Raw genomic sequence first — 112,784 nt, forward strand, 5'->3', positions numbered from 1 at the left:
CAGTCACTGCCATGCGACGCCTTTTTGCAACGTATGGTATTCCAGAAACAGTCGTAAGTGACAACGGCACCCAGTTTGTCTCTGAAGACTTTTCGAACTTCCTGTTCAACAACAATGTAGAACATGTGCAAACAGCCCCAAAACACCCTTCCAGCAATGGCCTTGCGGAAAGGGCTGTGCAAACCTTGAAAAGTGGAGTTAAGAAAACCAGTGGAACATCATTGGAGATGCGCATCCAAGTATTCCTAATGACCTATCGGATAACTCCACAAGGAACTACCATGAAAACACCAAGTGAACTAATGTTCAAAAGGAGGATCAGAAGTAGAATGGATCATGTCCGTCCGAACCTGCACAAGTCGGTTCAGAAGCAGCAATCTGCAATGAAACAGGCGGCAGACAAGCGCTCAAAGATGAGACAGTTCAAGTTGAATGATACTGTTCTGGTGAAGAACTTTGCAGCCGGACCAACTTGGCTCAGAGGAATAGTAACCGAAAAACTCAATGAAGTCATGTACGTGATAGAGTTACAGGATGGTAGAGAGGTACGCCGCCATGTAGATCACATTAGACTTTACACTATATCGCATGGAAATGATCATGACAAGGAAGAAATGCCTGATCAGAACACCAATCTACAACCAGAGATTCTGATTCAACAGACGCAGTATCCAAGCCAGACAACAGAAAATCCCAATATGGCACCTAGTACTAGCGAATCCTTAATTTCAAACACTGAACAGAGTATCGCTGATACTACAGCCATGTCACAGCAGGTCCAAACAGAGTCACTAAGTGATTCTGATGGAGCTGTCATGCCAAACATGCCAAATTCTAAAGTTATGTCAGAAAGACGAATGTCCAACCGGAAGTCAAAGACACCCTCAAAGTTAAGAGATTTCATTGTATATCATTAAAGCTATACACGATAGCAGCTAAAAAAAAAAAAAATAAATAAATAAAAAAGGAAAAAAGCTGTTAACCTGATTGTAAATAGTTGTTGGACATACAGTTAGGAGAAACACTTATAGCCACGTTAGAAGGCTTCTAGTTGGTATTGATACTAATTTGTAAAGAAAAGGAAAGAGGTATGTTATAAATTGGTAATTCAATTTGATAGTTGAATGATAAAAAAAAAAAAAAAAAAAATAGAGGGTGGAGAGAAGAATGAAGTTCTATAGGTAGAGAAAAAGTGTTACCTTTAAATTTGATATGGAGGAAAATAATGACAATCACAAGTGTTGTAATCTTGAAAGTTTGTTTATTGGAGAAATATGAAAAGCACATAACTCGCATTCATATAGTAAACTAGTCTGAGATTTAGATTTTAGCCGTTATATGAGTCGTGAAAATTGTATTTGGAGTCATTCACGAGATATTATTCATTGATGCAAACACATTTATGCAAACTTATTGATAAGGTTTAGTATATGATACAGTCTTAAGGATTACATTATTATTATATCCTGATTCATGTGATAAGAGTCACACAGTTTATGCTAGTGAACAATTAACAGATAACCCAATGAAGTAAAATGCCACCTGTAGCTATTTCTTTATAAAGTGAGATTTAGGATGAAGTATATTCAAAGAGGTTAGTTTGAAATAGCCATGTATGTTTAATTGATTATGGTTAATTGTTGAGTATAAGCAAAGTATTATGGCGAAGTTTAGCCTAGCATGCCTAGTTTAGTATTACTGTTATCTGGTTACAAGTTATACAGTGTTACTTGTTGTATCTATTGTTATACATGGGTAGTGAATGTATTACATTAGCCAGTTGAAATGAAGCAGGATATGCTCCCAATTAAAAGGGGAGGAATGTGATGTATGAACTGAAGACTAATGACGCAATCTTCATGAGCAGCCTTGTACGCATGCGCGAGAGAGAGCAAGATGGCGTAACATTAAATGGCAGACACTACTCTACATCGCTGTGCTATTATCTCATTATTATGTATCCCTTTAAGAACCACAACACAAGAACATAACAATAATACACACATACCTATACAAATACATAAACATATATATTATATTTTTATATATATTATCTATATAATGCTAATTCCTCTTGGGGGTCAGTGGGCTCATATCATTCAAATTCCTCGGGGGGGGGGGGGTGGGCTCTTATAATTCTAATTCTCGGGGGGGGGGGCTCCCTACATAATTCTAATTTCTTGGGGGAGGGGGCTCCCTATACAATTCGAATTCCTCGGGGGGGGGGGGTGGGCTCTTATAATTCTAATTCTCGGGGGGGGGGGCTCCCTACATAATTATAATTTCTTTGGGGAGGGGGCTCCCTGTACAATTCGAATTCCTCGGGGGGGGGTGGGCTCTTATAATTCTTATTCTCGGGGAGGGGGGCTATATAATTCTAATTTCTCGGGGGGGGGGGCTCCCTATATAATTATAATTTCTTGGGCGAGGGGGCTCCCTATACAATTCGAATTCCTCGGGGGGGGGGGGGTGGGCTCTCTTATTCTCGGGGAGGGGGCTATATAATTCTAATTCCTCGGGGGGGGGGGGGCTCCCTATATAATTCTAATTTCTTGGGCGAGGGGGCTCCCTATACAATTTGAATTCCTCGGGGGTGGGCCTTTATAATTCTAATTCTCCGGGGGTGGGGGGCTATATAATTCTAATTTCTCGGGGGGGGGGGGCTCCCTATATAATTCTAATTCCTCTCGGGGGTGGTGGGCTCCCTATATAATTCAATTTCTCGGGGGAGGGGGCTCCCTATACAATTCGAATTCCTCGGGGGGCTCCCTATATAATTCTAATTCCTCAAGGGGGCTCCCTATATAATTCTAATTCCTCTCGGGAGTGGTGGGCTCCTATATATAATTCTAATTCATCTGACCGTCAGCCTTGTTGATTTTTCTCTTCCACGTTTTCGTCAGATTATGGTGGTGAAGCCCTCTATGACATGGGTATGTACATGGTCTATATGACCACACTGATCTTCACTGGAGTTGCACCGATATCATCTATAACAAGAGGGGTCCTCAATGATGACGGTAAACATATAAATCCATTGTTCTTCGAAAGATAAGGGACGTGTATGAGTGGATGAGGTCTTCCAACTTAGACTCATACTACTTTAATATAACTTATAAAGAGAGTCTATGTTGGAAGATGTTATTTTGAAGCATTTCACTTGAGGATATCAATAATAATGCATATACTATATTTATAAGCATATTAATGTTATTAAGACCCCATGGGAAAACAGTATAGTATTTTGTTAATACCGCTGAAATGGTAATGATTCGTACGATTTGTTAAATTCAAACATGTATATGTTATTCTTTTTTAGGAAGCTAGATAGAAAGAAATATATAAATGAACAAAAAGTGAACCAGAAGACCTTTTTATCTAAAATGTTGATGAACAGATGATAAATCGGGTAGATTTTGTATAAATCATATGGATATTTTATTTACTTTGATTGATTGGCCGACATGGCCTTTTATCTGCATCCAAGATAAAATCATACATTTAACAGGATAAAACAATATTTACAAAATATTATAAAGAGGCAAGGGATAAAAAAGCAAAATACAATTTTAGAGATAACAATTACAACAATTGAAAGCACAACATACAAATACTGGATGCAGGGGACCAGCAAAGGCCGAAGGCCTATCAAGGCTAGTCCCCGGACACGACATAACAATAAACAAAGTATACACTAATACAAAAAATTTCAACAATAAAGGATAACGAAACTCTTAAAACTAAGTGATTATAAAATCAAGAAGAAACGGATCAATAAAGTTTGATAGGAAAAAAAAGAATAGATTAAGATTTAAATTTATCTATTTCCGTTAAACAAAATAAACAAATACAATTGAAGTATTATTCAAAATAATATAGAATGTTCAATAAGAAAGGTATATTAATAAGAAAGGTATGAAAATTTTGGTGCTTATGTCTTTACTGCTATGTAGGTCATCCCTCTAGCAATTAGAAAATATATGTGATATTATACACACAAGTTCCACATTACGTGCATATTTCAGCGTTATTGCAAGATCAGGTTTTCAATTTTTATGAGAGGACGTGAAATATAGTTTTCATGACAGAAATAATTGTTCTATCGTTAGCATGAACAAAAGGTGATGTTTAGGTGTAGGGATTGTATGACATTGCACATTTTCATTACCAATGTGAGGATCTCAATATTATTGTTTTTGTGTTCTCAGCATTAAAAAAAGCTCATTTATTTACTTATTGCTGGTCTAATTTTACTCAACCTTCATTGATCTTATTCTTTGATTTTGCTACTTTCACAACTTGTTCCAAATGTTTAATTCTCCTTTAATGATCGTTATTCATTTTCCCCTTTAGGAGTAGATGAGATGTACACAACTGTGATGACGTTTCGTAACAACACTATGGCAACGCTTTCATGTACAATCACAGCAGACTATCCAAATGAAGTCTTTATCAGCGGCACGAAAGGACATCTCAAGGTATTACTAACCAACGAACATAGAGGACAGCATCACACAGCAATACTGCTAAGGGCTCACAATACAGACCCCCATTCACTCACGTGTTATATCATAGCTCATTAAAAAAAAACATAAAAATCAAGCTCGATAGATTTTGCTTTAATTCACTGACATTAGTCACAATTGACAGTACATTAAGATTTGATATGTTAATCAGGTACTTGCCCAGCTCAATCAAAAGTTAAATGGTATACTTGCCCAGCTCAATCAAAAGTTAAATGGCCTGAAATAAGACTAACCATAATTTCGGCCAGTTCATTGCCAGAAAAACCAGAACTGCATTGTGGGTAATAATAATTAAAATGAAATACAAAAATGCAGTCTAGCCTCTCCAAACGCCTTAATTATGAAAGAGTATGAACATAGCATTATCTTTATCGTTTTTCTTTTGATACACAAACATTTGATCTATTTTCAATGAATTATTTTAATCAATATAGTCATGTGATCTTTACTTACGACTGTCCGACATGCTTTGCGCGCAGATGAATTACTCTCATGTGCCCCTATATAAGTGTTGCTGCCTTCACAATCGTTAGTACTATAACTTGAAATCGTCAAATCCGATTTGACGATATGCCTATATTGTCACTCGGAAGATGTAATCATGATCGTTCCGAATTCGCGAACATGAATGATCAAAATATATAACAATGATCATCAACAATGGACATTGATTGATTGATTGATTCATTTATTTCCACACTTCATAAAAAGAACAATACAGAGTAAAGATGGTATTACAAAATACAGTACAATATATTCCAATGCATAAAGAAACATACAGTACACAAAACAATAAACCAAAATCTGAACAATGCTTAAATCAGACACGAAGAGAAACAGTATGCTTATACAATGTTGTAGATTGATTAAACCGAGTGAAAATGATTGGGAAGAAAATAACAAAGAAGTGGATTAATATTATGGAACATTTTCATAATCCAATCATACCAAAAAAAATTGTTTCTCAAAATTCATCAAAATTTCATCAAACGTTCATATACAGATGCCTACAAGAAAAAAGATGTAAAAGTTTTGTTGAGATTAGTTGTCTTTGATGACCCCTCTTCTCACATCATAATGTTCTGCATGGCTACGTATAATACCGTATTACAGAACACGTACTCTTCTGTGGGATCAACTATTTCTACCAAACTTTGTATCTTTAGAAATTAAGAATTTAAGTTTGCTTTAATAAGGACTTTGCAAAGTTTAAGGCAGCGTATGAATTCTGAAGAACGAATGCGCGCGTTCGGTGATACAAAAGGTCGGTTAACCACTAGTGATGAATAAAGGAATGCTAAAGAGAATACATTCTGCAAACATCACTTCAGCCATGACAATACGAGATTTGGAAGAGAGAAAGAGAGAGAGAGAGAAAAAAAAAAACCTCGAAGGGGGGGGGGGTGTTACCCGTGAAAGATTTTTCTACCCGATAATGGTTTTCTTTAAATGATTCAAGAAAATCATTTTCAATGAAGCATTATACTTTCATTCGTCAGTTTCATGTAGGGGCGGATCCAAGATTTTCGTGGGGGGGGGTACATTTTCCCGAGGAAAATTAGACAAGGAAAAAAGTTTTCACCCATATTCAAGGTCATTTCGTGCACGAAAAAAAGGTCCTCGCTATCAAACAATAGGTGGGGCACATTACTGTGTTATATCAGTAAATACATTACAAATTTGGATTGTGCCTCTCAGGCGCGGGGGGGGGGGGCCGGGCCGTGATTTCATGGTTTAATTTGCACGCAAAGGCATCTTGTATCGAGGAAGGAAAGATATGATGATGTTCAAAAAGAGATTTCTTTGAACTGATTAAAGGAATTAGTGAAAATAGACGAAAATAATTGTAAATAATAGAAAATTGTACTGGGTAATTAGACTCCGGCTGTCTATAGGGGAATTTTTTTCTCAAGAAAATTGAAAAAGAGTATTTTATAGATAATCAAAGAGATAACGAAAGATAACAATAAGTAATTGAACGATATAAAGGATTATTCGTAATAATTTGATTCAAAATCCATCATTCTTTTCGTCATCATAGATTCCGGGTCATTTCTGGGCTCCCACTGAGCTGATATGGACCACTGGAGAACTCATCGAAACGTTTCAATATCCTACACCAGAATCTACGGCGGAATATTCTTATGGACCTCTTTGGTCTGGTATGTTATACGAAGCAGATGCAGTGAAGCAAGCTATCGATGAAGGTATTCAATAATGAGGTGGAGGTGCCGTGGTCGAGTTGGTGGAGGTGCCGTGGCCGAGTGGTCTAAGGCGCCTGCATCACTATACAGTACGTAAAAAGTCCGGGATTCGATCCCCGGCCGCGGCACCTATGTCTGTGAGGCATTTAATATGCAAGCTCTATTTTCTTGCTTTCAAATAAATGGAAATGCTATAGGCATTATTTGTAACTTGGTGTGGACTTGTTTAAAATAATAATAATAAAATAATTTGCCGGAAATATCACTTTGGGTATAGGTCAAAGTCACTCTCACTTTAAAAAGCTTGGTAGTAATTATTAAAATATTTTGTCCTTCCTATCCACTGTAAAAAATGAAGTGCTAATTTATTTGATTTATTTTATTTTATTTCCACATTTCTAAACAAAAAACAAAGAATATACAAGTATAACATTTTTTTTTCAATATTACATAATAAGCAAATATTTTTTAAACATAATGAATAATGCACATAAATCATTATAAAATATCAACTGTACTGTGAAATTATATATCTATATACATTTTCTTTAATTACTGAACATATATATAGAAATGTGGGAGACCTCCATCTTAAGCTTGGAGCTTGAAAGCGATGGAGGCCTCGAAAGGAAAGGGGATAGAAAACCAGACTGTATAGTGCAATAAAAGAGACTATCTTTTATTGCACAAAATAATAGGAATATATCAAAAGTGGATAGAGAAGAGAAATTTGATTGAGATAAGATTAATAACGTTGATAAAAGTGAAAGTGCAAGTGCAGGTGTGCGAGTGTGCATGTGCAAGGGGGGGGATTATCAGTTGTTTGGGTACACAGAAAGATTTTAGAAATTATAGCTTGACAGCGTATTTTTTTTTCAGAACAGCTTTGAATGAATAAAGTGATGTGCATAGCTTAATGTCATGTGATAAATCATTCCACAAATCCGCACCGTAATGTCTAATTGATTTGTGTGTTATTATTAGTTTTGGATTTGTTAAATGAAAGTTTGTGGAGTTTCGTGTTGGATAAGAATGGATGGTGTTGTTCAGGGTGAACATATTTTGAAAGGAAGGGGGAAGTAATCCCTTTTTGTATTTGAACATGAATATAGCAGCATGAAATGTATTTATATCTGAAATTTTTAATGTTTTTAATTTAAAAAATATAGGATTGGATCTAGCAAGATATTGTGATCCTGTGCAAATACGGACTGCTCTTTTTTGTAATAAGAAAATCGGATTAAGTTTCGTTTTACCACAATTACCCCAAACTATATTACAATATGATATGTGAGGAAGCACCAAAACATTATAAAGTAAAAAGAGAGTTTTTTCAGGTAATATGTATTTTAATTTGGAAATTATTCCAACACCTTTGGACACGGAAGTTGTGACTTGGCTTAAATGATTATTCCAGGATAAATTTTCATCAATAGTTACCCCTAGAAACTTTGAATGTTGTTTTTGCTGTAGAGATACGTTATCAATATTTATCGTTATTGTATTGTTAACAGCATGTGTATTGTAATGCTTAAAGTGCATAAAATGTGTTTTGTTTATATTTAAGGATAATTTGTTGCATTTGAACCAAGTAGATACTTTACATAATTCAACATTAAAAGTAGATATTACAGTTTCTAGTTCTGTGTGAGCATAAAAGATATTAGTATCATCTGCAAAGAGGATAAACGATAATAAGGCCGAAGTATTTGATATATCATTGACATATAATAGGAAGAGGAGCGGCCCCAAAATTGACCCCTGAGGCACACCGCATTCGATAGTTTTAAAGGTTGAATCTATTCCATTAAATGTAACATATTGTTGTCTGTTTGATAAATAATTTTCTAACCATCTGTGTGCATTTCCACGTATTCCGTATAAATGTAGTTTGTGAAGTAATATTTTGTGATTAAGTGTATCAAAAGCTTTGCTTAGGTCCAAAAATATTCCAATAACATGTTCTTTATCAGCCATCGCTTTAGTAATTTTGTCGTAAATATTTACTAGCGCTAAATCTGTAGAGTGATTTTTCCTAAAACCATATTGATTTTGATTCAATAAATTATGCAAGTTTAAAAAATTGTACAATCGTGTGTATATTATTTTTTCTAAGATTTTGGATATACTACAAAGTATAGAAATTGGGCGGTAATTACTTATTTCATGAGGATAATTTTTTTTGTAGATCGGGGTAACTTTTGCAATTTTGAGTAGGTTCGGACAAACACCTGATGATATCGATTGATTAAAAATATAAGTTAAAGGATCAACAATAGCATGAATAATTTCTTTAAGCATAGATGTACTTATCCTATCATGTCCTTGTGACTTACTAGAGTTTAAGGATTTCGTAATGTTAATGAGTTCAGTGGGGTTGGTAGGATTGAGAAAAATAGAATTTTCGAATGGCGTTGAAATAAAATCAGTAAAATGTGCATTGTTGCAACTACCTATCTTATTTGCTAGTTGGGGGCCGATGTTACTAAAAAAAGAATTGAATTGTGAAGCATAAGTGGAATTATCTGCGATTTTATCACCGTTTAAAGTTAGTCCATCTTTAGGTAATTCAGTTGTCTTTTTTCCGATAATCTCATTTATAACCCGCCATGTCGCCTTTGAATTAGCGCTAACTTTAGTTAATTTGTCTGAGTAATACATCTTGCGAGATAATCTTATTAAATTTGTAAGTTTGTTCCGATATTTCCTATATTTTTGCACGTTTATGGGTGATGGTTTCTTTAAATGTAATTTGTAAAGACTGTTTCGAGTATGTATTGATTTTAGAATCCCTTTTGTGATCCACGGGTTTTTGGCCTCCCGGGAATTTTGACGCTTCCTCACAAGTGGAACATTTTTATCGTAATAAAATTGTAATTTATTGTTAAATTTCTCATAAGCAATATGCACATTATTTTCATTGTAAATATCACTCCAATTTTCTTCAAAAAGGTCCCGTTTGAAAGATTCAATTTTTCTGGGAGTTTCTAATCTATAGCGGGGAGGTATTGTTGATTTATTTTTAGATGAATTGGTTTCGGATATCGTGAATATTGGCAAATGGTCTGATACTTCTGAATAAAGTAAACCGCCGATGATTGTTTCATTATGAATATTAGAAAAAATGTTATCTATTAAAGTCGCAGAAGCTGCAGTTATTCTTGTGGGTTTATTTATATGTGAGGAAAAAGCATAAGAATTAGTTAATTGAAGAAATCTTTCGGTATTAGAATTATTTATATTCAGAAAATTTGTATTAAAATCACCCATGAAATAAATATGTTTATTCTCTGTAGAAAGTTTATCAAGACATTGCTCCAGATTTTGATAAAATATGTCAAATTCAACATTGGGAGGTTTGTATATTAAGCCAATAATAATATTTTTGCTCTTAGGTATGTCAATCTCAATAAACAATGTTTCAGTTCGCTCAAATATTATGTCATTTCGAGTACGGAATTTCAAATTGTCGGAAACGTAAAAGGCAACACCACCCCCTCTCCTTCCTACACGGTCAGCTCTAATCAAAGAATAATTTGGTAAGTTAAATAATGGAGGAGAACTTTTATTGAACCAGGTTTCACTGACACCAATAACTGAAAATTGAACTGAATTGATGGCACAAAGCAAGTGTTGAAGATATTCAAAATTTTTGCTGAGGCTTCTTGAGTTGATATGTAAAATGCTAAAGCTGTTTGTTTTCGAAAATGAGTTATTAAATTCTGCTACTGTGTAATATTTATTTTCATTATTGAATTCATCTGTGTTGTTGATCATGTTGAGGGATGTGTGTTGGGAGTGAGTGCATGTGCGTGTGTGTGCAGTCAAGTGGATACAGAGACGGAGGTATCAGGATCGTCACTGAGAGATATACTATAAAGTACAAAAGGCTCTGTTGGCCAATGCACCGCCTTGGAAGTATCTACCTGCAGTGAAAAATAGTAAACTAAAGAAAAGGAAGAGAGTGAAAGGAGAATGGGCAATGTCGTTAATTAAGAGAGAGCTGATTTTGGAGCGAGAAAAGAAGCGTCTTTAAAGAAGAAACACAATGAGTGTTTGTGGACTTATAAGTATTGTAAGAATGCCGGATGGTCTACGGCAGTTCAATCCCCTTTCCTGGATCTCAGAAATTTGTAAGGACATCTCCCTAAAGGTTATCGACATGTATTTAAAAAATGCGTTTAAATGACAGGTTTATGACAAGGATTATCAAGATAACAAATTAGAGAATGGCACTGAAATTGCAACACAAACGACCTGTTGTTCTTCTCTGACGATTTTCATGAGTGCATGACAAAAAGAAAAAGCATTTGAAGGGTTTGAAGCATTTAAATTGATCTTATACAAGTAATTGACAACACGTTGCATTATAATAATTGAATGCAACTAGGATTTTAAAGATAAATTCCAGTTTTGGTAACGATCTAAAAATGACTTTTTACAGAATCTAATATAATGACCACCTAAGTGTCTGTTTGTATGAATAAAAAATATGTGCCAAAGGATTCTGGAAGAAATTGTGTGATTGCTGAGAAATAAGCAAAATAAGCGCGGATTCGGTCACTTCCGTCGGGTCTTTATTTTAGCAATAATAATACACTGTCCCACGTGTGCCTATCTGTGTTGGTGATCTTCAGTGTGAACATTTTTCAGCGTAGATTTCAAGATTTCACAAAGTTCAGTTTATGTAACTGTACCAGATCTAGATCCTCGATGATATACTGACAATTAAGCCTTGTTTTACAGACTTTCTCATGAAATCAGTGTTTACTGCAAATACTGGAATTTCTCTTTAACACAAAGTCATCATCTACAAGAGTGCACTGATGAGAATGCTGGTGTTGCACAGCGCGAAAGAATTCTGAATAAGTTAAAGAGAGCGATACAAAACATTGTTTGTAAGAAATTTAACAAAGTATCGCTGGCCATTATACTTCATTCCGAAAAAGAAAGATATTATAGGCATTTCAATGTTTGAACAAAAAAATGGTAACATGCATTCAATGGTGCACTATTGAAGATGTTTACAAATTATCACCATTAAGGAGGTCTCAATTGTGAAAAGGTTACACTGAGCAAGACAGAGAAGAACTAATTGTTAGGGATTGGACAGTTTTCAGTTTTCTACAATTCAATTTCCATTCTGAATCTTCACACATAAGAGAACAGATGGCATTTGCTAGTATAATAATATGAACTATTTGCTTAACAACTTTTGTTTATTACAAAAGAAAACATTGTGAAGACTCGGTTGAAAACATAAATGAAACAAGTCCCCATTCTGATCCAGAATTCTGGTCATTGCATGAATTTCTGGAGGATTATTCTGAACAGTACAAAAGTGAAAACAGATAAATAATTGCTTCGAATTCAGAATTTGGGGGTCAATGAAACAACACGGTGCTTATTTAAAAAGTCCTTTATGTTTTGAAAACCAGATGGAATCTGCTTTAAAAATCATTTGCAGTTACAATCTTCTTTGAACAATGATACTGTATTCACAATATTAGCATATAGACCCTAAACGTTGTATCAGTCCGAATTTTTGTGGATGGTACAAGGAAAGTGTGAAAGCCATTACGGTCATTAGCATCAACAAACAAAGCACACTGTTTATTTTAAATTCCCTGTATGAAGGAACTCCCTATTCTAAAATGGATTATCACGATTGCTTTAGAGCAGATTGTTAGGAGTTTAAAATACTCAGAAGAATCTTATTCAGAAAAACAAATGAAGGGACTAGGAATGTTTGAATACTAAATTATACAGGCATTATTCAGGGTTTGGAGATTCTTTAAGTATCAATAGTTTATTCTGGAGAATGTTGTTGAAAGCATAACAAGTCCCTATTCAAATAGATACTTATGAGCAATACAAAGCAGATTGATTGCAAGGACCCGCGAAAAATTTCGCGGGCAAAAATTTCGCGGGAAAATTTGGCGGGCAAAGAAAACGATTCAGTATCATTCTTTCCACTTATACAAAACGGACACTATTACTTTATAACTCATTTGCATAAAAATATTCGATCCAAAATAGAGTTAAATCAGGTATTAGACAATATTGATTCTGAATAAACAGTTGGCATTTACTTCATTCATGAATATTACAAGAATGTAGGTGCTCATCATGGTGAGAGAAAATGAAATAGAAATAAGCAGTACATTCGTTTTGTTGCCTTAATATGGTTTTATCAATATAAGGACATATGAAAATACATGTAACATAATTTTTATCTTCATTCTGTATGGAAATATACTGGGATATTGAGTTTCAAAATGAATTTTCAAGAAAAAAAAATATATATATAGAGAGAGAGAGAGAGAAATCCATAAACAGGATATTCTTTCGTATTTTTCCTTGTACTTTTTTGGGTACAATCAAATATATTATTTGGGAGAAAAGCAAGGTAATTTAAGGGTACAGAATGAAGATTTACAATAGAAAAAGTAAAATTATCGACCTTCTTTCTTCTTATCCTCTTTGTCATCACATTTGAAAAAAAATACGATTGAGATGTTTAACCATTTAATGCTGTTGCGCATTTAAACTAGTACGAATGTTTGTGATTTTTTTTTTTTGGAAATTACTTTTAGCATAAATTTTAAAGTCCTCTTTCAATGCTAGACAAAGGGAAAATACATACAACTTATCTTCATTCTGTATAGAAATATATAAGGATGTTGGATGTCAAAAGGAATTTCCAAATAGAAAATAGCAATTAATCCATAAGCAGGATCTTCTTTCGTAATAATCAGTTTTCTTTTTGGTCCAATCAAATACATTATTTGAAAGAAAACTCATGTTATTTAGGTTGATACAGAATGAAGATTTACAATGGAAAAGGTAGAAAATATCAGCCTTCATTCTTTTTTTCATCATAAACTAGTACAAATATTTTAGATTTTTTTTAAATAATACTTTCAGCATAAATCTTAAAGTCTTCAATCAATGTAAAGACAAAAGAAAATACATATAACTTATTTTCATTCTGTATGCACATATAAGAGGATATTGCATTTCAAAATGAATTTTCCAAAGGAATGGAATATAGCAATCCATAAACAGATAAACATGATTTTCTTTCGTATTAGTCAGTTAACTTTTTGGTCCAATCAAGTGCATAATTTGAAAGAAATCATAAACAGGATCTTCTTTCATATTAATCAGTTTACTTTTTTGGTCCAATCAAATACATTATTTAAAAGAAAACTCATGTAATTAGGTTGATACAGAATGAAGATTTGCAAGAGAAAAGGAAAAATATCGACCTTCATTCTTATTCTCCTTTTTATTATATTTAAGAAATAAACATGATTTGAGATGTTTAACAATTCTATGCAGTTGTACATTCAAACTCGTACGAATGTTTGAGATTTTTTTTTAAATTACTTTTAGCGTAAATTTTAAAATCTATCAATGTAAAGACAACAAGAAAATACATACGACTTATCTTCATTCTGTATACAAATATACAAGTATATTGGATTTCAAAATGAATTTCCAAAAGAATAGAATATAGCAATCCATAAACATGATTTTCTTTCGTATTAATCAGTTTACTTTTTGTTTCAATCAAATACATAATCTGACAGAAAACCTGGGTAATTTGGGGGTACAGAATGAAGTTTTACAATAGAAAATGTAAAATATCGACTTACTTCATCCTATCGTTTTTTACCACATTTTGAAGAAAAAAAACCCTGATTTTATAGATGTTTACCCATTTTATACGGTTGTACATTTAAACTAGTACGAATTTTCTGAGATTTTTTTAAAATTACCAGTTTAGCAAGTACATGTAGGCCTATATTATTTCAATGTAAAGGCAAGAGAAAATACATACAACTTATTTCCATTCTATATGCAAATATAGAAGTATATTGGGTTTCAAAATGAATTTTCCAAAATAACAGAATATAGCAGTCCATAAACATGATTTTCTTTAACATTAATAAGTTTACTTTATGGGGGTGTAATCATATACGTAATTTGAAAGAAAACCCGGATAATTTAGAGGTACAGAATGAAGATTTACAAAAGTATTAACCTTCTTCCTTCTTGTCTTCTTTTTTTTTATTAAGTTAAAAAAGACAATTTTTTAGATGCTTAAAGATTTCATTCATGAACGAAATATCTTTACAGTGATTCAGTTGAAGTTGAAATGAAGTTTGAAGTGAAAACGGATTAGGAATTGACTCACTTTTATCCAGTGTAGTTGTTCCAGTTAGCTGATCCCTTTTCCTTCCACTTTAGGATGACTTTAGCTTCGTACACAACAATTTTCGTTGATAGGCCTTTTTCTTTACGCAATTTGTAAGCCTCGTTAGCTAACTTCCCACGTTGGATTTTTAGTGCCGGGGGTAGATCAGTCCTTACGGTGATACGCGGCCGTTGTGATCCTGCTGGTTGGGGTTGAGGTTCGGGGGTCGCTCCGCTTTTGCTTCGGCTACGTTGTTCGAAAGCATTTAAAATACGGTCGCGATCTCCCATGAAGACAAATCTGGCGATTATCGGGTTCGGGCCAAGGTTACTTGCGTTTGCTTCGGCGTGGCGCCTCGGTAGCCGGTGGGCGTTTATCACCTGGATTTGATCCGCTTCCCTCGCTGGTATGCCAAGATGTATGAAAATCTCCTTTAACACAGTGTAGATATCTTCTCCGCGTGTTTCCGTAGCTCCGTAGAAAAGCAAATTCGATTTCCTGTTGTGGATTTCCATCATCGTTATTTTGTCCTGTAGCTTCTGTATTTCCTCTTGAAGAGACGACTTTACTTCGGGAATAATTTCCTTCTCGATTTCGTTGATTTTCCCGGTATGAAAAACGACGCTATCCTCAAGTTCATCAAACCTCTTATTAATTTGACTAACCTCGTTTGAAAGTTTATCAATCTTGTCTCCTAGGTTAGATGTAGATTCTGATATTTTCTTGTAAAGGTCTGCTAGCACTTAAAGTGCTTGTATAGTGACTGCACTACGAGTGCTGGTTTTCTGGTTTAAATTTGAACTGAAAAATCAGCACTCGTAGTGCAGTCACTATGCAAGCACTGTAAGTGCTAAATTAGCACTTCATTTTTACAGTGAATAATGTAGAAAAATACGTATTTACCAACCATTATCTACTTCTCAATTCTTCTTATACATTTTATTTTTCACAAAACAGTATAAAATACACAAAATATGCAAAAGTCGAAACAATCTACGATGTCACTCACTATTTCTTTTGTATTTTATTGTTTGCATTATTACTGTTTTATTGTTTGCAATATACAACAATAATATTTTACACTCAAGAAACGATTCTACGGGCACAGATCCACCGTCAACACAGCAAAGCTGGACACTCCAGTTGGCCGCCATTTTAACCTCCCCAACCACTCCATCACTGACATGATGCTACAGGGCATCGAATCTTTAGGTACCCGTCCTGACTCAGTCCGTACTAGCAGGGAGAAGCTCTGGATGAGACGACTTCGCACCACCCAACCTCATGGCCTGAACATCCAAGAGGGGAACGACTGATTTTTCTTTCCTATCCACTTTCAATTTATATATACATATAATTTTTCCCCTCAGCTCTTTTGAATAGTTACATTATAGTTTCTTACTCTACTTTCCTCCCATATCTCATACAAGCTCAGCTCCAATTTTTCCTTCCTTATTCAGGCGATATAATAATTATTATATATATATATATATATATATATATTTGTTTTTTCTCCACTCACCTCTTTTAGATTTACCACATTTGCTTATTTACATGTATACTATGGTTTCTTCATAATACACCCCCTCTCTTCTATATTTGCTTTTACCTTTTTAGGCAATTTGCTTCCTCTTTTTCACATATACAGATTTTTTTTCTTTCCTACTATATAGTCTTATGTTTTTTCCCGTCACACCTAGCGGATTACCATATCAGTTACACCATATGTGTATATATTTATATATTTTTTCATATACATTTCTTTTTTGGATATATTTATATACATATCACTTATAGATACATATTTACACTTACCTTCTTCTCTTAGTTTGTTTAATGCTTTATCATATATACTTATATGTCTTTTGCACATTATCAGTTGTTCCCCATTCTTTTTCTTCTTTTTTCCCCCCACTCTTATGCACCAGTTTATTAAGCCTTTCTTTGTAACCTGTTTGACCCACCTCTCACTAATTCTCTAGTTATTCATCCCTCTATCACTGTTTTGTTCCAGATCCTGTTTGATGTTGCCTGCCTCATTATCTTAATCCCTCTTGGCCTTACTTACACTAACTTCCCTTTGTGTCTGCCTACTCCTTTTCTTTCATCCTCTTCACTAACCTGATTGGTCTTCTCTACTCACTAATGCCCCTTTTGTCTCCTTGTTTCTAGTGTTGCTGTAGCTTGTTTGTGGTCTATATTATGGTTGTTCCACTTTATATGTTTGTCATTTTGCCTCCGACGAAGATTCTGCTAGGATCGAAAGCTTAGGCCCCTTTTTGACTTTACAATAATATTTTAGCAGATATGTCATTAAGCTCACTCTTCATCAAATCTAAAAAGGTTACAAATGGGTTAATTCATGGAGAAATCAAAACGTTTCATATAATGAGGGGTGTGTTCAAATATTTCATGAAATAGTATTTTTAAAAATGGTGAGTAGGTCATGTCACCGATTCATTATTTGCAGCCAGAATGTGCAACTTCTTTAATTTGTAAAAACTTAAACTTAAATTCCATAACTTTCGTATTTTACATCCGATTCTGATTATATTGTCAATGAATGTTAATGTTGTCTCTCCTTGATTATGTATATATGTAATTTGCATGTTTGCATGTAAACAAAAAGAATTTCCATTAAGTTGGACAATAAAAACATTATATTATTTTTTATGTCAAATCACCTTTTCGTTTTTCTGATGCATAATGTTTTGGCATATGGCGGGATTATGCGATTTCTATTATATTAGGTGATTCCACTTAATATTTCGTCATTGATTGATTTTTCCAGGTAAAAAGGAGCACGCACTTATGACTTGGAAGGAGACTGAGTTGGTTACTACTTTGCTGGAGAAAGCTCGTCTAGATCTGGCTATCGTCTGGGTTCATCAAGGCCAATCACCTATTGTAGTTCTTGCTTGAAATTGATTAGATAATTATCCCGGGGGTGGGGGCACTTCCATTGACGAATAGATACCATGCGCGACCATGGGGTCTCGAAAAGCACCCTAAACACGTATTTTCTATATTCTGAAAATGCACCTCTTAACAATTATTGGCGTGTGAAACCCTACCCTTAACAAGTATTAGAAACAAAACGATACTCTTGGCAAGAATTCCCTGAATTGAACCCCCGAATTGTTATGTCCCGGACGTTGGTCGCGTCGGTTTTACCTTTACCTACATCATTGGGTTTAGTAGCACTAATAGTTTAGTTTAGTTTAGTTTAGTTTACTCCAACGATGTTGTAGGACTAAGCCTGTTCATCGATCAAAGTAGAAATGTCTATTGCTGCTCTCCTTCATACAAATAGTACGATCCCACCTCCCACACCTCGCCCAAATCGTACTCTAAACAGGCAGTGTTGACTGTTGGGGCAAAGAGTACATCCTTTATAAAACATTTTAGTCTTATTTGTTTATACCCTCGCAAATCTGACCCTAAACATGTAGCTTCCCTAGCGAAATAGATACATTTTTTCACTATTTTAGTGGTTTTTGACACCCTTTATTACGTTACGTACGTAACATGCCCTATCTTGAAAAAGACATCCTTTTTACGTGTTTTTTTTTTGGTCGCGCATGGTATCCACTCGTCAATGTAAGTGCTCCCCCCCCCCCGGAATATGCGTATTTAAGGGTATGGGTGGAGAGGGGCAAGGGGACGCTCCCTCAGTTCTAGAATAAAACACTTGGATTAAGTTAGCTTCAAAATCAATGATAAGATATTTTCATTACATGTCATTATATATCAACAATAACAGCAAAGTAAATAATTTTAATACCTCAGAATCATTCTGTACAAATTGATACTACATAGAAATAAAACAACACAATACATCCGTGAAAGTAGTCATATAATTGGTAATGGTCATATACCTTAAAAAATGTGGATGAAAGCTTGTGAAACAGGTTCCCTATAACTAACACAATGGTATCATTGTTCATAATTGAAATTAAAATAGAACGAATGACAAAGGATACACTATACAACACAGAACAGGACAACACTTAAATTCCACCTCAGAAAAAATGTTGATTTGAATCAATAGAGAAAAATCAGGCAAGCACAATGCTGAAAATTTCATCAAAATCAGATAAGTTATGACATTTCAAAGTTTCACTTATTTTTAACAAAATAGTTATTTGAGCGAGCCAGTTACATCCAAATGAGAGAGTCGATGATGTCACTCACTCACTATTTCTTTTGTTTTTTATTGTTTGAATTATACAATATTTCAATTTTTACGAATTTGGCGATTAGGATCTCCTTGCCTGAAGCACAAAATGTTAAAATAATGGAATTCCACGTGTTCAGGGAGGAATGAAACTTCATTTCACATGACAATGACGAGAAAATAAAAATATTTCATATTTCATATCACAAAATACAAAAGAAACAGTGAGTGAGTGATGTCATCAGTTCCTCATTTGCATACCGACCGAGATGTGCAAATAAATGTTTAATTTGTGAAATGAAGCGAAACTTTAAAATGCCATAACTTTCTTATTTTACATCCGATTTTGATGAAATTTTCAGTGTTATGCTTGTTGAATTTTTCTCTTTTTATTCAAATCAAGTTTTCGTTGGGGTGAACTTGTCCTTTAAGACGGACAAGAAAAACATCATGCATTTAAGTTTTTAGACTGCAATGATTAATTTGGTTAAGTTTGAGTTTGCGTTTGAATGCAAATAAGCTTGGTGAGTTCTTGATAGACTCATCCAGAAAATTGAATAAATGAGGACCAGTATGCATGTAAATGATATTTTTCTGTTTAAATGGAATGATGTTCTCAACATAGGAAGATGAAATGATGATAATTGTAATGTACAATAGATCCATATCTGGGGCCCGTTGCAGAAAGAGTTGCAATCAATTGCAACTCTAAAAATCATGCGCAACTTGATTTTCAACCAATCAACAGCGCGCATTTGTTACTTGCGATTGATTTTTTGGCTTGCGTTTAAACGCAACTCTTTCTGTCCTGATGATCATTTTTGTAGTAGGGTTTGCGATTGATTGATTGATTGATTGATTTTATTCGTCAAGAATATCACAGGAGATTACAATGAAATTGAGGAAATACCTTGACAGGATAGCCCATGAAAGCCGAAAGGCTTATTTCCAATGGGGTCCTATAGTTAGTATAAAACATTAACATATTGTAACAAAAAATATAAACTACGACAAGTACTGGAATATGGGGGGGAAAAAAATACATACAAACATATCCATCAGTCATATAATTTGCAAACATCTGAAGCAAACAATAATCTTCCTAATATGTGAAACAAGATTATATTTTAACATACCCTAATGTATACATTATCTACAATACTAGAAACCAACTGTACAAAATGTGTTATTTTACTGGTAATGCTGTTCTCGGGCAGTTTCCAGTTTTAGGTGATTTTTTAATGCACTCTTAAATTGACAAAAGAATTTTATCAGGAAGAGCATTCCAAGATTGGATGCCATTAAAATAAAAAGTGTTTCCAATATGTCCTTCACGTTTTGGTAATACGAAATTAAAATTACTATTTCGAGTATCGTACCTATGGATATTTGATACCCGGGTGAAATTATTTGCTATATAATGATCTAATTTATCCGAATAGAATATTTTATGCACGTGGTGTAATACTAATTGTTGTGACCTGTGATCTACATGAAGCGATCCTGCCTTTTCAAGTTCATTATATCCGACATGTGCTCTTGGTCCTAAAACATTTATATATCTCACAATTTTATTTTGAATTATTCTTAGCTTTTTCTTATCCGTAACACCCAGACTACCGTACCAAGCCGCATTAGCATAGTCGAATAAACATTGTATTAACGCAAAGCATAAAATACGTCTAGACTTCATATTCAAACAGGTTTGATATCTATACAAAAATTTCAAGCGTGAATTAGCCATTTTGGCGATTGAGTCTACCAGACCCGTCCATGATAGGTTACTTGTTAAATTAATTCCCAAATATCTTACTGAATCTTTTCTTTCAATTACCTGATTATTATATGAAACCTTGAAATCGTGTGTATATCTTAACTTTCGTTTAGAACAAAATAAAATGCTTTCCGTTTTCCCAACGTGTAAACTAAGCTTGTTGTCAGACATCCATTCGATGCAATTAGCCAAATCAGCACTAAGTTTTTTATCAATTATCTTGGGATTTGTATCTGAATATAGCAAGACACTATCATCAGCATATAAAATTAATTTAGATTCGTTAATACAAGTACACATATCATTGATGTAAGACATAAAAAGAATGGGGCCTAAAATGCTTCCTTGAGGGACTCCGCATTTAATAGGCAGTGAATCAGAAAGAACCGTCTGCATGGTAACTACCTGATGACGGTTAGATAAATATGATCTAAACCATGTCACACATGCAGAGTCTAAACCCATCACTTCTAATTTCTTTAAAAGTATGCTATGATTCACAGTATCAAAGGCTTTTTGTAAGTCTAGGAGAACCATTCCAACCAATTTCATTCCTGATAAAATCTGTTAAATGTATTAAACAAGTTTCAGTGGAATATCCGTTACGAAAGCCGGACTGAAATTTATATATTAGGTTGGTTTCTTGGAAGTATTTCTCCACTTGAGCATGAACAGATTTTTCCAAAATCTTCGACACTACACTTAATACACTTATTGGCCTATAATTACTAACGTCAGTTTTATCTTTCTTTTTATGTAGCGGGGTAACTTTTGCGAATTTCATATCATCAGGAAAGGTAGAAGACATAAGAGATAAATTAATAACATAATTCAAAGGTTTGTACAAATTTCTTGCCCCATCTTTTAAAAATCTTGCAGGTATCATATCTAAACCAGTACTTTTTGATATTTTCAACCTATTTAGTTCATCTAAAACAAATTTTTCTGTAACAGGGGAAAAATGAAAACTACCTTTTGAAATACCCTTTTCTTCATAAAACTTTTGAAATTGGTCACTTTCTGCATGAAATTTGTTTGTATTTACTGGTAATTTACAAACTAACTTGTCGGCCACAGTTGTAAAATAACGATTAAACTCATTTGCAATTTTAGCCTTATCGTGACTTAATTCACCTTGCACATTAATAACTGTTTAATGATTCACCGCAATTTAATTGATACATAAAACAGCCAAGACGAAGGTGACGACATTTATTTTCAAAATTTTATTAGAGTAAACAAAGTTCGTCTGTGTGTGCTAATATTATCTTTGTGAAGTATGATTCTTAATATATACGCTTTTGTATTAGCAGTAGTCAAAATAAATTCCAGAGTGGTTACCTCAAGCTAATATCCCATAGTTCATATAAGGGAGTATGGTTGTATTATATGAATAAATTAAAATATTTGAAGGAAAGGATTTCTCTTTTTTGGAAATGATGACATAAACGTTTGTAGATAAAGATTTACACAATGTAATAGGTTGTGTTCATGAATCTATGAATCAATCAAGAAATTTCGTTGATTTGACTAGATTGATTGAATTGTTATTAAGGGAGAGTTGTTCAGGTAAGGCTGAAATTGAATTTCTAAAAATCATACAGTCTGTTTTTTTTAACATTCAAAGAAAGTTTGTGACAACAAATCCAATCGTAGATGCAAGTTATAGTTCGGTGTTTGTTGTGTTTAAAAGGGTATCTGGATTATTGTGAGACAAAAAAAAAAAAACTTGAAAAATACAAACTTAAGGAGTTGTAAAGAATTATATGAAAATCATTTATGAACAAAATAAACAATAACGGGCCAAGAATTGAACCCCGTGGTACGTTGTAATCAAAATTAGAATAATTTATTGAAACAAAATGCTTTCTTCCTGTTAGATAACTTCTTTACCACGATCCAAGGCCCTTCCCGTAACTCTATAATGTGATAATTTTTATAACAATATTTCATGATCGCTGGTCTAGAAATATCTCGACTGTGTGAGAAGATTGTTGTCGACAACAGTGGCTATGTGATTTATAAAGTATAGAATTGCATGTATTGCTGTGCCTGTCACTTACTCAATCCAAATTGCAAATCGGATAAGATCCTAAAACTTCTTATGAATTTCATTGTTCGACTGTAAATTATTTTTTTCTGGAATTTTAGGAAAAGATGGTAATAGGTATATAGGCCTATAGTTACTAATGTAAGATGGATCTCTTTTTTATATATAGGCATAACTTTTCATTTTGTCAAGAAAAATACCATTGGTGAGCGATAATTCTAAAGGAATAACAATTTTATCAATCATGTTTTAAGTAAATCATATTTTTTTAATTATACAAGTAAATATAATATAACAAACAGTTTGGTAAATTCTTTTCTTTTCTTTGTCTATGTTAATTAGTTTTATCCTTTTTTCAATCTCTCTTTTAAATAAGAAAACACGACTGCAATTTCTTTTATAGAAAACCAAGTGAGTTTCTCCCCAAAATCAATTTATAAATACTTTATAATGCAACGAATATTATCAAATCTAAATCAGTATTTTCCAATGTTAATACATAACTCATTTTGATTTCAATTCCAGTATGGAAGTCTTTTTTAATCAAATATTTACCGAAAATAAAAAGTGATTTATTTAAGTCACTGTAGAAAAAAAATGCATGATTAATGTCTTCTCCAATATTACAATTTAAACGTAAATTACTGTCGATTCTTGTAAAGGTTTTTTCCGGGTGGGAAGTAAATGGTAAAGCAATAATTTCTCAAAGTCTACTATCGTCAATAGCGAGTTTTCGCAAACCTCTGGAACGCGACATTAGGGTCCGGTACCACAAAAGTTAACGATTAATCATAGACTCGATTTCTAAGATTGATTGTACATTATAGTCAATATAGAATCGAACGTAGAAAACTGTTCTACAATCATTGCCAAGCTTTGTGTTACAGGCCCTGATAGATCTGCTTTTGATGTGCAAAATTCTTTCATGCGATACCATAGCATATGCCATTCCAAATTGTTGAAATCCCGCTTTCATGCATGTACGACGTACAGGGGCCCGTTGCAGAAAGAGTTGCAATCAATCGCAACTCTAAAAAAAATAGGCGTAACTTGATTTTCAACCAATCAACAGCGCGCATTTTGGACTTGCGATTGATTTTTTGGCTTGCGTTTAAACGCAACTCTTTCTGCAACGGGCCCCTGGTTATCATAACATATACCTGCTCGCGGCGGGCCTGTACTATCATGACTATCATGACTCCAGCTGGCTGGAGACATGCGAAATGTAGATTGTGACATGGATAAGAAATTGGTTTTTCAAACAAATCGAGTACATGTCGAGTGAGGAAAAACTTACTGAATTCAGATTTAGATAAAAATCATTACATTCCGTTGAATCGATGTTGCATCTAATGTGGATTATTAGTGGATCACTGGCAATTGATTCCATGCGTCAGATCACCTCTCCAGCTAAACCATTTCGCATGCGCTGATATGTACACAGAATATGCAATAGGCCTATCCGTCTGAACCCCATCCGAATTTGCGGGGTTTTTTTTCTTTTACCTGCTCCTCCTACACAAACGATATGCCTCTATTGCACACAATGTAATGGGCATTATGTTTTTCTTTCCCCCGAAATGGAGGATTAGATTCCAATTTTCGGGGGACCACTTCCATTGACGAGTTGATACCAGGCGCGACCATGGGGTTTTGAAAAGCACCCTAAACAAGGTAATCAAGTCTTTTACAGATTATGAAAATGCATCCTTTAACAAGTATTTGGCTTGTGAACCCTACAGGTATTGGAAATGTTTTCTCTTTTTTTTTCAGTATTTCAAACATCGTTTTTGACACCCTTATGACGTTACATTTTGGCCTATACATAACGTACTTGCCCACTCTTTCCCTTTTTACGCATGGTCGCGCCGGGTATCTCGTAAATAGAAGTGGTCCCCGGCCCCCGGGCGGCCTCTCGAGTTCTGGGAGGAACCAAATGCGGCTCTGGAAAGTCGTCCTAAATCGGAAGTTACCATAGTATTTTGCACACGAACAGCAGATTGATGTTTCCGTTGCAGATGCGAAAGCTAAACAAAATCCTCATGTCACACAATTTAAATTGCAGGACAGTCTTTTACGACGGGCCCAAAAGTCTCTTCCAAAATCAACTACCGTCGTAAATATGCGTACCGTATGCGTTCTCCAGCGAAAAGTGGGGATTGAGGCGATAAAACCACGGGTGGGAACCTCTTGTCTGCTGGGCAAACCCTTCACTCGAGTAAAGGGTCTGAATTGCAGCCTACTCATGCCTTGTGTACTGAAGGCCCTCTCGCTCAATTGACACAGCAAGTTTTAAGTGCTATAGTCTTTGCATGGAGACACACTTGTTGATCAAAGATACAATCAGGGTCTGTGCCTGCAGGCTATAGGGAACCTCTGTGCTCACTGAAATTCTTTGTTTTTTGTCACGTTTCTGTGTTTTGTTGTTTTTGTCGGTGTAATTTGATTGATAAATTGTTGTCACGTGTATTATTATTATTAAGTAGTTATATAAAAAGTAATCTACAAGCATTCTGCTTCTAAGGTTTCCTCCACTTTTCCGTTTTATATACTTAAACATGTATTAATATGTATTTATTAAGAATGCTTGCTATTTATACTTATATAGTCTACGTGTGTAATGGTTGCTCAGCTTAGTTATGTAAGTTAACAAAGTTTTGTAACATAACGGATTTGTGGAAATTAAACCTAAATGAAATGAAATCGTACCCTGGTAAGGTTTCCATGGTAATGGATGCCCCCCCCCAAAAAAAAAAAAAAGAGAGGGAGAGAGAGACAGAGACAGACAGACAAGAGGAGAAGAAAAGGGAAAAAGAAGAAAGAATGAGAAGGGGAGAGGAGAAATAACTAGGAAGGAGGAAGAGAAAGAAATGAAAGAGGGGAAAGAACATGGGTCTGTTGCAGAAAGAGTTGCGCGTGATTTTTTAGAGTTGCGATTGATTGCAACTCTTTCTGCAACGGGCCCCAGGGGTGGTATTCTGAGATCAATTTTATCTCAGATAACACAAAAAAATATTTTAAAGATAAAATGACCTCAGAATACCACCCCTGAACTATTTATGTTTTACTTATTCTAATTTCGCCAATATTGTGGGTCATTTTGCTTCGTTGAAACTTCCATTCTGATCTTCATCTAACATGTCTAAATTTTGAATTTTTGGATAATATCCAAAAATTCATGAAATTCATACTATGTCCTAAAACAAATAGAATACAAATTGATTATTCCTAGATCAGTCAATGTATTTTCATTGCTATGTTAACTACAAGAATCATTATTAGCTTTTGTCTTACATTTTTTTTAAATACAAAAATACTTATATAATATTATTTTACATATTTTTTAAGACTTTACCATCCATAATAAATAGCAAAATTGAACAAAATAAAAAAATCAACTCTACAATCTTCCAAAAGTGTGCTCTGGGAGAAAATGGTCACAAGATCTCAGCTAAGTCATGTAAGTGGACCTTCCTAATAGGCGTCACGCGCGTAAAACATTCCCCATAGACTTAATGTGTTAAAATGGCACTTTTGAAAAATTCATAAAAAATAAACATGAAATTAGAGGGTCGAGTGTTTACTGCCATTAGATAGGATCATATCTGACATTCCCTAACTGACCAGAGAAGGGTATCGTAGCCAGCTCATTTTGAAAATAAATCGACATTTATGAAGACAACTATGATGGGATCAAATTTATCAACTGAAACAGTAAAATAGCCCTAGTTCTTCCGCCAGTCAAAAAGCAGTCCCAAAGTCATTTTATATCTTCCCAATTTGGCAAAGGAAGTTCAGTAGTTACCATTTCTAGAATCAGTGTTAGATTTTCAATTATATTCATACACTTTGGTCAGTCAGCAATATCAAATTGAAAAAAGTGAAATGTGAGAAATCAGGATTGTGCCATCACAAGCGAATTTGACGAAAGTTCCTTTAGACATTCGGAATCTTAGTTCTAATCAACCTATCAATGTGCTACTCTAAAAAAACGACAAATAAACTTGAGTAGCGGTTCGATCTAATAGTGATTTTTTACAGAGTGCCCGTAATCATTTAACGGAAATTTCACTTTTTTAATAAAATTGGAAGAAGATGACCAAAAATATACAATATTCCGAAAGTGCTTCTTACGTCGGGTCGGTGTTCGTCAGGGAATCTCGTAATAACGGATAATTTTCGTTTCAGAAGGGAAAAGATGACACCAACATGACAATTTCTTCATGCCTGAACTCGAACACCCCGATTTATCAATATCTGCATTTCAACACGTTGTAATTAATTAATGATAGACTAGTCTTTTAATACCAAGCAATGATTATGATCTCTATTCTTTTTTATATCAATTTGTTTTTTCTTTTATTTTTTTGACCAAATGCTTTATTCTTGTGTGTTAATTTGCCCATTATATAATACACAAATTGACAGTAATTCACGATATTGAATGCAACTAATTTTCGTTTCATTATTTTTGGTTTTCCTTCCTCAATCATTAATTTTTCTTTGTTTTCTCTCTTTTATTATTCTCTGATCTATCAACTCTACTGTAACCTTTCTTTGTGAAGCATCCCTTTTTATCTCATCTTCTCACACTTTGTGTATTTCTTTCTGTTTCTTCATCCTATCAATTCATTCAAGCCATCTCACTTTCCCACCTCTACAACACACGATTCATCAATTCCTCTATACTCTCAATACTACCGGTATACCTTTATACCGTATCTACTGGAAAAATACAGTTGTTCCTGCAGCTTTATCATGTTTATGCAGTGAAATACTCCGCCTCTTTCATTTCTCTTTTTCGTTCTTGCTCTCTTTCTTAATGTTACTCTCCCAAACCTTAATTAAACTGTGGTACACCTTGTAATGAGCAAGATGGTTATAGGAATCATCAATAAAAAGGCCAGGGGGCACTAAAAATTGACAAATCGATACCATGCGCGACCAAAAAACAAGTAAAAGGGATCATTTTGAAATAAATAAATAAATATTTTTTTCAAGATTGGGCACGTTACGTACATAACGTAATAAGAGTGTCAAAAAGCTAAAAGTACTGGAAAAGATATACATTTTTTACTGGCAAAGCTACGTGTTTACGGTCAAATTTCCGAGGGCATAAATACACTCACTGAAATGGTATATACAGGGTGTTTTTTTATGTAAACTACGTACACACTAAGAAATAAAGCTTCAAAATTGAACCCCGAAAGGTTGATGCAAAATCAGCACCCTATGGGTTCAAAAATTGAACCCTGCGGTTGAGGTTCATTTTTGCACCCTGCGGGTTCAAAACTGCACCCCTAAATTTTAAATTGAACCCCTAGGGGTGCAGTTTTGAAATGCAGGGTGCAAAAATGAACCCCAACCGCAGGGTTCAATTTTTGAACCCATAGGGTGCTGATTTTGCATCAACCTTTCGGGGTTCAATTTTGAACCTTTATTTCTTAGTGTGTATTTAGGGTCCGATTTGAGCGAGGTGTGTTAGAAGGATGGTACTGATATAAAAAAGGTAAAGCCAATTGCCGACGTCCATGACAGAACAATTAAAATATTGTACTTGTTAAGGGAATCAAATTAAAGGGATGGTCTAGGCTGGAAATATTTATACCTCATTAAAAAAGAGTAAAATTCACAAAGCAAAATGCTGAAAATTTGAACAAAATCGGATAACAATTAACGAAGTTATTGAATTTTAAATATTTGCATTAGTCCGGTGAAACAGTTTTGGGCATGTCTTCATGAATATTCATTAGGTGGGCTGATGATGTCGTATTCCCACTTGTTCTTTTGTTCTTTATATGAAATTAGGGTTGTGCATTAGTTATTAATATCCACAACTTATTTCATCATAATTGAGACACATCATTTACACATGTGAAGAGCTCACTTGCAAAAGGGGTTAGGTCAATTTCTCACCAAATTTGATCATCTGAATTTATATTTAGTATCTATATAGGATGATACCAAAGAAAAGTTGACATTCCCATTAAAAAGTGAACTAAAATGGCAAAGAAAAATCACTTTTTTCACTAAGGGGTTAGGTCCACACAGATTTTTTTTTTTTAAAGAATAGCTTAAAAATATGAAGACAGGTAGATTTCTTTTATAGCCAATTTTATGTTCTCATGGTAGGGTATCATGAAAATTCAGTTTTCGCATAAGAATATTGCAATATGGGAGAACTAAAAAAAAATGATTTTCATGGAATGGACCTAATCCCTTTTGCAACCAAACTCTTCTTAAGAACTCATTTTTCAAAATGGGGTTAGGTCTATTTTTAATAAATTTTATTGCTTTCTTTCTCTAAACATCTTAATTTTTAGTCGCTCTGATGATGCCAAAAAAAACTGAAATTCAAACGAAAACGTGAATGAAAGTGGCAAAGAAAAATCACTTTTTTAATCAAAAGAGATTGGATTCATTTCAGTTTGCTTGTAAAAGGGGCTAGGTCCACAATGATAATTTGAAAAAAATATATATAGGAAAAATTGATGACAGGTAGATTTCTTTATACCTAGTTCCATGTTCAAATGATAGGGTAGTACATCATAGCACATCAATATTGCATTCTCGGAATGGTCCAAAGTGGACCTAACCCCTTTTGCAACTAAAACTCTTCATGTATGAAAAAATGAAACAGATTCAATTCAATTCAATTCAAAGTCTTCTTTATTCGCATAAAAATGCACATATACATAAAAAACATGTTTTCCAATTTACAGAACAAACATATTCAATATATAAAAAATACACTTAAAAACATCCATTCAAAAAAAAAAAATAGGACCAGGAATTAATATGCCTGTAGGCACAGAAAGGCAATCAGTTCCTTCAATTCACTTTCCGTTAAATGTGATACATCCTTTGCACCCCTCATTGTAATGAGTTCCCTAATTTGCTCAACCTTGCGATCCACATTAGCTAAGTTGCATTGAACCTTATTCCACTGCCTATTTACCTGTCTAGGGTCCATCATGTATTTACTATTCAAGTATTTGATATTCCCTCCAAGCACAGAGAATGAACCAAACTGACTCATTTTTGTTATATATGATACAATAAAGTTATCAGCCTTGAGAGATGACAAGATAAAATTTAAGCATCTTCTACGAAACCACAATTTTATGCCCATCGTTTTGGCCAAAAAGGGTAAAAACACATTGTGTGTTTGCCAAGGAACTTTCCACACTCTGCGAACAGCTATTCTCCAGTGTCTAAATAAAGCATCCAAAGATGAGTCAAATAGTGCATATAACTGTGTTCCATAAAAACTACAACAAAATTTTTGAAACAGAATATTACGCAAATAACACTTGGCATGTTTGAAATTGCTTAAAACTATATTGCACTGACGATTAAAGTCGCCTATAGGTTTGGAAACATCATCACTAAAAATATCCTGACTGATGATGTGACCAAGATGACAAATTCTATCCACAACTTGAACTGGATTACCACTGACTTTAATCTTTGGGTCCATTACCTTTTTTCTATCACATGTAAATATGATAAGCTGGCTCTTTTCACTATTGAATTTTATATCATATTCCGAAGCATAATCTTGACAAATAAATATCATTCTGTTGAGGGCAACAACACTAGGTGACAGTCATCAGCATAAGAGAAAGCACCTGCAAATACTTGTCCCATAAAACAACCCTCACCGTTATCTTGGAGTTTAGACAGAAGTCTATCAATATATAAACAATATAGACTGGGAGATAATATTCCACCTTGTTTTCCGCCATTAGAGACAGTAAAATAATCAGAATAAACACCGTTCCATCTTAGACGGATCTTTTGGTCCAAATACATATTCAATAGAAGTTTACAAAACATGGGACATACTCCTTTACATAACATGGTTTTAAACAATTTAACAAAATTAACTCTATCAAAGGCTTTGCTTGCGTCTAATACAAGACCATATACATTACTCTTCTCATGAACAAAGTATGACACCGTCTCTTTTACCATACTGGTACACATAGTTGTCGACAGCCCTTCTTTGAAGCCAAACTGCAACTCACTAGTGCACAGGTTATTAATTTCTCTTTTCATAATCACCAACTCCAACACTTTTCCAATTATACTACTTAACGTAATTGCTCTAAAGTTACACGAATCATCCAAATTAGCCCAACGTCCTTTCGGAATTGGAATCATTGTACTTCGAAGCATGCTGTCAGGTGTCATTTCATGCCAGATCATCCCTGTGAATAACGTAGCAACATATTTACTGATAACCTTCTTACCATGAATTAAGTGGTCAGACATTAATCCACTAAAATCGTCTTTTTTAGACCCATTCAACTTAGCTATTGCATTACATATCTCTTCTTCTGTTATTATATGGTCATCTTGTACACACTCGTGGCATCTGCATTTATTATCAACAGAGTTATCAATATCATTTTTAAGATCTACCATATCCATAACACTGAAAGATACACTGTTATATAACCCGTCAAATTTATCAGCAAACATATATTCCAGCTATACTGGAAGAGACATCTGTATTAAAATCCCCTCCAAAGCAGGCAAAATCAGGATTTAACTCATTCATTAAAATGTCTATTTCATTCAGTACTTGTTGGAACTCTACTAAATTGGCATTTTGGCATCTGTCATCACATGGCATATATATACTACTCAACAACAAACGTTTCTGATTTTCCAACGTAACAATAACTGTACATAGTCTCTTTGTATCTGATTCAGTTATTTTTGGTTCAACTTTTACATTTAGACCATGCTTCCAAATAATAGCTGTTCCACCATAAGGTCTTCCAGCTGACTGCTTTTCTTCATTCATATCACTCATACCATGCTTCCCTACTCCATTTTCTTTACTTATGTTATCAAACCACCCAAATTGAGACTTATAGAGACCATGCTCCTGAATTAGCATAAAGTCACACTCATCAAAGAGTTCTCTTAAAAAGGGCAGTTTAGAGTCATTGGCACACTGGCAGTTATATGAAACGGTCGAGACCTTGTTTGACATACAGGTTGTTTTCGTCCAGAGTATCTAGCTAACTTATTCCGCTGTCCCTCATCATTCCATGTAATAAAATAAGATAGTGGGGATATGACATCATCAGCCATCCTCATGATTATTCATGGCGGTGTGCATATAAATGTTTTCACAAAATATTGATAAAATTTAAAATACAATAATTTTGTTAATTGTTTTCTGATTTTTGTGAAGTTTTCAGCCCGGACCATACCCGTAAAGGAATGCTTGTCAAGGGTACCGTTTATTTTTATTATAATTTTTTTATACTTGTTATAAGGGTAGGGTTTCACACGCCAATACTGGTTAAGGGGTGCATTTTCAGAACATGGAAAATATATGTTTAGGGGTGTTTTTTTAAACCAAATTCATGCATGGTATCCACTGGTCAATGGAAGTGCCCCCCCCCCCTCCGGATAAAAAGTTAGCTGACTAACATACAACATGCCCGAAAACCGAAAAAAAGGGATTTTTTTTTTTTTTTTTTTTTTTTTGGATCTTCCATAGATTTAGATAGTGCCATCTGTATGTCGATTAGGAAACAGTTTTTCTCGGGGATTCCCCGTGACGTGACGCGTTACAGGAAGTGTCTGTCGACATCGTCCATTTTGGTAATTGGGCGCGTACTGTACAAACTCTTCTTCCTCATCTATTCCGAACTCTGACAGTTCATTGGTGGTCATTGTTTTCATCATCATGGAGACATCCACTATTAAAATGCTGGATGTTGATTAAGTGTTCAGAATCAGTCGTTAACTTAAACAACAAGATCTACTGGCATGACTGGAGTAATCGAGTTTTGAATTGGACATCTTTCGTCAAGACAGTTCACGAATCACGTCAGGTTGTTGGCCTACGGCTACGACTGAGCTGGGAAGAATGATCAGATAATACTACAGCTGCAGGTCATGATGCAGGTGAGATGATCGACATGTTCTTTTTCCATTAATTGCTATGTAGTAATTGGGCAATTCCGTATGGGAGAGGGTAAAAACAGTAAATTTCAAAATTAATAATATGCATCTGAATGTGAGTGTCCTTTTTACACAAAACCTTATATTTTAAGGAACTGAAAACCAGTAGAGGCGCTGGTCAGAAAATTGGGATCGTCCCAGTTAACAGGGACTGTCTCAGTTTTTAAAGATTTCTTCACACAAGAAATCTAGTAAAGTTCATTCACCTGTCAAGTGCCGACACCAATCAAGTGCGCTAGTCAATGTAAACATATCAGGTTTCATAACAAGATTATTGGAAGAGGTAAGTCATGTAAAATAGACGGTGAACTGGGGGGAATTGAGGTCACTGAATCTATTTTTAGCACTCTCAATTCCCGTAATTGATGTCTTTGTCCCATAGGGGGAAGTGAAAAAAAAAGTCCCCATAAACATGGACAGTCTCAATTTATCAAGACATGATTCGTCTTGGTTTATGAAGATATCCTTGTTTTCTGGGACAATCCCAATTTTTGGACCAGCGCCTCTACTGAAAACCTTTTTCAAATATCTTTAAGGGTTTTTGCTGAACAATCTTTTGAATTTGATGATCATTTTCAATTAGAGAACATATATTTTACATTATTTTGGATAAATTTGATATCTAAAACAATGTTTTACATTTTTGGTTCAAAGTCATCTAATTTTGTGTGTGAAGGTTTAATAATTACCAGTAGCAAATGTCTTTATCATGGGTATTTTCAGATTGCTTAGAGAAAATTTTGTAATCTACTACAAAACGGATGTAATTCCGTTACCATAAAACTGAAAAAGTTTTTCCTATGAACTAAATCCTTACTTGAATTTTATATAATTCTGAATTCTCTGATTTCATGTGACTTTCTAAAGACTTAGCAACATTTTTTAAATATCATTTCTAATTCTGCTGTAACTGTGGTAACAGAATTACATGGTAATGGAATTACCACTATCATATTTTTGAAGGGGTGTGCGTTAGCCCATTTTGTTCCATTAGCATGTTGATATCTTAGCTGTAGTTCATAGTTATGAACATTAAAAGCCTTCTGATTAGTAATTACACTCCAAATCAGGATGAGATTATACAATTACTTGACATGAAGCTCCCATTCAGTATAACATTCAGAATAAAGGCAAGATAATGTACATTGGCATTAGTAAAGTAAATAGATGGAGCATACAATGTAGGTGAATGCCTTACAAATGATTAATGAGCATTCACTTCTTGGGGAGGAGTAGAAGAATGATTACGCAGGATGATCTAAAACAAAATTGTCATCCAGATTGATTTTGCCAAAAATGTCACAGCCAAAAACCAGTCCTAATGGGATCCAAAATACTTGACGCACAATCATGAAATGACCATGTTCACTGCGTGTGCCTTGGAAAATAATGGCATTCATTCTTTTGTAAGTGCCTCTGATCAACTAACCCTTGACAGTCTGTAGTGAAGTTTTAAGTAAAAAAAAAAAATTATGGGATGGCTGGGAGTAGTTCTATGCTTCAAAGTGGCTATATATTTTCAGATGGTACTGCCTAATAATTTAAGCAATATCTTCTGTGTAACTTTCCTTGCATCGGAAAATTGGAAATTCTTTGCAACAAGCCATGGTGAGGGACCAGACTCTGTCATTGGCAAACAGTGTAGCGATCAGTAAAAAGTAATGAGTGGAAAAGGGTAAAGTGAGATCCATAATTTGCAGATGTTGCAAGAGTCACATGCCAAAAACATCATACTAAATCTTGATACAGATGACATTTCCAAAAGTATGGTGGATTTTGACAAAGATAATTCAAGATGTTTTTATTAGCACCAAACCAATACTGTTCTCCACCCCTATGCAATGGATGTTCAGAATCATGCAAAGTCAGCATCATCCAATAATCACTGCTTCAGGGATGGCATCAGTGAGTACATGTAACACCAATGACCCCTCAAGTTAGGATGATACACAGAATGAACACTCCTCTAAGGAGAGGATGATGATAATGTTGAGACAAACAGTGTCATCAATAACAAAACATCTGAGACCAGCAACATAACAGAGACAAACTCAATTGGAAATGGGTAGAAATGTACAACATTCTGCTGTGAAAGAAATTCAAAGAGACAGTGATAGTATTCTGAAATACATTTGTCTTAGATAAATTAAATATTTTATCTCTATTAAAATAAGTGATATACAATAAGCTAAAGTTCTTTCCTAAATGTTATTCTAATAACCATTTTATCTTCATTTTATCTTCATTTTATCTCTGTGACACATGCCTAATTATGAAGCAATTATCAATGAAAAAGGGTGTTTTTCATAGCACTCATCTCATTCAACCAATGAAAAGCCTTTCTGCCATGAGGTTCGGCAAATGAGTGAGATTGCATCAATCAAATTCTGTGCTTACAGGAATTTAATTGAAACAATTAACAATACTTTATTTAAATTAGAAGTCAATTTCACATCATTTCCTACCTCATTTCATTTCATAGACAATATTAGTCATTGAAATTATTTGAAATATTCTTTACTCTACAAGAATAATGTTAGAGTAGTACTCTCATGATGACATAATTTATTATTTTTCCTTTATTTTTATTTTAAAGTTTTGAGCAAATTGAAATTGGATAGAGAATAGCCTCCACCCAATTGAAGTTCATTTTTTTTCTTCAAAGGAACATTGGCGCAAGCACATCATCTATGATGCAATGGTTGGATACACTATGAATATGTCTACAACATTGGCACTGCTTTGTCACATATCTTTAGATATGGAAGATAAAAATTCATCTTGGATAAATTTTCAAATTTTATATGAAAGATAAAGAAATTTTAATACAGATAAAATAAAAAAAATCATGGCCTAAGAAAATCACCTGAGGTCACGAATATGACATATATGATCATCAAATCACTGCAGTTTCTCAGTGTCACATTTGGAAAATACATCTGTCCGGAAGATATTGACTTTATACTCAGATCTGCTATAATTGCAGTCCTCAGTGAGCCACTTATAGACAGAAAAAGAATCCTTACTTTCAAAGAGAATTAGATTAATTGGGGCACTAATTAAGAACCAATTTATTGGTTATTGCTTTCAAAATGTGAATGTCAACACTATTTTCATGTGGTTTCAGCATTGTTTCTCGTTTTCAGTACATTTATTGAACAACCAAATAGAAAGTTTTCAGTTTAACCATTTTGAGATGCCAATTGTATGTAAATATATGTTTCTTTGGAATATTCAAAGACTTTAGAATATCTTAAACTACACACAAATTTTTGACTAAATATGCAGATCTGATCATATACTGTCCTCAGTTTTTTGTAAAATTTCTGATGTGTTCACATATGGCTGTAGTTCATGTAATTCCATTACCATGAGTATTATCAATGTTTTTTGGCCTATGCATAATTCTTTTCATCAGTACAGGAGCCAAAAAGTGTCTAGTAAGTCCTAATACCCCTAAAGTTGAAAATGAACTTAAATTTAATTACCAATGATTCCTAATATTTTGTGAAATTCTGTTTATTCATGGTAGAGCCACTTATTACATACTATATGTAATATTGGGCATTTTCACCACAGATGGACACAGAGGCAAAAAAATCAAGTTGATATTCATGTCAAATGCTTTATGTTTTTTAATAATACAAGATCTGAAGTTTCTGAGACAAAATTTTTTCCGACTCTGGCAGCCATTTTTTATTTCAAAATGGCTGCCAAAGTATGGATAAAAATTAGTGTTGAAAATAGTATATTGATGCATAATTTGTTTTGACAGATTTTTAAAGAACTGGTTTGATCATGATGTTTTCGCCTGTGATTTAGCTTGCTATTATAACACTTTTTAAAATCCCACAGAAAGAAACACCAGTAATTCATTCATCTGATAAAAAAACATTGATGAAATATGTGATATGGTATGTAATGTCAGTTATCGAAAACATGAACTTTTTTTTCTCATTTCCTGGAAAAGAGGATATATTATATGAAACTTGGTAGATTTCCTCTCTAGGTAACACTCCTCCCTTCTACACCAAAATTAAAGATTACCAATTAACAATGAAGCCATAGGGTACCATTGAATATATGTAATGTCAGTTACCAAGTGGAAAATGTAATGTCAGTTACCGATATGTAATGTCAGTTACCATGATAAAACGTTGGTTACCAATATTGAAATGCAAATATGTGGTCAATTTTATGGTGAAGAAATATTGTATACTTGTTATTCAAGTCTTTCACTTTAAAAGTCACACCAGAAGGAGCTTGCTATTGTATTGCCTAAATCTGCAATATTTTTTAAGCTTAACATTGTGATGAAGGGGATTTCCAGGGTCCCTTTTTTAGTTTCTAGGATTCTTTTGAGCATTGCCTCGCTAAAAGTAAATTTCTGGTTTTTATGCCTGTTAGTAGTGTGGATGTGTGATACAATTTTTGTTTTTGGTTTACAAGTATAGATGAAAAGTGAAATTTGACAGTTCTGATCAATGTTGCATGGATCTACTAACTGTTTTTTTTTTTCTAATTTACAAATAGTTCAGTTTCAGTTTAGAAGCTGGGGTTTATTTTTTGTTGACAGCTTAAAAAATAAATTAGCAAAACAAAAAATGATTAAACAAATTATGAAGAGAATAGAAATCCGACAGATATGAACAAGCATTGCTTGCACTGACCAGAATAGAAATCAATAAAACTACATGGCTGCATGAGATTCGGGGGAGGGGTTTGTGTAGCCTAGGGGAGGAGACCCTTATTCATTTGCCTTTTTTTGAGGGGGAGGTTGGAGAAGGAAAAGGTTTAAAAAGTCAATATAAAACTGATGAATATATTATGGGTGTATAGTCATAAAAATCCATGTGTACAGTCAATGCAATATTAAATTACTAAAGGAAAACATGAAGCTGCTATGACCCCCCCCCCCCGAGTAAGTAAAACATACATTTATCTTTTGATAATTAAAAATGTGAAGTATTATGAAACTTTTATGATTTTAAAAAGCCTCACATATAAGTACCAAGAAAATTATGCCTTTGAAAATCATATAGCACTGGCAAATGTTAATGTGTATTGTCAGTTACCGACAAGTAATGATAAAAATGTTCAAATCAAAGACAGGAATTAAGAAAAAGAAAAAGTGTTTTCATTGAAATGTTCCTAGAAACTCGGGTATACTTCCACACCAAGCTCACTTTCATGTGAAGCCCTGCACAGAAGATACAATGCAATGATTCCACACATTTGACTTCCATGTGTTATCTCTATGGCAAATTAAGTGTAATGTCAGTTACCAGCATGGTTGCAGAAAAATTATCATAGCCCCCAGAAGACAAAAACGAATTGTTTAATATTTTGACACATCTTAACCTAGTGACGGAGGTATATTTACATATTCAAATTATTACTCTATCTACTCAGGGACATGAGATATTTCTCTTTTAATGAACACCCTAAAATTGCATGTCCTTTTTCATAATGTCAGTTACCGACACATTTTTGCTTGCTGATGCATAAAAAAATGTGGTTACATAGAAAAACTTAGTATCAGAGTATACAGCAAGGTTCACTTTATTAACTCTATCAATAGCAAACTCCCATCATTTGTTGTTTTAGAGATACACACAATGAAAGGTGTGAAAACATTTTGCCATGTAATGTCAGTTACCGTGAAAATGCCCGCTTGTATTTTATTTGATATTTAATATAGACATGAAGTACTGAGTTCGTGTCAAGTATTAGAGAAGAATACATAAACAAGCTTTATTGAGGCATTTCTTCAGTCATAAATGCCTAGAAATAACAATTTCCATCACAAATGTCAGAGGCGTAATTCCGTTACCATTATGTGTAATTCCGTTACCATTATGTGTAATTCCGTTACCATTATGTGTAATTCCGTTACCATTATGTGTAATTCTGTTACCATTATGTGTAATTACGTTACCATTATGTGTAATTCTGTTACCATTATGTGTAATTCCGTTACCATTAGGTGTAATTCCGTTACCATGTACTTCACCAAAAGAAAGACCGATCATGAAAATGTGTTGATGATATTTGTGAATAAATTACTTTCAAAATAAAGTTGACATTATAATGAATTGAAGCAGACATTAACTTGGAGCTAGTGTGTTGTAGATTTCAGAGAAACTTTTACTAAACTTTGTGTTGCAAAGAGACTCATTTCTCTGGTAATTCCGTTACCATAGCACATATCCGTCATTCACATCTGAACGTGTGAGGGGTTTTCTAAAAATCTTGGTTCAGAATATAGCACAAGTGGCCATGCATAGTATTAAGTTCAGATAATGGGAAAATATTGAGATATCTGGATGCTGTGAGCAAAAATAACAGCCAAAATTCTCTGATTTGTAATTCCATTATCATGGAATTGCCCAATTGCCAACCTTTGTTTTATAGCCTTAGGGGTCTCCCACGAGCCTGAGGGTCAACAGCCACATGACCAATTTTTCTCAAATCGTATAAAATTTATCAGGAGTAACGTTACTAAGAAACAGATAGAAGCGCTGTTCCAAAAATTGGGATTGTTCCAGAAAACAAGCCATAAACCAGGACAAGTCATGTCTTGAGGAACTGAGATTGTCTGTGTTTATGGGGACAGTTTTTTTTTTCACTTTTGAATACACCTTTTGGCCCTTACGACATAGAGCTAGATGGCAATTACGGGATTCAGAATCTTGTTATGAAACCTGATATGTTTTTTGACTAGCGCACTCAATTGATGTCGGCACTTGACAGGTGAATGAACTTTCATAGATTTCTTCATCATCATCATCATCTGGTACGGGATGAAGGCGCAAGCCTGTAACTCCCGGTCGCTTCTTGTATGTAGGATTGGTCACTGAAAAATACTACTTCATGAGCTTGCGTGAGGAGTCATGGAAGCTCAAAGTGCTTATTTTGCCAAAATATATCAATATTTCTTTTAAATTTGTCTGTTGTTGTCATTTGTATTAGGTTTTCAGGAAGACTATTCCAGTCATTGATTACTCTTCTACTGAAAGACTTATTTCTCACATCCAGTTTGCTATGGGATTTCAATAATTTCATGGAGTGACCTCTTGTAGAGTTACTACCAGACTTGGAGAAAAAATGGTCCGGAGAAATGTTGGACTAATCCATGCATAATCTAGTGGTTCATTATCATATCTCCTCTCCTCCTTCTATAGTGAGTACATGTTAATTTCCCTGAGTCTCCTTTCATATGGTAAGTTCCTCAAATCCTTCACTAGTTTTGTTGCTCGCCTCTGTACTCCCTCAACCTTCTTGGCATGTTCTGTAAATCTACCATTTCAGATGACGCTCCCATATTCCAGATGTGGCCTAATTAATGTCTTGAAGAGAATTGGCAAGGTAGATTTGTTTAGTTGAGTGAAAGTTCTCTTTACAATTCCAAGCAGTTGATATGCCTTATTAACAGCTAGATAGTAGACTTGTTAAGAGGTTGAACGCTGCATTTTTTAGTACAAATGTCCCACTTGGCACAAATTTTCCTTGAGTCAAAAGAAAAAGATTAATCCAAAGAAACACGCTGTATCTATGCAAATAAGCAAGTAATTTGCATAAATTTGCATATTATGTCGATATAGTGAAAACAAGTGTAAGAGTTGAATTTTGCCTTATTTAATATAATTGTTTATTTCACACTTTGCTTTCCATACTTCTCTTCACTACCATTTCTATGCCTCTGTCACACACCTGTTTCTCTCATTCCTTAGTTTCTTCATCACATCATTCCATTGCCATTCCAACTCCATACAGCTTCACATGTTTCTATTGTTATTTTCTCATTTACATTCAGAACATTCTTCTTCATTCATATCATCTTACCTCATCCTCATTGGTTCACCTTTCACCCTTGGTTCCTCCACTTTTCTGGGTTCTCCCATTCTCTGTTTTTCTATTGGTTGAATTTATCATGTGACATTGTTTTTGAATATATTTGAATGTATTATTTGTGAAGGCAATGCCTAGTGAGGTCTGCATTGCAGACCAATAAATCAGAGCACTACTAGAAAAAAAAAAGAAAAAAAAAAAAGAGAAAGTCAATTTAGTGATCTGAGGATTTCATTTCGCATCCGCAAAAGAAAATATTTGTATGAAAAGAATACTTTGTTATTCATTTCTAGTTATTGTACAGATTACTGTATACTGTGCTTTATAGATAACAGGCAAGAAAAAAAAGTTATATTTCTTGCTGTGTATAGAAAAGTGACTAACCAACTTTGCCATGTATATATAAATTTATGTTTAAAAAAAAAATGCATTTTTTGAAATGAAAGAAATACAGATGTAATTCATGTTCTTGTATTTCTATTGCAACTGACAGAAGAACAACATTTATTAATCTTATATTTTGTTCAAATAAACAAGTTAAACGTTTTCATTTGTAAAATAAGAACAAAATGATTAATGTTCTTTCGGGATAATTCCATTTTGGCAAATTTCAAATTATCAAAAAAAAAATTGTTTTACTGACAGTTGCAAAAGTTGCAGATAATGCTTAAAAATATATATATTTATGAATTTCCTTCATCAAAGAAAGTACTCATCCTCATTTTGTGAATCCAAAAGTTTTCGGAAAACTACTTTTGACAAATTAAAAAAAAAAATGTATCAATTTGAAACTTATAAAAATGAGGACATTTTTTGTGAAGAAGGAAGTTAATATAAGAGTTGAATTTTGCCTTATTTAATATAATTGTTTATTTCACACTTTGCTTTCCATACTTCTCTTCACTACCATTTCTATGCCTCTGTCACACACCTGTTTCTCTCATTCTTTAGTTTCTTCATCACATCATTCCATTGCCATTCCAACTCCATACAGCTTCACATGTTTCTATTGTTATTTTCTCATTTACATTCAGAACATTCTTCTTCATTCATATCATCTTACCTCATCCTCATTGGTTCACCTTTCACACTTGGTTCCTCCACTTTTCTGGGTTCTCCCATTCTCTGTTTCTCTATTGGTTGAATTTATCATGTGACATTATTTTTGAATATAATTGAATGTATTATTTGTGAAGGCAATGCCTAGTGAGGTCTGCATTGCAGACCAATAAAGCAGAGCACTACTAGACTTCATTTTGGTCAACATCTTTATTTTTTTTTAATTTGTCAAAAGTAGTTTTCCGAAAACTTTTGGATTCACAAAATGAGGATGAGTACTTTCTTTGATGAAGGAAATTCATAAATATATATATTTTTAAGCATTATCTGCAACTTTTGCAACTGTCAGTAAAACAATTTTTTTTTTGATAATTTGAAATTTGCCAAAATGGAATTATCCCGAAAGAACATTAATCATTTTGTTCTTATTTTACAAATGAAAACGTTTAACTTGTTTATTTGAACAAAATATAAGATTAATAAATGTTGTTCTTCTGTCAGTTGCAATAGAAATACAAGAACATGAATTACATCTGTATTTCTTTCATTTCAAAAAATGCATTTTTTTTTTAACATAAATTTATATATACATGGCAAAGTTGGTTAGTCACTTTTCTATACACAGCAAGAAATATAACTTTTTTTTCTTGCCTGTTATCTATAAAGCACAGTATACAGTAATCTGTACAATAACTAGAAATGAATAACAAAGTATTCTTTTCATACAAATACACCACATCTTTATTTTTTAGTTTAGTTCAATATAATATGAGTTTGCTTGTTTCTGACTGATTTGTGAGGTAGACATGTTAGAACACTCGGCCACACTACACAAGTATTTAAGATTATATATTTAACCAGAACTGCCGTAAAATTGGAAATAAAGACTAAGGGTATAAAGAAAGGGAAGAAAATTGTCATAAAATGATTGGGATATCCTTGTTTATTATTACCTAATTTGCATAAATTATGCAAATTATAATTCAAAACAGAGTATTTTTTCATGAATCCTCAACTGTTTTATAAATAACAGCAATTAATCCACAATGTCAACATTCTACATGAAAGAGAATATATTAGCGAAAACATTGATATGCTTCATGACAGTATTGGTGTCATAATTTGCTTAGAAAGAGGGCAAATATGTCAAAATGTATGACGTGATATTGCGCTAAAACGAGACCAAACAACCTCTATGTCACAGTCACACTCACGAATCCGACAATAAAGCGATCAATGGTATGTCATTCGAGATAACATAATAGCTTCCATCGGCTTCTCGTACGCTTTTGTTGGTGTGTCTGCCACACCGTAATCTATGATATATACGGGAAAAATGCATTTCGGTATCGGTAAAACACCATTTCTTTTATTTGTATCTAATTTGTTTCTCTTGGAAAATTTACAGGAGACATTGCTTTGCAGGTTACTGCTTTAATGAAGCTCTGGGCCATGAATTCATGAATCATGATGAATGTACCCCACCTCAATCCATATTTTAACTTTATTAAAATATACAGGTATATCTGCATTCCCGCTACTTTACAAAACCAGTTGAAATTGTATTATCGACTTGGAAAAGACAGATGTATGACACATCAGTCAACATGTTTCCTGAGGAAAGTTTTTTGTTTATTTAAGCCTATGCCCATGGGAGCCCTCCAAATTTACCCCATCCCCTCTCCGTATTTCGACACTAAATAAAAAAATATCGTGTTTTAAGCCATCGGCAAGGCAAACTGCGTTTTTTTGTATTATAAAGCAACTTTTCTATTTATATCTTTAAATCTATATTCATCATTATTGATATTATTATAAACATTATTAAAGGGGAATCCAGCCTTGGCCATAAAAGGTTGTGTTGGGAAGGAAAAAAAAAATTAAACAGAATGGCGAAAGTTTGAAAGAAATCGGACAAGTAATAAGAAAGTTATAGCTGTTTTAAAATTGAGATCACTAATAGTATGTAGATTTCAAATTGGCAACTGAGTAAGTAAATTATGACAAGGGGCAAGGACAACTTTCCCATAGCATAGGCCATGTACTTTATTATCAGGGATTTGTGGTTTTCTCCTAAGTACCCATTCCCCTGGGCCAGTAATCTTAATATACTGTAGAAGCTGTTATTTTCGCGGGGGTTTTATTTTCGAGGATTTCGCGAATTGCCGATCGGCCTCGAATTTAACAACACGCGAAAATATTGACACATTTCTTAGTCAGTGCCAATGTCCGTAACAGCAAAGCTTTACTGTAGAAAACATCCTGTATAGTGAGAAATTGGAGATATGCACCTGTATATGTACAAAAAATAAGGCTTAGAAAGTACAGTTAGTGATTCAAAAAGTTAGCTAGAATTTCACTTTTTTTAATTTCTCAAACAAAATCAGAGCCTAAACTATTTTCTAATATCATTTTATCAATATTCATACACTCCCTGTAATATCAAAATGTATTTTTTATGAAATAATTTGATTTTATTTTCATCTAATTGACTCTATACACACGTATTGGCAGCTATTTGCATACTCATTAATATTCATAAGTCACATGACCAGAGCTTTTAGAGGTGAAGATTCTGTTCACAAAATTCCAAATTTTTGCACTTTTACCAACTTTTTGAAAAATGAATCGAACAAATCACAAATTCCAAAGATTGCTAAACCCTGTAGATTACAGATCAAATTGTGGCATGATGAATTTTCAGAACTAAAGGTAAAAAAGGTGAAATTCAAGACACCTTTTTCCACAGTTTGTAACTGTTTTTACAGGGACATATTTATGTACAAGAGACACATCAGCATAAGGACTTTGAAGAGTATGAATTTGCACGTAATTTCCACTAGTTTTGCTTCTTAGGAATGCTGTGGAAATGTTTTGTACATCTTCCCATCGCGAATTTAAAGGAGAATGAAACCCTTGAAACCAGCTGAATCCATATCAAAGAGAAAAATCAAAGAAACATAATAGTGGGTTTTCGCCCAGCGTCGTACGACGCTATCTACGACGTAGAACGATCTCTTTGTTCGTGCGTCCGTCGCGCTCAACTCTCGCTTGTAAGCAGTTTCGCAAATCGCTGAACGCGGCCGGATCGACCGGCTGGCATGGTTGGCATGTAATGTTGACACGCCAACATGTGCATTGTATATGTTCCTACTATGTGCACACAACTGGCAGTGCCATGTGTCTTGCAGTCGCGTCGTCGACCGAGCCATGCAACGGCTTTTCAATCATATTTCAATAATCATACTCGTTTAAACTTCTACTGTAACATTTTGAAATTATACTTAGCTTGATTTTAGTATAATTGAAATGGTACTCACCGAAAAACTCGCATTCGAGTCCATGTTTTGAAGCTTTCAGCTATCAGTGTAGTCAGAGTAGAGTACAACATGTGCATGCACGCGATGGGCGAATGTGTTTACATCGATCGGCTCAGCTTGCTCGCTCTACAAGCGATCTGATTGGCTGTTGACGGCTGTTGACAAATCCTACGTTCTAATGCGGACGCCCGCTAATTTGCGGAAGAACCGTCCGTGATTTGAGCTCAAGAACGCTCGGGCCTCTGTTTCCATGAAAGTTGGCGATTTTTGCACACGTACGTTCTACGTCGTACGACGCTGGGCGAAAACCCACTAACGTTGAAAGTTTGAGGAAGATTGAATGAATAATAAGAAAGTTATGAGCATTTGAATATTGAGATCACTAATGCCATGTAGATCCTCCAATTGGCAATGCGACCAAGATTAGTGATGTCACACACGTACAACTCCCTCATTACTTTAGTACTTATTTCATTTATATTCTCACTTTTATAGAGTCTATCACAAGTTGAGGTGTTCTCTTTATGAGAGGACTAGTACAGAGGTTTCACAACATTATATCATTGATGAATCGTTTGTCATATGATTAGAATGAGCAAAAAGAGATGTTTTGGGGTATATTTTCAGTGTCCAAAAGGGGAGAGTTGTTCATCTGTGACATCATAGATCTTGCTCGCATTGCCAATGGGAGGATCTCCATAGCATTAGTGATCTCGACATTCAAATGTTCATAACTCTTCTATTGCTAGTCCTATTTTACTCAAACTTTTGTTGATCTTATTCTTTGATTTTTCTGCTTTCACAAAAGCTAACTTGCTCCAAGAGTTTCATTCTCCTTTAACAACCCGCGAAAATGTCGGGACCCCGCGATTCGCGAAAAATATTGTACGCGAAAATAACAGCTTGTACAGTAATCCATGTAGTATATTGTGTTATGTCCTCATGAAAGAAAAATATAATTTGAAATAAAACTTTGGGGAAAGGTGACATTATAGCCATAATATGTATTGGAGTACATGGAAGAGTAGTCCTTGCCTTACATCACTATGACATCCCATATGCGGCCAATTTGAAGTCTCCATGGGTATAGTGATTACCAATATTTTCAACTTATAAAAATTCATAACTTTCTTGTTGTTTGTCCAATATTGTTCAAACTTTCACCTATCAACTTGTCTGATTTTTCTTTTTCTTATAAAAACACATTTTTATTTGGGTTGGATTCCCCTTTAAAATTATTAAAGTTATTATAATTATTATCATTATCATTATTATTATCATTATTATTATTATTATAGTAATAAGAATAATAATCATTATTATTATTGTTCTGCAGTTTGTAATAATGCTCTAGCACAGTAAAGGCTATAACCCAACAGAAGCATGCCTAGGATACCCTTTCCCCTTTTGGTTTTATGTATTCAAAGATAGTTTATTGTCTTTAGAACTCTTAAAACATTACTTTTGTTTGTATTGATAACTTGGAATAGATTGAGGAGAAAATACTCTACGATTGACATGTAGAGGAGCTGTGGTACATTGAAGAAAAGCCACACGTAAGCTCTAAACAACTCAAAGCCCTTTATTGATTCCACTCTATGTTGAATTTAAATATTTTTAGAGCTCAATCGGAAGAAAGATGCATTTATACTACACAGTAAAGCAGCTCGGTGTAAAAATGGCAGAGGTAAAAATGGCAGAGGTAATAATGGCAGAGGTAATAATGGCAGAGGTAAAAAAAAGGCAGAGGTAAAATGGCATAGGTAATAACAGCAGAGGTAAAATTACAGCTCTAGGTAAGATATGGCCAGTCTCACCCCCATGCAATGAATTGTCAAAAAGCCCACGCATGTACATATAGATTAGATTAGAAGTGCATGTCATTTCATCATATCATTATGTCTTCATCGGCCTAACAATGCTGTTTATGAATTCGTTGGAGGTGTACCGTGAAAGCTTTTTAAAAAGAAATCAAACGACATATATTTTTTCATTCAATTTATCAGAAGCAAAATGAAACTGCACTATTCTCATTCATCATTTTATAACATTCCCTTTTTGTCTGGCTGTTGTTTTTACTTCTAAAGTTTTGCCAGGTTTACCGATGCAAAAAGGAGGAAGAGTAGACATAAAAGAGTTGGAGAGACAGAGAGGGGAAAAACATAAAGAACATAGCGGGGAAAGCTTAGACTTTGAAATTGTCACGAATGATTGTGGTTAAATATCATGTCCTTATTTGTAATGTCGTCTGTACTATTCTTTTTAAATATTTGAATGACAAAATAAGCATGCGTTCAGGCTTGGCACTGAATATGTAACTGATTAATAATAATCTTGTTTTGATTGGTACCAAGTTGGGGTCGATCGAGGGGGACCGTCTGGTTCAGATTCTTTGCACAAAAGAAGACCCTGAACGTTTACCACTGCATCCAATGTGATATAAACGCCTTGATGGTCATAACCCTTGGAAGCGGAAGTGCTGTTGGGTATTTTGTACACCATAAGCAGCACCCTATTGGTAATCAGCTAGGAATACTAAAATGTAGAGATTTGATACAAATCTCTGTTATTGTTCAAACAGAAGAAAAAACATTGTTTATTATCTAGTTGTTATTATTTTTGTTGTACTTCTTTTTCTGACCTACATGTACATGTAAAAGAACTTTATTTAGTTGAAATAATTGTGTCATTTCCCCCCTTAACCAAATTCCCTTTCATTTTGGAGTGAAAACTTTTTTTCTCGGCTTTTTAACAAACCAGCACCCCATATCTCTTTCATATTTGCCTCTGCCATCTTTACCTTTGCCGTTTTCAACTCCGACATTTTTTACGTTGTTAGAAAATTTATACTTAAAAATAAAAAAATCCTGCAACAGAGTCTGGAGAACACCTCTAATCTTACTGCACTGTGTAATCTTACATACATTTGTGTAAAATTACCGAAAATTGGTATTTTGTGCGTGTACCCTTACAAATTTATTGTAATAAAACTGTTTCCCCTTTTTAAAAGCATATATCTGTTCTTTAAAATTGTAGAAAAATTTACCTCTTGTCATTTATGCCTCTGCTCTTATTATCTCTGCCATTATTACCTCTGCCTTTTTTACCTCTGACATTTTTACCTCTGCCATTTTTACTTCTGCCATTTTTACCTCTGCCATTTTTACCTCTGCCATTTTTACCTCTGCCATTTTTACCTCTGCCATTAATACCTCTGCCATTTTTACCTTGCACCCAGTAAAGCCGCTTTACGTTCTCCTTTTGAATAAACCCTCCCCCCCAAAAAAAAAAAAAAACATAGAAGGCATTGTTTTATATCGCATAAAATAAGTTCGTGTACATGAGGTGGCCTGTCAAAGTTGCTCAACCCTTTTTTTTGTTTTGACAATATATATTTAGAATATCGTCTACATGAAGCCCTCATCTGGAAAAGGGCAGCACCCCCTGGAATTCCGGCAGTTGTGACAAAACCGAAAAAAAAACGTTACCAAAATAACCTTCATTTTGTAGTGCAATCCTTTTTGTTTATTTGCTTGTTAAATTTCCTGGGACCAAAATTTTACATTGAACCTTTTTTTGCATTTCAAATTTACATCAAGAAATTTAAAGGGGAATCCAGCCTTGGCCATAAAGTGTTGTGTTGGGAAGGAGAAAAATAAATTAAACAGAATGGTGAAAGTTTGAAAGAAATCGCACAAGCAATAAGAACATTATAGGAGCGTTGTGGCCCAGTGGATTAGTCTCCGGACTTTGAAACAGAAGGTCGTGGGTTCGAATCCCAACCATGGCGTAATATCCTTCAGCAAGAAATTGATCCACAATGTGCTGCACTCAACCCAGGTGAGGTAAATGGGTACCTGGCAGGAATTTATTCCTTGAAACGCAGCGCGCGTAACAGCTGCACTGCTAAAGCCAGGGTAATTATGCTGCATATACTGTAGAGCGCTTAGAGACTTCTGACAAAGTAAGTATTAAGCGCTATATAAGCAAGTATAATTATTATAATTATTATTATAGCTGCTTTAAAATTGAGATCACTAATACTATGTAGATTTCAAATTGGCAACTGATTAAGTAAATTATGACAAGGGGCAAGGACAACTTTCCCATAGGCCATGTACTTTATTATGAGGGATTTGTGGTTTTCTCCTAAGTACCCATTCCCCTGGGGCAGTAATCTAAATATAATCCATGTAGTATAATTTGTTATGTCCTCATGAAAGAAAAATATAATATGAAATAAAACTTTTGGGAAAAATGACATTTTAGCCATAATATGTATTGGAGTACATGGAAGAGTAGTCCTTGCCTTACATCACTATTACCCTTTTTACACACGCTAAAATTTCCTTAACCCCGTACTATAGGTGGGGCTAAATTGCCATTTAGCCCCACCTATAGTACAGGGTTAAGCTTAGCCCACTTTCTTTTTACACAGCATTTTTGCAAAGTGGGCTAACCCCACCTTTAGTACGGGATTATTTGGCCCTGCAAAAAAGCAGGGTTATCCCAGCAATTGCGGTGCTAAGAGCGATAGTACGGGGTTAAGATCGCTAGTGTAAAACGAAAGTGGGCTAAGCTTAACCCCGTACTATAGGTGGGGCTAAATGGCAATTTAGCCCCACCTATAGTACGGGGTTAAGGAAATTTTAGCGTGTGTAAAAAGGTACGAGTGAAGTACTTGTACTACGAATGATCGACAAAAACCACTAGTCCGGGGTTAGCGAGTTTCGTGTGTGAAAAGCAAGCATTCCTTATCCGGGGTTAGCCATAACAATTTGGCATGTGTGAAAAGGAAAAAAAATAGTACGGGGTTAAGGATAGTACGGGGTTAGCGATAGTCCGGGGTTAAGAAAATCCTGTGTAAAAAGGGTATATGACATCCCATATGCGGCCAATTTGAAGTCTCCATGGGTATAGTGATTACCAATATTTTCAACTTTTAAAATTCATAACTTTCTTGTTGTTTGTCCAATATTGTTCAAACTTTCACCTATCAACTTGTCTGATTTTTCTTTTTCTTATAAAAACACATTTTTATTTGGGTTGGATTCCCCTTTAAAATTATTAAAGTTATTATAATTATTATCATTATCATTATTATTATTATTATAGTAATAAGAATAATAATCATTATTATTATTGTTCTGCAGTTTGTAATAATGCTCTAGCACAGTAAAGGCTATAACCCAACAGAAGCATGCCTAGGATACCCTTTCCCCTTTTGGTTTTATGTATTCAAAAATAGTTTATTGTCTTTAGAACTCTTAAAACATTACTTTTGTTTGTATTGATATCTTGGAATAGATTGAGGAGAAAATACTCTACAATTGACATGTAGAGGAGCTGTGGTACATTGAAGAAAAGCCACACGTAAGCTCTAAACAACTCAAAGCCCTTTATTGATTCCACTCTATGTTGAATTTAAATATTTGTAGAGCTCAATCGGAAGAAAGATGCATTTATACTACACAGTAAAGCAGCTCGGTGTAAAAATGGCAGAGGTAAAAATGGCAGAGGTAATAATGGCCAGGCGCGGATCCAGGATTTCGTAGGGAGGGGGGCCCAAATTCGACCTGATTTTGGCGCCCCTGTGTACTTTTCTGAAAAAAATGGCGGCCCCTCCCTCCCCAGGCAATCATAAGTGCCTTAAATACATGTTAAATTATCTTATTTCATAGGCACATGAAGAAGAGGCAATTGAATAATGATTTTATAATGATGTGTTCATGAATAAATGTAATATCACTTAAAAAAAAAAGAATCAATGCGAGCGCGAAGCGCGAGCGATTTCTATTTTAATCTTTTGATGCTTTCAACCTCGTTTAACTTCTCATCAGAGTAGGCCCTGCTAGAATTATGTGAGCGGGAGCCAGGCGCGGATCCAGGATTTCTTAGGGGGCCCTAATTTCAATTTAAGTAATAATCGTGCCAAAATATTGACTCCCATTACCGAATGGGTAATGTCTAGTTACTTTACACAGAAACATCTCTTGCATTGTATAGGCATACTCCGTTCTTCTGGGTACTCCCATTTTTTTCTTTTCTACTTTTTGTTTCAGGGCTTGAAAAATCTTACGGGGATGACGCCCCTATATCGCCGCGTATGAACACTGGTTGTGCAATAACTAAATTGCATATTCTGCATGAAAGAAAATTAATGTTTTATTTTGGGTAATATATTCTTCAAAAGATATACATGCTTTTTATTATAGAGTTGAGGTAGACTCAGTAGTCAGCACTCAGCATTTACTAATTGGGAGTGCACTGCCTACTTAGATCTGTAAGTGTTTGGATATATTATTTAATTTTTTTGTTATTCGCTTGAAATTTATTCAAAACAGTGAGTTGTCTCGTCAATCCTATTAAACAAACATTGGCTCTTCCGCTCTTGTAACAGTCATATCAAGTATCAAAAGGTTATGTATCTTATAATCTTGCTCAAATTGTATAGGCCTATACTCCAAATAGATTTTTGAAAAGAAACAAAATGCGTGTAAACGGTGTAAATAAAACAAATATAAGATACTAAAGATAAATATGCTGTAAAAATATACTTTATTGGCAATGTCTATATAAATATGAAAACAATGCTCTTACGTTCGCATCATTTTGGACGATAAGTTCTTATCTCTCTCTTTCATACAATACAAGTGAAACATGAATTCCAAGGTCCCATGTATCTTGTATACATCAACCAGTGGCGTACCGTGGGCCATGGCATTGGGGGGGGGGGGGCACCAGCAAAAATTTTGAGTCACTTAGGGAGCGCGCTTCAGGTATACTGACCTAATAGAGATATTTTAAGGACATGCAGTGCCATTAAACGGATATGTACTTCACTGATTAGATAATGCGAGCGCGAAGCGCGAGCTGAACATTTTTGATATTCAGAGCTAAAATGGGACATTATAAGCAAATTTTTTGTAATCATGATACGTAACTGTCTCGCTAAACAACAATGCGAGTGCGAAGCGCGAGCTAAAATTTTTGTATATATTGACCCTAAACTGGGAAATTTTATGGACTATATTTTAGAATCCATTAAGAGTATAAATATCTCACCATAGTCATCTAATGCTAGTGCCATCCTTTGCTGATTTTGTTAGAATTACATCTAAGCACAGTCATGAAGCACCTTTTGTAGCTATTGTAATCATGATTGTCATATGCATCTCACTAATCAAATGCTGCGAGCGCGAAGCGCGAGCTGAAAATTTAAGAAATTCAGACCTGAAGAGGGGCATTCTAAGGCTTGTTTGTAGGAATTCCCTAAGACCGTACGTATTTCACTATAAACCAAATGATGCGGGCGCGAAACGCGAATTTAAATTTTTTTTTTATATTGACCCCAAACATGGATATTTTAAGGACTATGTTTTTTAGGAATCCATTAAGAGTATACATATCTCACCATAGTCATCTAATGCGAGTGCCAAACGCTTGCTGATTTTGTTAGAATTACATCTAAACACGTGACGCAATTTTTGAAGTCATTGTAATCATGATTATCATACGCATCTCACTAATCAAATGCTGCGAGCGCGAAGCGCGAGCTGAAAATTTTTGATATTCAGATCTGAAAAATTGACATTTTAGGGACCGATTTTAGGAGTTCATGAAGAGCAGAAATCCCACCAATCCACTAATGCAAACGTTAGCACGGGCAGGAAATGTTTTATATTAAGACCTTATAATAGAGCAATCACTTTAAGTAGTCATGAAAAAGAAGTATATGTCACTACATAAAACAATAATAACTCGAATTGCGAGGAAATATATTTGTTGTATATTGATTTGAAAACGGGAGGTTTTAGTAAAACATTATTATATATCTCGTTAAACAGTCTATGCGAGCACCAGGGGAGCGTTTCATGAAAGGACTTGTCGGACGTTTTGCCCGACAAGTCCTGTTTAATCCGACAGTTACCATAGTAACACTGCCTCTCAGCCAATCAAAATCAAGGAAAGATGTCAATCTGACAACTTTTCGGACAGACATGTTTGTCACATTGTGTTTGATGTGAACTTGACTTATTAGTCTAAACAGGTTGTTTGACCACCCAAGAATTAAACTATAAGATAAAATTGTACCTTTCAATCAAAATGAATTTATTATATATATCAATATTGCCATTATCGAGGCTCACAAGCTGTCAAAACATAAAGTTCAATAAACCAGTATCAATAAGTTTTGGAACAATCTGTCTCAATTCAAATTAGTATAATGTAAATAAACTAAGTATTGTGACCTGCTATTCCTATTCAAAGGAAAGAGCATAAACTCTGTGTGTGTTTATGAAAAACAATGTATATACTATACATATACCGACTTTATATTATGGGGAAAGTTCAGTTTCTCAAGTCTTCACTCATCACCCGGTGTCAGACGCAAATGGATGAGCAGTGCCGAACGGAAGACGATATGAGGATGAACTCGCGAATGCGATGAACTTGCCAAAACTAGAAGAAACCGGATAACCTAGATCTCGGGACTTTCCCGTGGATAACGTAGCAATCGTAGAACGTCGTAAGACGTCGAAGAGGCCGTGAACGTCACAAGACGTAGGACGTAGCTAAACGAGGAGAACTTTGGCGATACATGGAGACACGGAACGTCAAAAGACGTGGATAAACCATGGAGAAAAACGGCCGTCTGGAAGAGAATACGCAAGGATTAACAGCCTACAGTCCATATCATTTCTGTTATTCAAATGGCTTATAATAAAGTAAATGCAGAGTACATTCAAGCAGGTCACTGAACTTTCTATACTTGCTTTCGAGTACCTAATAGCAGTGTCCTAACTCTGAACAAGTGAAACATTAATCCTAACAAAGCGTCATATAAAAATCTCCACTCTCCTTAGTTGACAAGTGTTTAACATTTGTAGTAAATAGACTAATTGTCTTGATAAATGACAAAATAGCTTTCAAGTTAAAATTATTGGACAGTTAAGTCACTTCCTAAAACAATCATTTCATGACGTGTGTAAGGCATAAAATGTATCATAAAGTGTATGACATAAATATAATATCCGATATCTTTACATGTATGTCTTATATCTTAGTCTTTAAATAGCATAATTATCCTTCGTCATGTTCAATTTTAATACAAATTAACATAACAGTTTCTAAATGTTATCAAAGCCTTCCATAATTATATGGTAAAATAAAACATCAACTTACAGTCTGGACCTTGAATTCCAACCAGTGAACCAACCACTGCTGGCTTACATGCCACTCCAAATATCAAAGGCGTGGCACCAAAGTGCTGGCTTTCCCAGCCAAGGAGCTGCTGAAAGGCGCTGCTGCACCCTATGCTTGCTTATCTGCAGTCTGCTGAGCATTTTCTTGCATTGCCCTATGCAGTGCACACACACAATAGCTATCAAACACAGTGAGGGGTTGCCTACTCTAGCAGTCAGGTTTGGTCTATTCATAAACAAATTAAGGAGTTACTCAACCAAGTAGGCTCTTCCACTGGCTAGTAAAGGGGAGTTTGAATAAGCTTCTGACAATGTTGATGAAATGCTCCCCAGGAACAATGAAGACACAATGAAGCAAATAATGTTTCATAAAGTTATGAAAAAATGCTTATGTTTTTCTCATTATTTATTTCAATAATTTCTTCTTTCCCCACTACGTTTCTCTTCCTTTTTCCCTCTTTTTCTCCTTTTCCCCGTTTTTTTTTTTTTTTTTGCCAGCCGATTGGGAGGGGGGGGGGGGGCACGTGCCCCCCATGCCCCCCGTAGTTACGCCACTGACATCAACTATTTCAAGATGTAACAATAAATGTAAATGATAGCAATACAGTTTAGGCCTAAATAAATAAACGTAATAGTTTCAGTGGAATTCGTTTTAAAACAATACATGATTTCCCACTGTAGGTTGGTAACGAAAAGGTGTCGTATCATCAACTGTATGTAGCTGTCTCTTTATTACTACATGAAACAAAAATATAGGAACGATATAAACATGTAAACCATAGAGTTATTTCAGTTATTTGAGTATTTGACGATTCGTCCAAAAAAAAAAAAAAAAACGCATCCGAAACTTTCACCATTACAATGAAAGTTTCATTTATTCCTTTACATATTGCAAGTAAACTTCAACATTTCTGTAAATAATATATATTAATATATCTATACACAATTAAGTTCACATGGTGGTATACTGCACATCCTATTTCAGAATATGATATGCGTTGTGGTATGAATGTCTACCCACCTAGAACATGCAAAACGTTTACTAGTAACTAGTGACTATACTACTAGACCGATTTTTACTCAAACGACTTTCCAATAGAGAAATAACAAGAAAACATTCACCTAAGAATAGAAATCCTCATTTGTTCTGATAAATATCAAGAGTATCAGTACAAAATGTAAACAGTGTCAGTATAAAATGTAACTTGAAATTAACAGAAATGTCAAAGAAAATCGGTTAGGCCTATTCAATCTGCTCAGATTAAAGAATAACATATAATGTTAACAGGGCCCGCTGGTAACTGAAGTGGCTACCCTGGGTAATAAAACGTTATTATTATTATTATTATTATTATTATTATTATTATTATTATTATTATTATTAAGAATAATACTCTCACTACTGCTAAAGTCATATAATTGTTGGCCGTGTACTCCATTCACCGTCCAATTGAAACATAGGACATATATATAATATTATATTCCACTTGTTAACATTATATTTTCCAATCTGTTTGGGATTAGTGGCTTAAGTGTTGCAAGCAATATAAAAACAACAGTTAAAATCAGACGCTTCTCATACATTTGTCAAAGTGTAGAGTGCTTCCCTTCATGCAAGAAGAATTCACAACTCTTATTCATATTGCGTTTCTTAGCCTTTAATAAACAAGAGCGACTTTTGTTAGGAATAGAGTTATGGAGTGCTCAGCTCGTGAAGCTCACGAATTACTCATGAAAATATTGACGAATTGTATACGTGCCCCCTACTAAAACATGTTACAAAAGTCGCTAGGACAGAACATAATTTTTGTCTCGCCTACATAGCAGAGCGAGACAATAATTGGCGCCTCTTTTTGACGATGGGGATGGCGTCAACACTGAAATCTTAACCAAATCTAAGAAATGTTATAGTCCATGAAACTTGGAAACAAGGGTAATAAAGTATAGCGGAATATCCTTACTACGTTTGTTTAAGGTAACATGACCAAGGTCAAAGGTAATTTAGGGTCAATGCAGGCCTGGCCGCCTGGGTCAATGAACTTAGAAAATGTTGGGAGAATCAACATCGAAATCTTACCAAAATTAATTTTTTGAAATGTCGACATAAATTAGGTAATGGATCTACTAGTAATTCATGAAATTTAGACATAAAAGCAATCAAATATCCGCTTGTTATACGTTACGCGTTTCACTTGTTATACATCGTTAGGATCATCAATGACACAGGAAAGCCTCATCTTTCGAGGATGGGAAGTGGCGAAATCCTTGACAACTTTGTCATTGTCGACTTCAAGGTCTCTATGTAGCAACATCATTGCCAGTCCATTCAGTCTCACCCATGCGCGGAAATCTGTCCCCAAAGGTAGGGGGGGGGGACCACAGGGGCGGATCCAGACTTCGCCAATGGGGGGGTGGGGCAAAAAAAAATTAATCCCCGATCGGCCGCTAGAAGATGATTTTTGTTTGTTTCATTGAAGGGGTAGTCCTCATGGTCACTTCTAAGCTTTATTCTTATAAATCAACATAAATATATAATATCATAATCCTTATTTATATAATGCGAGCGCGAAGCGCGAGCTAAAATTTTTTGGGGAAATTTTATGTATTTTTTCCTAAAATCTGAACAATCTGGGCAATGTTTGTTATCCTGAAAAAGATGTGTATGCAACTAAATAATTACTTTGAACGCGAAGTGCGAGCAAAAATGAACTGATGGAAAAGGTACCTGTTAAAGACTGCTTGCAGTTAGCCATGAAGACGTTACATATTTCAACAATCAAATAATACGAGCGCAAAGCGCGAGCTGAAATTTTTGGAAATTTTTACCTCAAGAATGGAAATTCTAAGCACTTTTTGCAACTTAAACAGAATAGGTATATAACTAAACAATTGATGGAAAATGAAAAATTTTGAGATTTAAACATAAGAACGAGACACTCTATTCATGTTTTGTAAATCATGAAAAGGATGAGTAATATGGGGTCTTTCTACATTAATGAAGCGAGCACAAAGCGCGAGCAGAATTTTTTGATATTGTGATCTAAAACTGGATGATTTAAATAGAGAACAAGTTGAATATCTGAACAAACATGCGCGCACGTGTTTCAGATTTAGACCTAGAATCTAGGCATTCTACACATCTTTTATCATGAAAAATCAAAGCGAGCGCGAAGTGCGAGCTTAAACTATTTGATATTCCGATCTGAAAAAAAAGTCAATTTCAGCTCTATATTTCAAGCACTTTGTAGGAAAATAGTGAGGTGGATATGGATCGCACTTCATAAGGAGCTGATATTTTTCACTATTATTTGAGTTTTTACATAGGAGCGGGACATCCTTAGGACATGTCATCATATGAAAATTATGACTATCTTCATATTCTTCTTGCTAAGTGCGAGATTAAACAAAAGGGACAATTTAATCATTAAATTAATATCTTATTTATTAATGCCTAATGAGGGCGAGAAAATCTGATGATATTTTGGCCTGAAAACTGGACATTTCAAGCACTATTGTAATTATGAATAGGAAGCATCAGTTAAAATATTTTTTAACCATTAATGCGAGCGCAAATCGCGAGCCAAAATCTTGATAAGCTGAAAATCAATGTTGAGACATACATAACTCGCCAATCAAATCTGATACGTTTTGACAACAAGACTTGAAATGGGATATTTTCAAAACAAAATGGAATACACGAAAATAATAGGTACTTGATAAATCGAAATTTGCGAGCGCGTAGCGCGAGCAGAAAATGTTAATATTCAGGCCATAAAGCTGTCATTTTTAGAAAGCACTCTTTAAAAATCAGTTTTTAAATCAAACAAAATAACGAAAGTTCGATTTACGAGGTGAAATGTGTAATGTGAAATGGTGAAATGTGATAATGTGTAATGCCCATCCAGGAGGGCCCCTCGGGCCCTATGGGACCAGGGGCTTGAAAATTTGACAAGTAAAAAAAAAAGAAGGTTTTCACCCATTTAAAATGTAAGGTCATTTTAATAGTTCTAAATACATGTATTATTTCGAATGTGAATGATGTATTTTTCTCCATCATAAAAGACCAAAATAGTAGGGGGGAGATTTGATATTGTGTCTCCCCTACTGTTTTTGGTAGGGGGTGCACGTCCCCCCTGTCCCCCTGTGATTTCCGCCCATGGCGCCCCCTAGTTCAAACATCAATGTGGTGCCCCTAGTTCGAACATCAATTCGGCGCCCCCCCCCCTAGTTCGAGTATCAATTCGGCGCCCTTACATGTAGGTCCAACATCAATTTGGCGCCCCTAGTTCGAACATCAATTCGGCGCCCCCCCCCCCCCAGTTCGAGTATCAATTCGGCGCCCCTACATGTAGGTCCAACATCAATCTGGCGCCCCTAGTTCGAATATCAATTCGGCGCCCCTACATGTAGGTCGATCATCGATTCGCCCCCCCCCCCCCCCATTCGAACATCAATTCGGCCCCCAGTTCGAACATCATTTTGGCATCCCTTCGAACTCAATTTGCCTTCCCTTGTTTGAATATCATTTCGCCCCCCCCCTAGCTCGAGTATCAATTTGGCGCCCCCCCCCCTAGTTCGAACATCAATTCGGCGCCCCCCTAGTTTGAGTATCAATTTGGCGCCCCCTAGCTAGAACATCGATTCGCCCCCCCCCCTTCAGTTCGAGTATCAATTTGGCGCCCCCAGTTCGAACATCATTTTAACATCCCTTCGAACATCATTTCGGCGCCCTCCTAGTTCGAATATCAATTCGGCGCCCATGCATGTAGGTCCAACATCAATTTGGCGCCCCTAGTTCGAATATCAATTCGGCGCCCCTACATGTAGGTCGTTCATCAATTCGGCCCCCAGTTCGAACATCATTTTGTCATCCCTTCGAACTCAATGTGCCTTCCCTAGTTCAAATATCAATTCGGCGCCCATGCATGTAGGTCCAACATCAATTTGGCGCCCCTAGTTCGAATATCAATTCGGCGCCCCTACATGTAGGTCGTTCATCAATTCGGCCCCCAGTTCGAACATCATTTTGGCATCCCTTCGAACTCAATGTGCCTTCCCTAGTTCGAACATCAATTCGGCGCCCCCTAGTTTGAGTATCGATTTGGCGCCCCCCCCCCAGCTCTAACATCGATTCGGTCCCCCCCCCCCAGTTCGAGTATCAATTTGGCGCCCCCTAGTTCGAACATCAATTTGGCGCCCCTACGTCGAACATCAATCCCCCCCCCGTTCAAACATCAATTCGGCCCCCAGTTCGAACATCATTTTGACATTCCTTCGAACATCATTTCGGCGCCCTTTTGGTTCGAACATCATTTTCTTTCCTCCTCTTCCTCTTTTTTTTTCTTCTCGTCCTTCCCCCTCTTCCTCTCCCCTTTTCTTCTTTTCTTTCCCCTTTCTCTCTCTTTTTTCTTCTCTTCTTTCTTCCCTCTTCCTCTCTCTTCCCCCCTCTTCCTCTTTTTTCTCCCCCTCCCCCTGCCTTTTCTTCTCTTCCTTCCCCCTCTTCCTCTTTTTTCTCTTTCTTTCCCCTCTTCTTCTCCTTTTTTCTTCTTTTCTTTCCCCTCTTTTTTTTCTTTTCTTTCCCCTCTCTTTTTTTCTCTTCTTTCCTCCCCTTCCTCTCTCTCCTTTTCTTTCCCCTCTTCCTCTTTTTTCTCCCCTCCCTTTTCTTCTCTTCCTTTCCCCTTTTCTTTTCTCCCCCTTCTCTCTTTTTTTCCTCTTCTTTCTTCCCTCTTCGTCTCTCTCCTTTTCCTTTCCCCTCTTCCTCCCCCCTCTTCTTTCCCCCCTCCCCCTCCCTTTTTCTTCTCTTCCTTCCCCCTCTTCCTCTTTTTTCTCTTTCTTTCCCCTCTTCTTCTCCTTTTTTCTTTCCCCTTTTCTTTTTCTTCTTTTCTTTCCCCTCTCTTTTTTCCTTCTCTTCTTTCCTCCCTCCTTTTCTTTTCCCCTCTTCCTCTTTTTCTTCCCCCTCTCCCTCCCCTCCCTTTTCTTCTCTTCCTCTTTTTTCTCCTTTTCTTTCCTCTTTTTCCTCTCTCTCTCTTTTTTTCTCCTTTCCCTCTCTTTTCCCTTCTCTTTCTTTCCCCTTTTCCTCTCCCTTTTCCTTCCCTTCCTTCCCCCTCTTCCCTTTTTCTTCTTTTCTTTCCCCTTTTCCTCTCTCTTTTTTCTCCTCTTCTTCCTTCCCCCTTTTCCTCTCATTTCCCCTCTTCTTTTCCCCTTTCTCTCTCTTCTCTTCTTTCCTCCTTCCTCTTTTTTCCCCCTCCTTTTTCTTTCCTCCTCTCCCCTCTCTCCTTTCCTCTTTTCTCTCCCCCTTTTCCTCTCTCTTTTTTCTTCCCTTCTTCCCCCTCTTCCTTTCTTCTTTTTCTTCTTTTTCTTCTTTTCTCTCCCCTCTTCCCCTCTTTTTCCTCTTTCTTTCCTCTTTTTTTTTTGCCGAAGGGGGGGGGGGCCAAGGCCCCCTCGGCCCCCCCCCATGGATCCGCGCCTGATAATGGCAGAGGTAAAAATGGCAGAGGTAAAAAAAAAGGCAGAGGTAAAATGGCATAGGTAATAACAGCAGAGGTAAAATGACAGCTCTAGGTAAGATATGGCCAGTCTCACCCCCATGCAATGAATTGTCAAAAAGCCCACGCATGTACATATAGATTAGATTAGAAGTGCATGTCATTTCATTATATCATTATGTCTTCATCGGCCTAACAATGCTGTTTACGAATTCGTTGGAGGTGTACCGTGAAAGCTTTTTAAAAAGAAATCAAACGACATATATTTTTTCATTCAATTTATCAGAAGCAAAATGAAACTGCACTATTCTCATTCATCATTTTATAACATTCCCTTTTTGTCTGGCTGTTGTTTCTATTTCTAAAGTTTTGCCAGGTTTACCGATGCAAAAAGGAGGAAGAGTAGACATAAAAGAGTTGGAGAGACAGAGAGGGGAAAAACATAAAGAACATAGCGGGGAAAGCTTAGACTTTGAAATTGTCACGAATGATTGTGGTTAAATATCATGTCCTTATTTGTAATGTCGTCTGTACTATTCTTTTTAAATATTTGAATGACAAAATAAGCATGCGTTCAGGCTTGGCACTGAATATGTAACTGATTAATAATAATCTTGTTTTGATTGGTACCAAGTTGGGGTCGATCGAGGGGGACCGTCTGGTTCAGATTCTTTGCACAAAAGAAGACCCTGAACGTTTACCACTGCATCCAATGTGATATAAACGCCTTGATGGTCATAACCCTTGGAAGCGGAAGTGCTGTTGGGTATTTTGTACACCATAAGCAGCACCCTATTGGTAATCAGCTAGGAATACTAAAATGTAGAGATTTGATACAAATCTCTGTTATTGTTCAAACAGAAGAAAAAACATTGTTTATTATCTAGTTGTTATTATTTTTGTTGTACTTCTTTTTCTGACCTACATGTAAAAGAACTTTATTTAGTTGAAATAATTGTGTCATTTCCCCCCTTAACCAAATTCCCTTTCATTTTGGAGTGAAAACTTTTTTTCTCGGCTTTTTAACAAACCAGCACCCCATATCTCTTTCATATTTGCCTCTGCCATCTTTACCTTTGCCGTTTTCAACTCCGACATTTTTTACGTTGTTAGAAAATTTATACTTCAAAATAAAAAAATCCTGCAACAGAGTCTGGAGAACACCTCTAATCTTACTGCACTGTGTAATCTTACATACATTTGTGTAAAATTACTGAAAATTGGTATTTTGTGCGTGTACCCTTACAAATTTATTGTAATAAAACTGTTTCCCCTTTTTAAAAGCATATATCTGTTCTTTAAAATTGTAGACAAATTTACCTCTTGTCATTTATGCCTCTGCTCTTTTTACCTCTGCCATTATTACCTCTGCCTTTTTTACCTCTGACATTTTTACCTCTGCCATTTTTACTTCTGCCATTTTTACCTCTGCCATTTTTACCTCTGCCATTTTTACCTCTGCCATTAATACCTCTGCCATTTTTACCTGGCACCCAGTAAAGCCGCTTTACCTTTTCCTTTTGAATAAACCCTCCCCCCCCCAAAAAAAAAAAAAACATAGAAGGCATTGTTTTATATCGCATAAAATAAGTTCGTGTACATGAGGTGGCCTGTCAAAGTTGCTCAACCCTTTTTTTTGTTTTGACAATATATATTTAGAATATCGTCTACATGAAGCCCTCATCTGGAAAAGGGCAGCACCCCCTGGAATTCCGGCAGTTGTGACAAAACCGAAAAAAAAACGTTACCAAAATAACCTTCATTTTGTAGTGCAATCCTTTTTGTTTATTTGCTTGTTAAATTTCCTGGGACCAAAATTTTACATTGAACCTTTTTTTGCATTTCAAATTTACATCAAGAAATTTAAAGGGGAATCCAGCCTTGGCCATAAAGTGTTGTGTTGGGAAGGAGAAAAATAAATTAAACAGAATGGTGAAAGTTTGAAAGAAATCGCACAAGCAATAAGAAAATTATAGGAGCGTTGTGGCCCAGTGGATTAGTCTCCGGACTTTGAAACAGAAGGTCATGGGTTCGAATCCCAACCATGGCGTAATTTCCTTCAGCAAGAAATTGATCCACAATGTGCTGCACTCAACCCAGGTGAGGTAAATGGGTACCTGGCAGGAATTTATTCCTTGAAACGCAGCGCGCGTAACAGCTGCACTGCTAAAGCCAGGGTAATTATGCTGCATATACTGTAGAGCGCTTAGAGACTTCTGACAAAGTAAGTATTAAGCGCTATATAAGCAAGTATAATTATTATAATTATTATTATAGCTGCTTTAAAATTGAGATCACTAATACTATGTAGATTTCAAATTGGCAACTGATTAAGTAAATTATGACAAGGGGCAAGGACAACTTTCCCATAGGCCATGTACTTTATTATGAGGGATTTGTGGTTTTCTCCTAAGTACCCATTCCCCTGGGGCAGTAATCTAAATATAATCCATGTAGTATAATTTGTTATGTCCTCATGAAAGAAAAATATAATTTGAAATAAAACTTTTGGGAAAAATGACATTTTAGCCACAATATGTATTGGAGTACATGGAATGGTAGTCCTTGCCTTACATCACTATGACATCCCATATGCGGCCAATTTGAAGTCTCCATGGGTATAGTGATTACCATTATTTACAACTTTTAAAAAGTCATAACTTTCTTGTTGTTTGTCCAATCTTGTTCAAACTTTCACCTATCAACTTGTTTGATTATTCTTTTCCAAATGAAAACAAGTTTTTATTTGGGTTGGATTCCCCTTTAACAAGGAAATAAACTAAAAGGATATTTTGGTAACGTTTCTTTTTTTTCGTTTTGTCACATCTGCCAGGGGGTGATGTATATGGAGAATAATACACGCAGCACACCAACACCCCCCCCCCCCGAAAATCTTCCGGGTGCTTCAGCCCCCGCTTCCCAGTGCTAGGGCCTGTAATGTAGATGCTGTCTTTAATAAGTGCCCTTTTCAAGAATGAGGGCTTCATTTAGACGATATTCTAAATATGTATTGTCAAAACAAAATAAAGGGTTGGGCAACTTCGACAGGCCACCGTCATAATGGTCATATACACAAACTTATTTTATGCGATATTAAACAATGCCTTCTATGTTTTTTTTCCAAGAGGAGAACGTAAAGCAGCTTTACTGTGCAGTATATAGAAATGCATCTTTCTTCCGATTGGGCTCTAAAAATATTTAAATTCAACATAGAGTGGAATCAATAAAGGGCTTTGAGTAGTTTAGAGCTTACGTGTGGCCTTTCTTCAATGTACCACAGCTCCTCTACATATCAATTGTAGAGTATTTTCTCCTCAATCTATTCCAAGATATCAATAAAAACAAAAGTAATCTTTTAAGAGTTCTAAAGACAATTAACTATTTTTGAATACATAAAACCAAAAGGGGAAAGGGTATCCTAGGCATGCTTCTGTTGGGTTATAGCCTTTACTGTGCTAGAGCATTATTACAAACTGCAGAACAATAATAATAATTATAATAATAATAATAGTAATAATAGTAATAATAATATTAATAATAATAATAATCATTATAATAATAATAATGATAATAATAATATTGATAAAATATAGACATAAAAAGTTGCTTTATTATACCATTAAACGCAAGTTGCGTTGCCGATGGCTTTAAAACACGATATTTTTTTATTTAGTGTCAAAATAAGGAGAAGGGATGGGGTAAATTCGGAGGGCTCCCGTGGGCGTAGGCTTAAATAAACAGCAAAACTTTCTTCAGGAAACATGTTGACTGGTGTCTCATACATCTGTCTTTTCCAAGTCGATAATGCAAGTCAAACTGGTTTTGTAAAGTAGCGGGAATGCCGGGGGAATGCAGTTTTGCCACTTCGGGGTCTCCAAAAGATATAGATTTTTATAAAGTTAAAATATGGATTGAGGTGGGGTACATTCGTCATGATTCATGTGCCAGAGCTTCATTAAAGCAGCAACATGCAAAGCAATGTCTCCTTAAAATTTTCCAAGAGAAACAAATTAGAAACAAATAAAACAAATGGTGATACCGAAATGCATTTTGCCCGTATATATCATAGATTACGGTGTGGCAGACACACCAACAAAAGCAATACGAGAAGCCGATGGAAGCTATTGTATTGAGATTGTGTTATTTTAAATGACATACCATTGATCGCTTTATTGTCGGATTCGTGAGTGTGACTGTGACATAGAGGTTGTTTGGTCTCGTTTTAGCGCAATATCACATCATACATTTTGACATATTTGCCCTCTTTCTAAGCAAATTATGACACTAATACTGTCATGAAGCATATCGATGTTTGCGCTAATATATTCTCTTTCATGTAGAATGTTGACATTGTGTTTTTAATTGCTGTTATTTATAAAACAGTTGAGGATTCATGAAAAAGTACTCTGTTTTGAATTATAATTTGCCTAATTTATGCAAATTAGGTAATAATAAACAAGGATATCTCAATCATTTTATGACAATTTTCTTCCCTTTCTTAGTTTTCCGAAGTCTTTATTTCCAATTTTAGGGCAGTTCTGGTTGAATGTATATTCTTAAATACTTGTTTTCACTATATCGACATAATATGCAAATTTATGCAAATTAGGTGCTTATTTGCATAGATACAGCTTGTCTCTTTGGATGAATCTTTTTCTTTTGACTCAAGGAACATTTGTGCCAAGTGGGACATTTGTACTAAAAAATGCAGCGTTCACCCCTTTTTTTGCAGTTAACAAGTCTACTAAGAGACACATGCTGATGAAATTTCAATTGATTGTCGACTGTTACCCCAAGATTCTTTTCAGCAGCTACTGACTTCACTTCTTGTTCCAGCATATAAAATTTTGCTTCTGGATTATTCATTCCGATGTGTAGAACTTTACATTTACTGCTATTGAACGGTAACTGCCATTTCTCTGACCATAATTGTATTCTATCCAGGTCCTCTTGCAGATCTTTGATCTCTGATAAGTCACTCACTATATTGTTCTTGTGTTGAGAAATCTTTGAAAACTAAGACAGCCCCTGTAAACTGGGACGATCCCAATTTTCTGATCAGCGCCTCTACTGGTCTCAGCTGATAGTACTTTCTCACTACTGAACTTTCTGAAGTTACCGGTAGGGCTGTAGACTGCGAATCGCCAGCATGCTGCTTTCATGTGGGTCAGAGTCCCGGGGGGGGGGGGCACTTCCATTCACGAGTGGATACCATGCGCGACCATGGGGTCTCGAAAAGCACCCTAAACACGTAATTTCCATATTCTGAAAATGCACCCCTTAACAAGTATTGGCGTGTGAAACCCTACCCTTAACAAGTATTGGAAACAAAAGGATACTCTTGGCAAATATTCCCTGAAATGAACCCCTAAACAAGTACAGGAATGTTTTATTTTTACGGGTCCTTCGGTCGTCGGCTTTACCTTATTTGGTTTAGTACGACCCCACCTTCTACACCTCGGACAAATCGGACCCTAAACACGAAGTGTTGGGGCAAAAAGGACATCCTTTATAAAACATTTTAATTTTGTTGTATCATCCTTGCAAATTCGACCCTAAACACGTAATTTTCCTAGCGAAATAGATACCCTTTTTTCATTATTTTTGTGTTTTTGACACCCTTATCACGTTACGTACGTAACGTGTCGTATCGTGAAAAAGACATCCTTTTTACGTGTTTTTTTGGTCGCGCATGGTATCCACTCGTCAATGTAAGTGGCCCCTCCGGGGTCAGAGTGCTGCTCTGAAACTTTCTACAGATATTTTGTTCTTTATAGAGTAGGATCCAATAAATTCCAAGCTCTGGTTGTCCTTGGAAAGAATTTGTTGAAAAGCAACTCCAGTGACAATGATGATAATGAGAGCTTCTATCACTAATCAAGAATGAGTTAGGGAAACTCTTCAACTCCTTAAATGCTAACCCGAGACAAAAAATATTGTCATTTCATGTTGAGATACATTACAAGGAATAAAAACACAAACTTGCCATATTGAAATTACAAAAAAAGGTATTTTTTACCCATGTATAGCCCACTTCTAATATTAAAGAGAAATTCCAGTATTTGCAGTAAACACTGATTTCATGAGAAAGTCTGTAAAACAAGGCTTAATTGTCAGTATATCATCGAGGATCTAGATCTGGTACAGTTAAATAAACTGAACTTTGTGAAATCTTGAAATCTACGCTGAAAAATGTTCACACTGAAGATCACCAACACAGATAGGCACACGTGGGACAGTGTATTGTTATTGCTAAAATAAAGACCCGACGGAAGTGACCGAATCCGCGCTTATTTTGCTTATTTCTCAGCAATTACACAATTTCTTCCAGAATCCTTTGGCACATATTTTTTATTCATACAAACAGACACTTAGGTGGTCATTATATTAGATTCTGTAAAAAGTCATTTTTAGATCGTTACCAAAACTGGAATTTATCTTTAAATGCAGATGATGTATATTCTGTAAATGATTTATTTTGAAATGTACTTTGATAATTTGTGGAGTATATGAATAAATAAATAAAATTTCAGAATTTGGCAGTTCAATGATCATTTTTATATTGAGCTGATCTTTCTTCAAAATGGGTATATTTGACTCTCTCATTGTAATTTTGTCTATATTATGTTGTTGTGATATAGAATAAACTATTATTCCAAGAAGAAAAAAAATAACAATACAAATGATAGAAAATACACTATGAGAAAAATCAGCCGCAGTCTTGCGGACCCTCGGCCTCTTGAACCCTCGAACCCTTGGACCCGTCCAGTTTTACAGTCTATCAGTGTAGATATTATCCACTCACACGTATTGCAATCATATTATTGGTATATTAGCAAAAATGTGTCTGTAGATCTACTGCTCGGTCTTGTGTAATATACATAACAGCACAAGTATTTTAATACACTCTCCTCTTATTTCTTCCAGAATTTGTGTGGGTAGACCTATTGAATGAGAATGGAAATGGAAAAGAAAGATAGAAGGTAAGTATGAGTTGAGGTAAAAAAGAACGCAGAGAGTTAGAGCGTAAGTATGCTCGATCTGTAAATGAAAATCATAAGATCAGTATGCTCGATCTGTAATGAAAATCATATGATCATAAGTCAGAAAAAATTGGAACCAGTGGGATTCGAACCTGCCATCTACTGCTTTCCGGGCAGCGACTCAACCACCAGGCTATTCTGGTTCACGGCTAAGCCACGATGAATTGGAATTCAAATACCCTCGATCCTCTTCTTTCTGACTCATTAATATTCAAATACCGTCCGCCGTGGACAATAGATAGTAAATTAAATTTTTTCTGACTTATGATCATATGATTTTCATTACAGATCGAGCATACTGATCTTATGATTTTCATTTACAGATCGAGCATACTGATCTTAAACAAATAGGAGTAATGCCGAAAGTTTGTTAACAAATGTAGGAATTAATTCCTCAAAAAAGCTGTGTGCACCTGAAAAGGTAGCCTAGCTTAGCCGGGTAATTATAATAGCAGTGCCCGCTGGGAGAACAGTTTTCATAACTGAAGTGGCTACCATGGGTAAATATACCGTTATTATTATTATTATTATTATTATGTTGTAGTGAATGCCAGTAATTGTTTTTATTGTTGACTATATTTACATGAATGTACTGTTCTGGTGACAAACATGGGGTGTGGATTTAATTGGCTGTTTTTTTTGTCTCATCGACTAGAGGTGAAGGTAAAACTATAAAGGGATCCGAATGGAGTCTGCATGTTGTCTGTCTGTCATTCGTCTATTGCAACATAATTTTTTTTTTCAGTTCTGTCACTGAAGAAGAATTTTTGAGATTGGCCCAGCTCATCCCACCGAGGTACTATTCAGATTTAGGCATACATTTGGGAATCTCATCTGCTGAACTTGATCATATCATTGTCCAACATTCATTGGATTACAAGGATGCATTGATGACAATGTTCACACGGTGGAGAGATGGACAGCATCCAGATGAAGACATCAGAGCTCTTCTTGCAGAAGGATTAGAAAAGAGTGACTTAGGGGGATTGTCCAAAGAACTTCTAGCTGGGAATCTAATCCAGAAAACAACAGGTAAGATAATGATAATATCTAATAGACAACATGAATATACATTGGTAAATTACATTTGTTCATGTCTTTAGTTTTAAAAATGAAAAATATTTTAATTATCAGGGATCAGTATGGTAATTGGTTTGCTTGCAAAATGTGCATAAAATGCCTTCTTGAATGAAGGACATTCATAAGGATTTCCAATACTATTACAATTGGTCATTTTCAAACGTGTGTGACACGGCAATCAGAGAGGGTTAAGGGCTCATATCTTTAATCTTAAAGGTTATTAATCAATCATGACTACTATATTATATACAATGTAGGACTGGCATGGGCCACTACCAGTTTGATTTGAATTGTACAATTTGTTTAGTAGATATGATTGAAAAATGGTGCGTGAGTGACACAACAAATTTTGGACATGGGTTTCTGACTATTATCACTTATGATTGGATTCATGCCCAAGTAGCTGTCCAGGAGTACTGTGAGTACCAGTAAAATGGACATAAATAGTGTACCTATGTAACACATTTAGCCAAAATCAATCAAACCTTTGCTATGGAAAAAATATGGAAAATGGTACCCTCCTGCATACCAAAAGGTGAGTGACACGACAAGTGCAAAAATATCTCAACTATGAAAGTATTTTTGGCATGATGTACAAAACTAAAATACCATCAACCAACAAACAAGAGCTTAATTACATTACAACTGTCCTCTTCAAAGTTGATAATATGTCATCCTGATAGTTTATTCTTGGTTTATGGTCATATTTGCCCATCAACTCACATTCCCTATACCATAGTGCATCATTGTCACACTCTGGCTTCTACCACTCTCCTCTTTGAAGGAGGAGGCACTTGAAGGATGTGTTATGTGAACTTGGTATTGATTGAAATCAACTTCAACATTCTTTTAGCGGCTTGATGTCATTCATAACTTTCTCCCTTTCTGGGTATGACAGTTTAAAGGTTTGTAACTCAACATCCACAAGTGAGGAAATAATTTTTTCTTATAAGAAAGGGGTATTCTCCATAGTCACAGCATGGTCTGGTAGCCAATGATGTCATGTATAACATGTCATAATCCAAATTTTAATGTAAATAAATTATGCATTTTTTACCCAAGGTGTGCTTCTCCTCCATTTTGAAAGTGAGGACCTTTTTTCTAGTTTTTTTTTTTGCTTTTTGCTTGTCCAATATTCATCTGGAAAGTGTATTGTAAAATCCTGGCCCAGCCCCTTTTTGATATATTACCATCTTTATGTCTTGTATTTCTTTCTTTTAAATGCTAAAGATGTCAGACAAACAACTGCAACAACTTCAAGAGCATCAACTTCAACAGGAGCAGCAGACATGTCAGTACCACCACAGTATGTAAACAAATCAATATTAGTTTGTTTACAAATTATTGGGGATGTGACCAGATCGTTTGTATCTTTGAAGATTTCTCTGTCTTTAGTCTGCTAGAAAATAATGGATTAAGAAAATATAAACCTATATTGATCATCGGATATCATACTCTTGAATATAAAGAAATTAGGGTTGTGTGTATTTTTTATATAAAAAAATAAGTGGTTTTCTCTGGGAAAGGTCATTTACTATAAAACAATCAAAGACACACTCTATAAAGTATTATAGAATATTAGTTTTCAGATGTGCTGCTACTTTGGTTAACAGTGTATGCAGCACTGTACCAAAAATTCTCTTCCACATGTTCTAGTCTATTAATCCTGCCATGTAGGCCCTCTTTGTTCCCCATTTGTTTTGATAAATTGTGAAGATAGTGATGAAGGATGCATGTCATGCTTGAAAAATGTTTTTCTGACCTTTGGTCAGGTGCTATATGCATACATGTATTGCCAGTACTTAGTTAAACTAATGTGATTATTATAAACATTTTTTTTAGAAGGGATTTTGTTAGACTTTGTGTCACTTTAGAGGGGATGAAACGTTTTCTTCCATAAAGTTGATAAATAATAATGAGAAAATTGAGGGACCGGGACTCGTCCCCCTTCCCATGGTATCACCACCCAGAGAAAAGAAAAAAAATACATTTCAAATTGTATTATGGCTAAAGAGTCATGATGTAATACAATGCTGCCTGACAGTTTACCTCCAAGTGAAGTAAACTGGACAGTATTTGGAATACCTGTAGGTGATTATATTCATACTTGATGCTGAATAATGCTATACAATAATATAAGCTCTCTCGCTATTTTTCATTCATTTTACAGTACCGTCAGTGAGGAAGAACTTTTGATGTTGTCAATGGAAATTGGACCTACTTACTACAAGAGGGTTGGCGTTAACCTGAATATCTCGTTTGTAACTCTTGATAAAATAAAGAAAGACACACAAGATACTACTGATGCTTTGATGACAGTATTCACAAGATGGAGGGATAAACAGCTTCCAGACACGAACATCAGGGCTCATCTTGCGGAGGCTTTACAAAAGAGTGGTCTAGTGTTGCTTTCTCAGAAACTGATTACTGGAAATCTATTAGGGACAGGTGAGAATGAAAAAAAAAAAAAACTTATTTTAACTTCCTGCAAGGAATCACTCCACCCTGTCATTGTTTTTCTTGGGAATAATTATAGAAAAATTCTTGTTCAGATAGTTTGTTGTTGGTAGAGCTACTAATCTAACAAGAAGGGTCTTATGTGAGCTGTTGTTTATGTGAATTTGTATGTAATGGCATCTATGGTGATCATCTTGGTGTAACCTATTAGATAATAGTGTTCAGCATTTCAAACAGGTTTTTTGTCTCACCTGCATAGCAGAGTGAGGCTACAGTGTGTATGCCATATCAAAACAAGTTTACACTTATAAATAATCCTGTAAAATTATATATTTTGTAATATCCTGAAGCTTTTTCCACATTTAAACATTGGTACAGATTTTTTCAAGCAAGTGATGATATAACTAAAAAAATATTATGCTTGAGTGAGCACCACTTACTTGTGAAAAGTTGGTGAAAAATGATCTGCGCAGGACTTGGAGATAGTTACATGAATAAAAGTAGACAATAATCATGAAGAACACATAAACTTTAGCGAGGAAGATTGATTTGAAGATATCTTTTGCCTTTTTAACTTGTTTTCTTGCCCAAAACATTTCACAGTGCACCATTGCCCCCCCCCCTCCCTACACACCAAGGCTATCTTGATGATATCTGTTTTACACGGAGCTGTGATTCTCATGAAATGGCTAAGGCTTGCTTTTCTTTCTGGTAATCATTGTCAAGCTTGGGAAAAATGTGGAGAAACAAGAACTAAATGAAATTTGAAATTTAAATCCACTGAAATTGATAAAAACTTTAGTGAAAAAATGTTGGAGATGGTCTGAAATAAACTACATCAAATCTTAACTAAAGGTTAATTTTTTTAAATGACAGCATAACTTGGAAAGTATATAGACCTTAATGTAGTTCTTGAACCTTGGACATAAGAGTAATCAGTAGCACTGAACATCCTGTATGAGTTTCAAGTCACATGACCAAGATCAGAGGTCATTTAACCCTAAATCTCCTGGGGTATTTTGATTCTTGTCATTCGGGGGGGGGGGGGGGGGCATTATGGCCCCCCTTAAGATGTCAGCCGCGGATCGCGCGATCACAACGAAAACTTGCATGATGGTAGAGAATGACGTAATCTACGCAGTTGCATTGGTAAATTTCACTGAATTCATATATTTTTATTTTATATGAATTAATTATGCTAATTTATTCATGAAATCACACTTTTTGCTCTGATTCACTAAATAAATCTCCTAGAATGCTATTTTTTGGTGAAAATATTCTTTATAGCATTCCTAACAATTGTGAATGGAATGAAGAAAATTCTGGTACCAAGACCGATTTCTTATGTATTTTATTGTTTTTTTAATATTTTATGTATTTCTTTGTTTTTTACTTTTTGTTTTTGTATTAAGTTTAATCAGTAAAAGTACATTTACAAATTTTGGTTAATACACAATCTGCATTGGATTTGTACATGAAATCACGTTTATGAGCACTTTGGGGTCTGACATGCACTTACATAATGTTGTGTAATGTCGTAACCTCGTACCCGGGTGTCACAAATTTGGTCTCAAAATTTGCGCAACTTGAAAGTAAAAAGTCAGCGAGCGGTGAGGTCAAAAAAATTTGCGCAGCAGATATATCGCGAAAATTGTCGAGGGGGGCCATTATGGCCCCCCTGGAAATTTAGGGTTAAGGTCAATGACCTTTGGCCATGTTAGGGTTACATGTACTTGTTGAATTACCATCATAACTCTGAAAGTGTGTGGATCTAGTTCGTAATACTTGGACATAAGAGTAATCAAGTATCACTGGGGACAAGACTAATTTACCGTTCAGACTCTATAAATAGCCAATTAGCACTTGCTATTTCGTGCCAGTCTGCCTACGCACCCTTTGTATTCTTTTGTTGTATTCACTTCCATTTGTTTGTGCGTCATACTCTGAAGAGTGCACAATGAAAATCCTAAGTATAATGACTCTTCTTCTCGCAAAATTTTGGACTACTAAATGTCAATTAGGAATTTAATAATTAAAGCATAATGATTTGAAAATTCATTATGTAAAAAATAAATTACTGTTGTCAATAAAAACAAAAATAATCACTCATTAACAAGAAGCAGTTTTCGCTCAAAGCATATAATATTTGTACAGACTACAAAATCATGTTAAAGAGCAACTTTGAGTCTGACATCCACTGACGCAATATTGGGCAATTTCATGACCGTATACCCGGGCATCAAAACTTCCTCTCAAAAGTTGTTCAGATTTGACAGAAGATAGTCATGAAATGACTCCCGATCACCCTCAAACGTTTCATATTTATTTTAAAAAAATATCGAGGCCACTATGCACCCCCCCTTTAGACTAAATATTGTGGAATTGTCATGGTGCAGAGTTTCAGACTAATATTTTGTATGCTTGATTATTTTTTGCAATTTGTTCTACCTGAAAACCAGAGTATTCCCCTTATTTGAACTCCAATATATTAAAAAACTAGAAGAAATATTTCTTTAATAATTAGGATGTACTTAATTAGTGTCACAAATTTGGATCTAATTTGATGATTCCTTGTAGAATGATTTTATTGAGTTTTTATCCTCTTTTTGTCACCTTTCACAATTGTGTGAGAGGAAGTGTGTTTCAATACAATTGTCAACTTTAATCCTCATTTTCTCAAAAGTAATATTTTATGATAGTGAATGTTCTTCTCTTTGTAATGAGGGTTAGGTTCATCCATTTAAAGCTGAGTATCTCCTCTCTCAGTAGGAATAAGTACCTGACAATTAATTTCTGGCAATTTATATGGGTAGGTTTTGTCATGCCTGGTAACATACATATGTAATATGTATAGAATATCAAATGCAGAAATTGTCTACCGGTACTCACTGAAGAGTTCTTGATAATTTCAGTCATTTTGGTAAAAAAATAAATAAAATTTAAAAGCAATTGACCTTGAACGATCAACAGTAGCAAAGTTATTGTGTTCATGTAAATATACGCTTCTTATAACCCTCCTTAATTCATTCATAGGTGCATCAATGCCAGCATCACAGACCCAACCACTCACTCCTGACCTGGTTGAAAGATGTAGAAAGGAGCTTCAATCCCATTACAGAAGATATTTCTGTAAGATAAGAGCTGATAGTCTTAATCCACGTTCCCTTGCGCCGTGTAAAGACATATATACACACCTTGTTTTGGAAGAAGAAGATTATCGCAATAAGAAGCGATCACTCGAATATAAGGACCTCTTCAAACTTAAAATTAATGGAGAGTTTCCAAATCGGATCATCATTCAGGGAGAAGCAGGGGCTGGAAAGACGACACTCTGCGCAAAGATTGCATGGGACTGGATAGACGGTAGTCCTGATGTTCCTAAGTTTGTATGGGTACTTGTAATCCCTCTTCGTGAAGTCAAGCGATGTACAATTGGTCAGATAGTCAAGTCTTATCTCTCAAAGGACAACCCAGCAACAGCCTGTCAGATCACCGAGTACATCCGTTCAAATCCAGAAAAGGTATTCATTGCCTGTGATGGATTAGATGAGTTTAGTGGCAAGGTTGTACAGCACTCTGAAACCAAACAAGAATTAGAAGGTGCTCAGCCTGAGCCTGATGGTCAACCAGATGCAAGAGCAACATCAAAGCGACCAAAGTTAATGGGGCATATGTCCACACGTACACCAATTGCCCCATTGATGCCAAGAGGCAGCATCTCAGATGCAAGTGAAAGCACTACTGAAGAAGATGATATCTCTCTAGTACATATCCTTCGTTCAGATGAACTCAGCAATTGCCCAGTGATGGTGACCAGTCGTCCATGGAAGGCCAATGAGATAAAGTGGGATCTCAATCTAATGAAACTGTATGCTTTCATTCATGTGGAAGGCTTTAGTAAGAAGAATGTGGAGGTTTACATTCACAAGTACTTTAAAGACAATACAGTCACAGCAGATCAGCTTATTCAAATGATCAAAGGGAATAACATCATATCAGAGTATATGGCACCCTATCCTATCTATATATCTATGCTCTGTCTTATGTGGAGAGGACTTGATGACAAAAAGAAAGAATTGTTTAAAACCATTCGAACATTCTCTCAATTATTTCATGAGATGTTTGAATTCTTAAACATGCATTATGTCCAAAAAGAGATACAAGATCTAAGGAGTCCATCATTTAATGACCATCGCTCTAAAATTGAAAAACTCATGGAACCCGTTGCCAAATTGGCATTTGCTGGACTGCAATGGAACAACCTTATTTTCAATGAAGAAGATCTTGAACAGTACTCAGACTCTGTGAAAATAGCATGCAAAGTAGGAGTGTTGTCACAGGAGAATAAGCTCTCATCCATTCATGATAAGAGCAGACCGTTCCTGCAGTCAACATTCTTCTTTCCTCATAAACTATTCCAGGAGTATATGGCTGCAGTCTATCTTGCTTCTCTCTATGATTCAGATCGCAATGAATTTAACAGGCTGATTGAGGAAGTAGTGCTCTTTAGGAAGGAAGAGTTTAGGTATCTCCTGTACTTCACTGTGTCTCAGAACAAAAACATTGCCAATTATATCACCACGTGTCTGCTACAACAGTACACCCAAAGCCAAGATAAGGAGGAGATGAATTTCTTGGTTGATGTAACCTTTGAGAGTCAGGATGAAGATACCAACGCCATGCTTCGGAATTCAGTGTCATCTCTGTCCATCCGTGTTGAAGACGCACACACTATAGCTGGTTATGCATCCACTGGGATATATTCAAAGGCGGTAAGTTGGATACAAAGGAAAAGTACCCTGAGTTCATGCATGTTTCTATTTTTTAATTACAGTAGCACACCTTCAGGAGTATAGCTGAAACTCATCAGATAGATCTTAATAGTCTTGAAACGGATTTATACATAAAGACAAAAACCTTAAACCATTCAAACATCCATCTTTCAGTTTGTTTTTCATTTACTGAGTAAAATATCAGTAGTACATACATGTATGAAGATATTGAAATCTTGAATTGGACTGAAACATTGTCCATCTTATGTATGCATATTATGATAATTATTATACCGGGCGAGTTCAATAAAAACTTAACATCTCGAATCCCCAATTTATGGAAAAATGTATCATGAACACAATTATTAAAAATGGCATGAAAGAGTATGTTCTTCCAAATAATTTGATACAATATCTATGGGGTATGTGTTAACGCTTGTATGATCAGTACAGTAGGTATTCTTTGCACTGATATAATTTTTGCTTTTTGCGCCAAAATAAAGCATTACTGCAATGAATGAATCCAGATGTCAGTGATGTCATAATCCTACAAGGGTTGCATTAAAATCATTTTAAAAACATGTTTTCAATAATTTACATTATAATTGTTTAATAAACACTGTTTAGTATCAATTTTCAAGTTAATTTATTACGTCAAACCCCCGTTTGGAGAAAGACCGCAGTTCAGATTGCAAACTGCGGTTCTATACCCCATTTTGCGTTTGTAAATCCCAAAATCATTTCCAAGCCCAGGGGGCTGTTTCATAAAGCTGGTCGTAAGTTAAGAGCGACTTTAAGAACGACTGGTGATCCTTTCTCGCGCGCTAAATCATCGCCAATGGTGTGTACCATTTACCGCAATACAGGATCACCAGTCGCTCTTTATTTACGAACAGCTTTATGAAACACCTGCCTGATCAACCCCGCTAGGCCAGGTAATCCCCGCTGTCTCAATTTTACCTCCACAGGCCAGATTATGAGCGTTGAGCCAAGGACGAAATGATAAACAACAGCTGTGCTATTACGTAAGACTTCTCTGCCTGTAGTAGGACCTTAGGAATGAAATTATTGTATTTGATATTTAATCATGTTTTCAAAGGTATATTGTATTCAGAAATCCAATGTTGGTCCATTTTCAATTTCGAACGAAGAAAATCGACCTCGAAATAAGGAAAGTAAGCGAATAAAAGTATTGGCATGCTTTGCAGGGACCGCGCTCAGCGCTGCGCATTCATCCCATCGTGTGTGGCCCCCTGCTGTGACTGTATATGCCGGGCTGTTGTGTTATCTTTGGACCAAGGTCAAGAAACAGGTGTTTTGATACTTAAATTGCTTGCTTGGGGCAGTTATGGTTTGTCGTACTTGGAGAAGAGAATTGATTGAGGGAAACTGGGGTATAGTGTTCTCAAACGGAGGTTTTCGTTATGTTTTATTGACAAGGGATTCACAAATATGTTTGCTAACTCATGTAGGATTATGGCATCATAAAAATCTGGATTCATTCATTGCAGTCATGCCTTACTTTGGTGCAAATCAAAATTTACATCACTGCAAAGAATTATCCAAGTGCGACGACATACCACATAAATATGGTATCAAATTATTTGTGAGAAGATACTTTTTCCAGCTGTATTTCATGATTATGCGTTCATGCATGGCCGTATGCAGCTTTTGGATACCTAGGCATTGATAGTTTGTAAACATTATTGTGTAAGGGTGGTCCTTTTCAACACATTCCAAGTTTGCATTCATGCAGCACTGCTACCACTTTTTATATTCTGCACTGCCTAGCATATCAACCCCTTTGATCATTCAGATTCTGATCAGGGAATTTCCTGAGCTGACCAGAAAATCTCCAAGATCTAACCAACTCATCAAATTGTAACATCGCGCATGTTTGGAAGGGCAAAAACAGTACTTTACAGTAACAATTCATTTTAAGTTTGATAAGGGGATATGCACAATGATAGAGACAACAAGTCAGGTCTGTTTCATGCTCAATTCTAACTATATTGCATTCTTGACGTCATTCCTATTTATTAACTTAATGAGCTAAAGTTAATTCACTGGACCTTTTTGAATTAAAAAAGAAGAATATTTCCACAAGTAATGCAAAGTACACTCGTGGTTTGCCCTTCACTGTTCAGCTTATTGTACTTAAATGTATCCATCATTCATATTTTCTATCAAGTCGATGCACTGATCCCCTATCAAAAATGAAAAAAAAATCATTTTGGTTGTTTTATACCCTTCTGATCATGATCATGTTAAATAATGAGCCCTGATAGATCACAGAAATATCCCTGCTCAGATCCTGGATGGTTAAATGAGGGTTATCATGCTAATGCAGAAATACAACAGTGTTGCAAACTTGGAATGGGCTGAAATGCACTACTAATATGTAACAGGATGTATTCAAAACCATTGAAGCGAGACCAATGAAATTTTCATAGAAGTTAGATTATTTTTACATTTGTTTGAGAATACTAACAAATTTTAAATAAATTCACCCCTATGTCAGAGGGAATTTTTTTGTGGGGATGCGCTGTATAGTTATATTGCCTGAGTTTCGGGTCACATAGGGTCAACATACTTTGGCCATGTTGTAAGAAATTCTGTAAGAAATAAAACTACTTATGTTACTGAATATGTTAATGAATACAATATTGATGTTATGTGCATTACAGAAACCTGGTTAAGTAATCAGGATAATGTAGTGATTGGAGAGTGCACTCCTATAGGATATACTTTCATTAACTCTCCTAGAGACGCAAGTAATCGTGGAGGAGGGATTGGAGTCCTGTATAAAAGCATGCTCAAATTAAAGATTAAGAAAATAGATTTTAGGTTTTCCACATTTGAACATGCTCATATTACCGACTTGTCAAGTTCTATCCATTTTTTCATTATCTATAGACCACCCCCTTCTTCAGCAAATAGACTCACAAGTTCTGACTTCTTGAAGGAATTTGATGAATATGTATGTGAAATATCACTATGTCCAGGAAAATTGGTGTTATTAGGTGATTTCAATGTCCATTGGGAGGACATGAATAAAAATGATGTGCTTCACATGAGGAACACCATCTCTTCGGCTGGGTTCATTCAGCATGTCCAAGGCCCAACCCACAATCTTGGTCATACTTTAGATCTAGTTTTTACCAGAGATGATTCAGTTATCTTACAGTGTCACACATTTGACACTTGTATTTCTGATCATTATATGATTAATTTTTTACTGGCTCATCAGAAATCAGACCCAGTCTCTGTTACTTCTTCCTTACGTAATTACCGCAAGATTGATAAAGCTCAATTCAGTAATGCTTTACTTGATTTAGTTTCATCTCAGCCAGAAGATTTAGATAATGTGTCTCTTTTTGACTGGTATGTTTCCGGTGTCACTAGGGTATTGGATACCTGTGCACCATCTTCAACCAAGTCCCGCCCTCTGAAGCGACGTAGACCCTGGTTTAATCAGTCTGTACTTGTTGCTCGCCAGCACCGACGTAAAGCAGAACGTAAATGGCGTAAAACACGACTGGACTCAGATCGCACATTGTTCATAGAAGCTAATAGAAATGTATGCCAAATCATTGATACCGCTAAAGAAGATTTCTTGAAAGATACGTTAGGTTGGTGTTCTGTCAAGGAGGTATATCAGATCATTCATTCACTTTTAAACAAGAAGTCGAATCAACTTCCCTTATATGAATCTGCAGCCAGATTAGCTCATCAATTCTCTTCGTTTTTTGTCAACAAGATAAAGAGAATAAGAGCTGAACTTGATGCATGTACTGTACCTGTTAACATTCAGTTTATTGATATTGAAAACCAAACTATTCCACTTTTCACAGAATTTCAGGTGCTTTCTCAGTCAAATGTATCCAGAATAATTATGTCTTCTGCTACTAAATCCTCTCGTCTTGACCCCATTCCTACATGGATTTTGAAAGAAAACATCGTCCATTTGTTACCATTGCTCACAAATGTAATCAATCAATCTCTTTCCACAGGTATTTTCAAGCACATTCAGCAATCATCAAACCTTTTTTGAAGAAATCAGGGATGGATGTAAACGATATCAGTAATTATAGACCGGTCTCAAACTTATCATTTCTAGGTAAACTCATCGAGAAGGCGGCATGTACTCAATTAACTAATCATATTGAATCTAATAATATTCTTGATCCTCTCCAATCTGCCTATAGGCCAGGTCACAGCACCGAGTCTGCTCTGATCAAAGTAAAAAATGACATCATGTTTTCTCTCGACTCTAATAATGTAGTTTTCATGGTGCTGTTAGATTTATCTGCCGCGTTTGATACAATAGATCATAACATTTTCATATCCCGGTTATTCAATAGAATAGGCATTAGGTCCACAGTCTTATCTTGGTTTCAATCATACCTGTCTGGATGGACTTCGCAAGTTGATATTGATGGCACATTGTCAAATCCCATAACTCTAGAATTTGGACTCCCTCAGGGGTCAATAGTCGGACCCATAGGCTACTCAATATATACTCTTCCAGTTGGTGATATCATCCGAAATCACTGTATCAATTATCATTTTTACGCTGATGACATACAATTATATGTTTCTTTTGATCTGAAGACTCCTGGAGCTCTCAATAATGCACTGGTTAAACTCCAGAATTGTATATCAGATATAAGACAGTGGATGGTAGTGAATAAACTAAAACTTAATGATAATAAAACTGAATTTTTTGTTGCGGCCTCTACTTATAACTTGCGCAATCTTCCAAATGTTCAACTTGATGTTGATGGTACACTCATTAGACCATCAGAAAAAATACGAACCTTGGTGTCATATTTGATTCCCGCATGTCAATGTCGTACCATATCTCTCATATCTGTAGCACAGTCACTTTTTATTTAAGGAACATTTCTAGAATCAGAAGGTTTATTGACCAGTCTGCCTGTCACAAGGCTGTTCGTTCATTGGTTCTGTCTCGTATTGATTATTGCAATGGGCTCCTTTCTACAATTTCCTCTAATCAATTAGTCCGTGTTCAACGACTACAAAATTAGGCAGCACGATTAATTTTACAGGTTTCCCGGGATCATCCTTCCCAACCACTCTTTAATTCTCTTCACTGGCTTCCTTTTAAACAGAGAATTACGTTCAAATTACTCTCGATTGTCTACAAAACATTGAATAAACAGGCTCCACAGTATTTAAGTAACTGCTTGAATCTGTATACACCAACTAGGGCTCTTAGATCAGCCAGTGATCACCTTCGCCTCACATATTCATTAACTCGTACATTAGCTGGTGACAGAACTTTTACGGTATCGGCTTCAAAATCCTGGAACAACCTGCCACTAATAATTAGACAGTCTCCATCATTAGCAATCTTCAAAAAGTCATTAAAAACTCACCTCTTTCGTACTTTGTAGTTTTTGAAATAGTACATCTTATTCATTGTAAGCGCTTTGGGCCTAATGGGAAAAGCGCAGTACAAATAATAAGTAATAATAATAATAATGTTGTCTCTTTTTTTGAGGAATTGTCATCATAACTTTAACAGTTTAGGGATCTAGTTCATGAAACTTAAACATAAGAGCAATCATGTATCCTTGAACCTCCTGTGCGAGTTTCAGGTCACATGACCAAAGGTCAAAGGTCATTTAGGGTCAACAAACTTTGGTAATGTTGGGGGTATTTGTGGAAATGTCATAAACTTTAGCAGTTTCAGTCAGTCCGCAAGCCCCTGTGTTAATGAGCAAATGAGCAAGATTTATCCAAGTCCTCTCGTGGCTGAATTCATGTCCCTGCAAAATCTCGTGAATTGTGAGACTTTCTTTCTCAAAGAATTTAACCACTTTCTCCTTGAGTAATATTGATTATTTTTGTACCATGGGCAAGAGTAAATGTTACCCTTTTATATTGGTCATTTCTTTGAATGAAATATTTGGTATAAATAAGTGAATTTTTTACCTGAAAAGATGCATCAAACAGAATTTTCTTCCTCTGTTTTCACTTGCAAATTGTGCAACATTTTGTGTTTTAGGCACCAACATTATTTATATCATCAGAAAGCTCATACTCTATACTTTCTTACAATGTCACTCTTAATATGTGGCATCTCTTAGATGGGTCAGCAGCCAGTTATTTCCATCAAGATGCAAGACGAGATTTCTGAAATTTCTGAGTAACATAAAATCCAGAGTTCTGATTGGCTGAATACTGTTTTCAAAACAAACAGGCGCGGGTAATTTGAAGAGATTACCACATGGTGAGTGTGACCTTGCAGAGGCCCAGTGTGGGAAACATTGGAATTTGCGTGGGTGGGTGGTCTCTATGACCAATCAGAGCGCAGTATTCTTGTTTCTGAGCTGCAAAATGTACTTGGCCTATAAAAAGCTGGCTGCTGACCCATCTAAAATATATCTTCTTATAAAAATTATATCATATTAAAGCTAAGATCTTCAGCTTTATCATGATTTAAAAATCATTTGTGCCCAAACAGAAATTAAGTGTGAAAACAACAACTTTTGTTGCATGAAAAAAATATTTTGTTTCATGTTTTAGATCAAAAGTTTTTCCTATATTACAACATTCTTTTAAAAATCCAAACACATGACCTAAAAGAATGATTCTTCTTCTTTACAAAGATACCAAAAACATAAAATTTGGTCAATATTTAGAGCAGCAATGGCCGAATAAAAAGAGGTGTTTTGGTTCGCACCAAGCTCATTAACTATGCAAAAACCCTCTTGTCATGAATATCACTTGGATAAAAGAAGCCACTTTTTCAGGGCTTGCGGACTGACTGGTTTATGTACATGTATCTAGTTCATGAAAGTTGGACATTATACAAATAATGCATGTAAACGCTTGCATGCAGGGCCAAATAATAAATGATGTGCGAGAAGAGTCAATGGATATACCGCACCGAGGTCTGCAGGACTGAGTTCGGTATATCCATTTGGCGAGTTGAGCACAGAGTTCATTATTTACATCCTCTATGCACAAGAATGTGTGCGTTGTTTGTTTTATACAACCCCCCCCCTCACCCATGTTACTGATTTGCCCTGAATGCTATATTTGATCAAAATTCTAGATAATTCTATATAATTCCAGAACTCGTACTATCCTGCACTCTGTCGTCAGAGTGCAGGATAGTGCATTTTGGATGCAATAGTGCAATTCGCTGAATATCATTTGATCCGATTTGGACCAAACAGATTACAGTACATTCTTGGGAATTCTATAAAAGTGCAGCAATGTATCCCTAAATACCCTGTGCGCATTTCAGGAACATGGCCAAGATTAAAGGTCATTTAAAGGTTAATGACCTCTGGCCGTGTTGGGAGTATAATTGCATGGTATCATAACTTAGAATGTTTTTGGATCAAGCTCATGAAACATCCGGTTATCAAGTATGAATGATTGTTTTGCATGTCTTCGGTCACATGATCATTGTCAAAGGTCATTTTGAGTCAATCGACATAATATTTTATCATAATAAGTGTTTTCTTCTGTGAATAATTATTCATTAGCCGTTTTCAAAGGCAGCACTGCTGCTATATCAAATTGTGTCATGCAGGCGAGACTGCCAGAGGTGTTCCACGTGTTTAAAACTTACTATTGATATTGAAAATGAAATATGATTTTTCACTTTGAATAAAAACAATAATTCTGAACCCAATGACAATAATAAATAAATAAATACATGTAAATACCAAATAATGCAATCAAAATAATGTAATTGTGATGTATTGCTCTACTTTCAGATCAATATGCATATTGGTAGATCTAATTTACCTTCCTATGGACCAGGTATATCAAAAGAGGTTGCATTGATGATATGCTCAGCACCATCACTAAGGGATGTTCATCTGATTGCAAGATGTCACCCTACCTTCTATGAAACTCTTGCCAGAGAAGGAAGGACAGCCACAGTAAGTAGAAATTCATCTTAAAGAATAAGATGGTCATGTTGATGTTAGAATTTTTAAGGAGGAAGAAGAAGATGAGTGATGATAGTAATAATGAGAATGACAGTGCTAAAAACAATACTAATAGTGATCTATAATTTTAGTCTATGTATCGTAATCTTTATATAATGCTGATGACTTTATATGATCACAATTTAAGTTACCTACATTATAGTGATTTGTTATGCCAGTCTTTTATAGTGACATTCCTAGATGCATGTAAGACAAATTAATGATTTAACAACCAATTTGGAAAAAAAATGATTTTTAAAAATATAAACTACCTTTTATCGATAAAAAGGGCAACACTTACAATAAGCCCAGTTTATCTGTTTTAGACGAACAGTATACAGGGCAACATAAAATGAATATACATGGACATAAACATAAAGCAAGCGATAATATGCACATGGATTATAACGAGTCAATTTTATTCATAACGGAATTCATAGTAAAGTAAGGAGAAGGGGGAGGAGGAGATGCTAACATGTGGTTTAACTTATTTTGTTCCGATTTTTTTTTACATGAATTCATAATTGTACTAACATATTGGTATGCCAAAAATATATAAATAATGCAAATACAAGTATATGAAGAAACAAGAATGGTTAGAATTTAGTATTCATATCTTAGAGAAGAAACTTGAAGGGCAAATGGGAGCTTGAAAAGAGATCAAGATGGGGAGAATGAGGAACAATGACTGATGGGAAGAAAGGGTATCGAACATAGTAAGATAGAAAATAGGTTGAGGGGAATAAAGAGAAAGAAGAGAGAGAGAGAGACAAAGAGAGAAAGAGAGAGGGGAGAGGGCAAAGAGAAGGGAAAAGAAATCAGTCCTTATGCCGTAATAACCTTAACAGCGTAATAATGCCAGGCATATTAACAATCTATTATTTCTATATTAGGAAGCTAAAACAAAGCAAATGTAGCATATAATCACATTGATGGTTTGTGATGGAGCTTTGCTCGGACCAGACATATCAAATGAGGTATAGTGTAGTAGTACTAATGCGATTAGCACCAATCTGTAAATAATGTTACTGGGGCCAATCTTTCAACCTACATGTAGAGCTCTGCTTTTATGAAGCTCTTGGTAAAAAGAGAAAGAAAGAAACGTTTAAATAGATTACAATGGATAGTTGATGGACAAAGACATTGTACATGTACATTTACAAGCAGTAGTGTAGCGGTTCTGACCGTGTTCGAATCCCAACATGACCTAGCGTCCTTTGGCAAGGTGTCAATCTACAATTTGCCACTCTCCACCCAGGCATTAAATGGGTACCCGGTAGGATGCGAAAGCCTATAAATAGTATGCCTAGCAATAGAGTCTTAGAACTCTTGTTGGAGTGCTTTTCAGGGAGTGGAGAAGGTGCATACATTGTATGCGGGCATGCAAGGATCCGTTGACCGGGGTAATGATATTTCTGTAAAGCTCTTAGTGACATTGTTCCTTTGTGTTAAGCGCTGTATAAATGCAAAGTATTATTATTATCAAATATGTATTATAACATACCCTCTAGATTGTTTTAAATAACAAACAAAATTTGAATTAATATCCTGGATATTTTTTTGTTTTACATGTACTGCACAGGTTTAGTGTCCAGCTTATTCTGTTATGAAGTTCTGGACCAGGTTATAATTGCTACACAGGTTTACATAATTATGTAGGCCTATATATTAAGTAACTGACTAATACCGATTCATGATTCTTTTCATACATCTTTGATAAAATACTGATGTATGTACAAGGAAGAACATAACAAATATCATGTTTAAAGGGAAGTTCACCCTGACAAAAAGTTGAATAAAATAACAGAAAATATAAAAAAATATTGAAGGTTCAAGAAAAATCCATCATAATGAATAAATGAAGTTATTATTAAATATTTGATTGATGTTATATGCTAGTAAATTCTTTTCATATCGTTTGGTGAAAATAAATCATCACAAACCGTTAAGATATTTGAAATTTATGCATTTTATATTATGTATTATTTTGGGCAGCTGCCCTTTTTATGACGTTACAATATAGAAAAATGTAATTGTATAGGGATAAAATATACATTTAAGAACAAATTTTTGTACTACATGTATGTAGACAATATTATCTGAGAGTGCTTATAAATAAAGGAGACTAAATGAGATTTTTTTTTAAATCTGGTTCTAATGCACATGTATGCTGTCATTTAAAATATACTTTCAAGTGTTTTGACGCAAAAACATCTAATTGATGCAAAAACATGGAATCGTTTTTAACTTTATAAAATCCATATCTTCCTAGACATATTTTAATTAATGATACTTCATAATCATGGAAGTTAAAAAGGGAAATATTAGCTTTAAAAGTTACATGTCGGAGAGAAAGTAGATCATTGAATTTCAGAGGTGCATGTGGTATTTGTATGAGAGTGATATTGAATGACAATGTCCATGATACATGTGTGTATTACAGTATAGGGAATATACATATACATAGAGTGAAGGTAATGAAAAATGACCAGGTGGGTTGGATTGAGATAGTTTGCAGGGTGAAGGCTTAATTCTGAAAATGGAATACATCTATGTAGACATGCAGTAGCAGCACATGTTGTTCTTGAAAGATTGCTTGAAATTATTAAGTTCTTTGCATTGAAAAGTAATTATAGGTCACATCAATTACAGGCTTTTGTAAACTTGTAAATTATCCAAATTTGTTTTCAGAATAATAATATTTGGTATATAGCACTTTATCAATCTATGACTTCTCAAAGCGCTTCACAATTATTATTACCCGTTCACTTAATTAATCTTTATTAAAGCAGCCTGTTTTTATAGGTGCACTTCTACTTATAACCAACCACAATGATGGTTGTTTCCTACCAGTACTCAATGAATTAGCACCTGGGTGAGAGTGGCAAAGTGTTGATTTATGCCTTGCCAAAGGACGCTAGGCCATGGTGGGATTCGAAAATATGACCCTCTGATTTACAAGGTGAGAGTCGGAACTGATACACCACTGCGCTTCCACAAGAATAAGGCAGTTTATATTATATAATGCCAACAGTAAATAACCGAGATAATTGATTTTGAAAAATTTAATTCTTTCAATATTCAGAGGTTTTTAGTATTAACATAAAATACATGTACATGCACTTAAACAGAAAAGTTATATAATGAAAATAAAGTGTTTGGATATGGTTGATGTAGAACATGGAATCTTTTTAACTTTATTCATGTCAGAAAACTACCCTTCTTTGTAACTTTTTTTTTCATTTCAGATATACAGGAGCTGCAATTCGCTTTTCTTTGTAATGCAAATGGTTGCTAGAGCAGGAGTGTGAGTGGTAGTGAGAGTGACTCTTAGATGGTTGATTTGAATGAGAGTGTGTACAAGTGAATGGGCAGGGTTGTATGTGAGGGGTTTCTCAGTTTGTCTCACTGCTAATTGAAAAAGCTTTTTTTATGTGGTCAAAGAGGAAAGACTTCTATTATGTCCATTGCGTAATTGACAATGACCATGATACATACAATGTATACAGTACAGTGAGAGCTACATTGAGTGTATACATGAAACATAACAATAGGATGAAATGAACAATGACCAGGTGGTTTAGATTGAGATGGTATGCAGGGTAAAAGGTTACTGAAAATAGAATACAAATATGAAGTAACAAACATATCACAGAGTATCTGAGAATATTATGTTCTTCACATGTATGATCTGAAATTGATCATTTTTGTAATATCTCAGAAATTGTTGAAAGTGATGCTGTAATGTAGAATAAGGGTACAGAGATTACCTGTAATAATTCCTTCTTTCAAGATTCATAGGTATTAAAATGTCTTTTATAAACAAAATACACATCAACAGAAAGTTGTGAAGCCTAAACAGGTATGGATGCTAAAATATTATGTTGTGATGCATACATTAGCCTTATCAACACATTTTTGAACCAGTTTAACTTGAAGCATTACAGCATGATCATACCATTTGATATGTACATGTATGTTTAAAGGTCAAGTCCACCTCAGAAAAATGTTGATTTGAATGAATAGAGAAAAATCAGACAAGCATAATGCTGAAAATTTCATCAAAATCGGATGTAAAATAAGAAAGTTATGACATTTCAAAGTTTTGCTTATTTTTAACAAAATAGTTATATGAACGAGCCAGTTACATCCAGATGAGAGAGTCGATGATGTCACTCACTCACTATTTATTTTGTTTTTTATTGTTTGAATTATACAATATTTCAATTTTTACGAATTTGATGATTAGGACCTCCTTGCCTGAAGAACAAAATGTTAAAATAATGGAATTCCACTTGTTCAGGGAGGAATGAAACTTCATTTCACATGGCAATGACGAGAAAATCAAAATATTTCATATTTCATATAATAAAATACAAAAGAAATAGTGAGTGAGTGACGTCATCGACTCTCTCATCTGGCTCGTTCATATAACTATTTTGTAAAAAATAAGCGAAACTTTAAAATGTCATAACTTTCTTATTTTACATCCGATTTTGATGAAATTTTCAGTGTAATGCTTGTTGATTTTTTCTCTTTTTATTCAAATCAAGTTTTTGTTGGGGTGGACTTGTCCTTTAATGATCAATGTTTGTACACATGTAGGTCCATACTCTTCATATTGATGAGCCTCTATCATCAGCCTCTTCACATCACCTGGTAGAAGCTTTATGCTGCCTACCTAACCTGACTAACCTGACACTGAGCAGAGTTTATGACCAGGAGTTCTATTCTAATCTGAAAGAGAAGGCTTCAACCTTGAAGGTATGCTTGCTTCTACTTTATTCTCGTAACATGTTTGAAAATATGGAATAAAGCAGTGTTTTTTGTTTTTTTTATAGTGTTAAACACATTAGAGAACACGTTTTTTTATACTATTTAGATGGATTGTTTGAGAGTTTGTAAATAAAAGAGACTAGATGATTTTTTTTAAATTGGTTTAGAGTCCACAGGCATGCTGTAAATTTTTTTGGAAAAATGTTCATATCTTCCAAGTGTGGATATGGTTGATGTAGAAACATGGAATCTTTTTAACTTTATCCATATGTGATTCTTCCTAGTCATCTCTAATATGATAATACACATGGAAGATATAAAGAGAAATATCAGCTTCAAAAAGGTGGGATAGAAAGTAGATCATTGAATATCAGAGGTGCATGTGGCATGTGTATGAGAGTGACATTGACCATGATACATACAATGTATACAGTACAGTGAGAGCTACATTGAGTGTATACATGGAACATAACAATAGGATGAAATGAACAATGACCAGGTGGTTTAGATTGAGATGGTATGCAGGGTAAAAGGTTACTGAAAATAGAATACAAATATGAAGGAACAAACATATCATAGAGTATCTGAGATTATTATGGTCTTCACATGTATGATCTTAAATTGCTCATTTTCATGATATCTCAGAAATTGTTGAAAGTGATGCTATAATGTTGAATAAGGGTACAGAGATACCGGTAACCTGTAATAATTCCTTCTTTCAAAATTCATAGGTATTAAAATGTCTTTTATAAACAAAATACACATCAACAGAAAGCTGTGAAGCCTAAACATGTATGGATGCTAAAATGTTATGTTGTGAAATATATCTATGAATACATCAGCCTTATCAACACATTTTTGAACCAGTTTAACTTGAAGCATTACAGCATGATAATACCATCTGATATGTACATGTATGTTTAATGATCAATGTTTGTACACATGTAGGTCCATACTCTTCAGATTTGGAATTACGAGCCTCTATCATCAGCCTCTTCACATCACCTAGTAGAAGCTTTATGCTTCCTACCTAACCTGACTAACCTGAGACTACAAGAAGTTTGTGACCAGGAGTTCTGTTCTCATCTGAATGAGAAGGCTTCAACCTTGAAGGTATGTCTGCCTTTACTTTATTCTCACATCATGTTTGGAAAACTTGGAATAGTGAAAAAGTGTTTATCTAATTTTATTGTGTTAAATACATTAAAGAACATATTTCAAGCTACTTAGAAATATTGTTTGAGAGTGTTTATAAATAAAGGAGACTAGATGAGATTTCTTTTTCAAATTTGGTTCTAATGCACAAGTATGCTGTAATTGACAAATTTGTCATATCTTCAAGTGTTTGGTTATGATTGATGTCGAAACATGGAATCCTTTTTAACTTTATCCATATGTGATTCTTCCTAGTCATCTCTTATGATAATACACATGGAAGATATAAAGAGAAATATCAGCTTCAAAAAGGTGGGAGAGAAAGTAGATCATTAAATATCAGAGGTGCATGTGATATGTGTATGAGAGTGATATTGACCATGATACATACAATGTATACAGTACAGTGAGAGCTACATTGAGTGTATACATGGAACATAACAATAGGATGAAATGAACAATGACCAGGTGGTTTAGATTGAGATGGTATGCAGGGTAAAAGGTTACTAAAAATAGAATACAAATATGGAGTAACAAACATATCATAGAGTATCTGAGATTATTATGGTCTTCATATGTATGATCTTAAATTGATCATTTTTGTGATATCTCAGAAATTGTTGAAAGTGATGCTATAATGTTGAATAAGGGTACAGAGATTACCTGTAATAATTCTTTCTTTCAAAATTCATAGGTATTAAAATGTATTTTATAAACAAAATACACATCAACAGAAAAGCTGTGAAGCCTAAACAGGTGTGGATGCTAAAATGTTATGTTATGATGCAAATATTAGCCTTATATCAACACATTTTTGAACCAGTTTAACTTGAAGCATTACAGCATGATCATACCATCTGATATGTACATGTATGTTTAATGATCAATGTTTGTACACATGTAGGTCCATACTCTTCATATTGATGAGCCTCTATCATCAGCCTCTTCACATCACCTAGTAGAAGCTTTATGCTGCCTACCTAACCTGACTAACCTGACACTGAGCAGAGTTTATGACCAGGAGTTCTATTCTAATCTGAAAGAGAAGGCTTCAACCTTGAAGGTATGCTTGCTTCTACTTTATTCTCGTAACATGTTTGAAAATATGGAATAAAGCAGTGTTTTTTGTTTTTTTTATAGTGTTAAACACATTAGAGAACACGTTTTTTTATACTATTTAGATGGATTGTTTGAGGGTTTGTAAATAAAAGAGACTAGATGATTTTTTTTTTAAATTGGTTTAGAGTCCACAGGCATGCTGTAAATTTTTTTGGAAAAATGTTCATATCTTCCAAGTGTGGATATGGTTGATGTAGAAACATGGAATCTTTTTAACTTTATCCATATGTGATTCTTCCTAGTCATCTCTAATATGATAATACACATGGAAGATATAAAGAGAAATATCAGCTTCAAAAAGGTGGGATAGAAAGTAGATCATTGAATATCAGAGGTGCATGTGTATGAGAGTGACATTGACCATGATACATACAATGTATACAGTACAGTGAGAGCTACATTGAGTGTATACATGGAACATAACAATAGGATGAAATGAACAATGACCAGGTGGTTTAGATTGAGATGGTATGCAGGGTAAAAGGTTACTGAAAATAGAATACAAATATGAAGGAACAAACATATCATAGAGTATCTGAGATTATTATGGTCTTCACATGTATGATCTTAAATTGATAATTTTCATGATATCTCAGAAATTGTTGAAAGTGATGCTATAATGTTGAATAAGGGTACAGAGATACCGGTAACCTGTAATAATTCCTTCTTTCAAAATTCATAGGTATTAAAATGTCTTTTATAAACAAAATACACATCAACAGAAAGCTGTGAAGCCTAAACATGTATGGATGCTAAAATGTTATGTTGTGAAATATATCTATGAATACATTAGCCTTATCAACACATTTTTGAACCAGTTTAACTTGAAGCATTACAGCATGATAATACCATCTGATATGTACATGTATGTTTAATGATCAATGTTTGTACACATGTAGGTCCATACTCTTCAGATTTGGAATTACGAGCCTCTATCATCAGCCTCTTCACATCACCTAGTAGAAGCTTTATGCTTCCTACCTAACCTGACTAACCTGAGACTACAAGGAGTTTGTGACCAGGAGTTCTGTTCTCATCTGAATGAGAAGGCTTCAACCTTGAAGGTATGTCTGCCTTTACTTTATTCTCACATCATGTTTGGAAAACTTGGAATAGTGAAAAAGTGTTTATCTAATTTTATTGTGTTAAATACATTAAAGAACATATTTCAAGCTACTTAGAAATATTGTTTGAGAGTGTTTATAAATAAAGGAGACTAGATGAGATTTCTTTTTCAAATTTGGTTCTAATGCACAAGTATGCTGTAATTGACAAATTTGTCATATCTTCAAGTGTTTGGTTATGATTGATGTCGAAACATGGAATCCTTTTTAACTTTATCCATATGTGATTCTTCCTAGTCATCTCTTATGATAATACACATGGAAGATATAAAGAGAAATATCAGCTTCAAAAAGGTGGGAGAGAAAGTAGATCATTGAATATCAGAGGTGCATGTGGTATGTGTATGAGAGTGATATTGACCATGATACATACAATATATACAGTACAGTGAGAGCTACATTGAGTGTATACATGGAACATAACAATAGGATGAAATGAACAATGACCAGGTGGTTTAGATTGAGATGGTATGCAGGGTAAAAGGTTACTGAAAATAGAATACAAATATGGAGTAACAAACATATCATAGAGTATCTGAGATTATTATGGTCTTCACATGTATGATCTTAAATTGATCATTTTTGTGATATCTCAGAAATTGTTGAAAGTGATGCTATAATGTTGAATAAGGGTACAGAGATTACCTGTAATAATTCTTTCTTTCAAAATTCATAGGTATTAAAATGTCTTTTATAAACAAAATACACATCAACAGAAAAGCTGTGAAGCCTAAACAGGTGTGGATGCTAAAATATTATGTTATGATGCAAATATTAGCCTTATATCAACACATTTTTGAACCAGTTTAACTTGAAGCATTACAGCATGATCATACCATCTGATATGTACATGTATGTTTAATGATCAATGTTTGTACACATGTAGGTCCATACTCTTCATATTGATGAGCCTCTATCATCAGCCTCTTCACATCACCTGGTAGCTTTATGCTGCCTACCTAACCTGACTAACCTGATACTGAGTGGAGTTTATGACCAGGAGTTCTATTCTAATCTGAAAGAGAAGGCTTCAACCTTGAAGGTATGCTTGCTTCTACTTTATTCTCGTAACATGTTTGAAAATATGGAATAAAGCAGTGTTTTTTGTTTTTTTTATAGTGTTAAACACATTAGAGAACACGTTTTTTATACTATTTAGATGGATTGTTTGAGAGTTTGTAAATAAAAGAGACTAGATGATTTTTTTTTAAATTGGTTTAGAGTCCACAGGCATGCTGTAAATTTTTTTGGAAAAATGTTCATATCTTCCAAGTGTGGATATGGTTGATGTAGAAACATGGAATCTTTTTAACTTTATCCATATGTGATTCTTCCTAGTCATCTCTAATATGATAATACACATGGAAGATATAAAGAGAAATATCAGCTTCAAAAAGGTGGGATAGAAAGTAGATCATTGAATATCAGAGGTGCATGTGGCATGTGTATGAGAGTGACATTGACCATGATACATACAATGTATACAGTACAGTGAGAGCTACATTGAGTGTATACATGGAACATAACAATAGGATGAAATGAACAATGACCAGGTGGTTTAGATTGAGATGGTATGCAGGGTAAAAGGTTACTGAAAATAGAATACAAATATGAAGGAACAAACATATCATAGAGTATCTGAGATTATTATGGTCTTCACATGTATGATCTTAAATTGCTCATTTTCATGATATCTCAGAAATTGTTGAAAGTGATGCTATAATGTTGAATAAGGGTACAGAGATACCGGTAACCTGTAATAATTCCTTCTTTCAAAATTCATAGGTATTAAAATGTCTTTTATAAACAAAATACACATCAACAGAAAGCTGTGAAGCCTAAACATGTATGGATGCTAAAATGTTATGTTGTGAAATACATCTATGAATACATTAGCCTTATCAACACATTTTTGAACCAGTTTAACTTGAAGCATTACAGCATGATAATACCATCTGATATGTACATGTATGTTTAATGATCAATGTTTGTACACATGTAGGTCCATACTCTTCAGATTTGGAATTACGAGCCTCTATCATCAGCCTCTTCACATCACCTGGTAGAAGCTTTATGCTTCCTACCTAACCTGACTAACCTGACACTGAGAGGAGTTTGTGACAAGGAGTTCTGTTCTCATCTGAAAGAGAAGGCTTCAACCTTGAAGGTATGTCTGCCTTTACTTTATTCTCACATCATGTTTGGAAAACTTGGAATAGTGAAAAAGTGTTTATCTAATTTTATTGTGTTAAATACATTAAAGAACATATTTCAAGCTACTTAGAAATATTGTTTGAGAGTGTTTATAAATAAAGGAGACTAGATGAGATTTCTTTTTCAAATTTGGTTTTAATGCACAGGTATGCTGTAATCGACAAATTGTCATATCTTCAAGTGTTTGGTTATGATTGATGTTGAAACATGGAAACCTTTTTAACTTTATCCATATGTGATTCTTCCTAGTCATCTCTTATGATAATACACATGGAAGATATAAAGAGAAATATCAGCTTCAAAAAGGTGGGAGAGAAAGTAGATCATTGAATATCAGAGGTGCATGTGATATGTGTATGAGAGTGATATTGACCATGATACATACAATATATACAGTACAGTGAGAGCTACATTGAGTGTATACATGGAACATAACAATAGGATGAAATGAACAATGACCAGGTGGTTTCGATTGAGATGGTATGCAGGGTAAAAGGTTACTGAAAATAGAATACAAATATGAAGGAACAAACATATCATAGAGTATCTGAGATTATTATGGTCTTCACATGTATGATCTTAAATTGATCATTTTTGTGATATCTCAGAAATTGTTGAAAGTGATGCTATAATGTTGAATAAGGGTACAGAGATTACCTGTAATAATTCTTTCTTTCAAAATTCATAGGTATTAAAATGTCTTTTATAAACAAAATACACATCAACAGAAAAGCTGTGAAGCCTAAACAGGTGTGGATGCTAAAATGTTATGTTATGATGCAAATATTAGCCTTATATCAACACATTTTTGAACCAGTTTAACTTGAAGCATTACAGCATGATCATACCATCTGATATGTACATGTATGTTTAATGATCAATGTTTGTACACATGTAGGTCCATACTCTTCATATTGATGAGCCTCTATCATCAGCCTCTTCACATCACCTGGTAGCTTTATGCTGCCTACCTAACCTGACTAACCTGACACTGAGCAGAGTTTATGACCAGGAGTTCTATTCTCATCTGAAAGAGAAGGCTTCAACCTTGAAGGTATGCTTGCTTCTACTTTATTCTCGTAACATGTTTGAAAATATGGAATAAAGCAGTGTTTTTTGTTTTTTTATAGTGTTAAACACATTAGAGAACACGTTTTTTTATACTATTTAGATGGATTGTTTGAGAGTTTGTAAATAAAAGAGACTAGATGATTTTTTTTAAATTGGTTTAGAGTCCACAGGCATGCTGTAAATTTTTTTGGAAAAATGTTCATATCTTCCAAGTGTGGATATGGTTGATGTAGAAACATGGAATCTTTTTAACTTTATCCATATGTGATTCTTCCTAGTCATCTCTAATATGATAATACACATGGAAGATATAAAGAGAAATATCAGCTTCAAAAAGGTGGGAGAGAAAGTAGATCATTGAATATCAGAGGTGCATGTGATATGTGTATGAGAGTGATATTGACCATGATACATACAATGTATACAGTACAGTGAGAGCTACATTGAGTTTATACATGGAACATAACAATAGGATGAAATGAACAATGACCAGGTGGTTTAGATTGAGATGGTATGCAGGGTCAAAGGTTACTGAAAATAGAAAACAAATATGGAGTAACAAACATATCATAGAGTATCTGAGATTATTATAGTCTTCACATGTATGATCTTAAATTAATCATTTCATGATATCTCAGAAATTGTTGAAAGTGATGCTATAATGTAGAATAAGGGGACAGATATTACCTGTAATAATTCCTTCTTTCAAAATTCATAGGTATTAAAATGTCTTTTATAAACAAAATACACATCAACAGAAAAGCTGTGAAGCCTAAACAGGTATGGATGCTAAAATGTTATGTTGTGATGCAAACATTAGCCTTATCAACACATTTTTGAACCAGTTTAACTTGAAGCATTACAGCATGATCATACCATCTGATATGTACATGTATGTTTAATGATCAATGTGTGTACACATGTAGGTCCATACTCTTCAGATTGAGAATTACGAGCCTCTATCATCAGCCTCTTCACATCACCTAGCAGAAGCTTTATGCTCCCTACCTAACCTGACTAACCTGATACTGAGAGGAGTTTGTGAAGAGGAGGAGTTATGTTCTCATCTGAATGAGAAGGCTTCAACCTTGAAGGTATATTTGCCTTTATTTTATTCTCACACCATGTTTGAAAAGATGAAATAATGAAAACATGTCTATCTAATATTATTGTGTTATATACATAAAAGAACATATTTTTTAATACTATTTAGGGGTGTACAATAAAGGAGACTAGATGAGTAAATGTTTTGGAAATTTTGCTCTAATGCACAGGTATGCTGTGATTAAAAAATTGTTATATTATCAAGTGTTTGGTTATGATTGATGTAGAAATAAAGAATTGTTTACAACTTTGTCCGTCAGTCAGTTTTACAAGATATTTCTTCATAAAATAGGTATACATGGAAGATATAAAGAGAAATATCAGCTTCAAAAAGGTGGGAGAGAAAGTAGATCATTGAATATCAGAGGTGCATGTGGCATGTGTATGAGAGTGATATTGACCATGATACATACAATGTATACAGTACAGTGAGAGCTACATTGAGTGTATACATGGAACATAACAATAGGATGAAATGAACAATGACTAGGTGGTTTAGATTGAGATGGTATGCAGGGTAAAAGCTGGAATGGAAAATGGATATGAATATGAACATACTGTTTCCTTGCTGACTCACATATTGTAGAAGATAAATACCTGCCTTTCAACTTGACATAAGTTTCAAATTAATGTTTTTCAATCAACATTACATATATCTTTTGGCAAGACAATAAATATGTTTTTGTTCTACTCATCCTATGTTTAGTGAGTTGGTGTCTGATGACATATTTCTTTAGAATACATCTCAATTGCTAAGGAATATAGTACTCATAATTAATAGATTTACATTAAAAATGAATAGTTTTAATGTTATTTTAAATCTTGTGTGTGTTTGTGTGTTATGAAAGATATATTTTTGTGTGTTCATTGCCATAGGTCAGAAAGCTTACTCTGGAAGCATTGTACTTGTCAACAATGTCAACAATCTTACCCAGCAACCTAGCAGAAGCACTGTGTATTATGCCCAATCTTACTGACTTAACATTGAGGTCTTTGAACAGAGAGTTCTACCATACGTTGAAAACGAAAGCATCATCTATACAGGTATGTGTTACAAACAGGGTTTTTTGGTCATTATATCAGATTGTCATTTAATTTGATTTATATTTGTACCGTAAGTAACGGTGTATTAACCGCACCCGTGTATTAACCGCACCCCCAACTTTGGACTAAAAAAAAAAAAAAAAAAAAAAAAAAAAAAAAAAAAAAAAAATCCTCACACATTTATATGCATGTTTGTGGTACAAAGAAACAAAAACTAAGTTAAAGATTTCAAAGTATTCAAAGAGATTACCATTATGCATAAATCTGCTGTTCTTGATCAATTCATCTACAAATGTTAGCAAGAAAGAAAAGCCCCGCCAAAATTGGCTAATTACACACTCACTCACCTCACAGTCAGTGTACACACACACAGCACTGCCGTTCTTGTACATGTACATTGCAAACTTCGATACGGTACCACTACCAGTACATCTTATCAAATTATGATCTGTGTCTTTCACATTTCTTGCATCACAAACTCACAATCACTTTCAGAATTTGTCTAGCATTCGATGTCTTAGCATGAAGTTTGGATACGGGATTACAGGAAGGTTCAAGAAACAAAGAAATTAGTATTTTTTCCAGTTGTTTGACGGCTTCGTGCCTTCTCTCTCGTGCGTGGTGCACGGTGTACATGGTATCTTTTGAAAAGCAAACGGGAAAGAAAAAAATAAGCTGGCGCCAAACGGGACTTTGAGGGGTTAAATTAAATGAATAGCGCCAGCTTAAGTCGCACTAAAACCACAATACAACGCAAGCGGTTAAGCTAGAGCTAGCTCTTGGCTCTCGCTCAGCTGTGACGAATTATTACCGAGAATGCTTTGCGTCTCTTTGATCTTAGCCAGGGAACTTCGCTGCTTTGAATCGAGAATAAAGTCGAAATTAGTGTCATGAAGGTGAGTGCATTTGTTATCGACAGTATTTGATTAAGATCATAATAATCGCTTCCCATTACCCGCGGCTCATACCCCTCTAAACGACATTGCACTGGGCGGCTACGCCCGGCCACTCGATGTGTTGTGAACTGGCAGACTTCTCCCATGTTCGGGAGGGGTTACGCGGGCGGGCTCAGACCCGTCACCGTGTATAAACCGCACCCCCGACTTTTGCTTATGTCCCGCCGAGAAAAAGGTGCGGTTAATACACCGTTACTTACGGTAATTATTTTTTTTTTCGGTTAAAGGTCAAATCCACCTCAGAAAATGTTGATTTGAATCAATAGGGAAAAATCAGACAAGCACAATGCTGAAAATTTCATCAAAATCGGATGTAAAATATAAAGAAAGTTATGATATTTCAAAGTTTTGCTTATTTTTAACAAAATAGTTATATGAATGAGCCAGTTACATCCAAATGAGAGAGTTGATGATGTCACTCACTATTTCTTTTTTTTTTTTTTTAATTATAAAATATTTCAATTTTTACGAATTTGACGATTAGGACCTCCTTGCCTGAAGCACTAAATGTTAAAATGATGGAGTTTCACGTGTTCAGGGAGGAATGAAACTTCATTTCACATGACAATGACGAGAAAATAAAAACATTTCATATAATAAAGTACAAAAGAAATAATGAGTGAGTGATGTCATCAGTTCCTCATTTGCATACCGACTGAGATGTGCATATCACTGTTTCGTGAAATGAAGCAAAAATTTAAAATGCCATAACTTTCTTATTTTACATCCAATTTTGATGAAATTTTCAGTGTTATGCTTGTTGAATTTTTCTCATTTTGTTCAAATCAAGTTTTTGTTGGGGTGGACTTGTCCTTTAATTTATCATCGTAACATTGATTTTACGATTATGAATTAAATGTGAAGCCTTGATCGGCTATTAAAATTAAAAGAGTTGTTATTATACTATGTTATGCATTGGTTATGGGGGTGTGTGTGTGTGTTTTGCTTGTTTGCTTTGTTTATTTTGCTTTATAGGATATATTATAATTTATGAATAGTCATTCAATAAAGTTTGTTTGAAATAGGAATGAAATAGGATAGTGGATATTGACAGGCTGCTAATTGGATTGAAGTGTTAGTACAGGATAGTTTACTACCCTGGTATTTAAATATCAATTTCAAATAGTTTATTAATTCTGTTTGGTAAATACTAGGAGCAAAATTTGTAGGTCTAGCAAAGAAATGGATATTTACCCAGTATCAAATGTTGCAATGAACAGTTTGAAAAATTACATTGAGTGCTTGTCTCTGATGGTTATATTAAGGTTAACCATGATTAAATATTGTATTCTATATTAATAAAGTGCCCTAAATGAATCACAGTCCTACTTCCTGGATGTTATACACCAGCGACTTCAATTAATAATGCTGAATAGAAATTAGAATGAAATCCAATATTTTAGAGAAAGGAACTATTTTTTTTTGTAGAATTTTCAAATTGTGAACTTTGTAAAAGAAAAATATTCATGATTTTTCTACAAAGACAATCACTATACATGCACATGATCTGTTTTAATGCATGGAGCTATTCATGTTGAACTAATGGTGCAATCCATTATGCTATACCAACCAGTAAACTCCAGAAAGTAATTTACATTCCATTTGTCTAGATGTTTACAATTATTGCGTACTTGACCTTGTAGTCAACCAAAGTCAGAAATAGTCAAATGAAGGGGATCATGTACATGAATGTAATTAACATGATAAAAAATGTGAATGGCTTGTACACATTTTAGGGAATCTCCCAGACACTTTTACATAGTGTATATAAACAATTGGGATGAAAAATAAAACTTAAGAAAGTAAGTGAGACTCTATCCTGTGGATAATGACATGTGAACTCTGAATTTTATACATCTCTGTTAAATGTTAGGAATTACTGTGTACATTTACTAAACATGTACACTACCGCTCAAAGGTTTTGGCACATCGGTACGGTAAACGGTAAGGCCAGCAGAGCCATCGGAAAATAACCTCGATCCTTCATCGCGGTTTTCTGCTTCGTCGAGAGACCGCGATCCGCCTTCGGTTAGCCAGCGGTGACGCTTCGGTGAGGCACCGCTGGGGAAGAGAGAGCGGCACGCACGGAACGGTTCGATTCCGATGGGCTGGGCACGTAATTAGAGCTGCATTGTGACGCAACAATGCTCGTACCGAACGGAGCTTAGTTTGATGAATGCTGAATTTGTATGCATCTTTTTTATTCGAAATATTGTAATGGTGAGACGATTGTGCTTTAATAAAAAATAATGAAAATGAAGTGTGTCTGTGGATTCCATATTGATATTTGAAACCCTTGTTCTTACATGTACATCTAATGTATAATTTGTAAAGCTAACTGCATGTGATATGCATGGGATATGCATGAACCACGTTTTTCATTCGAACGAAGCCTGATGCTAATTTACATGTCATACATTTTTGGGGGTAATCGAAATATATGGTATCGAGGAAGACGGCGGGTGCTTTAATAATAAATTGATGGAGATGAAAATTGCGTCTGTGAATTCCATATTGATATTTGGAAACCCTTGTTTGTTCTTTCTTGTACATCTATGGTTTACTAGGTTGGTCTAATATCACTTTGGGCTAACAACATTCGGGCTTCACCCACTTAGTCCAATTCTCATTTGGTTAGTCCAATTCTCATTTGGTCTGACTACTCTAATAGTAGGGTGTCCGGACCTAATTTGTTTGAATTACGTGTTGTGACAAGTGTGCATTTTCGTGGAGTCAATGTACATGCATAGAGCTATTTTAGCTCCATGCATGTTAGTCTCCCTCTCACGTCCCTGGATCTATGGACTAAATAACATGCAACACGTGGCTCTTGACCAGTAATGGAAATTTCCATTGTTGATGTTTATGTCTGAGCGTGGTGTATGGGCTGAGAGAATCTGGCACGTGTATGTGATTTGCATGTGATGTACAATGCATTTTATCGAGTGTATCAACTACAGATCAACTTCATTCATTTTAAGGTATTCCCCCTATTAAAATGCGAGATGAGAGGGGGGGGGGGGCGTCAAAGAGTGAGAATATGTCCGATCGTAAGTTTTTTAATGGTTTTTCAAGTTAATGTGTGATTTGTGATTCTCCCTTTTTCGTATGATTCCAGTTGATTCTTAAAAACTATTGAATGTTTGTAATGAGGCGCCGGTTGGGGAGCAAGGTGGAGGGGGGAGGGCATATTCCCACCCCATTCCTGCCCGCAACCATTCAATCACTTTGTGCTTGATTGTCAGAAAATTCTTGAGTTGCCAAGTGTTTCCGAGAATGGTTACCATTTTGCTAGTCAAAAAAAGTCTACCGCGCCCCCCCCCCCCATCTGCTAATTCCTGGTAAATTGACCCCTTTTCTCAATTGGTTGGTATTGATTGCCCCTCGTCACTTTGGATAATCTCTGGTTTTTCACGGGGGGGGGGGGGTTCCATACCTCTCGAAAGCTTATTTGAACATGTAGATACTTAGATTGTACATCATGTGAGATACACGAAGACGTACGGGAAAGTGATGATTTTTAGTTATTTTGTGACCGTGACGGTGCAGGTTGGTGTTGAGGGGGGGGGGGGGTGAATTTACAACGGTGCATGCGTTACAACTTGAGATCTTGAAGTTAAAAGGCACCAAAACAAAATTGTTCGGAAACAAACGCATTTACTACGTTTACTGCAATAAAAGAGATGTTCATTATGATTGAGATCATTGCACAGTGTAAAATATTTTCTTCCTCTTCTCTTTCTCCTCTTTTGTAGTTTATTCCTTTTTTATTTTCCTTATAATTTCTTCGACTTCTTAGCCATGTCCTGAACCTAGTTCTTTCTCATTTCCCTTCCTTTTGGGCAATTCCATAATTATCAACCTTTTTGTACGTCCGATTCCCCTTTTTATCAAGTTTTACTTCATGTTCATAAACTGACCACACTGCAAAAACTGCGGTATTTATTGAACAACAGTCTGGAATATATTACCACACGAGAGAAGTGTTGAAACAACACCGGCTTTAAATTAAATCGATGTATTAATATTAATTGGTGTTGTATAAACGCATATTTGGAATTAGTCCAAAACCAAACCGATGTTGTTTTTAACACTTCTCTAGTGTGGTCATATGTAGATTCCGGACTGGTGTTGATTTAACACCGCAGTTTTTTGCAGTGCACAGACTGTCAAAAGTAAAAGAAATCAAGGACAGAAAATTGTATGAATGTCCCGGTCGGACGTACGGAATATGGTGTTGTCCTTTTCGTCATCTTCTCCTATATTTCCCATTATCCCCAATATTCTTCTCTCTCACGCAGCATTCGATCCGCAGTTAGAAAAATATACAAAACTTTATAACAAGTTGTACACATGATTGTATTCCACTCACTATACATTAGTTGGGTGGATGAAAGATTTATTCGCACAAAATATGATAATGTTTTGAAGGGCGGTTGGGATCTATGTCGCAACATTAATGAGGATGAAATTGATCAGTTTATATATGCCAGTAGATATGACTTAACACTCATCATATCAAACACAATATTTTTAAAATCAATCAGAATTCCACCCAAAAATACAAATACCTACACCAAAATAAGGATAGGCCTATCACATTTTTTACGATACGATACCAGCTTTGGAATATCGCACCCCTCTTTCCATAAAAATGTTTGGTCTCTTGAAAATGATATCTTCTGAAAGTATGTTTTATTATGTTGGGAAAATTTGGAAATATATAGGAAATTACTTATCAGTTATTTTTGAACGATTTATTATTTTCAGAAAATGAAGGCTTTGAAAATTTGTTTTGATCATTTCCATTATCTTACTATTCAAATCCCCTAAAGAAGTGTTGCAAGGTATAGTTACAATGTCTGCCTTGATGAACAGAAAAATTATGGAAAGTAAAACTACTCGTTCTTTGAATGAACGACGGATACAACTGATTAAAAAAACAGAATTGATGAACAGAAATTGATGGTAGGCAATACATGCTCTTTGAATGAAAGAAGTAGCTGAAAAGACAATTAAACAAACATAGAATAGATAAACAGAAAATGCGAATCCACTCGTCCTTTGGATAAACAGCGTAACTGATTAAATATTAATAAATAAAAAAAACGACAGAGTTGATGAACAGAAAAATGATGGAAAGCGAATCTATATTCGTTCTTTGAATGTACGACGTAACTGATTAAAAATATAATTAGTGAAGAGAAAAATGATGGAAAGGGGATCTATTGGTTCTTGGAATGAACGATGTAACTGGTAAAATAAAAATACAGAATTGTTGAACAAAAAACGATGGAAAGCGTTTCTTTGAATAAACGACGTAACTGATGAAACAATGAAAACAAAACACAGAATTGATGGGACTAAAAATGATGGAAAGGGAATAAATTTGTTCTTGCAATGAACGATGTAACTGATAAAATGAAAATAAAGAATTGAACAGAAAAAATAATGATTGAGAGTAAATATTCTACGATTAAAAATAAAAGTCGTTGATGATTAAAATAAACACATTAATTGATAAACAAAACATGTTTAGCAAATAAGGTCATCTCTGTTCATTACTTAATGGATTTCGGATCTCAAAGGTTGTTTTTTATTTAAATTTTCTATAACTATATAATTAATTCTGTTAGAATAACTTGATTCTAAATCTCTATTTCATAACTCCATAATACAACTCAAATCTGAATTATACTCGTCCTTTGATTGAACGTCGTAACCGATTAAATGGAAAAAAAAATGAATGAACAGAAAAATGATGGTGAGCAAATCTACTCGCTCTTCAAATGAACGACGTAACTGATGAAATAAGAAATACAGAATTTATGAATAGAAAATGGCGGAAATCTTATTAATAGATGTAAATGATGAAATAAAAAACCCACAGAATTGATGAACAGAAAATGATGGTTAGCAAATCTAGATCTTCTTGTCCTTTCAATGAACGACGTATTACTGATTAAAAAACAACAATGAACAGAAAATGATGGAAAGCGAATTTTCTTTTAATAAAAGACGTAACTGATGAAATAAAAAAACACGTAATTGATGAACAGAAAATGATAAAAATACTCGTTCTTTGAATGAAATACGTACCTGATTGAAGTTTTACAAAATTACAGAATTGGAGAACAAAAGATAAAATAAAAGATAAAAAAGGATTATCTAATCTTCCTTTAAACGGAAGACGTCATTGATAACTTAAACACTGGAAAATAAGCCATGGAGCTGGCTGCGTAAATAAACATTGGAAAGAGAATCTACTCGTCCTTTAAGCCAAAGACGTAAAGTTATAACTGGGTCACTCGGTCAAGAGCTGCGCACATGGATTTCTATCGTGCTCGTAGACTCAGCACGTGCTCCGGTTTTGCACCGAGGTAAGCCTTCGGTAAGCCAGCGGTGAGCTAGCGGTGCGGCACCGAACTTCGGGCAGCGGGCGCTTACCGCTCTCCGTTCACTAACCGATGTTCGGAACGGTTAATGGGTGAGTACCGATGCCAAAACCTTTGAGCGGTAGTGTAGATGGGCATCATCTTGTTTATTTTCAAAAGATAAATTTAACATTCTATCAAATAAACCATCCAACCTTTAGAGAACAATGTGAGCTCTTTTTACATTGCTTCAAGGTATCAGGAATGTTTATTATTAATTACTATTGCCTTCACTGACATCTAGGTGTCTATTTCAGATATTAATGCTTATTCTTAAAGTGCATTTTGGGTCATTATTTAGTGAGTCTCAGAAAGGGAAACATTTTTTAAGAGACCCATATCACAGTCAACTTTAAATTTAGATTTTATAACAGTTTACGATGGAAAAAGGATTGATGATGCAAAGTTTGTCTAACAATATAGAATGATAGATGTAAAGATAAAAAGGGGGCATCGTATACTGTTTTGGGAGACTATTAGATATTGAGAAAAAGAAAGATGGAGGAGTAAGGATAGGAAAGAGTGGTGGAATTTTTAAATTACATGTATCCTGTTTGATGAAATGATGAGAACCCGGGGGGGGGGGGGGGACTTCCATTGGCGAGTGGAAGCATTGGTATGTTTAATTTATTGAGAAAACAGAAAGTTCTATTTTAATGTAATTGCTAGATGTTGGAAACAATTTCAAAATGATTATAACTTGCAAAAGCTGTAATTCCATCAGAACAATGGAGTATTAAAGAAAGAAAATGATTGTAAAAAACAATGTGTCAAATAACATAGAAGGTCAATTCTTTTAATGATAAAGGATGTGAAAATAAAAAGAAAATAGATACATGTATTGATGTATATATTTATCAATTTCAAAATGATTATAACTCTTACAAAAGCTGAACATTTAATTCCATCAGAACTATGGAGTATTAAAGCAAGAAAAATATTAATACAGTAAAAACAATGTGTGTCAAATAACACAGAAGGTCAATTCTTTTAATGATAAAAGATCTGAATTGTAAGTGGCAAGTTCAATTCTTGAAAGTAGGTCGTAGGTGATACATGAAAATTGTATTTGTTTTCTACATGTACAATGTAAGCAAAGGTTATTTGTGTTGAAAACTCAAAATAATGCAAGGAAATATTGAAGTTCTTTGATATGGTTTTCCATGAATTTCAGATGGTCAATTTTTAGACAATAACAATCGAGAAATTTAAGAGGATACATAACAGTATAAAAAGGACACAAAACACCAGATAATCATATTGAGTAATTTTATTGTGATAAACACTATATTCATGTTGCATTGTCTGTCTCTTCTGTTTCTCTCTCTCTCTCTCTCTATTTTCTTTTTGTCCTCAGATCTTCCTCCTGTTCTCTTCCTCATCACTATTTTCAAAATTTGCCTCGTTTAAATTTTCTTCTAGAGACGCAAGAGACGTCTTCTTTTGATGTGAAGTTGAGGAGATATCAAAAACTTTGTGCTCTGCACCCCTATGGAGCATGCTTTGCACTCTCTGTAAGTGTTGGCAACCTTCGCGTGCATTAATCATCCCCCTGTAAATGTCCAACTAATGATCCGCGCCTGATATGACCTATATAAAATTTATATAAAAGAAGAAAGGTATATTCTATGCATGATACAATTTTGAGCATTATGATAATGAGAATAAAGAAATGATTTGGTGAATTATTATTTCCAATGATGCTTCTATTCTTTCAGGGTTCTTTGCCTCAGATCAGTAAAGGAAATTTCATGTTCAATGGAAAGCCTCAGAAGGATCTTCAATCATTCTTACAAGCAGTCGGTGACGAGGTAGGGTAGGTGAACTAATAAACTTATTAAGGTAAAGGTGACCTCTTCACTCAGACTGATACAACCTAGATATGATCAATGTATAAACAGTTCTTATACTGCTCATTAATTTGATCATTACAATGGGCCAACTCATTTATAAATGTATGACAAATAAAATGATTGTACCTAAACTGGTCATGAAATGGCTTTGTAGAAATATGCTCCGGGCATATGATAATTGTACCTACACTGGTTATGTAAATGAAATAACTATTTACAGCACTAATTTATAATTATGAGGAACATAATGATTGTACTTAACCTGATCGCGTGTTGGTCTAGTGGTTCTGACTCTCGCCTTTCAAACAGGGTCGTGGGTTCGAATCCTAGCCATGGCATGTTTTCCTTCAGCAAGAAATTTATCCACACTGTGCTGCACTCGACCCAGGTGAGGTAAATGGGTATTGGCAGGAAGAAATTCATCAAAAAGCTGTGCGCACCATAATCAGTAGACTAGCTTAGCCAGGGTAATATAGGAGTGCCTTGAGCACCTAGCAAGGTGGATACGTGCGCTATACAAATCCTATATTATTTTTATTTTATCATGAAATTGCTTCATCCAATAGTAATTAATTTATATAAGGTATACAATAAATTTACTTGAAAAGGTCTTGAACAGCTTTTTTATAATACTAAATTCATATGAGGAATGCAATAGTTTTACCTAAATTATTCATAACAGCTTTTTAAGATACTAGTTTAAATGTACAAGGAATACAATAGTTGTATTTAAATTGGTCATGAAACAGCTTTTTGTGCAATTTTAATTTATATGTATGTGGAATACAGTAATTGTACCTAAATTGGTTGTAGAACTGCTTTGTACAATACTATACAAATTATACAATGATGGTCAAAGATTTGGCTTAAACTATTCACATCGAAGGAACATCAATAGTACCCTTCCCCTGATGGCCATCGGCCTAAAGACCACCTCACACCGAATTGCCAGAAATATGCCTGGTAGCTGATGATAGTAAATCATATTTACCCTTCGTGTTTGGGTTCGTACACCTTCTGAACTAACAGCTGCAATTATTCAAATTCGCGCAGAAATTTTGAACATGTTTAAAATTCCCTGACGAATTGAGAAATCGTTGGTCATCTTTTGAATTCGCATCTCTTATTTAGTCTGTGGTATTAAATCGTTTGTTTATCATGTTAATCGTTCGTTTGTTATTGTCGCGCATAGTCCCTCATCGCGCTTTTGCCAAAATGGACTTCTCGAAAGAAGCCTTAACCATAGAGCTATTAGCTCTATGCCTTAACGACACGATGACACAAATGTACAATATTGCCTGATCTATTCCCTCATCTTCGTTTCTAATCTTTCTCTATTATGTTTATCATAAAGGAGAAAGTCACTCCTTCAATTCTATTATGTTTATCATAAAGGAGAAAGTCACTCCTTCAATTCTATTATGTTTATCATAAAGGAGAAAGTCACTCCTTCAATTCTAGTATGTTTATCATAAAGAAGTAAGTCACTCCTTCAATTCTATTATGTTTATCATAAAGGAGAAAGTCACTCCTTCAATTCTATTATGTTTATCATAAAGGATAAAGTCACTCTTTCAATTCTATTATGTTTATCATAAAGGAGAAAGTCACTCCTTCAATTCTATTATGTTTATGATTAAGAAAAAGTCACTCCTTTAATTCTATTATGTTTATCATAAAGGAGAAAGTCACTCTCAATTCTATTATGTTTATCATAAAGGAGAAAGTCACTCTCAATTCTATTATGTTTATCATAAAGAAGAAAGTCACTCCTTCAATTTTATTATGTTTATCATAAAGGAGAAAGTCACTCTTTCAATTCTATTATGTTTATCATAAAGGACAAAGTCACACTTTCAATTCTATTATGTTTATCATAAATGAGAAAGTCACTCCTTCAATTCTATTATGTTTATGATTAAGAAAAAGTCACTCCTTTAATTCTATTATGTTTATCATAAAGGAGAAAGTCACTCCTTTAATTCTATTATGTTTATCATAAAGGAGAAAGTCACTCCTTTAATTCTATTATGTTTATCATAAAGGAGAAAGTCACTCCTTCAATTCTAGTATGTTTATCATAAAGGAGAAAGTTACTCCTTCAATTCTATTATGTTTATTATAAAGGAGAAAGTCGCTCCTTCAATTCTATTATGTTCATCATAAAGAAGAAAGTCACTCCTTCAATTCTATTATGTTTATCATAAAAGAGAAAGTCACTCCTTTAATTCTTTAATGTTTAACATAAAGGAGAAAGTTGCTCTTTGAAATAGTAAGAGGGAATGATTTGCTTTTAGTGTTCTTATCTAGTTTTAACAAATCTTGCCCATTCTTTCAAAATTAAAAGTGAAGCCTTCCTTTATGTTATTTTCATGAAATTGTATATGTTGTGATGATCATACATGTATATTTTCATGTTGAAACTGAATGAGGAATATTTGGGTTATGATTAATCACAGTTTTCAATTCACTTTTTTGTTTGATGATTTTAGAGACATGAAATCAATTTAATATGAACTTTGAAACCAAGTTGTAATCTTTCAGAATGAAAGGCAGTTCTTTTCACACAAATATATGACCTACCAATATAATATTTGATTCTCTTCATAATAATATGCATATTCAATGACAACATACAATAGATTACTTGTTTTCTGATGCGCACATACACTGAGTTACTCATCCATTCTTAATTCAATGTTTATATCTAACTTGTAATAATGATAAAGCAAAATGAAAAGATACCATTTGATTATGATAAACATAAAAATTCTTCACCTTTTAGAAGTGATCCAAATCAAACTACTAATTTTTTTCTTCAAATTTTACAAGAACAGAGGGGCGGGGCTATTTCAAAATCATACACAGTCATACACTGAGTTACTCATCAATTCTAAATTCAATGTTTATATCTAACTTGTATTAATGATAAAGTAAAATGAAAAGATACCATTTGATTATGATAAAGATAAAAATTCTTCACCTTTTAGAAGTGATCCGAATCAAACTACTAATTTTTTTCTTCACATTTTACAAGAACAGAGGGGCGGAGCAATTTCAAAATCATACAAAATTGATTATACAATATAGATACACAAACTCACAACAGATTACATTGAGTATGATTACTCCTTGGATGAAAATAATCTTCATGTTATTTTTCATCTGTAGCCATGGTATCAGAATGATTTATCTTGTAAAAAGAGACCAATAATCAGCTTCAAGTGTTTCATCATATTTCATCGTATTCTTTTCATTGTAAGAAAAAGCAGAATGGAATTATTTAAAGCTAATATACATGTCCACAGAGTATGTGAAGTCTTTCAATTTTAATATAGAGTCATAAATGATACATGTTTATATATAATGTAAATTAGTAGTGTAAAGTTTAGAAGACAGTATTGTCTATAATAAACCGATGGCAGCTGAATTTTGATTAACTTCAGGAATTTTCATGGGTACATTGTTAACTGTTTATATCTAACTATTTTTCCATTCCTGTATGTCATTTGCTTTAAAAGTTAAATGTCTTTTAATGTTTATTTATTATCACATCTCCCATGAATTGCTCATTCTTCAGATGTAAGATAATTTATTGTATCCATCCATCCTGTATAGACCAATATGGTTTTGGTAGATTTTAATGGTAATTTGAAATGTTGTGTATCAAATGACTAGTTATTGACTTTTATCAAATTTGTGAATCAGAAAATCCCCAATATGTTACGTCTTGAATATGAATCAAAATTTAAACTGTTTTGTCTTAGGGTAATTGAGTAAAAGGATGGCTCCTGTCAGAATATTGTGAAGTGGTACACCTGTATTTTGGACACAGTGGTATTACTAATTATGTGTTGTTAATACATGTAGTAGAATTTGTGTATCAAATTAGTAGTAGTGTCAAATTGGTGTATCAAAAATGACCAAATCCCATTTAATTGAGAAGTTGATTAATGAGTAGAAAGGATTACTTCTGTCAGATTATTGTGAAGTGGTACGTAATGGTGCTCTATGAAGGTATTTGGGCAAGGAAACAAGCTAAAAATGTAAAAGATATCTCCAAATCAATCTTCCTAGCTAAAGTCTGTGCCTTCTTCACGATTGAAGTCTACGTTTTATTCATATAACTATTTCCAAATCTGTGCAAATCATTTTTCACCAATTTTTCAAAAGTGAGTGGTGCTCACTCAAGCAGAACAATTGTTTGACAGTTATATCGTCATTGGCTTAAAGAGATCTGTACCAATGTTTAAATGTGGAAAAAGCCTCAGAATATTACAAATTTTACAGCATTATTTCTAAGTGTAAACTTGTTTTGATTTGCACTGTAGAAGTTGATTAATAGTAAAAAGGATTATTGTGAAGTTGTGCACCATAGGTGGTATTCTGAGATCCATTTTATCTCAGATAAAATAAAATATTTTATCTCCGTTAAAATCAGTGAGATAAAATACCCTTAAAATCTCTCCGAATTGGTATTCTGAGAACAATTTTATCTTCATTTTATCTCTGTAAGACACACCTATTTTTTAATCATTATTCAATTAGAAACGCGCTTTTATAGCTCTCTCATGTCACTCAACCAATTGAAATCCTTTTCGCCAGCTGAGGAGGTGTGGCAAAGGGGTGAGATTGCGTCAATTTTTTCACTTCAAATACGCTTGCACTATGCGCTTGCGCGTCTTTCAGAGATTTATTTTTAACAAAAATGGCAATACTCATCTTTTTTTCGAAGTCTATTTCGCATCTTTTCAAGCATCATTTCAAAGACAATATTAGTCAAGAAAAGTCTTATGAAATACTTCCTAATTGTACAGGAATAACTTTAAGGTGTTGTTCTCAATGAATATATCATTTTTCTTAATTTTCATGTCAACATTTGGAGTTAATTCACCTATAAATATTGACAAAATCAATGTCGCGGAGATAAAATAGCCCCTACCCTCTTTTAAGTTTATTTTATTTTTTCTTCAAAGTACCTTGGCGCAAGCACATCACCCGCGTTGCAATGTCCAGATACGCGATGGGTATGTCTACGCAGGTACTGTTGCGTATCATCATAGGTACGCAAGATAAAATTTATACGCAAGATAGAATTTTTAATTTTATCTGAGAGATAAAATGTCATCTCAGAATACCAATTTCATTTTAAGAGATAAAATAAAATATTTTAACGATAAAATGACCTCTGCAAACCGCCCCTGTACTTTTGACACGATGGTGTTACTTATAGTGCATTCTAATTGCAAATAGAAGAGTTAATGGTTTTAATTGCATGAATCATTAAAATGTTAAAACATGTAATACATGTATGTCATTCATATTGCTAAAGATATTATACAGATATTGCCTACCTATAGTTTGAATATAACATTTCCTCTCCCCGACGGAGTTATATTTTTTCCCCAAGGGATTATATTTTGCCCGCAGCGCTGAGGGAAAATATTCTCCCGAGGGAAAAATATAGCTTCGGAGGGGAGTTGAAATGTTATTTAATAAAACGATAGACCAGGCAATATCTGTTATATTACATCAGAGATTGCCTTCATTATCTGGCTCCAACACGAAATTCTTGCTGCAGCCCTGATCCGTCTACACCATAAGAGAAAAAAAATTGGAAAATACATCAAGCGCGTTATACATAAAATCGAGGCGTTAACACTAGCGCGTACATCAAATAAACTGCCCGATTACGCTATTGACAATACAAAGTAGTTATATTCACTGAGGTGACGTCAAAACATAGAATGTCACAATGCGA

The 112,784-nt window shown here is 34.8% G+C and overlaps 2 protein-coding genes across 3 annotated transcripts in view; both read left to right on the forward strand.

The window, feature by feature from the left end:
• Nucleotides 1–6,744, forward strand: part of LOC129269310 (uncharacterized protein K02A2.6-like) — a 10,096-nt gene extending 3,352 nt beyond the window's left edge. Inside the window, exons 1-4 of the mRNA XM_064115459.1 lie at nt 1–795; nt 2,904–3,020; nt 4,354–4,478; nt 6,568–6,744. The exon at nt 1–795 is cut by the window's left edge and continues 3,352 nt beyond it. Coding sequence (XP_063971529.1) covers nt 1–795; nt 2,904–3,020; nt 4,354–4,478; nt 6,568–6,744 — 1,214 coding nt within the window. The remainder of the gene's footprint in view (nt 796–2,903; nt 3,021–4,353; nt 4,479–6,567) is intronic.
• Nucleotides 6,745–32,493: 25,749 nt separating this feature from the next.
• Nucleotides 32,494–107,083, forward strand: LOC129282529 (uncharacterized). 2 transcript variants are annotated; one of them, XM_064115457.1, is made up of 18 exons: nt 32,494–32,867; nt 39,897–40,107; nt 67,773–67,828; nt 68,634–68,920; nt 70,199–70,274; nt 71,139–71,416; nt 74,459–76,197; nt 83,958–84,125; nt 88,779–88,937; nt 89,898–90,062; nt 91,009–91,167; nt 92,123–92,287; nt 93,234–93,389; nt 94,350–94,514; nt 95,460–95,615; nt 96,559–96,726; nt 97,613–97,780; nt 106,889–107,083. In XM_064115457.1, the coding sequence occupies exons 3-18, from the start codon at nt 67,797–67,799 to the stop codon at nt 106,988–106,990; spliced, it is 4,143 nt and encodes a 1,380-aa protein (XP_063971527.1). In that variant the 5' UTR covers nt 32,494–32,867; nt 39,897–40,107; nt 67,773–67,796; the 3' UTR covers nt 106,991–107,083. The 2 variants fall into 2 exon arrangements, with proteins under 2 accessions (XP_063971527.1, XP_063971528.1); XM_064115458.1 differs by lacking the exons at nt 32,494–32,867; nt 39,897–40,107 and having other exon boundaries at nt 67,765–67,828; nt 70,199–70,259.
• Nucleotides 107,084–112,784: the final 5,701 nt, after the last annotated feature.

The sequence above is a fragment of the Lytechinus pictus genome, unplaced genomic scaffold (genome assembly GCF_037042905.1).
Source record: "Lytechinus pictus isolate F3 Inbred unplaced genomic scaffold, Lp3.0 scaffold_61, whole genome shotgun sequence".
Taxonomy (NCBI): Eukaryota; Metazoa; Echinodermata; class Echinoidea; order Temnopleuroida; family Toxopneustidae; genus Lytechinus; species Lytechinus pictus.

What these genes read in the sequence shown, in the direction of transcription:
- LOC129282529 (XM_064115457.1), top strand. Translation starts at nt 67,797, where the DNA reads ATGAGAATGGAAATGGAAAAGAAAGATAGAAG. An exon ending in GAGAAGGAAGGACAGCCACA is followed by an intron (nt 84,126 to 88,778) that starts GTAAGTAGAAAT and finishes GTACACATGTAG; the next exon opens with GTCCATACTCTTCATATTGA. An exon ending in AGAAGGCTTCAACCTTGAAG is followed by an intron (nt 88,938 to 89,897) that starts GTATGCTTGCTT and finishes GTACACATGTAG; the next exon opens with GTCCATACTCTTCAGATTTG.